Source organism: Brachypodium distachyon, chromosome 3 (genome assembly GCF_000005505.3).
Source record: "Brachypodium distachyon strain Bd21 chromosome 3, Brachypodium_distachyon_v3.0, whole genome shotgun sequence".
Lineage (NCBI taxonomy): Eukaryota > Viridiplantae > Streptophyta > Magnoliopsida > Poales > Poaceae > Brachypodium > Brachypodium distachyon.
Window position 1 is genome coordinate 6995781 of NC_016133.3, and position 139867 is coordinate 7135647.

The 139867-nt window shown below is 43.6% G+C and overlaps 12 protein-coding genes, 3 long non-coding RNA genes and 2 other non-coding genes across 25 annotated transcripts; 11 read left to right on the plus strand and 6 right to left on the minus strand.

Annotated features, from left to right (window-relative positions):
* The first annotated feature begins 4942 nt into the window (after positions 1-4942).
* Positions 4943-5218, plus strand: MIR7781 (microRNA MIR7781). The gene has a single exon (NR_127072.1). It is a non-coding gene; the product is annotated as a microRNA MIR7781 (primary transcript).
* Positions 5219-14031: 8813 nt separating this feature from the next.
* LOC100827075 (protein FLOWERING LOCUS T) lies at positions 14032-15697 on the plus strand. Its single transcript, XM_003571099.2, has 4 exons — positions 14032-14314; positions 14450-14511; positions 15208-15248; positions 15362-15697. Exons 1-4 carry the CDS (start codon positions 14123-14125, stop codon positions 15613-15615), a joined length of 549 nt encoding a protein of 182 aa, XP_003571147.1. The 5' UTR covers positions 14032-14122; the 3' UTR covers positions 15616-15697.
* A 13696-nt stretch (positions 15698-29393) lies between these two features.
* LOC100836469 (60S ribosomal protein L6) lies at positions 29394-31418 on the minus strand. Its single transcript, XM_003571793.4, has 4 exons — positions 31106-31418; positions 30894-31000; positions 29950-30131; positions 29394-29858 (listed from the first exon to the last, which is right to left on the minus strand). Exons 1-4 carry the CDS (start codon positions 31318-31320, stop codon positions 29703-29705), a joined length of 660 nt encoding a protein of 219 aa, XP_003571841.1. The 5' UTR covers positions 31321-31418; the 3' UTR covers positions 29394-29702.
* Positions 31419-32824: 1406 nt separating this feature from the next.
* Positions 32825-39150, plus strand: LOC100838601 (citrate synthase, glyoxysomal). The gene is made up of 13 exons (XM_003571799.3): positions 32825-33189; positions 33882-34062; positions 34147-34232; positions 34349-34453; positions 34664-34726; positions 34930-35039; positions 35150-35269; positions 35345-35420; positions 36323-36396; positions 36538-36658; positions 37722-37819; positions 37893-38016; positions 38728-39150. The coding sequence occupies exons 1-13, from the start codon at positions 32959-32961 to the stop codon at positions 38857-38859; spliced, it is 1521 nt and encodes a 506-aa protein (XP_003571847.1). The 5' UTR covers positions 32825-32958; the 3' UTR covers positions 38860-39150.
* Positions 39151-43999: 4849 nt separating this feature from the next.
* LOC100827385 (probable LRR receptor-like serine/threonine-protein kinase At1g53440) lies at positions 44000-54931 on the plus strand. Of its 4 annotated transcripts, none has more exons than XM_010235782.2 (24): positions 44000-44362; positions 45730-45898; positions 46022-46093; positions 46171-46239; positions 46318-46389; positions 46492-46563; positions 47076-47147; positions 47225-47296; positions 47394-47465; positions 47634-47705; positions 47793-47864; positions 48530-48601; positions 48743-48820; positions 48987-49046; positions 49132-49170; positions 49280-49329; positions 49415-49785; positions 50457-50652; positions 50779-50910; positions 51710-51876; positions 52219-52429; positions 52566-52800; positions 52995-53145; positions 54242-54931. In XM_010235782.2, the coding sequence occupies exons 1-24, from the start codon at positions 44248-44250 to the stop codon at positions 54605-54607; spliced, it is 3057 nt and encodes a 1018-aa protein (XP_010234084.1). In that variant the 5' UTR covers positions 44000-44247; the 3' UTR covers positions 54608-54931. The 4 variants fall into 4 exon arrangements, with proteins under 4 accessions (XP_010234084.1, XP_010234085.1, XP_014756411.1 ...); XM_010235783.2 differs by having other exon boundaries at positions 51722-51876; XM_024460420.1 differs by lacking the exon at positions 44000-44362 and adding an exon at positions 45130-45262.
* A 3207-nt stretch (positions 54932-58138) lies between these two features.
* Positions 58139-60216, minus strand: LOC100842561 (aquaporin NIP1-1). Its single transcript, XM_003571809.4, has 4 exons — positions 59942-60216; positions 59409-59831; positions 59249-59310; positions 58139-58687 (listed from the first exon to the last, which is right to left on the minus strand). Exons 1-4 carry the CDS (start codon positions 60071-60073, stop codon positions 58462-58464), a joined length of 843 nt encoding a protein of 280 aa, XP_003571857.1. The 5' UTR covers positions 60074-60216; the 3' UTR covers positions 58139-58461.
* A 19523-nt stretch (positions 60217-79739) lies between these two features.
* LOC100827992 lies at positions 79740-83630 on the plus strand. The gene is made up of 5 exons (XM_003571101.4): positions 79740-80070; positions 80423-81283; positions 81768-81968; positions 82067-82262; positions 83188-83630. Exons 1-5 carry the CDS (start codon positions 79933-79935, stop codon positions 83367-83369), a joined length of 1578 nt encoding a protein of 525 aa, XP_003571149.1. The 5' UTR covers positions 79740-79932; the 3' UTR covers positions 83370-83630.
* A 4556-nt stretch (positions 83631-88186) lies between these two features.
* Positions 88187-91531, minus strand: LOC100828296 (protein BZR1 homolog 3). Its single transcript, XM_003571102.4, has 2 exons — positions 91197-91531; positions 88187-89380 (listed from the first exon to the last, which is right to left on the minus strand). The coding sequence occupies exons 1-2, from the start codon at positions 91446-91448 to the stop codon at positions 88496-88498; spliced, it is 1137 nt and encodes a 378-aa protein (XP_003571150.2). The 5' UTR covers positions 91449-91531; the 3' UTR covers positions 88187-88495.
* Positions 91532-101875: 10344 nt separating this feature from the next.
* LOC100824092 lies at positions 101876-109855 on the plus strand. The gene is made up of 7 exons (XM_003571828.4): positions 101876-102156; positions 102244-102333; positions 103527-103703; positions 104976-105146; positions 105221-105430; positions 108493-108578; positions 108784-109855. The coding sequence occupies exons 1-7, from the start codon at positions 102066-102068 to the stop codon at positions 109432-109434; spliced, it is 1476 nt and encodes a 491-aa protein (XP_003571876.1). The 5' UTR covers positions 101876-102065; the 3' UTR covers positions 109435-109855.
* Positions 109856-114638: 4783 nt separating this feature from the next.
* On the plus strand, positions 114639-117693 carry LOC100824705 (U-box domain-containing protein 4). The gene has a single exon (XM_003571830.4). The coding sequence runs from the start codon at positions 115066-115068 to the stop codon at positions 117259-117261; it is 2196 nt and encodes a 731-aa protein (XP_003571878.1). The 5' UTR covers positions 114639-115065; the 3' UTR covers positions 117262-117693.
* A 1021-nt stretch (positions 117694-118714) lies between these two features.
* Positions 118715-125131, minus strand: LOC112271408. Its single transcript, XR_002964312.1, has 2 exons — positions 124093-125131; positions 118715-119017 (listed from the first exon to the last, which is right to left on the minus strand). It is a non-coding gene; the product is annotated as an uncharacterized LOC112271408 (long non-coding RNA).
* LOC100828900 (G-type lectin S-receptor-like serine/threonine-protein kinase SD2-5) lies at positions 119450-122953 on the plus strand. Its single transcript, XM_003571104.4, has one exon. It carries the CDS (start codon positions 120148-120150, stop codon positions 122812-122814), a length of 2667 nt encoding a protein of 888 aa, XP_003571152.3. The 5' UTR covers positions 119450-120147; the 3' UTR covers positions 122815-122953.
* A 107-nt stretch (positions 125132-125238) lies between the features above and the next one.
* LOC100826457 lies at positions 125239-132175 on the plus strand. 4 transcript variants are annotated; one of them, XM_024460421.1, is made up of 17 exons: positions 125239-125439; positions 125991-126206; positions 126285-126446; positions 126576-126626; positions 127165-127299; positions 127585-127639; positions 127733-127873; positions 128879-129004; positions 129100-129149; positions 129899-130057; positions 130142-130237; positions 130360-130475; positions 130634-130757; positions 130935-131048; positions 131153-131233; positions 131376-131573; positions 131806-132175. In XM_024460421.1, exons 1-16 carry the CDS (start codon positions 125371-125373, stop codon positions 131520-131522), a joined length of 1842 nt encoding a protein of 613 aa, XP_024316189.1. In that variant the 5' UTR covers positions 125239-125370; the 3' UTR covers positions 131523-131573; positions 131806-132175. The 4 variants fall into 4 exon arrangements, with proteins under 4 accessions (XP_024316189.1, XP_024316191.1, XP_003571881.1 ...); XM_024460423.1 differs by having other exon boundaries at positions 131376-131492; XM_003571833.3 differs by having other exon boundaries at positions 127585-127608; positions 127762-127873.
* TRNAQ-CUG lies at positions 125784-125855 on the plus strand. Its single transcript has one exon. It is a non-coding gene; the product is annotated as a tRNA-Gln (tRNA).
* Positions 132176-132292: 117 nt separating the features above from the next.
* On the minus strand, positions 132293-133332 carry LOC106866527. Of its 2 annotated transcripts, none has more exons than XM_014900931.2 (2): positions 132709-133332; positions 132293-132628 (listed from the first exon to the last, which is right to left on the minus strand). In XM_014900931.2, exons 1-2 carry the CDS (start codon positions 132970-132972, stop codon positions 132611-132613), a joined length of 282 nt encoding a protein of 93 aa, XP_014756417.1. In that variant the 5' UTR covers positions 132973-133332; the 3' UTR covers positions 132293-132610. The 2 variants fall into 2 exon arrangements, with proteins under 2 accessions (XP_014756417.1, XP_014756418.1); XM_014900932.2 differs by having other exon boundaries at positions 132718-133326.
* A 349-nt stretch (positions 133333-133681) lies between these two features.
* On the minus strand, positions 133682-135437 carry LOC104583486. The gene is made up of 3 exons (XR_001406954.2): positions 134313-135437; positions 134082-134216; positions 133682-133973 (listed from the first exon to the last, which is right to left on the minus strand). It is a non-coding gene; the product is annotated as an uncharacterized LOC104583486 (long non-coding RNA).
* A 347-nt stretch (positions 135438-135784) lies between these two features.
* LOC104583487 lies at positions 135785-138494 on the plus strand. Of its 2 annotated transcripts, XR_002964311.1 has the most exons (5): positions 135785-136247; positions 136843-136864; positions 137014-137181; positions 137258-137313; positions 138094-138494. It is a non-coding gene; the product is annotated as an uncharacterized LOC104583487 (long non-coding RNA). The 2 variants fall into 2 exon arrangements; XR_731260.3 differs by lacking the exon at positions 136843-136864 and having other exon boundaries at positions 135786-136247.
* Positions 138495-139867: the final 1373 nt, after the last annotated feature.

Here is a 139867-nt window from a genome sequence, read left to right on the forward strand (position 1 = left end):
AGAACAAGACGCAGATTTTTGTCTCGACGTTGTTGAAAGCCATGACATATATTTCTTGAGAAGAAAGCAAGGCAATAATGATATTAAGACACGTGGAGTGGATCGTTGTTAGTCATGTCATATTTGGAAGTCTTTGATCAGCCTCTCTATACATTTGTTGTTCTGTTGTACTTTACCACGTAACAAACACTTCGATAGTGTATCAAAACTTCTCTAAAAAGAACATCGGGAAGAGCAAATCCTAGACATTGAGGAGTTCTCTGATATCTCATCTTTGTTAGTTGATTTGGCATTGGAAGACGAGGATAAACACGCATCAACATTCGGCTCTTGAGTTTTAATACCTTATTTTGCCGGCGTATGTAATTAGTGTCTTTCGAGCTCCATCCCTGCCTCAGTGTGGCCGTCGTGGTCTCACAACTTGTACTTTCATACCGTCGGTCTTCTTTCTCATCGTTTTTGTGATGAAACATCAACTTGACAAATTGTCTCAGGGGCGGGAGTCCTCGGCCCACAAAGCATTCAAAGAAACTGGGTTCTCACCTGCTAGGGTTGAGGTGGACGGCTCATACATATGGCTCTTCAAAACGTGTTTGGGTAGTTCAGTCCATGCGTAGGCATTATGCAGTTTCATCCTCATTGGCGTGGAGTAACTTCAAGGTTCAAATGGTAGAGCTTGGTATGCTAACTTCGAAGAACCTTGGATATAACTTTTGGTTTTATCGATGACCTTTGTTGTCTGTATTTTTGGTGTGTTGTACTTTCATTCTTCAAATATATAGCCAGATCTTATTCTTGAAACAAAAAAAAGTTTGTTTCATTCCTAGCCTCAAAATTGCTAGCGTTGGGGGTTGTGTGTGTGTGACATGTTAGTGAGGCGGCAGGTGTTCTGTGAGTTGTTTCGTGTAGTGAAAAGACCATAATACGAAACCATAGTTCAGATGATCTGCTGTTGACTCTCCTACTCGGCCTCATCATCGACGGCCGATGCTCTTGCTACACGATGAGGACCTCGGAGATACGTCGATACGTCCGACCTCCATTACCATTACTTCTTAGCGTGCCCCTTGCTACCATCGTTCCTCCCATGTGCCTCCGCCACTTCTGCGCCCACCATCGGAAAACCCCGCTCCTGGGCTACTTCTTGAGAGACCGAGTCGGGCATTGCATACTCCTACTATCGCATTTGACGTGTCTGAACGCGTCCCCACTGCACTCCACTTCGGCCGAAGAACCTCGACTGGCCGACGCAAGTGGTCGTCTTGTGGGAACCCCCCTCCGGCTTCTAGCCTCAGGTTCCTTTTCCTCTTCCATTGGAGTACATGGACGGGGCAAGAAAGTTTGTCCAAAGGACGAGGGTTGTGTGTTGAGCTAGCAATGTTGGCCATGTGCACGGTGCTTACCTCCTTAGCTCGTTTAAATGGTTGTGATATGCAATGATGTTGACCTCACACGTGCATTCACCTGCCTTTATGAATCCGATTTGGCGAGTGGGTAAATATTGTGTCTTTGGCTTCTACGATGATTGATCCTACCAACCTCAACATTTTGGTTGGTAACATGCTTTGCTGGTCGCTTCTTCGAGGTGAAATCCTTGAAATTGATTTGGAAAAACAAAGTCTTGTGATCGAGAAGCCCTCAGATGGTCATTTAACCAACTCCTCGGTCTGTTGAACTGATTTGGAAAAACAAAGTCTTGTGATTGAGAAGCCCTCAGATGGTCATTTAACCAACTCCTGCCAACAGAGGATGGCAGGATTGTTCTTGCTACTGTTGAACTGAACATCCATTTATTGGAGAGGAAATCTAACCATGAAACTGTTGTGACATGGGTGCTGCGGAACACCATTCAACTCGGCAAGTTCCTTCCACGGAGATCGTGCCTGGGAAAGGATCTAAAGATACGGGGTTATGAAGATGACATAGATGTGATTGTTTTGTCTACAGATGTCGGTGACTTTATGGTTCAACTTGAGTTAATGCAGTTAAAAAATATTTCTGAAATAGATCAGCAGACCATTGGCTGTTTTCCCTACACAAATTTGTATACAGCGGGTAATATCCCACCTCTACCATGTTGTCTAGAAATTTGTGTAGCTATAACAAGTCTATCTCTTTGCTTGTTCTACTTTTGAAATGTTTGTGAACTGCAGAGATTCAAGTTGGAGTACGAAATCACCCATGTTCGTAGTCAGAAAAAGTACACTTGTGTCCTCATCATACCCCTGTTTCCACATTGTTTCATTCTCTGAATGATCTTATTGTAAGGTGGTCGGTGAGCTGAGTGATTTTCTGTAGCACCCATGCCACATCAGTTTTCGGGCCTCCAGTCATATTTGGATATTCAGTCCTAAAAGAATGGCCTGAGCAATGCCACTATGCTCTGTCCGCAAAATTTGAAAGCGATTAGACTGTAAATGGTCGGTAAAATCCCACCTCTACCTTGTTGTCTAGAAATTTGTGTAGCTATAACAAGTCTATCTCTTTGCTTGTTCTACTTTTGAAATGTTTGTGAACTGCAGAGATTCAAGTTGGAGTACGAAATCACCCATGTTCGTAGTCAGAAAAAGTACACTTGTGTCCTCATCATACCCCTGTTTCCACATTGTTTCATTCTCTATGAATGATCTTATTGTAAGATGGTCGGTGAGCTGAGTGATTTTCTGTAGCACCCATGCCACATCAGTTTTCGGGCCTCCAGTCATATTTGGATATTCAGTCCTAAAAGAATGGCCTGAGCAATGCCACTATGCTCTGTCCGCAAAATTTGAAAGCGATTAGACTGTAAATGGTCGGTAAAATAGGCTTCAATCGGAATTCTTGATAACAACACGAATTTGTGTTTCCAAATGAAACACTAGGATATCACTTTCATGAAGTAAACAGCAAAGTGTTCCCAACCAAGATGATGGGGGAGGTCGGCTTGATCATTGTAGCCTCCACGATTACCATATTTTCCCACATACCATATTCCAATTCATCGAGGCAAGCGTATGTATGTTTATGGTGTGCGTTATTGCACACTCTGACTAGTTTGAACGGGCTCAGGTGGCAAGCACCATGCACATGGCGAGCGTGGCTGTCAGTGCACCACCAACCTGGCGTTTAGCATGATCATCGGTGCGCCATCACTTTACCCCGCTAGAAGTTGGTAATTTTGTTCTTTGTTAAGTAGTTATTAATGGCTGTTTTGAGCTCCTTTAGTGGGTAACAAAGGGCCAGTGCTTTTCGGCTTCCTGGACCGGCTTCTCCGAGAAGCTGCCCTTCCCCAGCTTCCTGTAGAAGCCGCCACCTAAATTTGATTAGGCTACCAAACTAGTTTGGCCTAAACTACTTTGGAAATCTAGCTAAATCTAAGATGCAGCTTCTCCAGGAAGCTAGGTGAGAGCAGCTTCTAAGAGAAGCCGGTCCTAGAAGCCGAAAAGAACGCAGCCAAAATGGCTGTTTTGAGCTATGAAAACACAAGATTTTGGCTCTGTGATAGAATTATTTCCCCTGTAATGGTGTGTTTTTGAAGAAAAGATACAGAAGTTGCGGTAATTGATATAAAGATCCTGCCGGGTCCACTCTAATGATACTATTTTTTTTTATACAGATGCATTGTGCTCCTGTGCACGTTGCCTTCCCCGTCTTTAGTGTCGTTGCCTTCGTCCACACATGTTTTATTGTTCATCCATAGGACCACGACGCTGCACCTGCCTTTTTGCTCACCCGCGGGCCGCGGCCTTCAAGCACACCAGTGACGTACCTCGCTGAGACCCCAGCCTCACCTACTTGAACTCGAGCTTTGACTTGGGATTCCTCACGGTGGTAAAATTCACAATAGACTAATGGTGCAAAAACTAGTTCAGCCAGCGGGAGAACATTCTCAATATGGCAGTACTACCTATCTTAGGCGGTAGACAAGAATGCGTAGAAGTAGATAGCGGTAAGTTCAGTTGGAGCGTTTTGTCGATGTTATCGATCTACAGTAGTAGACTGGCTTGATATAGTGCGTTCTTGAAGTTTGAAGCAATGCAGACGAGTGGCATAGCAGCTAGCGGTGGCGGAATTGCATTGCCTAGAAACCTCACCGTTCCTCCTCTACTCCTTGTACATGTAGAATAGTTAGCAGAATTCTAATGGCTCAGTGCTCAATACACTGTTTTTGGAGAGAGATGGAATCAGGTATGACACAGGTGGATTCAGGGGTGGCTCGCTTCGTCCACCTCTTCAGTGACGATCATCAAAAAATCCTGCTCCTCGGCTTCATGAAGCAACAAGGTGCGCTCCGCGTCTTTTCTTCCACACTAGATCTGCTCGGTCGCTTCTGCCCACCGAATAGCTGTCGCGACAGGCTTGCCATCTTCCTCAACTAGGGGCAGCAAGAGATATTATTGTGCGACTCCATAACTAACCAGCAGCGTCGTATTTCTTTCCCACTTCCACAGGGGTTCATTGATGGTGCACCGAAGATTGTGTTGAATGCTGGTGTGGTGTGCGCTGACGGCCACGCTAACCATTTGCAGAGCCCGTTCAAATTGGTCGTGGTGTGAGACCACCACCATGCATATGCTTGCCTCTTTGATTCGGGAGATCTTATAACTGTGGAGGCTACAAGGATTAATCCGACGATCAGCCCCAACATCTTGGTTGGCGACAAACTTTGCTCGTTGCTTTGCGAAGGTGATATCTTTCAGTTTGACTTGGAAACAAAGAGTCTTTCTATGATAGGAAGGCGATTGAAGTTTGTTTTATGGGCCCTTTACACTCTGATTGCTTCCAAATCCCGAGGACAAAGGATAGTGGCATTGGTCTGGTAATTCTTTTAGGACCAAATATTCAAATATGGTAGTGGAAGTCCGAAGCTGATATGTCATTGGTGATGCAGAAAACCATCCAACTGGGTGACACTCTTACACCGAGATTGTTCAGACAGAATGGAACTATGTGGAGACAGGGGTATGATGAGGAAACGAATTTGATTTTTCTGACGACGGACATGGCTGATTTTATGGTCCGGCCGGAGACAATTCAGCTCACAAGTATGTCTAGAATAGAGCATGAGAAGTGCTGGACCTGTTGTGTTGTATAGTAATTTGCGTTCGTATAACAGGTCCAACTCCTCCTCCTAGTCTACTTTATCCATACTTCTGAGCTGCATTGTCTCCGGTTGGACCATAAAATCACCCATGTCTGTAGTCAGAAAAATCAAATTCGTTTCCTCATCGTACCCTCGTTTCCACATAGTTCCATTCTCTATGAACAATCTCTGTGTAAAGAGGTTGCCCAGTTGTACGGTTTTCCCCATCACCCATGACATCTCAGCTTCCGGCTTCCACTCCCAGATTTGAATATTCGGTCCTAAAAGAATTACCAGACCAATGCCACTATCCTCTGTCCGTAGGATTTGGAAGCGGTCAGAGCGTAAATGGTTGGTAAAGAAGCTTCAATCGGCTTCTCGATCACATAAAGACTCTGTTTATCCAAATCAAACTCAAGGATGTCACCTTCATGAAGCACCAAAAAAGGTTGTTCACCACCAAGATGATATATGGGGTTGCTTGGATCGACCATTCTAGCCTCCACAGTTGGACCATGGCGCATTGGCGCTTCGCTCACCCGCGGGCCACGACTTTCGAGCACACCAGCGGTCTACCTCCCTATGACCCCAGGCTTACCTCCTTTAAGCCGACCTTCGACCTAGGATTCCTCATGGCGGCCTTTAACAACGACCTCCACCTCATCAAGAGTATGACCGCATGCCGACGATTCTTCTATTTCTGTGCTGTTTCTGGTGCTGATTGACCTGTTTCGTGTCAGCGGCGCGGAAAGCCACCATTTTGCCAAGAAACTGGGCACCGTATGAGATTGCTATGGCATGGGCCTGCTCCACTATGCCAATTCCGGCTGAAGCCTGCCTGTGTTTCGAGTTGGAAATAATAGGCAATATTTTAATTCCGAGATTTATTAAGTGGTAAAATTCACAATATACTAATGATGCAAAAACTAGTTCTATCAGCAGGACAAACATTCTCAATATGGCAGTACTACATATCATACTTAGGCAGTACACAACTATGCTTAGAAATAGATATAGGTAAGTTCACTTGGACAGTTTTGTTGACATTGTCGATCTACAGTTGTAGGCTGGCTTGATGCAGGCTTGATGTAGTGCGTTCTTGAAGTCTGAAGCAATAAAGAGGAGTGGCATAGCAGCTAGCGGTGGCGCCATTGCATTGCCTAGAAACCTTATTGCCACCCCCTGTGCAGGTTTGGTTATCACGACGGCAAAGGTATAACACAGGTGGATTCTAGTGGCTTAGTACTCAACACAGTGTTTTTGGAGTGAGATGGAATCAGGTATAACACAGGTGGATTCGGGGGTGGCTCAAGTGACATCCTGAAGTGCTTAGTTCTGCCTTGTGCAGAGGCTAATGTTCCTGACAGTCTAAGCGTTTTACCTTGCGGCTACATGGACGCTCTTATCCATACCTAACATGAGATATTTAAGTAAACATTTGAACTTTAGTGGTTTTCCATCTTCAAATTATTACTTCAAAAACAAATATCATTGTGAATTTGTTTATTCAGCAGGTCATTCTTTTTTGGGGTTGTTTAGATTTACCCCTAGTAGAGCACATTAAAAATGGCGTATCTTACATGAAACAGTGAGGCTACATGTTAAATCTGGTACCTGGTTCTATTTGATTATTTGTAGAGACATGTGAAGGCTGTAGCTATCTACTGGATGGATCTACTTACCTCAGTACCAATTTTTGCACAGGTTTTTGTTATAATTGGGAATCTGTAAATACTTTTTTCTTCGTGAAAACGCAAAAGCATTGCATCGCGTTGTATTGAAAAGGTAATCTGTAAATACTTTAATGCTATAAATTTTAAAGAAGCAACATGTCCCCTACTGGCACCATCTGTATCTCTCAATCTGTTTTTGTTAAGGAACTTGATATATACATGTGGACTGAAGTTGCAACAAAATGGTGACATCGATACTTGCGAAGAAAAATTTCCATGCTTCCAGCTGGTAGACAAAATAGCTTGAGCAAGCAGAAAACTGAAATGACAGAGCATCTGCATATATCCTTGCTTCCTTTTCCCATTATTTTTTTAAGTGGTTACTGGCTGTTATCTAACTCTGAACTTATTTATAGTTTCCTTTTGTACACTGAAGATTAGATTGCCCACAGAGCAGTTCAAGCTCGTAATGAAATGTAAAGTTTTTAGGAAAAAAGAGTCATATTCATGTGTTATTTTCCTCTATTCCTTTCTTTACTGCAATTCAGAAAATTGATTAAGTGTTCCATATGGATTTAGCATTAATATATAGATACATCAGAGTGTTCTGGAATTTCATTTTTCATACCGTGCGCGGTGGCAGATTACCGAAAATGAGAACAAGGTTGTAGAAGATATGAACATTGTTGTATCTGAAAACAGGAAGTGAACTATCCTTAGCATGCAAGGGAACTGAACAAGTCCTTTAATGTGGGGGACTGACCAGCATGCTGCCCTACTACTGGCTGCCGGCAGCAGCAGATGCCTCCAAAGCAGGCAGTGCGGACATCGTGCTCGTGTCGTCATTGAGGTGCATCCCCCATCTCAGCTACTTGTGGTGCTTAACGCTGTAGGTTCAAACTGGTGTTCTCTCCGATCCTAAATTCTTGTCGGAGGGAGTACGTTTTTAGGCTGCATCTCGTGTTACGAAATAATTTTATTGATTGTTTCAATTGAATGGATTGTTTGTTTATCTTAGCAAAGAGGCGTTGCATTTTTAACCCTGTTAGTACATGATTTGGCTTTTATTCGGGGCGCCGGCGCCGAGATGCCACAGTGGGTCCGCCGCCGACCACCTGTGCCGCCTTGGCGCTGGTTGTGGCAGCGTTCCTCCTCCTCCATGCCCCGTTTGATTTCTTAAATTGTCTAATTTACTATAACTGCAGAGTGATTGAATGCACAACATAAGCTTCTGGAAGCATCCCTCTCAAAAAAGAAAAAAGAAAAAAGAAAACGAAAGCTTCTGGGATCATGGAAAATAACTTTATCAGGTTTGTGCTTTGTGTTAGGATTTCACTCATCTTCTTGCTCACCTTGGTTCAGTGCAAAAGAGCCATAGGATCATTATTTCGAGGATTGACTGTTTGTTTGCTTCAACTCATGTGTAACTAAATGTTTGTTTTGCACCTTAATGCCAGGTTTATGTAGTGCAAAACCGACTGATACTTTATCTTCTCATTTAGTTCTTTCTCTGGTTGTAGGCAATGTGCTTATCAATGAAGCAAGGATCAGGTGGTTAAAGTCTACTGTATCTTGCTGAATCATGAGTGGCTCCGGATCAACCATGAGTCACCAAATATGCCATCAAATATAGCACATCTCCTTAATTTTGAGAAATTTTCTTCTAATTCTATCTTTACGTGGGTATAGTCACGGCATCATTTGTTCTCTAGATGGTTGAATGGTTCACTATTCCTTTATAATCACCGTGTGAATCGGTATTCCTGGGAAGATGGTTATGCATGGCGGAGGAAAAGGAGCCCTCTGTACAGGTACTCATCTTCCTTGAACTGTCTTCTTCCTTGAAGCAATTTTCATGCTGCACTCTGTTCTTTATTGCGGGTGTGATATAGTTAGGGGTTATGGGAAAGGGAGTGATTCTATATAGAGGCACCTTTCCTGATAAGAATTTCAGTTTGAAACTACACATCCAGGTAAGATGTTCAGTTAGTGATATCTTTTCAATTTTAACTTTGTCTTGCTTTATTTTTTTCAGTAATACAACCTATGTTTGGCCCTGTCTTTGTAGAATAGAAATATATGTATAGTGTAATGCTGGTGGGTATATGGACCTACAGGATTTGAACCCTTGCAGAGTATATGGAGGTTTTTTTTATGGAAATCCTGGTGGGTGAAGTCATGACGGCATAACTTCACCACCGCACCAAGAGGTGGTCCTCAGTATAAGGAGCTCATAATCAACTTTTAGTGTGAGCACATAAACAAGCAGTCTTTTTCATTGTATAACTCTAGAACTTGCAGAGTATACGGAGCTTTTTTTTACGGAAAAAGACTCGAGGGTCCTTGAGTCGGTCCTTGAGTGCTCTTTTTCCATAAAAAAAAAGCTCCATATACTCTGCAAGTTCTGCTCTTTGAAATCAAAGTGTGTAGTAATGTTTTCTCGAATGGCATGCATGTTATGAGTACCATCTCCATGAAATACTTGTGTTAAATTCCCTAAGAGTTAAATCTTAGTGCATATGAACCTCCCTGAAAGCAAATGTCAGTGCATATATCTGAAATCTGATGAAGTTAAGAAGGAAATTACACGAACGGACATACTTTATCTTTGGGATGTGTTTAGCCATGTTTCTCTTTTTGTTTGAAAAAATTAACAGAACCAGTACGTGAGAAAATTGAGCTGCATATTTGGGCATGCATTCCAGTCTAATGAAGGCATTTTTAAATATTCCGTTTTCATTATTACATTTGTTCATTTTTTTTGGGTAGCACCGATCATCCAGGCTCCAGAGTTTACATTGTTTTAAACAAATTTGCATATACTGAACATACTAATCGTTCTTTTGCTTGTACTATAGTATTCTGCGTCTTTTTTTAATTTTATTTTGCTGATATGGATGCTCGTTGTGCTAACATCAGTGAGAAGAAATGTCTGAAAAATCAAGAGTACGTTGTAGAAGACGGTTTGCCAATACTGAAAATGGCCTCCTTCAGACGATAAATGGCCAGCTAGAGCTGAGGAGTTCTAATTGTACTCCGTACGAAAGATATATGAATTGAGAGGAGTTGGAATTGATTGATATCACAAGATACATGATCGCTTGAAGTTTGTAACTATGGCATGGTGGCACTACTTGCATCGATCGCGTTGTCCTAGCTAGTCGACTCTTGGAGACACAGGGCAGCTCTCCCCTCGGAGGCACTAGCTAGTTAGCGAGAGAAAGAGCTTTGATGAACAGCATGGTTCTCAAACCAATCGGATATTCGATGGTCGTGGCCGAAAGGGAACTCAGAAAGGCCCTGACGGATTCTACATTCCAATCACCATACAAGTTACTCTCGTGTGTGTGTCAAAAGATGGTGTTATCCAATGAGTGGGAAAAAAGGAACGTCTATGGCATGTTCTTGATGTCACCCAACCCAACAAGGCAAGCGACTTCATTTTACACATATGAGCAACAGAGCGCAGGATAATAACGAAAAGTGGCGCTTCTCTACCGTTTCCGCCAAAATCCTTACGGGGCTCGTGTTTGCTAAGAATTTTTCCTCGTACAGGATGCGTAAAAGCAGATACGGATCCCGGCCGGCCAGTGGCGTGCAAAAGCTCACACAATTTCACCGCTCCCGATCAGCGCGATAGATCCTTGTTTGGGGCATCGGTTCATCTGGACCCATAGGCTTTTGATGCTGCCGGTGCGCTGGTGAACGGGACGTATATATATGCACACACCGATGATCGCGAGTGCCTGCCGGTCGCAATTACCACCGTCACTCTACAACGTTGCTCACGTTTACTATGGTGAGCCGTGGGCTGTGGGTCTACTTTACTGCATACGTCGCTTAATTTCTATCCCAACGGCGACGGGTATCAAAGCTAGATCAGCCATGAACAAAAGGTCAGTTCGGGAGGGGTTGCAGGGTGCCTGGCTCTCTGATGTGGGGCCTGACCTGGGTGAGGTGGCTCTCGCCGAGTTCCTTGCCCCGTGGATGAGTATTCAGCGATTCCAGCTGGTGGACGATCGTGAGGATGCTCTGCTGTGGAACTGGTTCGTTGATGACGTCTATTCGGTGCGCTCGGCCTATAGACATCAGTTTGCTGGCTTGATGTCTGACCCTTTAGACCTGGGCACCAGGCAAGTGTCAGTTCTTCGCATGGTTGGTGGCGAAGGATTGTTGTTGGACGGCAGATCGGCTACAGAGGAGGGGGCTTCCTCACCCTTCTCAGTGTCTGCTTTGTTCTCAGGAGCCGGAGACCCTTTCTCACCTCCTACTGGGTTGTGTCGTGGCGAGACAGGTTTGGGAGGTGGTCCTTGTGGCGTGGGATTGCCAAAATTGGAGGCCTAGCATAGACTCCAACATCCAAGAGTGGTGGGCCGGCATCACGGGGCCTCGTGCGGTGATCAAGAGCTATCGGACGGCAGTCACTCTTGTGCTTTGGGCCATTTGGTGTCACAGGAATGATGTGGTCTTCAATGGAGCCATTCCTTCGGTTCGACGTATTTTTCTTTTTGTGCGTGAGGAAGTGGCGAGGTGGGAGAGTGCCAGGCTGTTTAGAGCGGGCTGTCGCTCGCGGCCGTCTTGGCGAGTGGGTTGGTTGATGCTACTTAGTTCTTCTCGTGTTTTGGCCACTTGGTGGCGTTGTAACCGCTTCGCGGTGTTGTAACTGGCCTTCTGGTTTCTCCTTCTTAATCTGATAATGCACCCACTGGGTTGCATTCTTGAAAAAAAAAGCTAGATCAGCCAAAGAAATATACTTTCTCCGTCCAACAAAAGATATCTCAACTTTGACTAGATTTAAATGCATCTATACACTAACTCATGTCTAGATACATCCAAATTTGACAAATTTGAGATATCTTTTATTGAACGGAGGGAGTACAAATAAATAGTGCGATATAAATGAAACAATGAATAACCATTATTCATGATGAATTTGTTTTGTTCAATTGAGTTTGGACTTGAAATTTTATACGTATATAGAAAAAACATCTATATTTTGTTACTTATGCAATTTTTTGAATTCATTTTGAACATATTACAATAATTTTCACAAAAATTACACTGTAAAGATGGTTTTCACATGATACGCCGTCCTTGTCAACATTCTACAATGTTTTTTTACGGACTTTTCACTCTAAAGAATGTTTTTTTAGAGGCTTACATCATAAAGATTGGTTTTCACGAAGTGAAAGATGATTTTTCATCTGATATAAGTCACCTTAATTACATCTCATGGCTTAGAGAAGCACATCTAAACTATGCGCTTCTCCTGTACAAAGGCTTCGTTATATATATCGTGCAAAATTTGTCAGAATTTTCGATGTGCTGAAAATAAGCTAAGAAATGCGGCTGTGTCAATGTTTCCAAAGTACACACACGGTCGCGGTCATCCCATGAAACACTGACCGGAAAGGAAGGAGAATACGAAAAACGGCGGTCAGAATCGAGTCAACAGCAACGAGTACCATCTACGCGATTGCGGCGGCTTATCCCGGTCGCACGATCCCATCAGAAAAGGAAAGGAGGGAGTGGAAAGAAAGCAGCAACACGTGAAGAAACCAGAATCATCGATCAGGCTGCTGTCAACTTCTGTTTGAGACGTCTCGATCGATCGACTTCAGTTGATTATTGCCACCGTGAAGAAAGAATCAAGTTTGGCGAATGGGCTCGCGTGCCATTTTTTTCTTTTCGAGGGCAGGCTCGTGTGCCATTTGGTTGCCACATATAGTGCCTCGTGGACTTCCTCGATCGGACGCAATTCGGCATTTCGGTCCCCGCCGGCCAGATCAAGACCCTGGATTTGTCTATATAATCATGCCACAGATGAGTTTGTTTCTCTGCTATGAATAATTAATGGAAAGTGTCTCTACGTTCTTCTAAATCTTTTCCTTTGCGGGTGCAGCTGCTTAAAGCGCCGGCTTAAAGCAAGCCTAGCTGGCTAGTCTTTTTCTTCCTTCTTGGAAATGCTTCACATGTCCCAGCTTTCAGTCGGACGGGCTTCTATTGGAAAAAAATGTTTCCAAAACTAATCTTCCCATTGTGTTATATTCTGTGTTTTTAAACGTAATGCTTGTATTTCACGGTACAAGTGTTTCCACACACGCCTGATTTCATATGTCATTCTCTAGTTTTTCTTACCTGCAATAATAAAATTGTACTCACTCCGCTAAAAATATAGTGTATTTTTTGTTTCATTAAGGCCCTCTTTGATTAAGCTTTATGTGTAACTTTTGTTCTTAGCTTATAAGCCAAAGAAACACCTAGTTATGTGCTTTTAGCTTTGAATTTTGATTCTGACTTGATATTGTTAGATGATGGTATAAGAAAAAAACAAAGCAAAAAGTCAAAAACTACACTTTAAGCCTAACCAAACAGAGCCTAAGACAAGTTTTTGACTAGCAATATGTCAATGTATAATTTACATGACATAAAACCAATATTGTGAGATTTGTATTCAAAAGTATTTTCTTGTGATTATGGTTTGTATCACACAAATCACATATTAATGATGTAAATGTTAGTCGTCAAAGACTTGTGTCAAAGACTTGTATTGTGGAATGGACGGAGTATCAAATTTGGTAAACAATTGCATTACTAACTTTAGGTTGCAAAACGAATGTTGAACTTCTTGTTGATAAATCTAACCTAAATTTGAAGGTAAGAAGACTGATGTCGAATAGCATAATTTTTTCTTTTTTGTACTCCGTAGCTGGTAACCCCAGCAAACCTCGTTTGCTTTGTAATAAGGAAAGCAGGGTGAAAGCCTATTTTCTAAAAAAAAAACCAAGTAATGTGACCCTTGGCTTTTTGTTACTCTTGCCATGCGTATCATCCACTAGATCTGTTTTTGTTGTGTCGTCTGCAATGACTTTGCATTGAGATTTTCCACTTGTCCGTCCCATATAGCTAGTGTCTTTGATATTTTGTTGATATGATCATCTGGTCGGTTACTACTCCGTCCACTGCATATATAGGAAATGCCAAATGTTACATGTGTGTGTATGGCCTTCCAACATCTGTTCAAAGATAAGCTACACAGCTTTAGTACGTGCGTCGTTATAGGTGGAAAAGACATATATGCTTGAAAGTTGCATGCACAACGGGTCATTTCCAGAGAAAATTGCTGCCAAGGTCACAGACGAGCTAGGCGGATTAATCGGTGACAAGGATTGCTTGCATGTGAGATGCATGGCGCGCCGTTTCTCCCATCGTGGCTAGCTATACAGTACTCCTATAAATAACCTAGCTAGCCCTTGTAGCTCTGTACCAAACCATTATATGCACCGAGAAGACGTATCATCAGCACCATACATAGATAAACCAAATATAAGTTGCTAGCTATATACACAAATATATACACACAGATATAAATATACTAGCTATAGAAATGTCGAATGACTCCTTGATTACGGGAAGGGTGGTAGGAGACGTGCTGGACCCCTTCCGTAGCACCGTGGATCTCGAGGTCCTGTTCAACGGCAGGCCCATCGTCAACGGCAAGGAGTTCCGCACGCCGGCGGTCTCGGACAAACCGAGGGTCGAGATCGGAGGCGAGGACCTCAGCGTAACATATACACTAGTAAGCGCGCGCGCCCATCGATCTTGGTTAATTTGTGCTGTTATATACTCCGTATTTATGTTCCTTGATTCCACACTGTTAATTTGTTGTAGTTAATTGTTCTTTGATTTCTGCATACGCGCACGTCTATTATAGGTCATGGTGGATCCCGACGCCCCTAACCCGAGCAATCCAACCTTGAGGGAGTATTTGCACTGGTGAGAGCAAACCCTAGCTAGATACTTCCTCCGTTTATAAATTCTCGGTGCAGTTTTAATAAAAATTTGAATTAAAATCACGACAAAAACTTAGGATCGAAGCAACTACTGCAGCCAGTATGTTAGCTAGCTAGGTTTTGCACATATGCAGGAAATATGCACGCATCACACAAGCAACGGTTGATTGATATTCATGCACGACAACGATCGATGATATATATATATATATATGTATATATATATATACACAGACAAGAACTATTCATGCACGACAACGGTCGATGATATATATATATATACACACGCGCGCGCGAACAACACCACATGCATACATGCTATCTAGTAGCTGTATGCATAAATTGAGAGTAGTATTGTATTTTCTCCGTTTCATAATTCTTGTCGAAATATTGCTTGTATCTACACACATTATAGGAATAGATACATTCATTTTTAGACAAATCTGAGACAAAAATTATGAAACAGAGGCAGTAGTATTAACTGTACGTACGGCTTGCACCCATTTGCATAATGTCCTTTATCTTCCAGATGGAAAAAAAAATCCGTTCGATCATGCATGCGCGCACGACCATATATAATACTCCTATACATACAGTTCAGGATTGGGTACGTTAGCGGACAATTCAGAAGCGCGTAGATGCTAACTAACTATCGGCCGACCATTTTATGCCCATGCAGGATGGTGACCGATATCCCAGCATCAACAGATGACACGTACGGTGAGCATTATTCATTATATGCTTGTCCTCTCATATACTCCACTATATGCAATAACCAAGGACCGATTAGTTTTGACTGGATATGTCGATAATTCGATATGGATTTTGGGCAGGGCGTGAGGTGGTGTGCTACGAGAGCCCGGCCCCGGCGACGGGGATCCACCGCATGGTGCTGGTGCTGTTCAGGCAGCTGGGCCGGGACACGGTGTTGCCGCCGTCTATGCGCCACAACTTCAACACGCGGGCCTTCGCCCGCCGCTACAACCTCGGCGCCCCCGTCGCCGCCAAGTACTTCAACTGCCAGCGCCAGGCCGGCTCCGGAGGGCCCAAGTTCACCGGCCCATATACCAGCCGCCGCCACCCATGAAGTATCAAGACTATTATGAATAAACGAATAAAAACGTATGCCTAGCTAGCTAGCATCACCTAGACATATAATCATATTTGTACGTGCTCCGATATATGGGTCCTAGATATATATACGTACGTCGATCCTCGCAGAAAAGAAGAAGAATATATATATATATATATATATATATATATATTATATATATATATATTATATATATATATATATATAGACACACACATCTGTTTTTTGAGAACTCTATACATATTCTAGCGCTCATTGCAAAGCCATAAATATGCACTTTCAAGGCTCAAGAGAGAATGTCGAGATTATATATAGTTGTGTATCGACCAAGAACGAATGAGAATCGCAATGAAATTTCTGTTTTCTACGATCAACTTATCTTGTGTCGTGTCATGGCATGATGAACTAACTACTTACTACAAGGTGGAAGACGTGTGTTAAGCACTTACGGTAGCTAGCTAATACGGAGTAGTTAACTAGCATCACGAAAGTTAATGACCTAAAAAAGGGGTTCGCTATTTAGCCCACGACGAAAATGTGTGTGCTAATAAACCCTGGCCCAACAAATTAATCTTGACCTCCACCATGAATAGATTGAGTGACGGGCTTGTCTTTCAAGTGAGTTAGATAAACAGCATTTTGATTGTGATTTTGTAACTATATATATCATCGAAAAGTATTGTACGAAAAAATTATGATACTTCAAAGTTCACTTTTAGAGGGTACTATACGTACTACGCACTGCAACAAAAAAGCCCTGTAGAGACGTTCAATTTAGGGGTTAAAAACACTATAAATCATCTCTATCGCATCGTAGAGTCGATTTTGTAAGGCTTCTACATTTCAAGCGGTACGTGCATATCGGACGCCGGTGCAAAATCTGCACTTCTGATGCAATCACTGTGCAATTAATCCACTATCAAAATTCACAAGTCATGAAAAATCCATTCTTAGTCCCACAAGAACTCCTCAAATTTCTCATTTCCCTCCAACCAAACAAGTAGTGTTGGACAATGGCATGTAACAAAAATCACGAGAACGAAAAACAGAGGAAAATCATAGAAGCCAAAAATAAAATTAAAAAGGGCAAAAATAGATTCTTGTTATTTCCTAGGCTTTCCAAATTTTTGTTTACCTTCGGGATTTTATTTTTATTACCTTTTTATGATTTCCAAGTTTTCATTTTAAACCAAGTTTTTATATGAATGCCTTGTTCAAAGTTATTTAAAAATATCTAATTTTCTTTAAACCCAATTGCTTGAAAGTGCTTATGCACTTTTCGATTCGAACGGGCGCGCACGTTTCGCGCCGTCCGATTCACTTGGCGTTTCCGCGCCGTGCGATGCAGTTAGGACAGCCTCCCCCCGTCGGTCGGGCGGGCCCCATGTGTCAACCTGTTAAGCTCTTTCTTTTCAAAGCTTTGGGGGACGCGCCGTTGTCTCTTTCGCTTTCCCGTTCCCCATTCCCCCCTCGCGAACCCGACCGCGCTCTCTGCGCTCTCTCTCTCTCTCTCTCTCGCGATTTCGCATCGGCGATTCCGGCGAGCTTCGTGTCGACGAGGCGCAGCGGAACAACAGCAAGGCCGTCGACAGTGTCGGGACGGTTGGAGGCGACGTCGGCGCCGAGTTTCGCTGGAGGCGGCGGGGGCAAGGGTTTCGGCGAGGAGCGAGTTTTCACCGGCGATGCTATGGAGGTTCACGGGGGCTCCTGCATGTCGTAGGGCGCGTTGCTGAGGGCTCCGGGAGGGCGAACCCGGCGCTGAAATCCGGTGCTGGTGGCCACAACATCCCCGGCGGGCACATCGACCACCGCTGGCGCAACCAGCATGACTGCACGAGGGGGGACGCATCGACTACGGCGGCGAGCGTGCCCGCAACATCTACGGTTAGCCCCCCTCCTCGCACATCTCTCCTCAACATACCCAAACTCGAGCATGCGCGCACACCATCTTCAGTAGATGAATCCCCAGTAGATGCTCCAGGCTAGCGATATCATATTAGGGTGCCATGGACATTGGGGGGTAGACGTCTGGGACACATTTAATCTCCATAATCTGCGCCAATTCCAACCGTAACCAAATCAATTGGAATTGGATTGGAATTTTTGGACCCAGTTCAGTGCTGAGCACTTTTTTGACGGGTTTTTTTGGGCCCTAAATTGCATATGGCAACTTCTAATTCAGCAGAGCATTCTAAGTTGCTTATGTCATGCTTTTGTCCGTAGCAAATTATCACGGAGTTGCTTCTACTGTGCATGTATAATATGGGGTAAATTTGTTCAGGTAGTTGCCTTCTACTGGGCAATTTTTTCTCAGGGAGTTGCTTCTAAGGAGTATCATAAGTTGCTCATGTCCCATGATTTTTGTGTCTCTTTTTGCCTTTTGTTTTAGGGGGATTTTGCATTTTTTTACATGTCCCTTACTGTTGCTTAGGCAAATTCTTAGGAGTTGCTTTTTACTGTGCTTAGGCAAATTCTTAGTCCAATTCTTAGTGGGGGCACTTATATTTTTGCTCCAGGTGTTTTATCAGGATGCAACACTGTGTTTTAGGAGTTGCTTTCTATAGGAGAATCATTATTGTTCCCACTTTTTTAGGCAAACTTTTGACACATCTGTCCACGTCTAGGGGGTGATTTTTAGTTCCCAGTTTTAGGGCATAAACCTGTGCTGAATTAGAAGTTGCTAAATGAGCTATGCTATGTCTACATTTTCCCATTTTTTACAGGTTGATCAGTAACTGTGTATGCCCATTGTTTTCACTCATTGGGTTGGGTTGTTTTTATCCTGTTTTTATAGTGTTGTAAACTAGCCACAGAAAATTCTGCATATTTATGCATCCCTTGTTTCTGCAGGAGCTATAATGAACATTATCGAGGAAGGACCTGAAGATGATGAAACTGGGGGTTGAATCCATCGCTGCAGGAGACGCAATTCTAAAGCCATAGCAGAACCCATGGGAGGCATAGCAGGCGGTGTTGCTATGCTATCCCTAGAGGTACATTTTTTATGTTCTTGTGTTTTGTTTTGTTTTTGCTTTTTTAGGAACCCATGGTAATTATTTAACTTGTTTTTTACATGCAGCGTTCTCGCGAGGCTTCTGTCGCTGAGGCTCCCACGGAGGCAACTGTCGGCGATGCAACTATTGATGAGGCTGCCATAGGAGGGAATGCCGCCAAGGCCCCTAATGAAGTTGTCAAAGAGATTGTAGATGCGCAGGGTGCTAAATTCGTACCCCCCAGGAGGACAGAGAAAGAGGTAATAGAATCACTTAGTTTGCTAAAAAAAATAGGTGGCAATCTTTTTATGTTTGTTTAAAGTTGCTAACTACATTATTACAATCTCATTTAGCTTGCTTATTTTCTTGATCTAACCTTTTATTTTTGCTTTCTTTGGTAAATACTTTAGGTCGGGCGGAACAGGGCGTCTCCTGCTAGGCTCTACAAAATTAACAAAAATCTAACACCCGATCAGAAGGCATTGATCAGGAAGAGGCATTTTGGCGGCTTACTATTTTTGCCTTCTCACACAATGCCAGCAGAGTTCTGTAAGTTTGTGATGAGCTGCTACAACCCGGAGTTATCAGAATTGGTTGTTCCTGAGAGGGGTATCATCAAAATAACGGCTGACAATGTGTACAAAATGTTTAAGTTGCCAAACAAAGGCGGGAGAGTCAACTATGTGATGAACCAGGAAGCCACATATTTCATCATGCAAGAGTATGGCTTCGAAAAAGGTTCATCACCAGATATCACAGCTTGGTGCAAAATGATTGGCGAAATGAAGAAAGCAGATGACAAGTTTCTCAGGGCCTGGCTGATCGTCGCAATGTCCGACTTTCTTTGCCCAACTACAGACCTGAAACTCAACCCAAGCTGCTACCTGTCCTTCATAAAATTGGATGTTGTTGACAACTTAAATTTCTGTCAGTTCGTAGTTGATCAACTACAAGTAGCTTTTAAGAAGTTGGGTGATGAAAAGAACTCAGTCCGGTACTGCGTGTATCACCTTTTCGTAAGCTTTATCAAAACTCTTTCCTTATTTAGTAGGATTCATTTTTCCAGCATTTTTCCTTCTTCTTTTTGATCTATTATCTCAATTCGCTGATCACTGACGAGCCCTTGAGCAACTGCCCTGTGCGTATCCAGGCATGGACGACGCAAGCCATAAACAGAGTGATCCAACAAGATATGAAAGGACCTGGAGTTTATGGGACTTTGCATGTAAGTTATTCTAAAATCGCGTTCTCAACTCATTTATGCAGTCCAACGGCTAATTTTTCTGCTTGTGCTTTTTCTTCCAGCCCTGGAAGCTAACTGTGTCTTTTTTGGTGTTTGTTCCCCTTGTTTCAATGTGCCAAACAGCTGAGAGTCGCACCGAGGACTACAACAAACTTGTCCCAAATGCTGAGTTGCCAGCGCGATGTAGCTTGTTCCTGGGATTACAACAGGCTGAAGACTTTGTTTCTTCAAAGTTGCCAGTTACCTACAACAAGACGGTATGTGCCCTGCACCAATCAGCCTCCATTTTTGTGTGCCTTCTTTTTTTTGTATTGCAAATTTTCATTTTTCTTGTATATAGATTGTCCTTTTTAACTTACCCCTTCTCTGCTATTTTTAAAATCCACAGAACAAGAGGAAATTAGCAATTATGATTGGGGAACTGTGCACAGGAATTTCAGACAAGATTGGAAATTTTGTGGAGAGGTTAGGCAAACTAGGAGATGAGGAAAATGACAACCAACCCAGGGTTGAAGATGTGAAGAGAAAAAGGGAGGGAGGCACTCGAGTTGATACCGCTAGAAATGCTAATAACAAGAAGAGGAATAGAGATGGCGGAGACCATGTGAAGCAACCCCAAGCATGCGGCAAGGACAACAGGATGGATTATGTTGTGGATGGCAAGGAAGAGGCGCAAGGAGATGACAACGATGAAGTCGATGAGGAGGATGACAAAGAGGACGAGGATTACAAGGGAGGTGATGATGATACAGGGCCTGAGGGGGGCAATGATGATGATGGTCAGCAAAAGGCAAAGACAAAGAAGGAAACATCATCTCCCTCCATCGGTCCAACAATCGGCACTTGGCTACGGAATTCAAATAAGACAAAGCAGAACAGTGTTGTCGGATCTCCTAGGGGCTATCTTGTCGGGTCTCCTAGGCGCAAGTTTGGACTTGCAGATTGCAAGATCAATCTCATTCATCTTGTAAATGCAGACACAAAAAGGGACGGCCCGCCCTTTCAAACACTGGTTTTTTCGGCTGTACCGACAGTAGTAGTTAATGAGTTGTCAAAGTTTGCCGAACCAGCAGTCAAGCCACCCAACATAATTGCTGAAAGTCGGCACAACAAGGCAACAGATGTTGTCATTGTAGGCACGACAACACTTGGCGTTTCTACAGACGGAGTCATGGTTCGGGATTCAGCTCACATCGCAGCAACAAAAGGTGTAAGGGGTACATCAATCAAGCGGGAAGAACTGACTGAAACAAAACAAGAGGCAAATAATCTTGAAATTGAAGATCTCATACCAGCTACAAAGGAAGCAGATGGGGCAGCAGATAAGGTCAAAAAGGCAACGCCTGCGCTCAAGGCAAAAGGCAAACTTGCAAATCAAGGTGCACAAGCTGCAAAGCTTTTGATCAAATATAAGAAGCTAGTGTTCCGGAGGAATCTCAGGCTACCTTCACCACCATCTAGTGCGGGCATGGCAGCAGCAGCTGCAGAATTTTCAAAATTTGTTGAAGTTGCACCTGCTCAGAGTCCCATGCACCAAGGCAAAGCTGCAGAATCTGCAATACCAAAAGATGAGAAAATCTTCCAATCGCCAGCAAATCGTGAGTCAGTTCAACCTGGAGTAGTAGTAGTGGAGAGCAACAAAAAGCCAAAGTTGCCACTAAGAAGGGCTGGCATTGCAGGGCAGCGCAGTGCCGCGTCAAACAAAGTCAGATATTGCCCTGAACCATCCCCATTTAAAACATGGGCTAGAGCTGAAGATGTTTTCCCTCATGAGCTTAAAGCAGAGTTGCCAAATGGACAAGGAAAGTCATCGGACAAGGCTTGTAAATGGGAAGATCTGGCTCCAAAGTTGATTGCTCCAGCTTCATTTGTTCAAGCAATCGCAGAGGTGAAACCATCTAGCCTAGCTGGGACACATCTGCAACTGTACCCCCCAAGGAATAGAAATGTGCAGAACAGCAACACACCATACAATGGGGCAAGTATAGAAACACGGCCTCCGAATGCTCTCTTAAGGCCAGCATTCCACCACAGCATGTCAGACGATAATATCCATTTAACTCCGGCAAAGGATCACACGCAGAACATCAAGCCTTTGATGAGAAGCAGTTCAGGCAGCGCCACTAACAGAATGGATTTCCCCGCTCCATCCTTCGACATGGGTTTTGGGTTTGAATCACCACCTGATATGCAAGGAAAGTCAGACGGACAAGAAATTGGAGGGATAACACATATCAACCTAGAGGATTTTGACGATCTAGCTAATTGGGATCCCATGTTGCTATCGGCACCTTGTGCCGACGCAGATAAGTTGTCCCTCGAGGTGAAAGTAGCTGCTGAAAAAAGAAGCAAGAAGAAGAAGCAAAAAAGAAGCAAGTCCATGTTGACTTGTCCACACCTCCTGAAAATTTAGCCGAAGACCCAGAGTTAAAAGACACGGAAACTATCGATCTTAGTACACCACCCCAACAGCGAAAATTGCCAAATAAACAGTTCTGGATCAACAGCCCCCCACGGTCCGGAGAGGAGATTTATCAAGGCTCCAGCTTGCAAAACGTATCCTTATGTCGACTACAATACAAAGAACTCCCTTCTCCTGCTCAGATGAAGTCAAAGAAACCTACGCAACAGTACTTGTTGTTGGTCGAAGAAGTACAAGGGTTGCCAGAGAATATAAAAGGTTTTTTTTTCCTTTGCCTAACTACTCCGCTTTTCTATATTGAAGAATCAGCCTCTTTTTTTTATCAAATGCATTGACCCTATTCTTGTGTATCTGTAATGTCGAAATGCATCTCAGAGATTATTATTTACAGTGGCTATTACATTACTTTGAAAGAATTGGCAATGTCAATGGCAACACAAGCTTGGTTGAAGAACGCCGTCGTCGAGATTGGCATCGAGTACATCAGGCTAAAAGTACCAAGATTGTGATGCCATTAAGAATCGCCGTAAGCATCTTCCTTGCTTTTCTTTTTGTTTCAGTTTTTTCAGAGACAGCAAACCATGCAACTAAAAAGGACTAAAAAACTTGTTTCTCTGCTCTGTCAAACAAAAAACGCAGACCTGGTTGCAGTGTTTAGACCTGACCAGCTGTGATTTAAGCTCGCTTACACCGTCTTTTCAATTTTTTTCTGTCAGCAACTTGAACTAACATTTACATTTTGGTGTGTTTCATTTGATTTTTGCTCTCGGCCGTTGGGGTTTTTGAAGACACGACTGTGGGATTTTCATGCTCATGAATGCACGGTTATGGGATGGAAGGTTACCCCCAGATTACGGGCAATCCAACGTGCCAAACATCAGGAAGCTGTTCACCTATCTTTGGTTGAGTGCTGACATCAACAACATGCCATGGAAAAAGATTCTGAACCCGAAATAGGTACACAAAACTTCTTGTTCCATGTCTCTTTGAAGCATCTTTTGCACCCATTTTTTGCATCACATGTTTTGGTTTTACAATAAAGCAGCTCAAGTGTGTTTTCAAACCTCTTCTTCTTTGTCCTCCCTTTAGTTGCCGGCCTCACTGGATTCCTAACCGTCGAAGCTTCAGGATTTGATGGGGCTGTAGGGGCTGCAGATGATGAAGGGTTTGATGGGGCTGTAGGAGCTGTCTTCTTCCTAGCATCCTTCCTTGTCTTGTTAAGATGTAAAATTTCAGTCCGCGCTGCACGCATGTGCTTCCCTGCAATCTCTTTTGATGCGGCGGATGCAAAAGCAAATTTGGCAAATTTTCCAAACTGAACCAACAAATTGGCCAGCCAGATCTGCATAACATCAGGTTGATCACCTTCACTAGCACCTGCGTTCTCTCCCTGAATTGCTTGCTGCGTCCAACGTTGCAATATGTAATGCTCTGGTATCTCATCAATAGAACAATGAGTAAAAATCTTCAGTATGTGGCAACAAAGCAATCCATCTTTCAGAAATTTGCATCACTCACATGAATAGAAAGCTTCTTCAATCCTAGCAACGACCTTGTAAGTTCTTGTGTCATAATTGCAGGAGTACTTCCTATTGGGCACAAGTTCATAAACATCACCCCCAAGATGTTTAACGTTGTATCTTCCGATCATTTCGAACTCTTCCCGGAATTTGTAATAAATGTCTCTTGTGTAGACATTCAAAGCTTGCCTTTCAATTGGGTACGAAGACCAAGTTTGGACCTGTAAATGATCTGTCCTATAGTCATTCCCACCTTTTTTTCACTAGGATCTTCAATTGAATCTTCTCATATTGGTGCACAAAATTTAGGATAGAATTGTGTGGGTTTACATAATGCTTCAACACAGCATTAAAACCCTCACTACGTTGTGTAGACTGGAGAAACTGGAAGAAATTATCTTTGAAGTAACACGGCACCCATGTGGCCCTTGTACTGTCCAACTTGTCTCAATGTGGCCCAGCAACCTCATCTCCATGTTTTGCCATCATTACTGTCCAACTTGTCTCAAACTCCGCAGGGCTCAAGCTGTAGTCCACACATTCATTGAAATCAGCAACAAATTTTGGCCTCCTCCCTAGGAATGAACCCAGTTTTTCGTTTGCTTTCTTTATTATGTGCCAGCAGCAATTGCGGTGAATGGTGTTTGGCAAAAAATTTAGCAATAGATGCCCTCATTGCCCATTCCTGATCAGTTATAATGTTATGCGGGGCCCTCCCATGCATTGCATCTAGGTAGGTATTGAACAACCATTCGAAGCTACTTGCCTTCTCATCCCTCAGGAAACCACAACTGAAAGATCGGTATGGTCGGCTAGAGGGGGGGGTGAATAGGCGACTAACAAATTTTAATCTTTTTCGTTTTCTTTTCTAGAAAGATACAAACACTTAACCTAGGGTTTACTAAATTTTCTAAAGGTAATGTAACCCTGGGATGAAGTGCAATAGTCGAAGCAATAGCCGAAGCAACTAGATAACAAGAATGTAAAGGGTAAGAATGGATACCACACAAGAGACGAAGATTTCACTGGAGTTCCACCGATTGGGGTAGGTGTACGTCTCCGTCTGGAGGAGTGCTCTACCACAAAGGTAGAGACGCCACAAAGGCTCACTCTATTCTCCTCTCACGGCACCACAAAGGTGAATGAGCTCCACTAATGGCTTCCTTGAAAGCGAAGACCGGACCTTTACAAAGTTGACCGGGGCTAGCTCCACAACTCAATTGGAGACTCCCAATCCAATCCTCAAGCTCCACAATCCCCAAGAGAAGAGCTCAAGGAACCACTTCAGTCTAGGGCTCCCAAATGCCCAAGAGAAATGAAATCCACAAGAGAAACAAGGGGAATCAACTTTGTGACTTGGTGAAACCCTAGAACTAGGTCTTCTCCTCCAATCCTCAAAGAATCAACAAGGGGGAAGTTTTATGGAGGGAGATCTAGTAGAATGAAGCTTAGGGAGTTCTTGGGAGAGAGGGGGCTGTTCTTTGCTTCGTGCTCGGGCAGCAAACCCGTTGGGGACGAAGGGGTATTTATTTGGACTCCCCAAAATCTAACCGTTATGCACTGCGAGTTCCAGGGGTGGAACTTCCGCTGGTCACCGGAAGTTCCAGCCCTGTTCCGGTTCAACTTCCAGAGATCCACAATGGATTCCAATAGCGTTGCGGACCTGGTCTGGAGGTTGGGCGGAAGTTCCGCGGTACCGGAACCCCACCGGAACTTCCAGACCTGGGCAGGCAAATGCACACCAGTTAGGCTCTAGAGTTGGTTCTCTCTCACTTTTTGGTAGGCTTTATGTGGGTGCAAGATGTTTGTTTGTGTACGTGAAAAGCGATTCACCCATTACCTTCCCATGTGGACTCCCTCTTAATAGTACGGAGTTCCTACGACTCAATAACCGAAAAAGCCGCTAAAACTCTACTACTCTTCATTTTCCAACTTGAGGGCATCGAATCGTTTTGCGCCATTTGATATCAAATCTGAATTACTTAACGTACGATTAGTCCACAACACACGTTGTCATCACCACCAAAATTAACTAGGAGAGAAATGCCCTTTCAACAACCCAACATAAAAGACTGCCCATGCCTGTCTATCCCTATGAAGGGGGCAAAAGGCATATTGTACTGATTTTTTAAGTAGGTAGTATCGAATGAGATGCAATCAGAATATGCCTCCTCATACGCCTTCCTTGCAGCTCCATCTATCCAAAACAAGTTTTGAGCTCTCTGTTCATCGTCTAACAAGACACTGAAGTAAAAGTTTGGGTCATCAAGCTTCTTATCAGAGAAATATGAAATTGTCTCTGCCATGTCACACCCCTTCATTTTTGAACGCAATTTAGATCGATAGTTGCTTATAGCTTTGGTTGTATAGGGAACCAACAGGCCAGATCCATAGAATGATGACATCAATCACATCATGCGCCCTGAAAAAGAAGACAAATATAGAACAACTAAGCAACTTCCAAGTTTTTAGTGTGCATGTACACAAAAGAATTGGGAAAGTAAATTTGGACCCTTTTTGTTTGTCGATGGGTAGGGTTTTTTAGCATACCCAACGTGAATTGCTTTTCACAAAAAAGCAGCAGCAGCCTTGCATAGCACTGTAAGTTGCTTTTTTTACAGTGCTTGGGCTCAATTTTTTGATTTTTTTTTTGTAAACTTGTTGCTAAATTTTTCCTCCCAAAAAAGTGGAATTTTCCTGCCCAATTTTGCTTTTCCTAAACGTACATTTTGGCAAGTTTAACATACAACTAGTAAAAGGGGGGCAACTATTAGGGAACACAATGGGGGAATCATGTAGAACTGTCAAAAACTCTTCTTCCTCCTTGGATATACCCTGATGCGAACGGAGATACTTCGTGAGGGATGGCTTTGCAATCAAAGGATGATTGTGCTCACCAATGAAATATGTTACTTCCCACCCAGAATCTATTAGCTTCACCATCATCCGTGCTTTGCAATTGGTTTGTTTAATTGTTTCTCTTCTTCACTACTTTCTTGCCTTTAGCAAAAGCATGTTCATCAAGTTCAGATTCCTCATCGCTATCCCCTCCAGATTCTGAGCTAATAGCAGGAGCAACTTTAGGCTTATGTGTACTGCTACCTTCAGGTTTAGGCTTTCTGAACTTGTTGCAAACAAACTGTTGTTTCACAACTTCATTTGTGTAGACCGACCTCCTAGAAGTGTTTGATCTTATTGAGAACCCAAGCTTCAGTGCATAAACATTGTAGTGGTTACGAGCACACAACAAAGTATCAAATCTCATCCCTAGGAAAGGCTCTTGGGGCTATGACAAAGCTTCTTCACCATCATATTGTTCTTCAATATGCACTTCTCCAGGGGCATCAGATTGCTGGTTTAATGATGAAGACTCAAACTGCCCAACATGCCCTTCGTGAATCAAATTGTCCACTGCATTTGCATTTACATTATGGGACTCTCCATAATCACCTTCATGCTGATGGGTATCTTTGTCAGGCAATTTTTGGGTGCAATACAATGGGAATAAAGATGTTCCATACCCTTCCTCAGTCCCAACAGCAACATTGAGTTCGACGGGACACTAGTTTAAGTCAAAATCCCCCATCTGCAACCAAATAGGAACACAAAAACAACCAAAAGATTCATAAGTAGGCCCCTTAAAATGTCCATGTCACAAATGAACCAAGCAACTTTTTTGTACTACATTTTTGTCCCATTCTTTTTGCACCAATAAAAACTGAACCAGCAACTTATCCCCCTTCCCCTGCATTTTTAATTCTTTTTTTTTGTTTTTTTGGCAAGCCACAACTCATAAACCAACAAATTTTTGATCTACAGGTGTTGTTCAGCAAGGTGGGGCTTTTATGTGTACAGATACAGTCTGTAGGCCGTGTAAAGATGATGCACATGTTTTTCCCAGGTTTTGTACAGATGTAGTTTTGGGCAGGTTTGTGAACATGCTCAGAATATCAGTTGATGGAGATCAGATGGATAAGAGCAACATCTACTATGCAGCAGGCAACATCCCTTTTTTGCTACATCATGCCTCTCCTAGTTTGTTTGGGAAAGCAGATTTTGGAACGACCCATCACGGATGTTTTGCATCTTTTGCTACAGCAAGTATAGTGTGTGTTTTGGTACTGTGTTTGCTAGGTGTTGCTTATGCACTTGTGCTGTCTTAGATAAATCTAAGATAACTTGGAGTGCAAGTTGATCTACACTGTTTTTGCATTGTCTGGTGCAAACTCAACCAATTTTTTTGCTTCCTATGCATTTTTATTTTCCTTTTTTGCTTTTCTGAAATTTGATTTTCCCTATTTTAGTACTAATTTTTGTGCCCAGTTTTGTGTCTTGGCAAACCAAAAGCAACTACTATGTACGACCCCTGTACACAACTTCAAAAGCAACTACCAGGTACGCCCCCTATACCACTCCCCACAACTTTGATCATAGATCAGCAGATTAGGGATGGGGCATAGATCAGCATATTACGGATGGGGCAGTCCTATAAGGAGATTCATGGAAGGTTCTGGCAAATACGTTGGGGCAGCCTCGTCCGTTGCATCAGTCAGGTTTTTGCCTGGGAATTCATGTACAGCAATGGCGAGGTAGGGGGAGAAGTTAGGGATCGGTGGAAGGGGAAAGAAATCAACCAGATCTGCTTTTTGGGTACCGAAGTTGCCTTCTGCTTTTTCCCCGCTTTTTTTTGCTCGCATGCACCGAGTTCTGTAGACATGTGTGGTTAATCCTGGAGAAAAAGGGGGCGGGTCGGGTGCGGGGACCGAACTTGCCTTTTTCGAAAACACGGAACCGGACAGTTTCCATATATGGATGTGTGCCCTGTGCACCCTAATAGTGCACGGGCACCCCTAGTTGCGTCCTTCTTTAAATTATCTGACTTCTAAAAAGTACTTTACTTTTTCGTTTCACCCTTTTTTTCCCAATCGTGTGTTGCGGTTGCCACCGCTACTACACTGTCAAGGCCACTTTCATGAGTTTTGATGTTTTGTTTAACGCCATCATGGCCACCTTTGTTGATTACCAAAAATAGTTAAATCGTCCACGAGGGGAGCACGAATGAAATCTAGAGGATCATCAATCCAAACAAGCGGATCGCTTTGCTCCCTATGCAAGCAAGAAGATTAGTAACAATTTTACTCGACCTCGCAGGATTGTAGCAATCTGAGTATATCACCTTTTGAGGAACAAATGATACCTTGCTAGTTAGTAAAAAAGAAAAAGGACATACACGACCAAGTCTCAAATCTAACAATTCTAAGTTATTTTTTTACATATCCTCCTCCATCAAAACTTTCCCTTACTAGTATCTTAAAACTTCGAATTAATTGTGTGATTCAGGCCAAACCACACATTCGAATTTGCTATTTTCTCTTGGTTCTCGCGATCTCCAATTTGGCCGGAGATAATAGCGATCCTCTGATTTGGTCGGAGAGATTAGTATACCCGTAACTGTCTCTGATCCTAGCATCAGTTCAGCAAAAATAACGGTTGCGCCATCAAAGCATTTAACAGTTGTGGTACAGGATCTGCCGCAGATGGCCACCCGACACAGCTTAAACACCAATCAGTGTAATCTAACCATGACTATTATCCAAACTATTCTGCCACAAAGTTAGCATCCTGACCGCCAACAATGTGGACAAACTAGTTTTACTCACGATGGCATTCTACATAATTGTCAGTGGATCAAACATAGTTCATGTCTAAAATATTACTCACCAAGAAAATATAGCAATTGAGCACCGAAGTGGATGGTACTTCTCTCAATCTTCTCATAATATTAGACAGGCAGACTTCAGTAGAACTCAAAGATTCACTAACCAGGCACAAAATTTAGAAGTACAGAACAGACGCTAGGCAGACCAATTTCCCAAATGACTCAGAAACTTATAGCAGTGAACTTAGAAGGTCATCTCATGGGGCTTGTCACCGTCCCTGAGAGAGAACCGGGCACCGAGATAGTTCTTAAGGTCTGGTACAGCCTCAATAGCCTTGATCAACTCCGCATCAATGGTCTTCTGGTCATCCTTCTTGAAGTCAGGCAGATTCTTGGTAGCCTATGTGTTTAACAGAGGGATGATAAAATCAGTATGGGCACAAGATTGTTTAAGATTAAGGGCACGCACAAAGGATGATGACACAATGTACCTCCTTCTCAGTCTCAAATAGCTCGCCTTCGGTCTTCTTCGCCCTGGCCTTCTTGTCCCTAGCGAAGTACTTGTCATCAAACTTCCCTACATTAACCTTGGAGATGTCCACCTTTGTGGATGTGGCAATGACATAAGTCTGGTTAACACGGCGGATTGGTACTCCGTTGATCTTGAACGGTCCTGAAGAGAATAGCAACACTAAAACTTAGACAACATTATAACTATTAAGAACAAGAAAAGGCTATCATCCACCTTAAAGCTTAAATTAAATAGTGTGCATTGAAAATCCAAAAATTCTCCATCATTAGTACCCTTAACATCCACCTTAAAGCTTAAATTAAGTATGTACTGCATAGCAAAATATTCACATGAAACAACTCCCAATCTGAATTATCAAATAAGAGTCCAAAAGAAGCCCCTTGAACGAAAAAGGCTATCTATGCAAAATTGACTTTCTATATAAACACCACAGGCTATTTACATGATTCTACGTCATGTAATACCAACCGGACAGACAAATTGCTAACTTACACACGCGTTCTAGAGTCCACTAAGGAATTCTCGACACCAATTCAAGGACATCCTTAGTTCCTTACTATGGCAGACAATGTAAGTATATAACAAACCATGAAAACAAAAGCAACATCCTTTGTGCAATTCTAAAATCACCTCCCTATGGAAACTTGACAATTCACCAGAGTAAACTGTCAATTTTTTTCTTTGATTCCTCTCTTACTAGACTTAGCAACTAGCAAGCTAGAGTAAAGCAACCAAAATGCAACAATCTACAACTAGCATATGTCAACCTACAACTTAGTTCAGCAATCAGAACCCGATAGATCGATCAACAGATTTAGCCTAATGAGTGACAGTCTCGTATCAGGGAAGACAACCACATCCACTGATTCACATTGTCATAGCACGGGAAGCAACGTGTATTACCAGTGATGAGGAGCAGCCCGGACTTGAGCTGCTTGAGGAACACCACGCGCTTCCCCATGTACCTCCCCGCGAGCAGGATCAGCACCGTACCGGGTGTGATGGTCGATCTGCAACAACCAAATCGACCCCAATCTAAAAACTCTGAAGAGGATCGAAACAGGCAGAAGAAATCTATACCTAGAGGCCCGCGGCGCTGCTGGGGAGGGCCTTACCTGAGCTTGGTGGGTTTTGGTTTGCGGGTGCTGACGGTGCGTGGCTTGACGTCGTCGGCGGGGTAGAACTTGGGCTCGGCAACGGCGGCCGGCTTCTCGGCCTTGGGGAAGGCGCCGCCGTGCTTGGCCTTGATGGCCCATAGCCCACGGCGGTGGTAGGAGTGCGACCGCGACGCGCGCTTGATGCCCAGCGCCATCTTCGACGTCGGCGCCATTGGATTGGCGATTCTGTAGAGGCGAGCGGGCGCTTTGGCTGGAACGGGAGGAGGCGGCGGTGGGGAAAAATGGAGGGTAGGGTTTGGTCGCAGGTTTATACGTGTGCGGCGGCGTAGAGGTGGAAACCCTAGCTATCTGGGCTTCTCATGATGTTCACGATGGTAGTGTTGGGCTAATAGCTCGGGCCCATGAAAGCCAGTTTGAGAGCCCTGTTAAAGTTTACGGCCCATTGTAACAATACGAATTTGTTTTTGTTTTTGACAACACAATACAAAAGTGTCAGTTTGTCCCAATTCTGAATCCACCGCTGCACGACTTTTTGATGATTTCAGTCAACTCGCTATGGTTCTGGTTTTGGGATGGAAACATACAGTGCAAAATCGTGGCAATCTTGTCTTGTTATAATTGTACGCACGTCATTTCCATTGTAGAGTTCTTTCCGGGAGAACCCATTTCCTCTAAAGAAGTTGAAGAGTACGTTTGGTTTGAGCCAAAAAATTACCATGTCGAATATTTAGGCAGCTAATTGTTTGGTGAAAAGTTTGGTTGCCCATGAAATATTAATAGTGAGGCATTGACTTAAAAATTGGCTTCATCCAATCCAACTAAAGACCAAGTTTGGTCTATCATCCAAACATACTCCCTCAGTTGGATATTTAGTGCCGAAATATTACATGTATCTAGACATATTCTAATATATGGATACATTCATATTTAGATAAATTTAAATCACTTAATATGAGACCAGGGGAGTAGTAACCTTGCATGGCTCATGAGATTGCTCGTAGTGAGAACTCAACAGAATCGGACCCTTTCGAGGCGATCGATGCTTTTGAACCAAAGACTCTTTAGAATGCAGAACAACGATTTTTATGCACTCCATCGGTCCCATATTAAGGGTCACAAATTTTGTCTTATTACACATGTATTTAGACTTATTTTAGTTGTACACACGCATATCTACACAAACTTGCGGCACTTAATATGAAACGGACGGAGTAGATTGTTTGTAGATGGCGGGACTAATTGAAACACTTGAGTATAATTAACCTTGGGAGGCCAACAAAAATTGCCATGAAATTGCTACGTCATCATGCTTCTTTAATAAAATAAAACATGTTGTAACTGTGTTGAGGAGCCATCTTCGCTTTTTGACGAATGGTACCGTGGACGATGTACATTAACTATTATTCGACATTAAAGAAATCTTGCATCGCCTGTAATCCAGTCATGTTATCCGAATTGACAAGGAAACAATTGCAGCCAATTTGTACCGCTAATCATAGGTAATCCTTTTGCCGTTTTGCATCCCGGACTCCAGGTCTCCCGGATCACAAAGCTTCCGTCACCCCCGCTCGTAGACCTTGAGGGCAGCGTCAACGTTGAACCATTATCCATCCCGTTATAGATATTCGAAGTTCGAACTCTAACAATTTTTGTCACAGGAGTTTCACCATCCCACGGCTCCCAAGTCCCAATCCGGATAAAACCCACCGTGGCCGGAGTGAGCGAAGCAAAAGCCAAAGCTAACACAAGGCGTCCAAGCAACCGTTTCCGTCGCGTGGTCGCGTCCCCTCTCCTGCTTCCGCTCTGCTCTGCTCTGGTCGTCTCCTCCTCCCTACTCCGCCACCGACCCGATGGATCGCGCCGATCCCGCGCGCGCCCGCCTCGCGGTGCTCTCTTCCCACCTCCTCCGCACCGGCGCGGACCCCGCGGCGGTGCTGGAGCGGTCGCCCGTGTCGGCCGCGCAGGCCACGCCCCCGGGGACCCGCGCCGGCGCGCTCTCCGTGCTCGACACAAGGACGGGGAAGCGGTACGAGGTCAAGGTATCTGAGGACGGCACCGTGCGCGCCACTGACTTCAAGAAGGTAAACAGCAGTACGGGCTGGAGCTTGAGTTCTGGAGTTTGGTTATGGTGAAAGGGGCAGGCTGAGCTTTTGTGGATTAGGGATTGGATTAGGATTGTATTGTATTGTACTTGACGTATCTTGGAGCATGTATACGGGCGTAATCATGGCATGAAGTTCGCGTTTCCAGTCTACTAATTTGGATTTGTTGTGCCTGTGATTAGATGGTCTAGCAATTGATGAAGTTTTCTTCTTTTTCTAGTCGTTGTGATTAAGGATGATAGATAAACCAAAATTTGTTTAACCCCGCTATCTATCTAAATTTACTTAATCACACTGATTGAATTGAAAGTGATGGAGCCGATGGTCTATATGCTAATTGTGTGTGCCAGGTTATAGTTGAGTTGATAATGAGTAGAATCTTGTAACTTGTTTTGATGGAAAATAATTCCAAGTGACAGCATGACCTAGGAAACCCTTCTGATTGACCGACATTTATATAGCTTGCGGTGGAGCTGGCAGCCCCAACTGATTTCTTTTGTTCTTTCAGTGAACATCTTGATACTACTTCTATACATTCGTGTGATTCTGCAGCATCAAATTTGAATGAAACTTGCTTAAAATTCAAGCATTTTACTTTGCACGACGCTTCATTTGTATAACGAAATCAAATCAAAGAGAAGGAAACTGACTCTTGTTACGATATGTTGTAGATTACCACCGGAGAAGATGACAAGGGTCTTAAGACTTATGATCCTGGTTATCTCAACACCGCCCCGGTGCGTTCTTCCATCTGCTACATTGATGGGGATGAGGGTATTCTTCGCTACAGGGGTTATCCGATTGAGGAGGTGGCCGAAAGCAGTTCATTTGTTGAGGTTGCCTACCTCTTAAGTAAGTGTTATAAAACTTGTATTCCTGTTTAATAGTAGGGTATGTTTATCATATTTGTTGGTTAATGGCTTGATGTGTTTACAGTGTATGGAAATTTGCCTACTCAGAGCCAACTAGCAGGCTGGGAGTTCGCAATTTCTCAGCACTCTGCTGTCCCTCAAGGACTCTTGGTATGCCTTCTCCCTTACCTTTTCATTCTATAGCCTCGATATTGCAATACATTCAGATAGGTCTTGGGCTTGGCTTAGATTACAAATTGATATACTGGTGATTTCTTTTTTGTCAGGATATTATACAAGCAATGCCTCATGATGCTCACCCCATGGGTGTCCTTGCCAGTGCAATGAGCACACTTTCGGTCTTCCATCCAGACGCAAACCCTGCTCTTAGAGTAAGTGCTTTCTAAATGCACCAATTGGGTCAGATTGTTCTTCACATAGTTCCTGCGCAGTGTGATAGTACTCCAAACTTTCAAAACTTACATTCGTTTTAATTTGAATTTGTCTGATAGCTTGTTGTACATACACACTTAATTACGTTTTTCCACTTCTTATATCTGTTGCAAATTTAAGTTGATTGATGACATATTCTACCTATGCAGGGTCAAGATTTGTACAAGTCGAAGCAGGTTAGGGATAAGCAAATTGTACGAGTTCTCGGGAAGGTATGACCTATAATCTGATTATCCCCGGCTAGTGCAGTTTTTTAGGATGCTCATCCAACTGATTATTTTCTGTTTCTCATGCCAAAAAATATCCGGAAAACTTTGCAGAATGTTATGATGAAAAATTGAAAACTACAACAGTGTTTCTTGCTGATTTTTGTTATGCATGTGGATTAACTTTCTATATATCTCTATTTGTCTAGGCACCAGCAATAGCAGCTGCAGCCTACTTGAGATTAGCAGGACGGCCTCCCGTCCTTCCTTCAAATAATCTTTCTTATTCAGAGAATTTCTTGTATATGCTGGACTCTTTGTAAGTCACATTGTTTGGAAGTCTTTGTGTTTGCTTTCAAACATATATTTTCTAAAAGGCACTTTTTATTCCAGTATTGATACACATTTCCTCTTTTTGATCTGTTGTAGGGGTAACAAAGAATATAAGCCAAATCCCCGACTTGCTCGGGTTCTAGATATCCTTTTTATTCTTCATGCTGAACACGAAATGAACTGCTCAACAGCTGCTGTTAGGCATCTTGCTTCCAGGTAAATCATGTCCATCATTCTTCCCACAAGTGGATGCAGTAAATTGATTCCTAATTATGTTTGATATTTATATAGTGGTGTGGATGTCTTCACTGCTCTTTCTGGTGCTGTTGGAGCCCTATATGGCCCACTGCATGGTGGCGCAAATGAGGTAAACTATATTGATGTATTCAACCTTTATGGTCTTCCTACATATTTAACACAATCCTTGTCATCTGAAACTAAGCATAAATCTAAGAAACAACAGGGGTTTGCTTTAGCATCTCTTATAAGAAATACTTTCGGACTCTGGCATCCATTTATAAAGGAAAAATGATGATTAACTTCCACTTAAATCAGTTTTAGACTAGCTATTCCAACTCTGGTCTCACTCAGGCCCATTCAAAACCCAGATTGAAACCTAAAACAACTAAAAGTATGTTCAGAGCAATTCCATGCTGTTTACCTCATCTGTACCCTAAGTTTGTTGATGCCAGCAGCCCACTACAACTCCATGACGACCAATTTTCAATTTTCTTTTATGAAGATTTACATTGATATCAGTCTGACCTCCACTGCATTGCTCAATATCTTCTCAATTTGGAACAATCAAAACAAGTGAACAAAGAATAACCAAGATTGACCACGGATAATGACATATTGACTCATGTGTAGATTCAATTAGACTTCTACCTGTAAGAATCTATCCATACTGGCAGGCTGCCATTGTCTGTAAAGCAGGCTGCACTGCCATATAGAATGTAAAAGTTGAGTATAAATCGTCACCCATGAGGCCATGATTTGCATTAAAACTCACAGAAGTGAATTTCTGAAGCAAGGCACCCACACATTCTTAAGATTTTTTTTGTCACATCATGGCATCATGAGAGTAGATCTATCCTCTTTCAAGAATCCTCTTCCCTCCCACCCCATTCTTACATTTTGGGAAACATACATTTATTCTCAACATGCTAGTTTTTCTATAGTATATCGTTTCATTCCGGAAACCTGGCCAATAGGCGATAAGAGCATTGTCATCTAAATATGGGGCTAAATGTATTTTCTATATGCCAGGCGGTACTTAAAATGTTAAATGAGATTGGAAGTGTGGAGAGTATTCCAGATTTCATCGAGGGAGTGAAGAACAGGTGATATATAACTCCTGTTTGATCAATATTTTTTTTTCTGGTCTGCGTGGAAGTCTTTTCAATAGAATGAACGGGTTCTACTTTGATACCTTCTTGGTGTGTTGTTGTACTTGTTTTACATAGTCATCTTTCATGTTTCAGGAAAAGAAAGATGTCAGGTTTTGGGCACCGTGTGTATAAGAATTATGACCCTCGTGCTAAAGTCATCCGGAAGTTAGCAGAGGAGGTTTTCTCGATTGTGGGACGGGATCCTCTTATAGAGGTTAGCTATTCCCGATCTGTTTATGTGTGCAAATAAAGTATTTTTTTTTCAGTACTTTACCAAACTTCCATTTGCATTAGTAAGAGTTTGATCAGTGCTCTCATGCAATGAAACATAAATACTCTGTTCATGCTGTGGGTGCTAAGTCCAACTTTGTACTAAATCCAAGACACTTATTATGGATCGGAGGGAGTACTAATTTCTACTTTATGTATGAAACATTGGTTTCTGTAAGGAATACATTAAACTATCTTTGTTTTCCACTGGGGAAAATTTGACTTTGTGGACTGGAACTCAGTGAGATCGATGGAATGCAATTCAAATAGTTCCACTTCGGATATGACAAAACTGTTGAAAGGAACAAAAATAACAGACATAAGTTGTTTGAGTGTTCAGCAATCACCATCCATCTTTTTTTTGACTTGAGAGAAATCAGCCTCTATTATGCTACTCTGGTCCTTAAGACGCTTCTGTATGCATAGAACACTGACTATTGGTGTCAGGAAGTTTCTTCATCTCCATAAACATTAGCATGCTGGCAGTGTCATTGCACACAATCACTAATACTTCATCCTGCAAAGAAACATTGAGTTCAACCAGCTATTTTGGCACATTCATCATCTGCATAGTTATGTTGCAAGCTTGAAATGGAACAAGTGGTACTCTGGATATCTGTTGGACATTTTGGCATCCCTGGTTTTCAGTGTTTTGGCAGAATATTCCTTTCACCCTGTGACCCATCTTACTAGAGTTATCCAAGAAGATCATTAGTTCTGTATTTGATCCTTTCCACATTGCGAATACATGATGTACCCAATATTTATTTATCAGTCTAGAAAAGTTCATTGTCCAAAATCTACGAATTCCTAACACTCTTCAGGGTTGGTGGTCTATCATTTTGTTAATTAACTTATTTTTGCACGAGCACCATAAAATTCTGCCATCGACAAGGACCTAAGGTTTATGTCATGTTCTTAAGTGGGGATTCTAAACACTGTGTGCGCCTGTATTAATGCTTTGACAAATCAAACACACGTTGTGATGCTTTCGGACGCCATACCAGGTTGCTGTTGCTTTGGAGAAGGCAGCACTGTCAGACGAGTACTTTATTAAGAGAAAGCTGTATCCAAATGTGGATTTCTACTCTGGCCTAATATATAGGTAAATCAGGTTGTTTCTCCCATCTTTTTATTTTGTAATTGCTGTACTTAAATTGTGACTCATTGATTTTCAGGGCAATGGGATTCCCTACAGAATTTTTCCCTGTTCTGTTTGCAATTCCTCGCATGGCTGGTTGGTTAGCACATTGGAAGGAGTCACTTGATGACCCTGACAATAAAATTATGAGGCCCCAACAGGTCAGTAGCTAGCAACAGATTTGTGTAGAATAATCACTTCTTCCTTCATTCTTTATTCATGGACAAGCTTGCTAATCTCTTTATGAGTATTTGACAGTGTAGTTTTGTTATTAGTCTATATTGAGCTATCTTTGAGTTATTATTATTTGATGTGGCAATGGGAAATATATCGTTGTTGCATGTTTCTTATTCTTTTGAATGCCGTTTGCTGGAGCAACAAATGTTTTTTGTTTATAAACAACAAATCTCATTCCTGTCTGCATTCTTGAACATCAAATGTTTTTTGTTTATATATACAGAAGTTTAGTTAACATATTCACTTGTACTTTCACTTTACCATGTCTTCTGTGACTACGTTTTTCTGTCACATTCTCAAAGTTACTAGATGAGCCATGCGGTTTCTAGAAAGAAATAATCCAAGATACTGTAGTACTCCCTCTATTCCAAAATACACCTCATATAGATTTATACACTTGGATTAAGGCAGCTCTCGTTTCTAGTGCCTGACCACTTATATTGGGTTAATAATAAATGGATGTGATTATTTATTGGCCGGGTGCGGGTACCAAGAGAAAAATGAGGTGTATTGTGGAACAAATGAGAAAAATTTATGCACGTTGTATTGTGGAATGGAGGGAGTACCTCAAGGTGGCCATTTTTTTCATACTAATGTAACAATTGTTTTATTGTGGTGGTTTGTTATTTCTTCAGGTATATACGGGTGTTTGGCTGAGGCATTACACCCCTGTCAGAGAACGAGTGCCATCTAGCCAGAGCGAGCAACTTGGTCAGATCGCTACATCAAACGCAACGAGGCGCCGACGTGCAGGTTCTGCCCTGTAGAAGTATGCATGATACAACATCGCGCCTACACAATAAACCAAGCTGTCATCCTTAATGCTCACAAGGCCACGGCTGCTTGAACCTGGGAGCTGTCATCCTTCTGTTATCGGTACAGGTAATAATTGTCAACAGGACACTTCGCTGTTGTCATGTAAAGTTGGAGCAGGAGGGACGTGTGTTATCCTACGTACATTATACAGACTGTATTTCGAATTTCATAAGCATGGAAAAGGAAAAGATATACCGAGCTGTTTGCTTCTTGCTTTACATAAGCAGCGCTTGCAGATTTTCTATCTGGCTTCTCACTGCTGAATCATGTTTCATGCATCACGGCGATCAAGCCTTTGTCAGGTGTTTGTTTCATTGTTGAGTTAGAGTTTTTTATTTTCACGGGCCGCATATGTCCACTTTCCGGGCCAGGCAACACTTTCTGGGCTCATCTGTCCATGGAACTTCCATTCATGGTAGCCTTGCACAAATGTATGTGTACCATCGAGTGTGCTTATGGCGCGTCACAACCTTTTTCCATCTAGATACTCTGTAGTTCAGATCTTGTAACTGTGCGTTCATTTGGTTTATGGTTTCTCGATCGGGAACTCACTTCTTCTCTTCCATTGTCAACTTGTTTGTTGTCTTCGTGTGAGCCTTCGTTATCATTGGCCTACCACCCGGTGTCTCTTTCCTTCGCTCCCTTCTTGATGTGAAATGGTTAACTGCAGCCATGTGCTGGTGGGTCAGATGCATCACTCTTCTGGTTTACTGCTCGATATATTTTCCGTATGCATGATAAAGACGTCAAATGGGGAATTTCCTATGGTGGAACTGCACGACAACCCGAGTCCGGTACAACAGATTTGGTAACTACTGTTCTAGATTGGCCGCTGGTAAATTTCTATTTTTGTCTATGCACGTTGACGCTGATTTTTTTTTTTGCTTAGTACTGTGCATGTGTCTAGGCTAGGATAACAGGCGTGGTCCAATCAGTATTTCTTTCGGGAGCAATGGAGGCTCGATCGTTAAGTGAAGGCGACTCCATGCCTCAGCGTCATTTTCGTAACTTCTCAGCATCTCTAATAGATGAAAATAAAAAATTAGGCATAATCATTTTTAGGGAATTTGGAGGCAAAATTGTTACTCCAACATGTGCCCAATCCCTATACGGTGATACTCCTGCCGTCACATATTAAGTGACTTAAAATTGTCTAAACATGTTCGTATCTATGTACTAAAATATATCTAGATATATGTAATATTTCGGCACATGGGACGGAGGGAGTATTTTTTAGGGTAGTTGTATATTTTGGACCAAGTGATGCAAATATAGGGCATCACAACCGTGCCCTAAAACAAATCTTCAGCCGCTGGCAGCCCAACCCCCAACTGAAATTTTATACCGCCTCTCCCCACGTTAGATCTTATGTTGGGTGTCCTATTTTACATTATCTATGATGGAAAAAAAATAGTGTCCCGAAACATATTTTGAGTATCCTATATGCATTCTCTATTAGAGATACTCACGTCGAAATAGTTCTCGGTGCCTTTGCATCATATATGCATATAGCATTGGCTCGTTCCCGAAGAAAAAAACATTGCCTCAATGGTTCCGAGATCAAAATCATCCTACAAAATGACTTCAGTTTGCATTTCTAGGATTCATCATTGTGATCGCTCATCAAGCTTTTCTGCGATTGTATTGGCTTATCACCTTGGACGGTTCAATAGTTCAATTTACTTGACCAGGTTTCAAACCAGCCAGGTTTATACCATCGTAACATCCGACTTGAAAAGGTCTTAGTGAAGACCACAGATGTAAGTCAAAGGCAGCTTGTACGGTACCCAGTGGCGGAGCGTGACGGAAAGCCAAGAGGTGGCTAATTTCATAGCAAACAGACGATTTGCAAGAAATTTTTTATTAGAAGATATTTGAATTAGCAGAGAGGTTTTAGGAATTATAAGACAATTATCTAATATATATAACTATTCTTTTGTGTGTAGTATAGAACCTTGTGGTTATAGTCGACCTCGTGATGTAACACAACAACATGTTCGATCTATTGATTCATGCGGTTGAGTCTTATTCTTGTGGCCGGTTGTGCAGCTTGCTGTTTGAAGAGAGGTGGACGGCGCGGAACCACGGGGAACAAATAAGCCCGTGCTTTTGTATTAAGAAGAAAAACTTTTCATGCAAGTCCTGAAAATCCAGGAGCGTTAATCCCAACGGCATCGCAACCATGTGAGATTGGGCCGGACCTTAGACCTGTGTTTTGGCATGGGTCAAACGTGGGGATTTTTATAACCCCAGTCTGAAAATTCGCTCCTTAGGCTTTGTTTGGTACTAGAGTTTTTGGAGTGTTTTTAGGGTATTATTCACTCCAAATTGAAAAACACTAGAAACCCCAATGATTATTTGGTAGAAGGGTTTAGAAGGAATTATTCCTAGTTTTCCGCCAAACACTCCATTTTTGTATCAAATTGTAACACTTCCCATACTAGTGTGTTTCAGGTTTTTTAGGATCTTGAGTGAACACTCAAACCTCAAAATACTAGTGACAAAAAAAATATACTAACACCAAACAAATCCTTAGGGGAGTCAAACCCAGGACCACTGCGCTGCCACTAGAGCCCCCAACCATCAAGCTAGAACCCTCCACCATTTTCTCAAAATTTGGCATGAATCAGATGAAAGATCCACTTCCGATTAAAATCGTGCGTGATAGTTATATGGACTGTGCTAATACACAGTAAACATGCATAGTAAAAAGAAAAATTGCAATTTGGAAAGGAGGGTCATGGCCCAGTTTGGTCTCCACGGCGCTCCGCCACTGACGGTACTTAATACCCCACCTGAACTAAACTGAGTATCAGGCTATGTTTTTACACATGCCTTCCTGATACTCCATCTGGCCGAGCTGACACTTCATACATCTAAATCGGAGTATCAAGGAGTAGCAACTAATCTGAGCTCTTAGATAAAAGAAAATGAACGGTTCAAGTTGATTTTGAGGTACCGTAGAAGAACTCAAGTCAAAACTGTTCAAATCTACGTAGAAAATAGACTAAAATATCTGGTTTATTAACTGAGAGACTAATGTATACGATGACCATTTATAGATTTCGCTGACAGTTGAATGATAAAAAATACTTTCTCTCTGAGAAGAAAAAAAATTAGTTTGCGGACTAGTAAACACCTCGGCAATAGCAGATGGCCAATGCACATCTGGATCGATCATTGTATTTACCGTTGAATATACTACCTCCGTCCATATTAAGTGACCTTTTATTACATGTATCTAAACGTTTTTTAGACATAAATAGATCCATATTTTGATAAATTCGAATAACTCTCGACACACGGGACAGAAGGAGTACTACGGTTAGCTATCAGCATCCAGACGCAATTAATCTCACCAGCATGCGTCAACCCTTGTACTGTACGTACTGTCTCGCACACTGCCGATGCCACAGTACCCAAAAAACACAAGGTAGAAGCGTGACCATGTTGGATTAAGTTCAGGTTGCCGTCGGACCATATTGGACTTTTCTTCGCTCCGTAGCTTATTTATGTACGTCCATGTCTGTGTCTAAGGAGGATATGCTGATATGCATCCACAGATCCACTATTTACCTAATAGTGGAGTTCCACATGAGAAAAGTGTGACCATCCATCCACTGAACAGCAGATGTGATGGTTTATCGAAAATAAATAAATACGATGTGCAGAAGTGACTTGGCCCCTCCGAGTTGCGTATGTAAGTTCCCCCCTAGTTCACCCACGCAAGTGCATGCGAATTAACATCACGTAGCCGTCAAATACGGAGTAGAAAAGTAACATCACGGTCGACTAAACAAAGACTAACTAATGCTAGACCACCTAATTATCTACCTTCATACTCCGTTTACAATTATCTTAGGCCTTAGATGACTTTGCTTTTGCATGTTTTAATCTTGTAAGGAATCGTTAATATTGTTATCAAATATTTTTTCTGTTCCATATTAACTGACTCAAATTTGTTTAAATATAAACGTACGTATATACTAGAATACGTATAGATACACGTAATATTTTGGCACTTAATTAATATGGGAGGGAGGAAGTACATCATGGCTGTTCTTCGCTTCTGTTGATCTCTATACCTTCCGTTGATCTTTCTTTGCTGATTTATATAGACTTTAAAAGGATATGAATGCACATACAGTCAATGGTGGATTCGTCGTCACATGGCAATGCGACCCTCCGTTGAACGTGAACGTACGTGTAATCTGACATCGACCTCTCCTAGAGTTGAGAATCACCAGAAAAAAGATACTTATGAGGTTTGGAAACTAACAAGGATTAACTTTTGACCATATATTGGTGTCATAGGTCATCAGAACTGACCTTAATTAGTCGTATTCCTCGAAATCTAAGTGCTGATCAATCTAATTACGCAGGTATACATTCACTAAAGTTCCATATGGGTGTAGCATCAACCGCATGCTGATAACCTTTAGGAATGGGTCATGATTCTCTTTTCGAGCTATCAAGGAAGACAAGCCTCCATTTTGGAAGTTACTCCAGTTTCTTTCGGGTTCGTGCTGACTGCGGCACACAGTGCCTTCAATGGAGTGTGTGTGCCAGTTAGCCGGTAGTGTCACGTGCTACTGGTAGGTCGTAGCTAGCATTGATGGATGCCACGGCTGCTCGATCGCTCCCGTTTCCACAATACCACATGCTCCGCATGGGCAGCGCAGAAGCTCCAATCAGACACGAGGCCGTTGATTACTTCATGGATTAACTGGGTTCCTCGTTTGATTAATTTAGTCAGAGTCTCCGCGAACAAACAAGTGTGACTCAGTCTTCTGATTATTAAGTAAAATGTTTGAATTTCAATTATTTCGTACTAGCAGCTGTATGCCATACATATTTTTCTTTCTTCATTATTCGTCACGAATCTTAAAACACAATCAGATCTAACAGCCGAGCAATCGGCTTCTTGCTAACTAAAAATCCAGACGATTTAGATTTAGTGAAACAAAAATTAATACCCTCCAAACCACAAAAATTACAGTGCACCCAGATCCGACGCCTCCTCAGCCGCCCATTCCCTGGCACCCTGAAACGAGCCCCAAAACTGTTTGTAACTAAACCGCGCACCATGTATCCATCCACCATCCATCTAGCAACCCGTACGGCGACGTTTTACGCGTAGGCCTTTGGAGTTGCACGCCGACGCGCCATCCCCCGGCAACGGCCAAAAGCCAAAACAATCCGGAGCTAGAAAAAAATTCCTTTGCTCACTCACGCACAGACGCAACCCCAGCCAGCCAGTCAGCAGAGCAACCACGTACAGAGTACCTAGCTGCTGCTTGCTCCCGGTTCCAGCGACGGCGAAGATTAAGCAGGGGGAAATGGTTGGCGGCGGCGGGTTCTTGCTCCGTCTCCTCCTAATCCCGCTCCTGCTCCTGGATCTCGGCTCCGGCAATGGAGGCCGGTGCGCCGCGCAGAAGCTGCCCGAGCAAGAAGGTGAGTGGAGCAGAGGAATTAAAGTAGCGGCGCATACATACATGCACTTCTTCTTTTTTCCGAAAAGGATATGTACATACATGCACTTCTGAGATTATTTAATTATCTTGCACCCTGGCTGCCGGGCTGCGAGATTTAGCTATTTTCCTCCTCCTCTTGTTTCTGGCCTTCTCTTGTGAAGCATAAGTCTGGTCTGGCTTCTTGTTGAGCTATTCTTTTACGATAATTATTCAGCTATTTTCGAGCTAAGCTTATCTTCAAATCCTCCCCTTGCAGCATAAAGGTTCTTTGTCCGGAGTTTCTTTCATTTTTTTTCCCAACAAAATAAGTAGGCTATCTTTTTGGGTTGCGCTATTCCAGTTCTCCACAGATTGCTGGTTGAGGTAGAAAGAAAGATAACCCTGTTATTTTATTGTCCATATGAATCGAAAATATTTGGGTGTTTGTGTGTGTGCCCATATAACCAGAAAATTGACTTCCTTTTTCCGGGCGAACTGATTGCCGCATAGAAGGTCTCCCTGTGAATTTATTAGTTCTCGTAGGGTGCTTATGCAAATTGACAATTTTCTTATAATTTCACCGACCTCTTTGGATCCTTAAGGAAAAAAAAGGCGCAATTTTTGTATACCTACGAAATACGGTAGCAACATTCCTACGAATACAGAAAGAAAATGAAAAGAGAAGGCTAAATGAAAATGAAAAGAGAAGGCTGAAATAAAATCCTAGGAACTGCCAGTCTGCTTTATCATCCGCGCAAATATAAGGTAGCTCTAGCCTTTGTTCATGCCGAAGTTCTCTTTCCCAAGATCACGCGAGCTTCCTGCTTTGTCTCATGTTTTGACCTGCGACCTGCGCGCCCTCTCCTTCTTCTTCCTAATCCGACTCGTTCCAAAGCTACAAGTAGGTGCCTGGGTAGCGCTCAGCGTTTCTTTTTTGTTGTCCATTTGGTGGTGGACGCCAAGTGTTTGACGAAATTACTGACGGGTGCTTGCATGGATGCTTACTTGCTTGGTGGTAACCTTTTGCTCTATAGGAGTTATTTTTGCCACAGATACTCTATAGGGGGAAATGAAATATGAGAAACCACCTTTATTTTAGTTTTCTGCAATTTTTGGACCATAAAAGATACGAAGGACCAACCGCCTACGTTTTAGTTTTCTGCGGTTTAGGATCAAAGTTCACCGAACAATGCATTGCTCTGTGCTCTCCAATATTCGTAACAAAATGTTCATGTCTGACTGCTTGATCTTTCCCTTGCTACTCTGGCGCTACTGATTTACAAAAAGAGTAAAACAGATCAACAGTCCTAATTGTTGTACCTACTAATATGACTGGGCTAATATTTGCTTGTATTTTTCTTTCTTCAGTTCAAGCTCTCAAAGGTATAGCACGCAAGCTTAATAAAATGGACTGGGATTTCAGTGTTGATCCATGCATTGGCTCTGGAGCTTGGGTCAAGTCCGATGGATTAATTGTCAGCAATGTGACATGTGATTGTTCATTGCAGAACCACACTGAGTGTCATATTATTAGCTTGTAAGACATGCCATTGTTCTAGTAATTTCATTGCTCTGGAATATTTCTTATCCCAAATCCTTCAACTCTTCCCTTGTCTTTCATTTTGTGCTTGAATGTTTCCTTTATTTATGCACATTGCAGGCAGCTTATGCGTCTGAATCTTAGTGGAGTTCTCCCTGAAGAGGTTGTCAACCTTACTTATCTACGGTATCTGTAAGTGCCTAACTGGATCTAGCAGAGTTTCAGGTCATTCTCTGTTCATAAAGAAAAAATGTTTGTTAACCTTGCAGTGATTTATCACGCAACTTCATTCAAGGACCCATTCCAGCATCCTGGGCTACCCTACGAGTTTTTAACCTGTATGTTTTTCACGGTGCCCCATAATGTTGTCAGAAGTATGCATGTACTCTTTGTTCAACATTCTAGTGCAACTACAGGTCTCTTCAGGGAAATCGCATATCTGGAACACTACCTAAGGAGCTTGGACGGATGCCAATGTTGAAGTCTATGTGAGTTTTGTTGGCGCAATTATTACAAGAACCTGCAGCTTGCTGGGGTAAAGCTGAAAGATGAGAACAGCTAATTTTTGTCAGTTAACCTGTTTTCTGCAGACAGCTAGAAGCCAACCAGCTCGAGGGCCCTATTCCACCAGAACTGGGTAACATCATCAGTTTGGAGAGATTGTAAGCCCTAATTTTTTGCTCGGTCAAACTCTTGTATTAAGATATTTTAGTATCTCGCTGGTAAATCCTCACTACTGTGGAAGTTCGTTGATGCGCTTTTGTTTATCTGTAATAACTGGAGACTAGAATCTAGATCACTCGGTCTTTAACCTACATTTTTGTTACTTTAAAAACACCCAATTTTGTAAAGACTTTTGATATTTTTCAATGTTTGGTTCCTTTGAGTGTTTTTCCAGCTAGAATTTGACATATCATGAAGTCCACGAATAATGTTTAAGAAATGTCATTTAATGTGTTAAAGCCCTCGCTAGTATTGTTAGTATAACCAAGAGTTATGTTTTATCTTCTTTAGACTTTAGAGAAGTCCTGTTTTATTTTCTGTTCCTTTGAGATGCTGTTACACTTTTTTGATTTATAAACATCGAGACAAAGTCTTAAAAATGAAATTTGTTATTTTCTGATTGTAAGGATATCTACAGTTTCTTGAATTATTACTCATTTTTCTCTTACAGTTTCATTTCTGCAAATTACATCACAGGAGAGTTGCCCTCAACCTTTTCCAGGCTGACAAATATGACAGATCTGTATGTCTCATCCATATTTGATTAGTGCATTTGTTCTTTCAATGGCAAGTTCTGATTTTGATTTTCATGAATTGCAGTCGAATTGATGGGAATAATATCTCAGGAAGGATACCTAGTTTCATAAAGAATTGGCAACGGGTCAACAGAATGTTAGTGCCACTCTGATATAAGACATTTCATAAAGGAAATGAAAATTTATCTTTTATGAACTCAATTTATATGTAACATCTCCTCTTAATTTTCCAGAGATATGCAGGGTACCTTAATGAGTGGTCCTATACCTTCAGAAATAGCTTTCTTGAGGAACTTAACAGAACTGTATGTATATATAGTATATAATTATATTTCACATTGATGTATTTTTGTTTTTGAACGGGACATTGCTGTATTGGGTGTACTCTACTGATACATTTACCAGATTTATGTTGTATTGCAAATTGGGGAGAAAATCTAACTTTTGACCAAATGCAATACATACATTATCAGGAGGGTGTCTGATCTGAGTGGACCAAGCATGAAATTTCCTCCATTACAAAATGCGCAGTACCTTGCAGAATTGTGAGTCTCTTTGTGCAATTTGTACCAGCTCACTCTGTAGTTCCTCCAAACAGATCACCAGAACAACGACATCTCTCTGTGTTACAGGGTTCTAAGAAATTGCTCCATTTATGGGGAATTGCCAGTTTACCTCGGTCAAATGCAGTATCTGAAAGTATTGTAAGTAATCCCTCGACTTAGGCTCCGTTTGCAGTTGTTGAACTGTCTTGTGCTGAACTTATTCTATAATTTGATGTGGAAATATAGTCACGAAAGCAAGAAAAAGTTGGTTAGCGAAACAGTGATTTAGGAAAAATCTGGTTGAAAAAGCTGGATTATCATAATCCACCACAATGTGAAACACAATCTTATAGTGCTTCACCTCTTTTCATTTTAGAGTGAATTGTATTCCATTTTTGTTCCTTTTGCATTTGGTACTCACCAGTATGGTCAGAAAATGAAAATCTATATGCTACGAGTATTACACCAGGGGATGACAGGAATAGATTTCTTTAGACATGCATTGGGGAAAGGTCAGGTGTTTGGTGTGATGTGCATGTACATACTATTAAACCTTTTGTTTCTGTTTTGCGCCCTATTGTACAGTGCACTAAAACTTAAACTATTCATGAAAGCTTATATTCCTAGATACTGTATTAGCTGTGCGATTACTGATTACTCTCTTGTATAGGGTCTTCTTTCCTCATTTCCTTGCACATGCACATGTCTTGACCTTTGGCCCATGGAAAAGAGTTGATGTCCATACAGCAGATATATATACACACATATATGGTTGTATGAATATCTGGTGATAATCTTCATGATTCAACCTGCTATTATTTCAGAGATCTAAGCTTCAACAAGTTTTCTGGTCAAATCCCAGTAAATTTTGGAGGAATGGCGGCACTACAATTTTTGTAAGAAATTCATTTTGTGGGACATAATTTACATTCAAACCTTTTTCTCAATAATATATCCTGTATCTTTCTCGCTAACATCATGTTTCATCATTACATATTTACATTTCCCAAGACCCTTATTTCAGTTCTTGAAAATAGGTACTTAACTGACAACATGCTGACTGGAGATTTGCCTGCATGGATGTTGAAAAACAAAGCAAGCAATAAAGTAAACATGTGTGTGTCCAGCAATGCAATACTTTACGGTGGATATAATGTTTACATTTATATATTTCTCTACAGGTCACTTAGTAACTTTAGGGAAATATGGGATTTGCATTAAGATTTCTCTCTGTTTGTTCTGTGATTTCTTTGTTCGTGATAATTGGCAAATACCTTGCAGGGATGTGTCATATAATGACTTCACTGGTAACCCTCCAACTGAGTGTCAGCAAGCAAATGTGTATGTTGTGCATTTCAAAGATCTTCAGATACTGTCAACTTCATTTTCTCACAGTGCTCACATGCCTTGCATGTTATAATTGCAGAAACATGGTGTCTAGCTTTTCATTTTCAAATGACAATTCGTAAGATTCTATACTGAAATGTACAGATGATACATTTTGTTCTTATCAAATGTCCGTGAAAGAAAGAAAATAAAGTCTTAAGTACGTTCGTAATTCTTTGTTTTTCAAGGTTGCGGCCATGTTTAAGAAGGAACCTTCCCTGCATGGGCAAACCACGATGTAAGTTTACTCACACACTAGAGATGGACCGGCAGTCAGTTTAAATACCAAATGGTATCTGAAAATTTCCTTCAAATACCTTCAGATTCCTCCCTGTTCATTAACTGTGGTGGCAGAAGTGTTGTGATTGATGGGAATGTCTATGAGGATGACTCATCTCAAATTGGAACATCAACTTTTGTTTCATCTGATGATAGAAAGTGGGCTTATAGTAGTACAGGTGATTTTGTGGGTAATGAAAATGCTGACTACATTGCTAGAAACACAACAAAACTTGCACTGGCTCATTATGAGTTATACACTGAAGCTCGCCTCTCGCCTCTCTCGCTGAAATATTATGGCCTTTGCATGGAGAATGGTGAATACCTAGTACAGCTTCATTTTGCTGAGATTGTGTTCACAGAAGATCATACTTATTCTAGCAATGGCAAGCGTATTTTTGAAGTCTTGATCCAGGTACGGTTTCACAAATATATATGATTTTCCCTTTTCTGTCTACTATAATCATTGTGTCATTTTGATTCTTATTGTGTCACTTTTTTCTAGTTTATCACAATCTTCTTAGTGCAATTCATGCCAAGGAATATAAGCCATTTCTTAGGGGTGCAACTATTATAAGACCCGATTGGAGAACCCGAGAACCTTACTGTGATCTGAATTAGTTTGCTGTCTTACTGTTAAAAATGTTCACAACACCGAAATAGTAGACATTAGAGTCTAGGCATATACATAACGTATGAAATATGACTTTTTGTTACTTTAAGTAGCTTAAGGTTTGTTATCAGAACATGGTGCTGTAATAATTGTTGAAGTATTGGCATTGCCCATATTTCGCCATTGGTTTGAGCTTTTTGGTGAATTGGCTGGCACATAAAACACAGTATAGTATCAGAGCCAAAAAGGTTTCGAGTTCTAGATCGAACTGGCACAATTTAAAATAAAAATGTGCAGCCCACTTTAAGTCCATGGTTAGGCATGAGGAAGCCACTGCTCACCTTTCTTGACCAGTTTGAGCTGTATGCGACTCTATAATAAGTCCGGCCAAAGTTGTTCCTTGAGATCCTGATTTTGTAGTCTTAAGCATTTTATTTTCATAACATTTTGTTGCACTTGCTACAACCTTTCAGGGTGCTAAAGTTTTGAAGGATTTTAACATTCAAGATGAGGCTGGTGGTGTTCACCGGGCAATCACAATGAATTTCACAACCAATATCACAGAGAATACATTGGAAATCCACTTCTACTGGGGAGGGAAAGGTACCACGGCTATACCTTACCGCGGTGTGTATGGTCCATTGATCTCAGCCATATCTGTGACGCAACGTAAGTACTTTGCACTCCAACTAGCCTTTTCTCCTGGCAATTCTTACTATTTCATTTGTCAAATGAAGATTACACAACCATATCTTCTCATATGAATAGAAGTTACCTAACTCAGTATTAGTACAGTGCGCCAGAACCACCATGGTATCTCTACTGGGGTGATCATTACCATAATTGCAGCATCATGTCTAGCTATCATACTTCTGCTAACAGCCTTCTACATAAAGGTCTTCCGTAAAGGGAATAGGAAAGTAAATGGTGAGTTGATCTTATTCATTTCTTTCGTTGTTCTTTGTAGTTTCTACATATATGCTCTAGGTCATTTTCTCACTGGTTTACTATGCTTCTCACTAGGTTAGAATTGTTGTAGTAGTTACTCTGGAACAACTTGCTTGAGCAACCATGGAGATGCTACCTTGTAATTGGATTATAATCTATGGAGTTAATGATATCTAGAACATAAAAAGATAGTTGCCTGATATTGGTATGCATAATCAACATGAGCTCCTTGCTGGCTTATACTGAGGATTGCATTTTCTGATATTCCAATATAGAATATGGCTCAAGTTTTTTGTTCTGTATTATTTCTTGTTGGCATGAATATCTTCTCTGTCTTCCAAACAAAGTGTCTTCTCTGCACAGAAAGTGCAATCTTTCCATTTCTGTATAATCGTTGGGTGTTTGGCTATTCCTCTGTAAGTTTGTGTTTGCAGTTTGCAACTAACATACTCTTCCCCCTGTGACACCAAAAAGGATATTTCTTAATGCTTGGCTTATAGCATCAAGATGTGCAACACTGCCAGTTGAGCCTTCTAGATGATTCAGATAAATTAAGAGCCTTCTCACTCACACAGTTAAATAAGCTCCATGTGCACTCTTAATTTAAGGGCTATTTGCCTTATCAACTTAAGTCATGGAAAAATATTATTTATTGATAGGCCATGTTTTGTAGCTTATAAGGTAGCTTAAGTCATGGAAAAATATTATTTTTTGTCTTCTTTTTAATTAATATCACGAAGACACTGCTGCATTTCTGTCATGTAATTTTATATTTTAGTGCGTACCACAGGTAGACATTTCTTTGATCATGGAAGGAAAGCCAATACTTCAGAGCTTCAGACAAGGGCACAATACTTCTTTAGCTTAAAGGAGATCGAGTCTGCAACAGAATATTTTGCTCCTGCAAATAAGATAGGCGAGGGTGGCTTTGGACCTGTTTACAAGGTATTCAAGGTTCTCTTTCTTTTTGTGGCCTGGAAAAAATAATGCACATGTTTTTGTGGCCGTGATAGTCTTTGAGTTATAGAATACCGCAAACATTAATTTAAGATAGCACCTGGATAATGATAACTATTTTCTACATGATATAAGAAATCTGAACATTCAATTATTTTTATGACATCACGACATTCGGTTACAGTTACTGCAATGTACTCACAGGACCAAGATAATAGCTAATAAATCTAGAAAATTGTCATCTAGGTGAATCGGTCAACTAGTAACTGGTTATATCTGAACACTGTATGTAACTGCTTTTGTAACACACTTTCAATCCCTTCTCTTCAGGGTACTCTCACAGATGGTACTACAGTTGCTGTGAAGAAACTTTCCTCAAAATCAAGCCAAGGGAATCGTGAGTTTCTAAACGAGATAGGAATAATATCTGCTCTTAGGCATCCAAACCTTGTGAGGCTCTATGGTTGTTGCATTGATGGAGATCAGCTGCTGCTTATATATGAATTCCTGGAAAATAATAGTCTTGGACGTGCGCTATTTGGTAAGCTCCCATGATTCTAATGCTATGTTTTCAAGTTGTTTTCCCACTCTGAAATGAATTTATCTCGTAGTTAATTAGTTCAACACTTATCATAGCTGGCAAGTACGTTATGTTCTAATAAAGAAACCATTTTTAGGCCGCGTGGAACGTCAGTTGAAATTAGACTGGCCAACAAGGTATAACATCTGCCTTGGAACGGCGAAAGGCCTGGCTTATCTTCATGAGGAATCAACATTGAAAATCATACACAGAGATATTAAACCATCAAATATTCTTCTTAATGAAAGACTGCAACCTAAAATATCTGATTTTGGTTTGGCTAAGCTGAATGATGACTCTAGGCGTGTGAGCACTCGGATTGCTGGAACTGTGTAAGTATTTTATCTCTCTATTTTTGCTAGTTCGTCATTTTTATTTCCTATTATAGTCGAATGTTTCATATTCTCAAGTGGTCTTGTTACTTTCAGGTTTCAGCTACTATATAATACTTATTTGGATAATCGACTTTTAGGTGTTTAATTATTGAAAGTCTCCATCATCTGACCCTGCTTTTTATTTTTGTCAGTGGATATATGGCTCCTGAGTATGCCACAAGAGGTTGTTTGACTCGTAAAGCGGATGTCTACAGTTTTGGAGTGGTGACATTAGAGATTATTAGTGGAGCGAGCAATACAAATAGCATGTCAAATGAAGATTATCTCCATATTCTTGATTTGGTACGCTATTATGCTTTTTTCGTACTGTTTGTGTCTTTCTGGACACACTATTCCTAACCAACACTGTAAAGCTGAATATTATCTTATTAGGATTGATCTGCATTTTAGGGATGCCACATGTTCCATTTACTAATATTTTTCCAAACTTGCCATTGCATAGACCAAAGGAGCACCGAATCAAGAAATAGTTAATGACTGTTAACCCTCTTTTACAGCATTAAAATTGGATTAGGAATTGAAAATGTTGCAATAAAACTACTATATATTTCTTCAATGGGGAGACACTGTGGAACGACCGTTCTCAAGAAAATGGGCAACAATTTTGCATAGCTCTCTGTGACAGGAGTATCTGATATAAAACCACATGCTTAAATTTGCAGAGCTCTTTCTCACAGTTAAGCTAATAATTTGTTATATAATTCACGAACTGGATTAATTTTAGTTCCAAGAATGCCCAATACCAAGCCAAAAGCATTTTAATTTGTGTAAATCATTTGCACACCATTTACTAAACTGTGCTATAAGACCAAATTATTAAATCTCTTATTTAACCAAACAATATCAGGTAGTTGGCATCATCTGTAGCTCTGGAGGCCAATAGTCAACTACTCCCTCCGTTGCTAAATGCAAGAAGTCCTAGCTTTGTCCTAAGTCAAACCAAGTTTATGGAAAAATGTATCAACATCTAGAATATCAAATAAGTATACAATCAAAATATATGTCATGATGGATTTAATAAAACTAATTTAGAGTCGTAGATGTTGGTAGATTTTTCTATAAACTTGGTCGAAGTTTAAGAAATTTGAGTATTTGACTTAGGACAAAGTTGGGACTTCTTACATTTAGGAACATAGAGAGTAGGTGTTTCTAAAGAAAAATTGCACTTAATCAGGCTTATGCCTTGGATAAGGAAAATAGGCAATATTCTTCATTCTGGGAAAACAAGTACTAGTGATTAGCAGTGGTGCTTCAAACCGAACAGGCCGATCATTTTGGAGAACTAGGTTATGATGTTAATATCACCAAGTTACACTCCGATAGTCTTGCTACACATTTAAACTGTAATTGTTCCTCTGGATTTGTCTTCTCGCCATAGGCTGAAAGATTGAAGCAGCAAGAGAGACTTCTAGAAATTGTGGACCAGCGTCTTGGTTCTGACTATTCTCAAGAAGAGGCGCTGATGATGCTAAATGTAGCTCTTCTATGTACAAACACATCGCCGACTCAGCGGCCGAGAATGTCTTCAGTGGTGAAGATGCTTTGTGGTCAAACCCCTATCGAGGTTACACCAGATGATGACCTACGCGAAGACTTACGATTCAATATCACGCGATCTCGCCAATCCATGAACAGCAGAACAGATTGGTCCTGTGCGCCACAGAGTGATCCTTCAATCTTGCTGCACGGCAGTAACGACAGCGGTTACCTCCCGTCTTCGAGCTCTTCTTCTCTGAAGCTGTGAGCCCTTGGCACCAAGAATAGCTAGGTTGACAATGCTGGCAATTGTTTGGGCCCGTTTCAGCAACTGTATACAGGCAAGTTTTAATGTTTCCTGTTCCAAACGCTGCATGTTGCTGGGCAGTTGCCATTCAGGTTTTGTATCGAGTATCCCACTTCGATCTGTTGTTCCAAAGTGTCTCGTTCTTCCAAGAGGAACGAAGGATATGTGATTTGAGTTATGTTCAAACAAGCTGTGAACTTGATTGAACTCAGGAAGTTAATTGGAAACTGGAGCAAGCAGTTTTGTAGCGTGTTCACCTTCTGCATCCAGTGATTATCTAGTAAATTGATGTGTGTTTTGCGCCAATACAGGAATGCCCTGAAAATCCCATGTTAAAATTTCAAAATGTTCAAAAGAAATATCAGACATTGGGGAAACAAGATTTTCAAGATCGAACCTAACCAGATTTGGAAGGCACTACTCTCCGGTCAGTATTTTTCTTTTCCAATTCTCAAAGCGATTGGATTTGATATTTAAGTTAGTGGAGATACAGCTTCCCCACATTTACTGGTTTGTTTTTCAGAATTCGAAAAACAAAACTTTTGAGAATTCAGGCACCTACCCATGTGCATTAATTCCGCGGCCAAATAACATTGGCAATACAGATCTTGTCCGGTCAAGATCGGATGGAATTTGGCCACGATTTGGATGAGTGAGTGTAGCTATCCGCCTATCTTGGTAAAGTGTAGTACTGTGCCTACCTAGCATGATCTACCCTTGTCTGGGCCGGATTGGATTTCACTTTGCATCACCTCTGTTGCACAGGGAAACCCCTCATATAATGAACTTTTGTGTGACCGTCTGATCTCGGTTCTACACTTCTGCTTAAATTAGATTAAGGTTGTATTTGGTATGGTGGTGGATTCTCGTAGTATCATCGTTTGCCACATCTACCTTTTTTTTTCTCATTTTTTATGAGAAAAGTATAATTTTTGGTCCCTCAGTTGACAACAAAGTTTATAAATTGTCACTCAACTCAAAATCATATACATTTGGTCACTCAATTAGCAAAAGCGAATATTTTTAGTCTCTCCCGTTTTTGGACAGTTTTGACTTTTGACTCAACACAGCTTGGTTTTTCTAAAAAAAATCCACTTTAGATGGCACTATGCGTAGTTCAGTTACAATTTCAAGTTAAAGGACTATTACTGTGAGGAACCTGACGCTATCAAGACATCCGACATGAAAAATTCAGGAAAAAACCGCTCCATGTGGAGTTAAAACTAGTGTGGGATTGTTTTGAAGGAAATGTGTGACACCCAATGAGATTATTTTAGACGGGGGAGATACTTGAGTTGTATACCCCATATCACCAGCTCCTTACTACCATCAAACTCATAACTCAAATCAATAGAAAGAAACCATCAGATTATACATCTGCAAGGGACTCTCACGGCCATTTAGCCATTAGCCCTGGGAGGGAAACAACACTCGGAAAACACTTGGACAACGCAGCAAAAATACGCAGTGACAAAATTCTCGGGGATCATATACATCTTATTTGTAGATGTAGAGACCTGGAGATGGACAGATCAGGAAAAAAATGGCGCTGAAAAAGCATTTCGAAACACGTAACTTTGAATAGAAATCTTTCGATGCTGCTAACTGGAGACTTTGAGAAGGGTGTTTGCTGCCTGAAGTTCAGATAATTACAGCAGGTGTGGGCCTTTTCCAGTCTGGTTCAAGGGCAGGGCAGCTGAGCAGGGCAGGCCACAAACTATAGTACTCCAGTACAGAACAATGTTAGATGCTTGATGTCCTATGGTCTTACTTTTGCTTATCTTCTTGACGTTTCCCTTCCAAAGATATGTCGTCTTTATCCTTTATGCTCTTCCATATCTTGGTCGAGTGAATGTAACATTAATCATGTGTGAAAGGAAGTAGAGGAAGGATCCAAAAAAGTAGCTAAGGAAGTAGAAGTAAAATATGAGCTAGAGAGGATGCTTTATGCTCTATGATGTTGGAAGAGCTAAATGCAAAGTTTCTACTTGACAACTATGTGATTCACTCATGCTAACAAATGGTTGAACCATGGAAGAAATCACTACGGTGACAATGATCAGGAAACAATGAAAGTAGGATTTTCTACGTGAGTGGTCTTTTGGCTCCCGAGCTCAGCTTTCTATATTTTAAAAGAAAAATCAAACAGATTTAAAGCTTCAAAATTTTCTGGAAAAAAAATCACTTTGTGTGAAAATCAGGTATGGTACTGCGACAGCATGATTCAGGCCGAAGACGTCCTCACAACAATTTGGAGGTCGCTTTCACGACTTACGAGTACCGTAGCGCTCGAAATGTGTTCCCTTCTAGGCCGCCGGGTGCCCGTCCCTCTACCATCCATGCATTGCATTAGGGCCGGAAATAAAAAAATGAGAAACAAACCCACATTTGTACTAGAAAATACCCACATCTCACTTGCAAATTTCTTAATCTATTTATGTTGAATTTAGATTTCACCCATTGCATATCTTCAGTACTAGAATTTATAAAAATAAAATATTGTGCGATTTTAAGCTTCAGGATATGCAACTACGCATATTGCATATTTCGAAACTTATAGGTCTGCAAAGATTTAAAATGTGCAACTACTCAATTGCAGATTCTTAAACCTAAAGTTGCACAAAACATGTGCACTAGCTACTATCAAATTACATGTTTATAAAACTAGGATTGCACTTCTTTTTCTTTTGAAATGCTCGATCACCCAGCTGTCGGTGGATGAAAATCTTAGGGCTCACTGGTCAACTTAGAGATCATTGAGATTTATATTGTTCAACAGAGATGCTCCCTCCGTCCGAAAATAAGTGATTTAAATTTATATAAGAACGAAGGAGAGAGTACAAAATTCCGTTATTAGTTCATAGAGACAAAATACGCATGGTCTATAGTTAATTCGATTAATTCCTCCAGACTGAAAACATATCAATTTCAGCTAAATGAAAGGCATATGGTAGCGGAAATTAACATGACCAAATTAAGCCATACATCGATGCATGGTCGATCGCAAGGGTAACGAAGCACGTTCACCCACTAAAGTAATAAAACAACTGCACGGAATAGAATAGGATGACCAAATTAAGCCATACATCAATTACGCAATAATTAATGGGATGGAATAGGGAGCGAACTACGCAATAATTAATGGGATGGAATAGGGAGCGAACGTTCGCTCTCTAGCCTTCTGGCGCGACGGGTAAAGTTGCCAGCCTCGCAGAACTAAAGTCGCCATCGTCACAGACTAAAGTTGCCGGCCTCATAAAACTAAAGTTGCCATCTCACACAACTAAAACGTTTGTTCCATTGTCTTCTAGCACGACGAGGCAAAGTTGCCATCCGTATAGAATTAAAATTGTCATCGGTTAAAGTTGTCACTCTACATAACTAAAAGTTGACATCCATGGACATAAACTTGTCACTCCACAAAAAGACACGTGGCACGATCCTATTCATAATCTTTCCGATCGAATGACCAATAAAACGTTCGTTCCGAGAGACTAAAGAGCGAACCTTCACTCATTATAAATCCCGATAATTAATGCCAACACCCGTCTCCATCGATCAACCACGGCTAACTCTCGTCATGCAAATTCCTTCCACGGTTCCACCACATGGTTCCGAAACACAACTTTTCCACATATTGACAAATACATATCTCTCTGTCTCGCAGGTGACTTGACTGATAGACTAGGGGCCGGCCAGATTATACTAGTAGTAGCTGGAGGTCAGGGAAATAACTCCCTGGATACGCCTGGATGGAACGGTGTACTAGGTTCTTGCTAAGGATACACGCATATTGACTCTAGCTCGATTAGCTTTTAGGCGGCGACGGAGTTCATCCTGCTCATGCTCCTGAGGAAGGAGGTGCTCTTGGTGATCTCACGCAGGGGCTTGTTGGTGAACCGGATGAGGTTATAAGACCAGGCCCCGGCCACGGCTCCGGCCACCGGCCCAACCACGTAGACCCAGATCGACCTGTACTCGCTCCCGACCAGCGCCGGCCCAACAGTCCTCGCCGGGTTCATCGACGCTCCCGAGATCGGCCTGCAAACAAACCAGAAACTCACACTTGTCACACAAAAAAAAACAGAGAATCTTCTTGCAGTAATGCTAAATTTCCTTCCACACGAGTCAGAAGTCTCCATTGGCCAGGTGTTCACAAAGGGAGGTGTAGTAGATGTCAGTAATAAAAGTACAGTACAGTATGCTGGCTGATTTATGTTCACATTAATGGTGGTGCGCTGGTCTACACCCACCGCGGCGGCAGCGGGCACTCCTTCTTCAAGGCCGCGCGCCAGGACGCAGCTCACTTAATAACATGACGGTCTTTATGGCTCTCCATAAAAACGCTGCTAGCTACCGAAAAGGACAGCCACATCTAAATTAAGGATCTCGATCCATTTCTTTCTTTTTGACTCAAACATATATCAAACATGGTACTAGTAGGAGCAGTCCTAGCAGGAGTATCTCCGTTTATTATACGGTTAATTAGTCTTTCTTGCCACTACAAATAGTTTACCATTCTTTTCAGTGCAAAAAATTCTCTTATGGAATTTATACGCTTGGAATATCAATGATGGAAGGCATGAGGAGTAATTTATTTACCCAGCGATTAGCACGTTGAGCAGGATGGTTGCACCCACGGCCAGCCCTGCCAGCTCCCCGATCTGCAAGTATAACAATTTCGGCAACCAAATCAATTAGCAATCTGATGACATAAAACAGAGATATGGTTTACTAAGCTGTGGTGTCATGGCATGCTTACGGCTCTGTTGTCGGTGGCGACGCCGGAGATGACGAACATGAGGTAGAAGGTGATGATGAACTCGAGGACGAGCGACTGGACCTCGGAGCCCCCCGGGAGCGTGCCGGGGAAGTGCTCGTGGCGGCCGCCGAACATGAGCCGGAGCGTGCCGCTGGCGAGCGTGGCGCCGAGCATCTGGGCCAGCACGTAGGCCGGGACCTGACGCCACGGGAACCGGCCCACGGTGGCGAAGGCGAACGTCACCGCCGGGTTGAAGTGGGCCCCCGAGATGTGGCCCACGGCGTAGATCATCACCATCACGGCCAGCCCCCACACGATGGCAACGCCGGGGAACGTGATCTGACCGTTCCTGCTCGCGTTGATCGTCACGGCGCCGCAGCCCGCGAAGATCAGGAAGTACGTCCCGAAGATCTCCGCGATGATCTATAAGCAAATATGTCGCATTATAAGAACACTTTAATCTGTATGGTTACCCCACTGCTCTGTACTCAAGAAGTGATAAATCTTCGGTTGATTACGGACGGACGACTCACCTTCTGGACGAAGGGGACGGAGATGGCGAGGCCGCAGCCCTGGTCGTAATCGTCCTTCCTTCCTTCCTCCATGGCGGCCTGGTCGCGAGCTGCAGCTCCATTCGTCTGGGCGTTGTCACCTCCTCCTGCCATGTCTACTCTCCCTCTCTCCTTCGAAGCGGTGAGATGAGATCGGCAGCGGAGACACGGGAGTTAATGACAAGAGAGCAGAGGGGCAGTGATGAGTAGTAGAGAGACAGATGTGCAAGGGCATGGAGGTTGGCTGATGACCCGGGGCGCCTATTTATCGGCGCGGCGCAGGGGGGAACGGGGACGCTCATCGCTATCGCTCTCCATGCCGTTTGGATTGACCGAGCCCACATCCCTTCTGGTTGGTGTATTTCCTAATTACATATTAAATATATTTTTATTTTTACTGTTTGTGTTAATTTACGTTTGGTAGTCATGGTATGTCTTTACCCATTACAAACGATGCAGTACATCATCAAATCTACAAAATTAGGAAAAAATCTAAATCTAATAATCCTTTCCGTCCCACGTCACTTAATTTTGGGACGATGGAGTATAATTTTCCCAAGTACAACATTAATAATATTTCTTACGTACATATAACTAGCATAATATTTTTCAGAAATTGGAGGGAAATAAATATAAATAAATCCAGAAAAACAAGAACATATTCCTTACATAAGAATCATTTGTTACATTATGTAACCCTGCCCGGCCTCGAGAACTTTTCTCTTTAATCAATCTTGTGAGATGATTTCCCAGGACACTATATATGGAGCTCTGCAATTTTGCGGCACTTTAAATTCGGCCATTAAATTCCCAAATATAGGACAGTTGAGGCAGCTAGAAAGGGGCATGATCGTACGGTTGAAAACCAGGGCCAAGAACGCACAGGCTACGATCATGGTTCAAATGAACCGTTGTCGCCAATAAATCGATCAGTTTTTTTTTCCAACGTCGACTTGCTAGCCTAGTAGTAAATGCGAGTGGAGAAACAATTTATGGCGATCCAACAAACTGGTGTGGCCTGCTTTAAATTGTTGGGTATTGCTTGATTTTTACTCCTACTACTCCGTACTTCGTATTGGACCTTAACACAGCATACGTACGGAGACGACATGGGTCGTGTATGTATGAGCCGGTGCAGCAGCCGTGCGTGGAGAACCCTAGCTACCGACGGTGTTTCCGTCGATCTTGCCACGATTTAAAGGGACCAAGATTTTGGCTACCGGTCAGAAATTTCGGTTACTGCAATAGGCTTATGTGATAAATTCTTTTATTTAAAAAAATTAAATTTGAACCACGAATAGACATGTGATCCTCGAATTAGGGGAAGAAACACCGTTCATCATATCATGGTTGTGTCTGTTGAATTACATATGTGCAATACATAGGCTGCGTTCTTTTCTGCTTCTAGGACCGGCTTGTCCTAGAAGCTGCATCTTAGATTTAGTTAGGTTTGCAAAGTAGTCTAGGCCAAACTAATTTGGTAGCCTAATCAAATTTAGGTGGCGGTTTCTACAGGAAGCTGAGTAAGGGTACCTTCTCGGAGAAGCCGTTCTAGGAAGCTGAAAAGAACTGGCCCTAATCATGTTGAAAAAAAAATTGAACTCAAAATTTGATTACAAAATCATGTCTAGTAAATGGCCAGAATTTTCCGGTTATCGTAAATCCCGTTCCTCCGAGAAAGAAAACATGGTTCGTTAGCGAAACGTGAAAGGTAGTCGAGTATGTGCTGAATTCGTTAAGTACTAATTAAGTATCTGGCTTTTTAATTCGCTACACATTTACACATGCGAAATTGCACTCTTATGGGCGCTTGTTTGTTTCATATATTTTTTTCACACGGCAGAATTAATTCCCCATGCAAATTCAGTCTCCGCAGCGTCAACCATAGAAGTGTGTGAATTCTAGACGAAGCAAGTACGGCCTAAAGCTGATGGTTTTGTCCAACGCCAAACCGAGGACAGTACTAAGATCCATTGCAAATTTGCAACCACACCGTTGCTAAAACAAAAAGAAATGATCCGTAACAACCATGCACGCTGCACGCGCGTACCTAGCCTACATCCCCGTCACGTCCCATTGCATGCAACGAAATTAACGCGTGGGGAGTTATTAATACGTAGGGAGCACTAACTACAGCAAGAAAATCGATCGTCTTATGTGTGGTGAGGTGATGGGAATCCATTTGGATTTGGAATCACCGGCGGAAACTAACAGGTGAACACCCGATGGATATTGATCGAACACCCAAAACAACGCTCACGTGACGGGAATAGTGGCACGAGTAAAGTGAATCTCGTGGCGCAGTGGCAGGGGCATGGCGCCAGATCGCGTCGCGCACCAACCGCAGCAAATGCAGCTGCACGCCGGCCGGGCTTCAACGTCCTGCTGCTCCTAGCTAGGTCTCCTTCGCTGATGGCGCAGGGAAGACAGAGACAGGGACAGAGAGGCTATTGATGGCACTGACCAGTGGCCGCTGGATGGGGGGAATGGCCGTTGCGCGCGCGTGCTCAACTGCTGATGCTCTCTCTCCCCACTACATACACCTCGGCTCGGCTGTGGTTGGTTCCGCGGATAGTTTGTTCGTTGGTCGTTGCCTGCAGCGGCGAGCGCTCCGTGCTGCCGCTGTTTGGCCAGTAGTACGCGCCACGGCGCCAGAATTGATTAGCCGAAAGCACCGATTATTTGCGTTTGTGTTTGCTTGGGGAAAGCTCAGAGGCTTGGTTTTCCGGTTCTGTTATGTTTGGTTCGGAGGGAGTAGGCTACGGTCTCTACGGACAGTTATCGTATGCCCACGACGGATATGTACACTAGGGTGTTTCTTAACATGGTCTGGTTAGCCCCAACTATGACCGAATCGTCCCCTGGGTTGCCTCATCCGTGCTGCTTAGGGTTTTCACAATGTGCCAAAAATCAAATTTGCCACATAGATCTTATTTGACACTGATGCTAAATTTTATTTTTTTCACAATGTACATGAAGCCAAAACTGCATGCAAGTAGGACCCACCAATGAATAAATTACTTTCAACTCTCCACCATACCTTCTTCTTCCCTATCTCTCCCGAGTCACAACCGCACAACTCACATCCGAGAAATCGATGAATCCAGCCTCCGCCTGCGCCCCTGCGCGCGGCCGGCGTTCCTTCTGCCATGCCCGTCGCCGTCTACGCCCCTTCGCGGCCGGCGACCGCCTCCGCCCGTCGCCCCCTCGGCCTGCGCCCCGGCGCAGCCGAGACCGCCTCCGCCGTCGCCCGTTGCCGCGTCTCCCTTCGCGGCTCAGCCTAAGTAACTCCATGATTCTCCACGTCTCCCTTGGCGGCTCAGTCCATGATTCTTGGTCTTGATTTTTTTATTCTCTAGCCCAAGTTTGGCAACAGAACAGCTACTTACTTCGGTTCCCTCTTTTTCTCATTTGGCAACACCCTCGTAGTGTTGTTTACCGGTGCCAAATGCCAATTTTGGTATTTGGCACCCCTATTTGGCATACATTGTGGAACCCCTTATGCTCCATCGTTCTCGAGTAAACCACCGTCTTGCCAGGCACGCTCTACTACTATGACTGTCTACTACCATTGGTTGGTCAATGCCACCCGGATTGTCGTTACCCATACGTAGGTCACACGGTCTAGACAGGGAACATAGATCGAGATGGTTCAGTGACTACTGATTGCTCCTAACCAAGTCGTAAGTTACTTGGGAGATGTTGGAAATACCCGCACATGTATATATCCAATATGTGTGCTCATCAAGATAAAGAAGGTCCTCGTGGTCATCCTCATATTCGACACGAATCACAAAACGGGAACAAAGAGAATGAAAAACAGCGCTAAATGAGATACAAAATGTTGTCTAAAATAATTTAAATAGGGTACTCGTCAATTTTAGACAATTATATATGGGATACAAAGTACGATTTACCCAAGTAACAAACTCGTTTGGGTCCAATCATTTGGGCTCGGAATATTGGAATTCATTTTGGATTTCATGAACCAACATGTTTGACTGGCATGGGATTGGGTATAGAAATTCAATCTAAAATTTCATGAAAACACCTATACCCCTAACCCCATTTCTTTTCCAAAAGGCATCATTTTTATTGATTTGTTTTTCATTTTACAAATCTATGTGGCTGACATGGAATCGAGTATAGGAATACAATATGAAACATGGTTTCTGAATCAGGAATTCAAATTCAACCACATCCTATAAAAAAAAAGTGATTTCATTTAATTCAGTAGAAATGAAATGAAAGGAGGGCTACCAAACGTACCATAAATATTTTTGACATCTGGAATGTATTTTTTGAGAACTTTTACGGTATTCCAGTACCCCAAAAACCATTACTGGAGTACCAAATAGATCTGGCCGTCCATAATAAAGAACAAATTAGATATTTGTTAAACGTATAATGGTCTACAATTACCTCCTAATCAGCCGTTAGTTACGGCCAGAAGCAAAAGGACGCTGATCGATTCGATTTGGGCTGGCGGATGGCTGCACCTGCGCACCCTACCGATTGAATCGCCGACCGAGCTGATCTGTTGCGTCGCCGACTCGCGGTGCTCAACTCTCCAGTCACCTGTTCTGCTCCATCTCTTCGTCCGCTCCGCCAGCGCAAAGGTCCAATCGAATCGGGGGCAGCACCGGCGGCGGTTACTCTGTCTCTTCATCACGGAGTCCATTTCTCCTCTAGCAGCTCATACTCTGTCTCATCGTTCTCTTCTCCGGCGCGGCGGTGGCGCCATTTCTGCTCCGTTCCGGTCGCTCAGGCGGCTATTGTTCCATCTCTTCCTCTGCTCATGATCTGCCGGCGTGGCATCCCAATCGAGCAGCTGCTTTGTCAGCTCTGCCGGCGCCGTGGCCAATCGAGCGGTGGCTTCTCCGTTCTGTCGACGTGGCAGCCTCGTCTGCACTGCCGGCACGGTGGCTTCTCCGCTCTCCGTAATTGTTTTTTTAGTCGCAAAGAAAAATCGAGTTCAGTACGATAAACTACCAAACTAGCCTCGTGTAATTACGGTTTTGCCCTCCAAAATCCAGGTACTCCGGTGATTTTCGACTCGGTACTCCGTGTGATTAACGATGGAGTACTAGATAGCACTAGCCACTCGATCGGAACAAATGAACGGTCCATATTAAAATCGTGGCAGTGTAAATTTCCCAAATGTTTTTTGTGCCCAGGAGTTCGCCGTCAACACTTTGAATTTCCCAATTGTTTTTGAACGCAGAAAACCTCTTTATTAGCTAGAAACACGTGTTAGCTCTCATGTTCCGACTTGGCATGACACGGTTTAATTAAACTGTCTTAAAGTCGTTAGAATTTCCTTTGATTGTTTTCTACGTTTTCTGGCTCTGTAAAAATCTACTTCGAAACTTAATTTCTAACATGAACCGAAATACTCTCTCCCTTACATAATTCTTGTCTCAAATTTGTCCAAAAATGAATGTATCAATTCCTAAAAAATGTCTAGATACATGTAATATTTCATCAAGAATTATGCAATGGAGGGAGCACCAATTTGTGATCCTTGAACGACGACCGACCGTACGTAATGCCAACGTCCTTCGTCAATGCGCAGCGTGTACGTATATATGCACCAATCTAGTCATAGTCATTCACCTACTCTAACTCTAGCGTTCTGCAAAAAAAAGTGCATCCTTATTGTCATCTAGCTAGTGGTACGTGCACCAACCGCCCGATTAAGCTAGTCTTTGGCCAAAAGACAAACAAAAATTCGATACCATGCGATTCTCGTGCGTGCATGCAGGTGCACGGCCGGGTTTGCTGCTAGAAGTAGCGCCAGTGAATTTCGTGGCTTTCACACACTTCCCTTTTACCGATACACTAAACCATAGTACTCCAAAATACAGTTAGTAAGCATTAGCTGGTCAATCGGTCGCCCTCGATCTCTTTCTGGAGGAAATTTGCCGGCCGGCCGGCCCGTTCATCACGCTGCAAAGTGTGACCGGAGGGCTTATGATAAGCTGATTTTCAACTCTTTGCCGGTCTTTGGTTGGTGCCCTACGATCAGTCTTTCTACTACATGACCTTTTTTTCCCCACTCGTTATGCATGTGGGAGTGAAGTGGAACTGCTAAGCTTTGATTCGGTCGTTAATTTGGTCGGCTAGAGTTGACCGCCCCTAGCTCTGACCAGCCGGTAATTTAGTTAGCCGCGCGGTGGATTAGGCGTAAGTGCAGGCGTAAGTCTTCGCTGTCAGAGAGCAGAGGACGGTCCACTTAGAGTGACTTGGTCTGATTTCTGGGACCAAGTCTTCTAGTACATGATAATTAATCCATGATAGTTTAAAATAGCAATGATGATAAAGTCCCCACGTATGTAACCAAAATTCTTCGCCAGAGACGAACAGCAGCACCGCTTCGAGCCTTCAAGGAGCAGAAGCCATATATATTGGTCTCTACTTCAACAAATCGCGTACAGCCATGAAACGTTGCCGACAATTCACTTAAATCTGCATTGCTTTTGTAGTCATCCAGACAAAAAAACTGATCACACGGAGATCCATGTGATCCAAGATGTCATAGACTTGATGTTTCTGTTCCAATTCCAAGTCCCAAGTCCTAACGCATGAATGCACTCATGCACATCACTAAAATTTAACAAGTTGATCTCATAGCTAGGCAGCCGATCTTTTCTAATTGACTCGCTCCGCGCTTTGTCCAAATGTCCTCCCCATGGAATATTCACCTTTTTCTGGCTTCTGCCGGGGAATTTCCTGCGTTTACACGGCCATTTCCTCCCCGCTCGATCAGGCTCTCGGCCAGTCTCTAGTGATGTTGTTGTCCGTATTAATGTGATTGCGACCTTGTGCTGCTTTTACTTGGGACTGGAAGTACTGTCTGAAAACAACAGTCGCCTTTGCTTTTCTTTTTTACTGCTAGTGGATGAGACCGATGGTTAGCCATGCAGCTTATGTTGATGATCGACCCTGCTCCTATTGACTTACCCGGCCGGCCGGGCAGATGCTTCTGTCTTCACGCGTGCTACACCAAAAGCAAATGAAGTACTGTAGTAGTACTGCTAGAAGAAGGAAGATCCATGCATGTGCTTTTTAATGAACACTTTTTATTAGAGATTCAACATCTTACTTTCTTTCTGAAACGGAGCTTTAACATCTTCCTCCATGTATACACGGTAGAAAGCTGCACTATGTGGTTGTTGTCGTACGTACGTGGTGTTTTAAGCCTTTAATAAATTTCAACAACTAAAGCGTAAACTGCCCAACGGTATCTGTTTGTTTACACTGAGAATCTGAAACTGTAGCCGAAACTAGTAGTTATAGGTTAATCTAATCTAATCTTGTGTCAAACAAACTAATGCACGCACAAGATACAGCGTATTGTGCATGTACAGATCTGATCGATGATCAATCGATCTGATGTATCCCACCACCTGCAGGCTGCAGCAACCTGATCTTTCCCATCTGGTTACATACATCAAGCAAACTAGCTAGCTATGTATAGCTAAGCTAGCCCGGCACCAACATTGTTAATACGATTCGTATCCCCAACTGTAAATCATGTGATGTTGTTGTTGCAGATCAAAGCAAGTACGTACGTCTGACTGACGATCGAGTATAGATACATTACCCAATCCCTGCAGGTATTGTATCTATACTGATACTCGATCGTCATACGCACGTACATACTGCGTATGAAACAAATACAACAAAAGTTTAGACGTACGTGGCGCTAATGATATCCAAGTATCAAAATAAACATGATGCTGACGGATAGAATTTTAGGAGCCCCCGGCCTCTTTGGTTTTCTAGACGAAGAAGGCACGGCAGGAGGGACGATCGCGTCACAGGTCAAACCAACTGCCGCTTTGGGGTTTTGCATGCGTACGGACCAAACCTTTTTTCTCCGGGTCCAAGTCTACTGGTCGGCTCCAAGTGTTAATTAGCTGCTGGTCATTAGCGCGCGTGCATCACCGTGACGACATCGCCCGGTAAGCATATTGGAGTAGTTATTTGTAAATACCTCAAACAACACCAGAATATTGCAACCGGATTATTAGTTATTTGTACTAGTTATCGTGTCAGTACACTACGTGGGATTAATCGATCCACTTCATACTATACTTCAGCTCAAAGTATGGATGGTATTGATCCGATAGGGTTATTTACTGGTAGTGATTGGGTAGGTCGCGTGATCTCAGGAAAAATGAGTTCAGGAAACTAAATTCAAACTATAAACTTGTCAACCGTTTCTCATGAAATTGGTGAATTTTAGTTTGAATCGCAAAATCACCCATTGGTTTGTAGGCTTGGTGGGTATTCGTTTTTACGTGACACTAGATCAGTTGTGAAGCTAAATTCCTTGATGAGAACCGGAGAACGATCACCGAACCGATAGTATTTTTATCTCCCAGCTTGTGAATAAATACGCAAATGTGGTCGAATGCTTTTCATTCCTCAATGTTAAAACCAGACATCAATGGTCCCTCACATAGTCCAAAGTGGAATCAATGCCAACGTGTCAGGGTTTTGGCTGGAAACTACCATGTCAACTTGCTAAGTTGGCACCACTTTGGCATTTAGTCCCCGAGTCAATTTGTTTTCGCAAAAGAAACATGCAAAACTGAGTCAACGTGGTAATTTTGAGATCAAAACCATGACATGTCAGCACTAATACCGCTTCAAGAAACAAAGCTTTGGCCAAGGATCAACACACAAGCTAATTAGTGGATACAACACACGCGCGCGCGAGAAATTTCGCAGCCCCACGACTTGTGCATTTTCTCTTCTTTACTCTTATTAAACTCAACTGGTTACAAATCCTTTTATAGGGAAACGACCCACACGCACGCGCCGGCCAGGCCACAACTAGCTGATCCGGGTTTTACTCTACACATGCATACGGTTAGCACTTGCACAGCCTTCTCCCAACGGCCACACACGACTCGGCCAACCCATGCATGCAGCTGCCTAACACACATACACGCTTGACACACTACCATATACTGATATACACGTATCCTACGACACATCTCCAGACACGTACCATGCACTCGTTGGTAGCCGGACGCCGCACGAATAACACACGACCAATGCTAGTACACGTGCACACGGGCACTCGTCTCCTAGCTTGCCGACCAACTCACATTTAACACACACTCTTAACTTTTTATGCTTCGCCTTGACGCCGATCCGCCGCTACGCCATGACGCCATGTATACAACTAACTAGAACTCAATCAACAAATACTCTGACTCTACGGCAACAATGCCATGCTAACACAAATAAACTCTAAACTTAACGCTAATAACAAGATTAGTACCAACAGTTTCGACAGTTGGGGGTCGAAAGTATACAAAACTAAATTGAGGTACCATTTGCATACTTTTTAATAAGTTGAGAGATGAAAAATATATTTATCTCGATCTATAAATTATATGAAAAATTCTTCAGAGGTACATGAACATTTTTCATGCATGGAGAAACATTTTTAGTGAAGATTCTATGGTAGGAATATATTTTATACATGATAGAAATATGTTTTAGGCGTATGAATATTTTTTAGAGACGACGGAACACTTTTTTGAGTTATGCAAGCATCATTTTATATTTTATTTTTAAAATGTTATCTCGAAGATCACGATGCAAATTTATGTGATGGATCAAACTAAAATTATTTTAGATGTTAGGTCTGAAAGTTTAAATTTTGTGAGAATATCTTTCTACAAAGAGAAAAGTATCGATCAATGTTGTTTGTGTTGTCACAAAATTGGTAGCCGAACTATCTAGTTGTATGGAAGGGCTAGGCGGCTAGCTCTTGCGCTCCAATGGATGGAGCGCAGCGGCCAATAGTGGTGGAACTGATTCTCAGATGACATCGCCATGATCTCTTGAGGAGCAAAGGACATGTCAAGCAATAGTGAGTTAGTGGAGGAGGTTAAAAGGCTCGGAAGAGATATTGAAATAGCAAAGGTACATGGAACACAATACGCTAGGTCTAGTCCACCAACTGTTTGTTGGCTAAGACGCAGCCCTTTAGATGGAGACAATTTGGATGTAATCTCTGTTTGTTAAAAAACGTCTCAAGAAGGAACTCGGACCCACGGCTGCAGTCACCGAGGCGAGGATCGCCAAGCCGCCGTCTCTGGTCACCGAGGACGCGCACGCAACCGTAGCTTCTGTACTGCAGAAAGAAAAAAAAAGCTTCTGTACTGCACAAGCTTTGCTTTTGAAAGAGCTGCACTTTTAAAGCAACAAATCCCACAAAATGTCTAATCTTTCTGTGAAACAAAATGACGCGCAGAGATACAGCGTATTGTGCATGTACAGATCTGATCGATGATCAATCGGTCTGATGGATCCCACCGACTGCAGCAGCCTCATCTTTCCCATCTGGTTACATACATCAAGCAAGCTATAGCTCGCCGGCCCCAGCGTTGTTAATACGCTTCGTATCCCCAACCGTAAATCATGTGAGGATGTTGTTGCAGATCAAAGCAAGCAAGCAACACGTACGCAGTACGTACATATGACGAGTATAGATACATTTAGTCCCTACGAAAAGAATACAACAAAAAGCTAGACGTGGCGCTAATGATAGGCGCAGATTTTTGTTTTAGAGCACAGTGTTTATGCTTTCTCGCAGGAACGATTATGGTTGTCGAGGCAACCGCAGCACCTGTGGAAGTTGCAAATGGATTGATCAGGGATCAGTTTTTTTGGGCTTCTTGGACCGGGTTCTCCGAGAAGCTGCTGTCCTCCCACAGTTTTCTGGAGAAGTCGTCAACTAAATTTGATTAGGTTATTAAACTAGTTTGGATGCCTAACTAAATCTGAGATGCGGCTTTTTCAGAAAGCTAGGTTAGAGCAGTTATAGAAAAAGCCGATTCTAGAAACTGAAAAGAAAAGACAGCCTAGATCGGGTAAACTAACTTGGTGAATGAGCTCCCTCTTGGTTTTCTAGATGAACAAGGCGCGGCAGGACCGACAGGCGCGTCACCGGTCAAACCAGCTGCCGCTTTGGGGTCTTGGATGCTACTCTCTCCGTTCCATAAAGATTGACACGAATTTAAACTAAAACTAATTTAAAATCCGTGCCAATCTTTATGAAATGGAGGGAGTACGAACCAAACCATTTTTTGTTTCTCCGGATCCATGTCTGCTGGCTCCAAGTGTAGCTCTGCTAGCTGGTCACTCGAAAGCTTGCATCACCGTGGCGTCATGGCGCGGTGATCGAGCGTAGATTAAAAGCTTGCTCGTCGTGCACGGACGTAAATTAAGCAAACGGGCGGTGATCGCTGATAAGCAAGCACAAGCTGCTTGCTGCTAGTGCTAGGTGATGTTCAGCAGGCTGCTGCATGCATCTTCAGACATTACTCCGATGCCTCTATTTTGTCAGTGCATCTTCAGACATCAACGCCGATTGCTTTGCACAGAATGAGATTTAACAACAGGTTAATTTCCACCGTACCTTAACTGATGATCTTCAAGAAAGAACCATTGACAGTTTCTGACAATGCCTAACTGACGCCTCACTGATCTTCTGCAGTCTGCACCCAGTCCCCGCTCTACGGGCCAACAAATGCGTATCAACCAGGAAGGTGCTTCCACGCTTATTTGTGAAACTCTGTATGTACATGAACCAGAGTCAAAAAGGTTCGAACTCAGCATCGGCACTGATATTTGGGGTGGGGAACATGGAAACTTTCCTTGCGCCAAAATCCGTCCAACCATATCACAAGACGTCGTTATTTCTGCATTACATCTAGGCTCAAAATAAATTCTATCGATTCGGCCCAGCCTAATTGCATCCTTCCATCCTTGGATACGAACATATTCTGCTCGAGACTACAAACAATGGAGAGGAAGGAGAGGCCATGGCACAATGCTGTCGATGATAAGGTCGCTGCACACAGTCCAAATTATATCGTCGCTGGGAGAGGCGCCGCAAAGGAAGTGCGCGGAAGATCAGCCCAGAGAGAGTCCACGACCAGGGCTGATCGGCACTTTTAAACCGAACCGCCGGTTATTTCAGTTTTTGATCTGTGGTTCAGTCTATTATTCATGACTGTTCGGTGTTCCGTTCTTAATTTCGGTTTTCGTACGCCTACTACCGATTATGCCAAACTTTTTTTTTTTGAGCGAACCGATTATGCCAAACTTTTTTTTTTGAGCGGAACCGATTATGCCAAACAAACCATAGCTCCTGCATACTGGGCCACTGGGGTGCAGCAAAGGCCCAACCTGGGCAGAGTAAGGCCTACTTGATTCAGCACAACGTAACAGCAAAACTAGGCCCAGAAAGCCAGAACAAGGCCAACGTTGGCATCGCCCCTAGAGAGAGAGAGAGCGCGCAAAACCAACGTGTTTGTATCTTAGTATAACTTTGTCTGATTTCACTGAGGTCTACACCAAGATTACAGTCAAAAGATACCGCAATCACAATCACAAGAGGTAGATGCACCGCTGGTATATCAACTTGGCACGGATGTGCAGATTAGGCACCATACATGCAAAATGTCAAATTATGGTGTTACAACTTGGCACGGATGAGCGCGCGCGGTCAAAAATACGAATCGCCGCTACCTGGGCTGACGTGCCATGCCAGCGTGGACAGTGCGGGCTCTTTAGTTAGGAAAAATCTTAGGCGGGGGTAAATTGCAAAAGTGTATGTTAGAAAAACAGAATCCTACCCAAATCCCTAAATCCCAAATCCGCCAAATTCTTCCCATGGCTCTCTCATGGCGGCTCGACGATTCTTCCCGGAGGAGATTTTCCAGCGCGGCGAGCCCGACCTGCGGCCAGCTCATGGGCATGTCCTGATGTCGCGGACCCCGGGCATGGCTAGGTTGGAGGACAACTTCTACGGCCGCGCGCTCTTCGCCACCGTCCTGGGTGCCCGGCCGCCGATGACGCGGGCCGCATTGTTGGATGCGCTAGAGCAGCAAGGCCTTGTCGCGCGCTTAGCCGTGGACATCCAGGTGTGTTTCCCTGCCGACTTTTTCCTGACGTTTACCCGCGCCGAGGATTGCGACCGTGTACTGGCTGCTTCTGGACACATGAGATGCACGGGAGCTGTCATGTCGTTCAGCCGGTGGTCGAGGGCCAACTACTCAGAGGAGGAGAAGAGCCTAAAGTTTCTGACGAAGCTTAGCTTTGATGGACTCCCACCACAATTTTGGGACTATGATGTTGTGAATCAGCCGGTGAACAATCTTGGTGGTGAAATTGTGGAGATTTTGCCAAGTGTTGATAGATGGTGTTTGGGGGTGAAAGCTTGGGTTCGCAATGCTTGTGCAATCCCGAAGGAGCTGGAGGTAGAACTGCCGGAGCCCGTCCTAGTATCATCAACTCCGGATGAAGACGACCCTGAGTCCCCACCGCCTCCTTGTTCTCCGAAGAAGAAACACACCAGAACCTTCAATGTCATAGTCCATGTGCATGAAGTACTTGACAGGGAGACTCTAGTTACAGATCTGCCGTCACGTTACATCAACGAAGATGAGGACGTCACTTGCCTTCATGTGTTTCCTGTGTTGGGTGGCACGATTGATGGTTTCCTTCCATCACTAGAGCTCCAGGTGGTGGCCATTTGAGCTATGGATCTTTGTAACAGTCTATGTAATCTGAATTTGAAGTTGTTGTGTATTATGACATCATTGACTGAATTTGAATGTTATGTATGACTTCATTGACTGAATTTGAATGAACCTGGTTGTGTTTCAAGTTGGTGTTTGTTATGACATCATTTGAAGTTGAATCTGGTTGTGTTTGTTATCCGGTTGTGACAAGAAAATAAACTGAAATGTTGAATCTGGTTGTGTTTGTTATCACAGTTTATGTGACATGAAAATAAACTGAAATGTTCACAGACTGAAATGTTGACAGATTGCATTGCATCACATCCTAATGGCATATATAGTTTTGCCAGCAAAATAAACATCACACGGAGCATCTACGCTGTTTAGTTTATCAGCACCAAAATAAACATGATACGGAGCATCTACGCTGTTTAGTTTAACAACACCAAAATAAACATGGTACGGATCATCTATGATATTTAGTTTAACATCACCAACATAAACATGACAGCATGCATAAATCAGTCGATGGAGAGATCATCAAGACTGAGATCATGCAGAGGTGCCCCTTGGGTGTTGTTCACTTCGTCGGCTTCAGCTTCTGCTCTCTCTTGCTGTACACCTAGATTAGATGGACCTGCAGCACCATTTTCACCAAATAGAAGCCACTCTGCTCTTCCTATTTCTCCAGCTCTTCCTCTGCCTCTGCTTCTGCCTCTGCTTGTGCCTCTGGTCCCTCTACCTGTAGATGCTGCTCTTCCTCTGCCCCTGGTCCCTGTCCCCCTTCTCCCTGCAGCTGTCCCTCTAGGTCTACCCCTAGATCTTGTTCTCCCTCTTAGTGCAGCCATGCCTTCAGTGGTTGCAGTGGTTACTCTTGCAGGTGGGATTGAATCTCTGTACTCTCCAACAAATGAAGACTCTTCTGGTATTGGTTCAAACTATTGAGGCATTCTTCTTGGTACCTTGTATGATGAAATTTGTGTCACCTAATGACAGAGAACATGAAAAAAGAAATTTGGCATATATAATTAGGATACACTAACCTCATTAATCAAACCTGATACAACAGTTCCTTGCACATTAGTATGGTCCGGTGTCAGGTCAATCACTATTGGATTGATATGCTGTAACAATAGAACAAATGAATTACTGACACAATCCTGGATAGTAAAAATGAAAATGAACTCCAGGCCTTACATCAAGTATTGATGGGTCATCTTCATCACCATGCTCATCTATAATGAACTCTCTTGTCACCCTTGGCACATGTTGCATGATTACTTCCTCATTACTTCTTCTCCTCCTCCTCTTGGGTGTAGGTTCAACAGGATATGGCACTCTTCCTTCTTGGGCAGCCTTTGACTCTTCTTCTCTTCTCACGTCCTCTTTGAATCTGGCACAATTCTTGATGTTGTGACCAGTTTGTCTGCAGTAGCTACACCTCATCTGCACACCATGCTTGCTAAGTCTAGTCCCTTCTTCTAATTCTTCAGGCTGTTTTCTTATGTTCCTTATTGGTCTGCCAATCTGTTTTGCATAGTAGGGAGGGTTCACATCCACACCATTTGTCCTTGTCCACTCTTCTCTATCTCTCACTGGAAATATGTGGCATCCATATGCCTGCATGTATGTCTTGAGTGTATAGCAACTAGCAACCATCTCATCGGGCCTTATTCTTTCATGCCTAAAACAAGCTATGGCATGGTGACATGGGATGCCTGTGAGCTGTCATCTTCTGCATGTGCATGACCTAAGAGTCAGCCCAACAATGTATTTGTTATCCCTATGGGTCACCTCAAACACACTAATACCAGTAGGACTGACAAAACAATTTGCGGCCCAGTCAGAAAACTTCCTAAGCTTCTCTCTGACCTTGGGACAAAAAGTCCCTCTCCATTCTTCTAAACACTCTTTCTGCTTGGTGTACATCCTGTTCATAAGCTGACATCTAATTTTCTCCAGCATTGACAGAATGGGAAGCTCTCTAGCTTCTAAGATGTATCTGTTGAAGACCTCAGAATGGTTGTTAAGCAGTACATCACACTTAGGAAACTCTGAGAAATAGGCCCTAACCCAAGTGTTAGGAGCATGTTGTTGAAGCCAATCATGTGCACCAGGGCACTCTAACTGCATCTTTGCTATATTTTTCTCAAATAATGGAATGTTGCTAGATTTGGCACATGCAAACACATGCTGCTTCACTGTCTCCCCCTTGTGGACCATGTTAAGATTTTTCCATAGATGTCTAACACAGAATGTATGCTCAGAATGGGGCAGACTTCCTTCACAGCATTAATTAGTCCTTTTGCCTATCACTCATTATTGTGTAAGGAGATGTGTTGGTCACATGTAGATCATTTTTCAGAGTGTCGAGGAACCAAACCCAGCTACTGGTACACTCAATCTCCACTACACCCATTGCAATTGGGAATATACATTCATTAGGGCCAATGCCCACTGCAGTCAATAATACACCCCCAAACTTTGTTTTGATATGTGTACCATCAAGAAAGATTAGTGGCCCGCACCCTTTGATGAAGCCTCTCTTGCATGCATCCAAACAGAAGTACAAAGTGCTAAATGTGTTGAGCTTCAGCTAAAGATAGAAGGTGCTGTCTGGGTTGGTTGTCCTCAACTCTTGACCATAATCCCATAAAAGATTATACTGTTTAAGTTCATCACCATATATCTCTTTCAGGGCTGCTCTTCTTGCCCTTCCTAGCTTGAACCTGCTTGGTACCATGTTATACTTCCTGTGAACTTTGTTTGCAAATGCTTTTAGTGTCATCTTTTCATCATCCCTGAATGCATCAATGTACTTCCTAGTTAGGAATGGTGCTGTCATTTCCTTCACCTGCCACACCCTTTCACATGTATGCTCTGACACAAAAAAAATTAACTTGGAAACAGCTAGATCTGTTGTCCTTAGATGCACTAAGCTCCCATAAGCAGCCATCTGCACATTGCACATCAATTCTTGTCTTATTGTTTCTTGTCTTCCTCAAAGAGACCCTATTCTTAATAGCATAAGAGCCAATTGCTTTTCTCAGCTCCTCCACAGATGAGAAAACCATGCCCAGCTTGAACCTTGGATTTGCCATGTCTGTCATAGCATTGAATGTACTAAAATTAAATATTGGTTCATCATTTTCTGCCCTAGGTAAATCCAGGTCTTCATCATTCACTTCATCATCCCTTTGTGGCCCTTCTTCTTGGTTCTTCACTTCCAATTCATCCACCACCTCCCTGTCAACATTATCAGCAAACAAGTCATCATCTCCTTCCCTGGCATCATAGTCAGTGCCCACAAAATCAGGATCACTTTCAGAATCCGAACCATGCATTTCCGCAACTTCTTCTTCTTCTTCTTCTTCTTGTGCATCCCCTAAGCTGTAGCCTTCACCACCTATTACAACCACATCTTCTTCTACCATTCCAACATTGTTGCTTCTCTTCTTCTTAACAGGTAGCTTTTTCTTCCCTTTGCATGGGCTTATGGGCAGGTCCTCATAAAAGCTAGGTAACTTGTACGTATGATCTGCTACAGGCTAGTGCTTCATGGGACTAAATACTTTAGGGAGCTCTGCTGTTACTTCGGTAAGGACATCGTCCCACTTCTGGTTCTCTAACAGATTCACATGGTCAACATAGATAACCAAATTTTTGCATTTCGCTGCAGCAGCTACCATCAAGCTAGCATCCTTGTCAGCCTTCAAACTGACTAAACCATCACTCAAACGTGCACCAGGCTGTAACCAATAGGATCTAATAGACTTACTTGTCAGCTCATACCCTAGCTCGGCAAGAAAACCCTCTACCCACAGACAAGACCATGTATCTGCATCGCAGTAATCAAACCAATCTACTTTAGCATCTAGATAGGTTCTGTTCAATCCAACTCCACAAAATAAACCATCATGTCGTATATCCACACTAAAATTTTCATCGCAATCACCTATATTGCAGTGCAAACAAGTCAAATTTCAAGGGAGAAACCCTAATTTTGAAAACCCCAAATTCCCCCAAATCGGAACCCTAGAAACTCGAACTGCAGAGCGACCGCACAAATCAGCTTCTACATTGCGTCTACTACACAAATCGTCGCAAAAAACACACAAATCATTACCTACATACGTCCGATCAAGAACTATGACATCGTCCCCAAAACAACCCCCATTTTGCGACGGGAGGGAAAGATTCTCGCTGTAATCTGGAGCCAGACCGCCGGGTTCATGACGACGAGGCTCCACGGCCGCGTTGGCCCGCGGGACGGCAGCTCAAGCTCCGACGGACCCCGCGCAGCTCCTCCGACGCCGACGTCGCCTCCCCTATCGCCACTTCGTTTCTTCTCAGGATTTCGTGGTCGATTGTGAACAACGTCTGAGAAGCAGGGGGGTTTCTACAAAATATACAATGCCCTACAAGCACCGCACTGTCCACGCTGACATGCCACGTCGGCTCAAGTAGCGGCGATTCGTATTTTTGACCGCGCGCGCTCATCCGTGCCAAATTGTAACACCGTAATTTGGCATTTTGCATGTATGGTGACTAATCTGCACATCCGTGCCAAGTTGATATACCAGTGGTGCATTTACCTCCAATCACAAAGGTCGAATAAAGCATATTGACACAATATTTTGACAGTTCAAATTTGACCTAAATTTAAGAACGGGGGAAGTAGATATATATCGGAGAGTGTAGAAACGATTAATCCCACGGGGTGGCGCACCATCTAGGTGGCTCTGTCTTGACCCGAGATTTTAGTTCGAGCTAGCGAATGTTAGGAGCAGCACATTAAGCTCGTTATTTTTCCAATCTACCCAAATAATAAAGGGAGGAACGCTTCCTTCGTCGTCGTCCGTCCGTAAACTTTACAATTTGCCCCTTCAAGTTTTGATAATTCAACCCGCGGTCCAAATTATACGGACTATTCTGCATATATGCGTCCCCTTCCTCAGATCTCTCCCTGACCCCAATACCGATCTGCCTCTACTCCTCTTCCTCCCGACCTCTTGTGACCGCCGTCCCCCTCCATCTCCTCCTGCCTACCCTCCGCCCGCCACCGGCACTTATCCCCCCTACTTCGGCGCTGCTCTGCTCTGTCGCGCATGCGACGCTACGTCCCGCCACCGACGTGTCTCCCGTCTGCTCCGCTGGCGCCGCTCCCTCTTGCCGTCGGCGCTGCTCTTGTCTACCGCGCGAGCGCCGCTCCCTCCTGTCGTCGGTGCTGCTCTTCTCTGCCACCCGGGCGCCGCTCCCTCCCTCCGTCAGCGCTGCTCCCTCCCGCACAAGGCGACCAACAGAGGAGCTAGGTGAGGGGGCGGTGGCTGTAGACCCGCGAGAGGCGTTTCCTTGGTGCACCCCATCATCGAGCAGCTGGTCCTGCACCGACCGCACGTGCCTCCTCCACTTCCCTTCTCTGTCGTTCTCCATCTCTCTCTGTCTCTATTTTCCTCTGTTCTGTTCGTTACTGACCCCTCCCCCTTCTCTTCTCTTTTGTTTATATTGGTAATAACGATGACTTATGTTGTTGGTCATATACGCATATCAATGTTGTATTAAATCTTGGAAAATTTTATCCATTATCATTATATTGAGGAGGTAATCTCATTTTGGCACACAAATGTTACCACAATCCGGTTCATCTAGGTTAATTAGAAAACAAACAGCAACCTGACTCATCCATGTTAGACAACCAAACACAGAAAAGAAATATCTTTATACACGTCATCAATGGATATCTCTATCCACTTTTGCTTCACGGCAAACCAAACGCACTCTAAATGACCGTGACAACGCACGGGCACTGTACTAGTTGATCAAAAAATCCAGACCGTCCCAAAAGGCCGAAACGGTTAGCGCAGCCCCAGCCTAGCCGGTAATTTATCTTCCTATCCACTTCTCGTCCGTCTCGTCAAGTCCTCATGAAGTCACAAAACTTCCACGAAATCATTAACAAAACAGTTACAAAAAAGTCGTTGGAATCTATGATACTCTTTTTTAACGGAGCTCTTAAGGAACGAAGCCGATAAAGAAATAAATAAATCATAACAAGCTTTAACAATCGCGGGCCTAACGAGCCAAGCGGCTCGGCCCTTGCCCTCATTTTTAGCTCCTGGTTGACCGCGAGTGGTGTCTACCGTGTCCGTCACTCTGTCTTCGTAAACAAGGTTCAAGTGATTGTTTCCCCTCCTATAACCAACCAAATCCTCGAAAAAACACACTAAAAAGAAAAGAAAATCCGGGGGTAACTCTGTGGTCTTTTCCGGACTTCTTCCCCTCTCCCTGTTCTCGGAGCCCTCCTCCCGTTCCAACTCCACCGCAATCCGCAGGCACCTCAAAAGCCGCCTCCTCCTTTACCCAATTACCCGAAACACGAACCTCAAGCTCACCCAATCGCCCGCGATTCGAAGCCCCATGGCGGGACCTGAATGCCCCTCCTCCCCGATCGACCCGCCCCAGCCCGCCGCCGGCAACGCCGCCGAGGCCACGACTTGCGGTTCTCCTGTCAGGTGGGACGACGACGGCGGCGGCGACGGCATGACTGCGTTGGCGGTGAGCTTCAATCCTCCCTCCTTTCCTGGTGCCGTCTTGGTGAAGTTTGAGGTCGTCCTGCGTGTACGCCTTCCGTAGTTGAGTTAGTTCCGATGAGAAGTCTGTTGATTGGACGAGAGATGACGTAATTAGGAACCTCGTTGCTGTGCTCAGCTTTCCAAGAGCGTTGGTTGCTCTAATGGGTGATTAGGGTTAAGCGAGAAGCGGAAAGGTTGGGTTTTTAGGACTCTTATTTTTGGCATGTAGTTGTGGCATTGCTGACGTGGTTGCATTAATTAGAAACCAATTTTAGCTAAGCATCATGAAATTTTCATATTGGTTTCTGATGATATTATGGTGTTTCCTAACATAGGGACTCTGCCTATTTGAGCAAGACACAGCTCCAGGCAAAAGTGGCATGATCAGTGACCCTGATACCCCTAATGAATGCAATACTGATATGACTGGAGATTTTGTTAAGAGGGAACCGGGGCAGTACTTCTATTACGGTGCACCAGTTCATGAGCACACGGGCATCTGGGTGCCTGTTTCAGTTCCGCCAATGACAGAGCATGACCATAAGGAGTGGCACAGGGGCTTTGGTTGTAATGGTGGGTACTTCCCAGAAGAAGTGTTCAAGTGGGAGCTGGACGAGGAAACTAAGGAGATGACAATGTGGGATGTATTTTCTGACATGGTTGTTGCGGCAAAAGATAAAGTAATTTCTGTCGCATCGTGTGATTTCCAGAGATGTGGGATGTCAGTGGTGTCCAACTTTTTTCTGGAAGATGCTTGGAAGGATATGGCACAAACACTTTCTGATGCCAATGCTGATATTGCAAATGAGCTCCTTGAGACAGAATTAACAAAATGGTTGCCTGACAGTGCATCTAGTACTTGCATGCTATGCGGCATACATTTTCATCCAATAATCTGCTCTCGCCACCATTGCCGTTTTTGTGGTGGCATATTTTGTGGTGGTTGTTCAAAGGGTAGAAGCTTGATGCCTCCAAAATTTATGAGTTCAGAACCTCAAAGGGTTTGTGATGTTTGTGGAGTGCGCCTAGAGAGTATTCAACCTTACTTAATGAATCAGATCAGTCGTGCTTCACGACTGCCAACTCACGATGTGACGGACTTGAGTACATTGAGGTCATGGCTGAACTTCCCTTGGGCACACACAATGGAACACGAGATATACAAAGCCGCAAATTCTTTACACAGCTACTGCAAGGTATAGTTTCTCTTGCATGCAAAACAGTTAACGTTTTGTGATCTGCTCATTAATAATCGGGATCATTTTAATGATTTATTTTGCCCTCAGCTTTAGTACAACCAGATGATCTGACTTAACTTGATGAATGAATATGACTGTGATTTTTGATACACAAAGGATGCATAGTTCTCAGCTGTTTGCATTCTTCAGTAATTGTATAGCTCGTTGGACCTCTATAAAGCAACTTAGAGGCTTGTTGTGGAAAAAACATCAAGTTGCATGTTTTTCCCTCTGCTTTTTAAGGAATAAAAATACTGGTGCATTTATTTTCACTAAATGCTGCTGCAAAATTCAGTTGATATCAGTGCCTTTTTGGTTTTCATAATAGTTCCAATTCCATTGAACTAATCCTAGTCATTCTAATTTCTGGAAGGGATGATTGTTCGGATAGTCTTATAGAGGACAACTGTTATCATCAAATTTACTTTCATGTGTTGTTCAGGCGGGGAGACTTAAATCCGAGAAGGCAATCCCTGATGCAATTCTTAAACAAGCAAAAGGCCTTGCTATAATTACTGTAGTAAAGGTCGGGATGATGGTTACATACAAAGTTGGTACTGGGCTGGTTGTTGCTCGAAGAGTTGATGGTTCCTGGTCACCTCCTTCAGCAATCTCGACTTGTGGTATTGGATATGGAGCTCAGGTGACATAATCTATTCAAGTGTTCTTTAAATTGACGGAATTATTCTCATACCCATCGGACACCCTCTAAGAGATCTTTTGTTTAACTTTTCCCCATAGGCTGGAGGTGAGTTGGCTGACTTCATTATTGTGCTGAGGAACACAGATGCTATCAGAACATTCAGTGGAAAGGCGCATCTGTCGGTTGGTGCTGGTGTTAGTGCTTCTGCTTGTCATGTTGGGCGAGTAGCTGAGGCTGATTTTCGTGCCGGTGACGGTGGTTATGCTGCATGTTACACATACAGTTGTAGCAAAGGTGTATCTCTAACTATACTGGCTGTGCATGACTCTGGCGTCATGTTTCACATGTTCATCTGCATTTAATTCAACACACTAACACATGCCTTAATATTTATGGTTATGAGGGTATGTTCATGCTCTAACTTTGTGGTGGCTGGGGCTACAGGAAACTAATATAAATAAAAATCCCCTTTCAAAAATAATTCCACCAGATCATGACAGTTAAGACACTCGGCTATGGTGTTTCTTTAGTGGTGGAGACAACTAGGAAAATATATGAAGCTAAATTAGACTCTTTCATAAAAACAAGAAAGTGATAGAATTGGCTAGGGATCCTTGAAACCGGAATTTCTCAAATTTGTGATGATTCAGAAATATGTTTCACCCATTTGGTACAATGTCGACCATTAATATTTCAAATTGTAAATGAATAATTTAGTGCTGGCCAGAGAATAATACTAATTTCTAAATGAAATGAAGATCTAAATTTGTTGCAAACAAGAGAAGTGATATTTGTTTTAAGAACTTGAGAGTTCAACTTGAATATTTGAAACTAAAAGCAAAACAGCATTTTGTCCAACTTTAGATGTCAGTGATGTACTCCCTCCGATCCTAAATTCGTTCAAGAACTAAAGCAACGACAAGAATTTAGGATTTTTGAACTAAAACAATGACAAGAATTAGGATTGGAGGAAGTATAACACATCACATTGCGTAGGCTTGATGGTGTTTATGGTCAGATGCGATGATAGAATTGTGCAACTAAATAACTGATTTTACTTTGGTGGTTTATACTCACATGAGTTTAGTTTATTCAGCAATAAATTTGTACTTTTGAGTTCATTGCTAAGTACGTATGGTTAGCTCAAGTCTGATCAATTAGGCCCATTCATGGTCTCTTTCTGTAGCAACTAATCATGTTTATTTATCTCTCGCTGCAGGTGCTTTTGTTGGATGCGCGCTCAATGGTAGCATAGTATCAACTCGCGATACTGAAAATGCGCGATTTTATGGTGGTGCCATCAAGGCACCTGATATCCTTCTGGGATCCATGGATAAGCCGCCTGCAGCCTCGGCACTCTACAAGGCTCTATCAGAATTGTTTGATAAGATTGAAAAGTAAGCCCCTCTTGCTTAAGGTCTGCAGTGCCCTCCATGTAAATATGTTCCTGTATGTAAGGTAATTGGATTGCGGCACTTCACTTTGTCGGTAGCAAGCAACTGTACAGTCTCCCATTCATCAGATAGCCTCAAAAGGTTTCATCATCATCCGCATTGGCGCGTCGGCATCGGATACCACGAACTACTCTGTAAATACTTGTACATGTGGATTGGAACTCGCCTGCTCAAGATATAAAAGAAAAGGATCCGTTTTTCATTTTTACTTTTGCACCTTGTCATCCACAAATTGTTTTCCTACATGTCTGCCTTTGCAGTTGCCTAGATTATCAGGCCACTCTTGGAGTGGATGACATAGAACTGTCGTTCAGTTGCGGGCAGTGTTTCTCATTGTACATGTGAATTGTCCAACATCTTTGTATGATCTGTGCACCTCCTCCAGGAAAGGCATGGGGTCCCCGCTCCCATGTATGTGGAATTCATAGGTAGTGCAGTCATCCTCTTTTGATCTCTAGTTGCATGCGGTGGGTAATTATTTATTTATTTTATCCTTTGCAGACCAAAGTATAGACTGATATTTATCTCTAGCTAACATTCCACACACACTGCCGATGGAAGGGATTTCTTGCCTAGCATGGCAAAATGTGCTCTTACACATTCGTTTCCTCGTCTAAGCAGGCCCGGTTCAGAAGAGAGAAAAACAACACAGCGATGTGCCCGTGCCCAGTCAGTGTCTGTTTGATGTGCATCTCCGCCACAGTGCCGGATAAATGATTGAGATGGACTGTTACTTATAATTCAGTTCTACGAATAATAGGTATGAACAAACCAACAGATGATGGAACCTAAAGAAGTTCTCAAAACAAAAAAAAACTGAGGTAAACAGGAGTAAGTTGAACAAACCGACAGATAATGGAAGCTATAAATACATTTTCCTCCAAAAAAAAATGGAGAGCTAAAGAGGTAAACAAGACTCTGATTCCTGAACTCACAGGTTACTGGTATGTGCTGTGTTTTTTCTTTTCTTTTTTGCAATTTGCAAACTAAAATACTACTCCCTCCGTCCCGAAATAAGTGATGTGAATTTGTATAAGAATCTACACAAATCCACGTTGTTTTTTTCTCCGTGAATTCATTCAGACAAGAGAAGACCTCGATTATGGATGCCAATATCTCATTGCCCACATATGCAATTTGCATGTGTTTGACGAACACAGCCAGTCAGACACTCAGACTCAGACAACACAAGATCTCAGTTATGACTTATGGATGTCTGGATAGCACCTCTGGAGAAGCAAGTTTGCAACTCATAGCAAATTATGCAGCAGCATTAAATTCAGCACGGCCTGCAGCTCGACCCAGTTCGTACCGTCAAATTTTTCGACAAGAAAGAGCAAACAATTTCTCTCAAACACGACACATATTACCCAGAAAAAAAAATCATCATCATCTCAAGCATGGAAAGATTTAACTCAATAGTAGTAGTAACTCAACAAACTGCAGACAAATGTAAATTACATTCGGGATGTAAACGTTGGCCAGAGAGAGCAAACAATTTCTCTCATACAAGTTTTAGATAGATAAGACATTGGACAAGATGAATGGATGTAAATGTCGCCCGGGATGTAAATGCTGGTCAGACAGAATCCAGCAAATAAACAACCTTGTAGTATAGTACATTTAGATAGATAAAACATTGGACAAAATGAATGAATCATCATGTCGCTCGTCAGTTGGATCCAAGTGCAAATCGGCAATCCTAGAGTTTGGATTGGAAATCGCTTGTGTCAATGCAGTCATCGGGGTCAGAGCTAGGTGAAGAGATTATGATCCCACTGAAATCGATCTCCGCCCATGCTTCCCTGCTCCATTCGTTGAACTCGATCCAGCTGGCCTCGTCGAGCTCGTACCCGACGCACCTGTTCTTCTCCAGGTCATCTTCAATCTCCTTGAACAGCGCGAGCCCTTCCTCGTATATCTGCAATTTGTCCTCGATCCACTCCGGCGGGAATATGTTGAGCCTGCTTAGCTCATCCAGGAACCCGATGCTGGGGATCTCCTTCCTCAGGGCCGCCGGGGCAGACGCACCACCCGATTGAGCCGCCAGCCCGCCACCGGTGTCGCCTTGTCTTGTGGGTTCTCGAGAGCCAGCTTGCCGCCTTGACTAGCCATAGCCATGGAGAGATCTTATCGGCCGAGCGCTTTCGAAGTTGGCCGATTTTTTTTTTTTGGATCAAACTTGGTCGAATTGGGGATATGGATTGGAGGTGCGAGGCGGCGGTGTTGTCCTGATCTATATACAGCAAAGGAGGAGGAGGACGCGAAACCTAAATCCTGTCGGAGTCGGAGTCCAGTTGTGCGCCGGATTCCCAGTTGGGCTAGGCGCCTAGGCCCGGTCCAGGACGACGGTTGCTTGCCACGTAGGGCTCCCACGATGGGTTTTGTTCGGTTAATCTCATCTTTTTTTTTTGACAGGCCGGTCAATCGCATCTTTGTCCTTATCCGAGGAAAACAAAAGTAATTACTCGTTTTGTTCCTCAAATTAAGACTTATATTGCTTTTTTTACCGAACGTTTGACCAAACATTACTCCATCAACAAGAATTTTTGAATACAAATCCAACGGCATCAATTTTATTTCAAAAAATAATATTAATAGACTAAATTGTGGTCAAAGGCTCGATCACAGAAAACAATATACGCCCTAATTAAGAAACGGAGGGAGTATTATTATTTGAGTGAATTTCATTTTCGACCCCTAAGTTCCATCTTTTTTATAGGTTTTGATCCTATTTAGTGGGATTTCTGTTTTTTTACCTCGTTTAACAAAACTTATGCAAGTAATTACCTTATTTAAGATTTCTGCATAAATCCCCTCCCTCTCGGCAGGTGGAACCCACATTTTAGGCCGACATGGCAAACTTAAAACATCTTTTGTTGGACTGAGGCTTTCTCCATCCAACAAAGAATGTCTCAATTTTGACTAAATTTGAATGCATCTATGCACCAAATCATGTCTAGATACATCAAAATTTTGACAAACTTGAGACATCTTTTGTTGGACGTAGGAAGTAATTAAATATGTGAATTACTAATTAAAAACATAATTTAGCAAAAAAATGAATTAAACATAATTAAAGTCCTATAAACATAATAAAAAACGAATTGCTAGCGACAAAAATCACAGGTTATAACAGCTAGGATCACACTGACCTTTTCCGAGATGAGGTTAATAAATAGGATTATATGCATGCTCTTACATAGGTTTGAATTCCAGAAATATGTGAATCCATGCCTGTCTGAACCTCACCAGCTAGGACCAGAGAAGGAAACCAACTGCACTTCAGCAGTCAGTCAGATAAAAAGCTAGGATTGAACAAGAGATTCTGGGGTAATCCTAATCGTGGGAGGGAGACAATCCTACCTACAATAATGCTGCAAAATCTAAGTCGGGTCGAGCTTGTACTAAGGGCCGCAGGCGGCGCAGATGAAACCGCTTGAGCTTGAGCCGCTGCCGGTGTCGACGCTGTCTTGTGGGTTCTCGGGAGCCTCCTCCACCGCCGGTGAATGTCTGCCATGTATGTCCTCCCCCTCAGCAGCAGCCAGCTTGTCGCCTCAACTAGCCATGGGAGAGATATGATAGGCCGAGCGCTCCGAAGTTGGTTGAATTGGGGATTCTTTCATCTGAAAAACTGTATTGTGTTGCTATTGAGTAGGGATGGCAATGGGTACCCATTAACCGCGTATCCGGCGGATAAATTCCCATTAGGGTACAGGTTTGGGACAAAATTTTAACCCGCGGGTACGCAAATGGGAAATACTTCATACCCATCGGATAGAGCGGATACGGGTATGGGAATGCATGACCCATACCCTTTTACCCGTTTACTCGTTTAATAAACTCATACATGTGCGATATGTTGCCATTTACAGTTTTAAATGATATAGTATTATCTTTTTTATGTGTTGTTATTATTTATTATGTGTTAATATAGTATTGTTGATGACAAAATTGTTGTGGTTTTGAAAAATATGATGCCGTTTCTAAGTAACATGTTCTTGTTGATCAAATTTTATTAAGGGTATTTTTACCCGCGGGTACTAGTCTACCCTGACGGGTGACGGGTATGGAAAAAAGTTGTACCCGTTGCCGGGTATGTGTACGGGTAACGGGTAAGCTCAAAGAGTACATGTAAGGGTATGGAAAGGCTCAACCCGTACACATACCCTGCGGTGTCATCCCTACTACAAGTCGATAAACAAAACCGGAGACATGGAAGCACACACAAAAAAAAAACTTGTATGGGCTTCACATTTTAGTTTTTTTTGTTCTTCTTTAGAACAACTTCAAATTTTAGTACCACTGTACTAGGAACAAAGCATTTGGCAGTCATGCATTTTGGTCAGGTGAAATTGTAGTATAATATGCTATTAGTACACTGCAGCCAACATGATTACTGAAGCGTGGCGAATCTGCAGCAATGTCTGCCATGCCATGCGCCTCACGCACTGCAGATGGAAGGGATCTCATGGCAAAATGTTCCTCCTATCCTAGTCAAGCAGAAGCAGGCCCGGTTCAGAAGAAAAAAATACAGTAATGTGCCAGTGTCGAATCAGTGTCTGTCTGATGTGCATCTCGGCCACAGTGCCAATGAAATGATTGGGATGGATTGCTACTCATAATTCAGTTCTACGAATAATATGAACCAAACCAACAGATGATGGAAGCTAAAAGCATTTTCCTCAAAAAAAGAAAAGAAAAGAAGCTAAAGAGTTAAGAAACCCGAGTAATATGACCAAACCAACACACAGGGACGAAAACTACAGGCAAGCTAATTAAACATGTCTTTCTCATTTCAGTTCAACTGTCTGACGATCCAGAATACATCTGGCCATGCATATTTTCTTTTGATGTCTAAAAAAAAGAGAAGAGAAACGGAGAAAAAGGAATTAACAGATAAAAATATAGGGCAATTTAAGCTGACGATAAGTTCTGCATAAATGAAATAAACTGGAGTAAAGTTTGAGAGACCCCGGGAACAGGATGGCCAAACAGAAAATCCGACGAAGTTATCAGTGATGGCTTCCATCTCTTCTTCCCTGTTGATGATCCATTCATTGAGATTCAGATTCAGGCCTGGTTTGCACCTGCGCGGGTGCTCGAGTTCCCGAGGGTGAGCTCCAGCTCGTCAGAGGCGCTCTCCTCATGGATGCGCTCGCCCTCCCACGCCTTCAGCAGCCCCGGCACCCGGCCATTGCCACCGCCGCCGCCATTGCCGAACGCGAAGTCCTCCGCCGCCGCACGGTCAGCCATGTGTGTGTCGCCACGGATCACCAGCCCGGCGCCGCCGACGACCGGGGAGCAAGCCCCGCTCTGGCCCGGGGTGTACATCCTGGAAGAGCCGGCGGTGGCGGCGGCCGCGGCCTCCCTGACGGCCACGAAGGGGTTCTGTGAAGCCATGAGGTTGTAGGTCGGGGAAGACGGCCCGGCAGAGGAGATCTGGAACCCGGCGAGCCAGGCCGGGTCAGGGGCGATGAACTTCTTGCGGCCGCGGGGGCTCGGCGGGGTGGAGTTGGGGAGGGAGGCGTAGTTGTAGTTGTAGGAGCCGTAGCCGCTGGAGCCGGCGCCGGCCCATGGGGGCTGGACCTGGGCGCCCGGGTACTCGCCCCAGCCGCGCTTGAAGCGGGGCGTGCGCGGCGGAGAGCCCGACGGCGGGGTCACCGGGGCGCTGATGGAGCCGCCGTTGAAGTAGGGGTGGTGGGCTCCCCCCGGGTACTTGGAGGAGGAGGCGATGTTGTTGCTGGTGGAGGAGGAGAGGTTCTTGAGCCATGGGATGAGGGAGCTGCCCTCGACTCCCCCGCCGAAGTAGCCGCCCCCGCAGCCGGCGCCGAGCGTGATGTGGGAGGAGGACGACGAGGCCCGTGGGCTCACCTGGTAGGACGAGCACGGGCTTGGGGAGCCCGAATGGGCCAGCAGATCACCGGCCCGCTCTGCTGCTGTTGGAGGCTTGCTACCCTGAACAAACATTAAGAAAATTTTATAAGAATTCACATGATTAGAATATATTTATTACTGAAATGTAATTATGTAAATGCATAATTACCAGGGATACGAGAATCAACTCAGTATTAACTGTCAAAACAAAAATGTACTACTAGAAGACATGCATGAATGAGTCTAATGAGAGTCCAGCAAAATCTAACTGAAATCGAACAGCTGTTTTTCTACTTAGTATATGTGTGAGAAGGAAGATTTTGTCTTTATTTAACCTTTTAAAGTACAGCGTCACAACGCCACATGATCTCAGTGGCAGACTTCAATAAAGGCAAATACTAACACTCCTCCGTCATCAGCCTTAAACGTGCAGAAATACTGCTTTCCAAAGCTGATTTGCAAATGCATCAAAGAGAAAAAGGAAAGAAGATGCTTGCGTCTAGCCTAGAATGTCATTTTGTATTGCAAAGCTGTTTTTCTGAAATCAATGCCTTCTTTGACAGCCTTGGCTTCCTTTGATGATGGAAATATTCGGTCATGCCCATATCTACCTGCCTATGACCATGCCACTAGCTTTTGTCCCCATTATTGTCGCTTTACCTGTACTACCTTTTTTTCACATGAACAACTTCTGTCCAAGCACAGGAACAAGCAGCTGGAAAAAAATTACTAAAGCATGGCACTGCAAGATTGAGCGATAACCTAGGAAAGTAGAAATATCCAGAGCATGCAACGAATTCAGTTACTCGAACCGTTGGACGAGACAGGGCAAATGTGCGTGGAAAGATGCTAACTTTGACAAAAAACGAAAAGAGGGCACCGTGGCAATTTTGTCTTGACACCTTAATTCGAGTATCTTATACTATGCGCACAGGTGCGGAAGCCACGGTCTATTTCACATCCCTTTTCCAACAATAACAAGGAAACGTTGCAGCATGAACTGAGCTGTCATCTAGAAGGCCTAGAAGATGTTCAGGAGACATTCCATAAAAAGAGCAGCAGATAATCAAAAGAAGCACGAATCGGTGGTAAACACAGGGCAGCAGATAGATTTCAGCATTACCCACAGCACATAACACGGTAACGCAAAGATTTGTAACAGAGATGCCAACTAAGACCGGAACCAAGGAAAAGGAAAAAATAAAAGCGATGAGCTTTAGCACTACTACTTACTGCATCCTTACTTGCCTAAAAAGACACGCGGAAAGAAACTGAAAACAAGAACAGCAAGGAACTGAACTGCTGAATCTGGATGACAGGCGCGCACACACACCTACGTACATGTAGCGTGTGGTTTTCATTGCCTTGTCCCGCATGTACAAGAGAAGAAGAAAAAAAGGCAGTGAATTCCATATTTCCATCCTGCAATCTCGGAGGAAACGGAAAAGAGAGCAGCTAGCTGAAGCTCAGGAGCAGAGGAGATTAAGTGGGCGGAAAAGGAGCACCGCCGGCGCAAGAGCACGCGCATCGGCATCTCATTTCACCACATAGTACCCCGCCCACCAAAAGCCAAAAGGTGACAATGATAACGAGAACGGGGAAATTTTAAAGAAGAGAAACAAAGCTGGGTTCGGTAACTGCAGGTAGAAGAAGAAAGAAGAAGAAGTAGAACTCTGCGAAGCAGCGTAGCAAAAAAAGCAAGAGAAAGAAATCCGTCCATCCTTTAAAAAACAAATCCACGAGAAATCACCCGATCCGGAAGGAAAATCGCCCAACCGAGGAAGAATTCAATTCAACCAACGAATGGGAGCGTGCGGGATCGCTCCACGATTCGGCAAAGCAGAGCGACATTGAAAGAAAACAGAGGAGGGGAGAAGGAGAAGGGATGGATGGATACCTTGCGATAGGTGGTGCCGTCGGGCTCGACGGTCCATCCGGCCTCGTCGCAGAGCGCCTTGAGCACCTCGTTGTTGTCGCAGTGCTTGGGGAGCGTGTAGTTGCCGTAGGAGCGGAGGCCGGAGAAGATCTTGGCGGCGATCGCGCGGCGGCGCCGCTCCCGGCGCCGGTTGTTCTCCCGCTCCCTCCACGTCGGCACCCTCGACGACGCCATCCCGCCGCCCCCAGCTCCTCCTCCCATGATCCCTGCCATATCCCCCCCTCTATCCTCTATCCCTGAGTATTCTACGGCTGCAAGAACTATACTGGCTGGAGCAGAGAGCTGCAGGCAGAGGAGGACGAGGACGCAGGGGTGGCTGGCGCTTTGCTTATAAACACGAGCGGCAGTAACGGCCCCCGAGTGGCGCTTTTACGTCTCTGCCCTTGGGGCTCCTTCTGACGCCGGGGGATAACGATGGGCAGGAACGGGATTCTGCGCGGTGGTGCCCGGTAATAATTGGGGAGTTAAAGCGGGGGCCTGGAATGGAAGGTGTTCAGAGCCGGTGTTGTACATACAGAACTGCCTTAACTTAGCTGCGCGTAAAAAACCCCTGTCGTCGATCGATTCAGGCGTCAGCGTTAGCGTCGATCGACAGTCAAACCGGTCCGGTTCGGATGTGATCCGCTAGACCGCTATGATTAGCACGGCGGTACGACCCGCTAGATTAGTCAGAGTGGCAATGATAGCAGCCGATGGATGCGTGGGGCCTCATGGTTGAACCGGCCGGGCCCGGGCCGGTTTAGTCGACTCAAATTGTAATTTGTGGGTTTAAACTCTCAAAACCATGAGCAGCTCACAAATAAGTATGAGCTAAATTCAAAAGAATAATCACTGATGAGGCGAAGAACGACGCGTTAAACGATAGAATGTGCGCGTTGGACGACGCGTACTGAATACGTGTCCTGAGTACGTTTTGTAACGGTCTACTTTGATTTTTATTGAGCGTGGTTTATAACGTTCTAATTTGGTCGATCCGTGCTTTATGACGGTCTACTTGAATAATTGATCGAATAGTTTATTGAGACGTTTAAAACGGTCTACTTTGGTTGGTGGTGTCGTAAGCACTGGCTTTTTCTACGCGGTTTCTGCATATTAATGGATGCGTGCGTTATACGTTCAATCATGTATAACGTTACGACGTTAAATAGCTGACGTGCGTGTTATTAATTGTTAGAACCGGGCGAGCTCACGACAGTTGGCTTCGATTAGATAATTTAACTCGGCGCACGGTTGTTTAACCGTGGAGTTCCCGTGTGCACATGTGTGATATTGATGATCACTCGGAATTACTATTGTCGACGTGAAAACTTGCCACAATTAGAGCATGAATATGTAGAGATACTAAAACTAGCACTTATTTGTTGTGAAATCATCGTTGTCGACTCAATCCACTCATAACGAAAATAGTAATTGCGGTGGCAAACTATCATAATGCCAATAATTGCGCGTATATGAAAGGTGGATGGGAGGATGATTCTCGGGTCGCCCGCGTAATCTGAATGGTATGGTTCTATTGGGTTAGGTTCTGGTGCATGGTCATGCAACTGCATTGTTACCATGGTGCAATATGCACATGCGTAGGATGTTAATGTCAGCAACAACAATGTGCCAAATGGTAGCAGGAACAAACTTATAAACGGAACTATGATCACAATGTAGCTAGGATACTCTCTGGAGCCGAGTTCTCGGTGCCATATAGGATAAAACCGGTCCAATTAGTCAGAAAAGACACAAGTTCTTCAAAGTACATGCACGCTCATGATCCTTGCATAGTTGCACGGCCGGCCGGGTTTGGTTTACTTTGGTTTTGCTGGCCGGGTTTACCCGTTGTCGCAGCGAACCGAACCGGTAGTCCGTTTCCTCACCCAAAAGTGTAGTCAATTTTGGTCTGCCTTATCTCTTCACACGCCCTTAATCACCCTTAACTGTCTCCTCAAAACAAAAGATCCTGTTTAATGGCGTGCTTATCCTGGCTAATTACTCCCGTCCTAACTTGGCTGATCCATTGACGGTATGTGCCAAACGTGCAACTTCTTCTTTTCACAGGAGCACAGTTAATGCCTGATGCAAATTTAGCCCGGTTAATTCCCTGCTAAACTAAGAGAGATTCCTAAACTAAGGTCTAAGGAGTCCGGTTAATTCCTAAACTAAGTTTGGGCTCGTTCACGTATGATTGATTTGGGCCGAATGGCATCTCGTTGCACTGCATGCGAAACTTGGGGCGGTAGCATGCATGCATGCATGACACATCGTTTTCCTGCTAGCTAGCTTTAACCAGCCGGCCGGTCTGGTCCATGCATGCATGCATGTGTGTTGATCCCCAGGTACACGTCCTTTTCGCGCGAGCTAGCCCGATATATAGCTCCTCGCGCCTCCTGTCATGCACGGCGCCGAGGCCCACGCTTCGGCCTACTACTCGTGCCCTCTGCTGCGCCACGTCCTCTTCGATGGACTGTACGTACCACTGTGCCACGGCTGTAGGCTGTAGCTAGCTCTAGCTTTACCCATCAAGATATGCTCATTGCCAAAGCTCGGAGATACAACGACTGAACAAATACTCCCTCCATCCAAATATAAGTGACAGATTTAGCATAACTTTCTATTAAATTAATATAAAATTTGAGACATTTATTATGGATCGGAGGAACTAGGTAGAGGAAAACAACGACCAGAATTTTGAATCGGAGGGAATATAAGATATTTTAGATTTGTTTTTAATCAAATTTGTTAAAGGTTGATCAAGTTTGTAGAAATATATACTAGCTAGCATCTGCAATATCAAATAATTATAACATAGAAGATATATATTATGACTGATTTAATAAAACTAATTTAGAGTTCTAAGTGTCAGTAAAGTTTTCTATAAACCTGATCAAACTTTAATAAATCGGACTTAGGATAGATATTCTATCTCTGATTCATATTAATTGTCTCAAATTTGCCCAAATATGGTTGTATCTAGATACAAATGGATCGGACGTACTAACATTTTAGATTTAAAAACGGAGTTAGTACTTGCTCTAGTATGTATTTTTTGCCACGTAGCTAGACATCAAAGTTTGATATGAAAAAGGCGCGCGGGAGATACGAAAGCTTAATATGAAAAGGCGGGAGATAATACTGGCAAGATAAACTTACAACAATCCAGTGGTGCGGCCGGACTACTGGCCATATATGATGAGCAGTGTACAAGTCAAGTCAAACGAAGTGCTATAAATTAACCCACTTTGAGTACTAGCTATGATGAGCAAATACAGTAGCCTACGGAGTATTCGGCTAGATTAATTCTGGACTACCTGCTACGGTACGGGCTGCTCCATCTCGATCTGGCCCGCAATGCATCATCTGTGCGGCTGGCGATCCGGGAAGTCAGTTTTTCGTTTTTCAGAATCCATGCAAATCCCCAAAACTCCCAAAGCGCCCCCATGCACTTACTGTAATAATCTTCTGGCCTGAGTGCCTGTTCATGCCAACGTCTGTTGCGAAAAGGTCAAACACGCACTCGGCGGCCCGGCCAGGCGAAGAAAAGGCTGCTGCACGGATCGGTTGCCCCCAATTTAATACGGGAACTGCGAGTGCGCCAGGTCCGTACGTCATTCTTTTATGGTCGCAGCTGGTCAAAAATCTGGACAGAAAGGATGGTCTTGGCACTTGATTGCTACGGCATGCAAAGCTCAGGCAGGTGTCGATCCGAATCTTTGAATCCCCGTTGCTTTGCATGCATTTGTACGTTGTTTAATTACACGGACGTACGTATCGGACCATTATTTTCTTCGCCGTGTATTTAGGCCTCGTTAGGCGGTTCTCAGATATAGATGTAAATTAGTATTCCTTCCGTCACATAAATATTGACACGATTTTAAACTAAAACTAGTTTTAGCTTAAAACCGTGCCAATGATTATGAAACGGAGGAAATAAAAAAATTAAAAAAGAATTCTGTAGTTGTGTATACGTACCAATGTACCCACGTGTTGAAAGTGCATGCAGCGAGCCCACGTAACAAAAAGACCACTGGATCGTTGTTGATCCATCGATCCATCGAAGGGACATGAGCCGGTACGGCATGAAAGTAGGTTGCGCGCTTGGATCAATGGATCCCCCATGTGATGCGAGCACCCACGGCATGCATGAAAGTACTTTCTCTGCGTTCGTTTCGGGACCCTCGTTGGTTAACTCCTCTCAGCTAGCGGGGGCGCGCTTGGACGACGTCCGTGGACAGAAAATTTCATACAGAGGAGGACGCAGAGGACTCTCGTAAGAGACCAACGATACGTCGTATAGCTTACTGTACGTTATTAATTCGTGAAATTATAGGGGATATTGGCGGCCGTGGGGTACCCGGCACCCGGCGGCGGCCCACGTCGGGGAGCACGAGGCTCGTGTAGGCTCAGGGGTGAGGTCGCTTTCCTTCCTTCCTCTGGCGCGGCACAGGGACGGGACACGAGAGTATTTTTGTCTTGTTGACTGGCCGGTTGATCTTTTAGCAGTAGTACTAGTACTACACTGCTCGTACGTACGCGTACCTCACGGTTCCCTCCCCTCCTCCTCGGATTCTTTTTTACGTGCTGCACCTGCGTGGCATGCCTCAGAGTCCAGGCTCCTCTGCAGGAGCACACAGAGTAGACTGCTACTCCCGGCTTCTCGTCGCGGTATATATACATGATGTCGTTAATTACGAGGGACGGACGATCGGGCCGCCCGCCGGGATGTGAAAGTACTGATACGATTGATGCATCCACGACGCCAAAAGTGGCACGGTTTTTTTTTTTTGGGTGATCGGAAAAGGCAGCTACTGCTCCACCCAAGCTGCCAATGCCAAAGGAGGCGCAGTGTGATGGATAGATACACTGCTCCGGCCTCTCAGCTTCTTCGTTTTATGATGGGAGAAAAGCAAGTTCATCTTTTTCTTTTCTTCGATTTTGGTAATATGTTTTTTTTATCAGTCGACGTGTTTGGTAATCAAATCTTAATTTTACGAGGGCCTGGGAGATGCAAACATTATTTTATTTTTTCGATCGAGTACTTCATTTTTGTTTCTGTTTGAGGTCTCTATAGATCCCTTTTCTATGTGTTACGGGACGTGAAATCCATTAGCCATGAAATAATTTAAGTTTTGCTCCCTGGCAACAGTTTCAGATGGTCAGCGATTTCAATAGCAAGCCTCTGAAAGTGGACGAGGACGAAGAGGAGGATCTGGAAGACGAGGACGAAGATGAGGAGACAAGGACGTGGACGAATATATCGGCCTTCACCATTTGTCTAAACTATGAAAGGCTGAAAACTGCAAGTAGCCAATAGCACACTGTGTACCATCCAGCGTAATGTCTAAATGTGTATTTTTGTTGCGCAAATGTACTTGTGTCAGAACTTGGGAACAGATTCTACTTTTTGGTGTTATTTATTATACAAAAACGTTGTGTGTATTTAGCTCAGTTCAATTTGTTGGTGCTTTGATGAGCTAGCTTGTGCTTCAGATGGTATAAGCGGCCTACTTGTTAAGCATGAATTTGATTATCGATCGCATTTGTTGACATGTAAACCTCACGAAACAGTTACTCATCAGAGTTTAGTGGGTTTTGTCTGACAGGGGCTGATGACAGGACAAGGAAACAAACAGGCAACAGCAGACGCAACGTTAGCAGTTCCTGCATCTTAGCTTTATTTTGTTTCGGTGAAGTAAAAATTTGGGATAATTCGTGTTGCATGAGTACTGGCCATGATGAGCAGTACAACAACGTCAGCTCTTTTTTCTCTTCTTTAATCTTTTTTTTAGATTGGGGAAACAACTTCAGCTAGCCGTGGGCTTTGGCGTTGGGCCTCTAATGTCTCGGTCGGGCCGGAAGCATACAGGCTCAACCTGGCCTATTATTGGCTGGATGGAACAGTGTTCTCAAACAAAAAAACTGGATGGAGGAGCGGGCTTTCTGTGCTTCCTCGAGATCCGAAGCTGGACGAATATTTTTTTTGGCCTGGTCCAATTACTTGTTTTTCAAAGGCAAACTTGTTGGACCATCCTTTGAAAAGATACTACAGCACAAAAAAAAAACTCCAGTAAACTTGCTTGCTTTAAAAAATTAAACTACTGCAGCAACCCTTCAAAAGAAAACTGCCGCAGCAACCTTTAAAAAAATGCAGCAATGAATCTACTACTGAAGAATTTTAAAGATAAAACCTTTTATTATTCCAAAATAATAATCTTTGTTATATCTGTATTTGGGAGTATCTCCCTGTTTCCCAATTACCACCTCCGTTTCATAATTCTTGTCTCAAATTTGCGCAAAAGTGGATATATCTATTCCTAAAAAACGTCTAGATACATGTAATATTTCGACAAGAATTATGAAATGGAGGGAATAGATCAGAGATAAGCTAGCACGTGCACAACCGAGAGGACTTCTTTAACTCGTCTAGATTGTTGAAATTAAGCTAGGCTCGGAACTTATGCTATATCCAATTTCCATGTCCAGTCAGGAAGTAGTTAATTAATTAGACCGAAAGGGGGCTAGAGCTAGCTCTTCTCTTGGAATATAATCTTGTCGAAGGAAATGCTGTGTTTCACTTGCAGAATCGAGGATCGAACACTAGCTTGTTACACCTTGCGCGCGTCAAAAGAGATCGGAAGAAGTACGAACCGGAGTTGGTAGCGATATGTTCCCTTCTTCCTTGTTGCAACGAAAATACTTGATTACCTCGCGGCAGGCATATATACCTTGTCTTGAAGAATTAATGCTTCTATTGGTATATAGGGTGGTACCACCGTCCCTTACGAAAGCATGCATGCACGGGTGTGCTCTGGCTTAGGCTCACAGCCTCCCAAATCAATCGGCATAATTAAGAACCTTTCTTTTCCCCCACCCTAATTTCGTCGTCCTAATCTTTAATGTCGTTTTTCAACATGCCGTGCTCCTTTTTATAACTTATAACACTACAAAATACGTGAATATCCCTGTCGGCCGGAAACCGACAGGAAAATGTATTTTCCCGACAGGAATAGAACTCATGTGTCTCAGACGACAGGAATATCCGGCAAGGATAGCTGCACAGGGATATTCCAATATGCCCGTGTGTTCACCGATAGGAGATATAATGTGTCGTCAGGTCATGGCTCGTCAGCTCAAAGAATTTTCCTGTCGGGTTACTGCTGTCGGCGCACTCCTTCACCGACCGACTCCCTTCGATCCTGGTGGGAGAAGCTTTATTTGTCGTGACCTTCCAAGCTTCGCAGAGCCAAGTGCGGCATCGTCCTCCTTACCCTCAGGAGCATATATATGGATCGAGAGGAATCATCGCATATTCCAAAATCGCTGCACTCTGATCACAAAGATCTCGAAGGACATCGAAGATGAAATTACTAGGTGAAAGAGTGTAGGTCGTTTGAGAGAGTAGCATCGTGTATGTGGGGACTTTGGGTCCTTGCTTTCTCTTTCTTTGTTTCTTCGGTAATATGCTCGCTCTTTGCGTGTATTGTTTGTCGAACGGTGGGCCGTGGACTAGCTTCGACCCTTCTTCTTAATTCAAAAAGGCACATGAAGAGTTTATGCACCGAATCAGTTCACCCAAAAGCTCAACCTGATGGGGAAATTAAAGGAGGGCAATCGACTTATACTTCGACCCCCCCCCCCCCCACATGTGGCTCCCACGGGTCTAAACGTCGACCGAAAGTGGGTTGCAATTTAATTGCGTCAGTTGGGTCACGAATTCGAGACCTATTAATTGGCTCTGATATCATGAAGAGTTTCATGCACCGAACCAGTTTATCCGAAAGCTCAAGCTGACGGAGAAATGAGGACAATCTACTTATTCTTCACAACGCACATTCTTGTGTGGTTCCTAAAAACCCTTAGGCTTCGATCGGATATATGTAATCGAACCTATGGACTTCTCTCCTTCAGAAACACCGATTACAACGTTACAGACACAGACGCCACATGACGCGTAGTCAAACTCATAGACTCCTTTCTAAAATAAATAAATAAATCATAGACTCCTAATCCTTTTTCTTTTTCTTTTAAATAGATACAAACAACATTGTATAGCAGTACTTCTCTGGTTGTACAAAATGATGACACACTATTGGTAACATGCAGACGAGCTAATCAAATGCTCGATGTACATTCATTCTTTTACATCATAAAACGAGAGCGTACTCCCATAGTCGCATGCATATATACAAACAGTATACGTACTCTCCAGCAGTCCAGCTCATATATATGCATGCATGCACGCGGTATATCATATGCATATATATGGATCGATCGATGGCATTCTTATATATATACGTACGTCGGTTGTCATGGCTCCGATGAATCAATATCTTCGGCGGTGCCCTGCGATATCTTCTTCTCCTCCTCCTCCGGCGCGACGGTGACGACGGCGTGGCCACGGTGGCTGGGGCCGGACGGCGGCAGGCGGTTCCACCGCCAGCCGAGGCCGTACGCACTATCCTCTCCCCGGCGCAGCGCGCGGCGGCGCCACGGCGATCCCACGACGCCCGCCGAGGTCCAGAAGGGCGCCATGGCTATGCCGATGCCGCCGGGCGCCCTTTCTTCCGCGCTCACCAAGATGGCTAGTCCGCCAGCACAGGCTACTGCCATGGCCAGAACGAGCGCCAGGAGCTTGGATCGCATCGACGAGTTCATCTCGGCCTGTATAATTAACGATATGATTTTGAGGAATGCTTAATTCTTCTCGGTGCTTACAAGCAATGGAGCTAGATGTGGTCTCTCTCTCTATATATATACGCGCAAGGAGATCTATATGTTGCTGAGAGGTCGATGATGCTAGCTCAGCAAAACTTAAATTCCCGTACGGCAAGAAGTTAATTTATACCGCGCAAGACATTTAGGGATTTTTGGGAGTAAGCGCGGCATGCAATAATGGTCTTTCTTTTAACCGAGCATGTGCTGGTGGTTAGAAGGTAATGGCTGAATCGAATAAAGACCGGGAAATTAAGAGAAAGTGGTTCCGTGGTGCTTTCGGTCAATAAAGCTAGCTAGATCGGTCGATGCAAAGTTGGCACCACTCCACGACACAACTGTATCCGGCCGATCGATCTGCCGTCCGTGGCAAGGAAAAATTGAATTTGCAAGAGCTCACAGTTGTGCTTTGCGCGTGGAGCCTTTGCATATCTGTATCTTTTCTGTGAGGCAGCTTTTAGTTTGAGCGCTGGATTTGGTCTGGGATGCGAGCTAGCTTCCATCGGCATCCCTATGGGCCCCGTAGAGACTACTACTGTACAAGATATACCAATAAAAATTACTCAAACTCAAACAGATCTCCACACAAAAAGAGAGAGAAATTATCTATTTTTTAGCGAAGAGAGAGGAATTATCTTCTTCTTTTTTTGAGCGTAGAGAGAAATTATCTTTTTTTTAGGGAGAATCGCCACTTTATTGATTAGCTAAAATTGGGGGATACAAAAGGGATCGGGCAATTCGACTAGCCAGACATAGCGGCTGTCCTGCCGAGACGTTGATGCGCGCGCCAGAGCATGCGCCTCCCCATTCGAGGAATGACCTCCGTGCACAAAGTTCACCGATGAGAACCGGGGGAGCCGGTCCTTGATCTCTTGCAGGACAAGAGCAAAGCGTCGAAGGCCACGCGGACCCGGGTGGCCTGGAGTCCTCCGCCAGCGAGAGTGCCTCTCTGCATGCCAACGTCTCTAGGGTTCCTGGATCATCCACACCAGCGATGGCTTGGGCCGACGCTCCAAGGAAGTGGCCTGCCGCATCCTGGCAGACTGCCGTGATCGCCCCGGTGCGTGAGAGCTTTGCGACAGCATCATCCACATTTATCTTGACATGATTGGGTGGCGGAGGAACCCACCGCTTCACCGGCTTCGGAGGAGGAGGCCGGAGTCGCTTCACCTAAGCAGGTGATGAAATCTCAAGATCACGAAGGAACGCCTCGATGAAAGAGTGCGTCGATAGAGGGTTCTGGTAGTGTTCTTCATGCAGCACCTTTCTTCGGGCGCACCAGATCGCCCAGAGTGTCACAAAGCATCGGGTCAGTTCATCATGTGGCAGTGACTCGATCATAGCAAAAATCCATTGCTTAGCATCCGGTTCGGCTGTCCTCGTCATGTGTTCTTGAAGGTTCTCCGGCGCGAGCGCCCAGACACTCCTGCGCATATTGCAATCGAGGAGTGAATGGCGCCATGAGTCCGGTTCTCCGCACACGCCGCACACACTCGACGTGGCCATGCAACGGCGATGGCGAACATCTCCAGTAGGAAGTGATGTCCGTGCCAGGCGCCCCTGGAACACCCGCAATTTGGATGGGACCTGAACCCTCCACAGCTCAGCCCAGTTCTTCTCCAGAGCTGCATGGTCAGTCCAGTTCTTCTCCAGAGAGAAATTATCTAGCACGGGTTGCGGGAGGCACTTCGCAGTTGGGCCGGCAGCCTGGGAAGCTTGACACTTGTATAACTTGGGCCTTAGGGGAATTTGAACCTTCTGGTCCAATATACTGGGCTCTCGGCCTGACCTCAAACTCAAACAGATCTCCACACAAAAGAAACGAGCAATCTAAAAAAAAAGAATTGCCCTAAAAATAGCTTTTAAAAAAGAAAAGAAAACCTGCTGACACCATCACTGCCTTGCCGACTCTCTGCCCCGCATTAAGCGCCGACCAACCGGCCGCCAGGCCGAGAGCCCGACTGCCCGAGAGTGTCAGTGAGACCACGACGCTCCTTCCGCGGCTGCTCCTCGCGCCGCAATCGCGCACCAAAACACCAAGAAAAGCTCCTTTTCTCTTCCCCCCCTCCAGCCCTCCTTTCGCACCCCAGGAAGGATCGCCAGCGGCAGCATCAGCACAAGAAGTTCCCCCCCATGAGGCTAAGATCCCTGCCGCCGCTTTCCCTCCTCCTTCTCCTCTTCGTCCTCCTCCAGTCCGAGGCAAACGCGTTCGCCTCCCCCACAGGTGAATCCGTCGCCCCCCTTTGATATTTGTTCAAATGTGCGATTCGATCTTGCTTTCTAACTCTTGACTCGTGCTTTTTGGCTGCAGATAACATCGTGAGGCAGCTCTCCTCGGTCGTGAAGTGGCCGCGGGGTTCTTCCCCCCACTCGCCCAAGCAGTCCTCGCACTCACAGTATGGTGAGTCGCCGCTTAGCTTGCTGCTGATATGCTCATGCTGTTCGAGGGTTTATTCAAAACTCTGCTTAGCTGGTTTCTTGGCGATTAGGGATTGGTGCGAGCTCGGGCGAGGGTGACAGATTCGATTTGGTTTAGTAGTCTGTTTTGCTTCTTGCTGTAGGTTGCATAGCGGTAGTGGCTGAGTTGGCGAGTTTCATGTATTCCTGTAATTGTAGTATATCACACTGATTGGAAGTAAAAAAAACTGTAGGGAGAAGACATGTACTACCTCCGTTACTAAATACTACTCCCTCCGTCCGGAAATAAGTGACGTGGATAAGATGTTCTAGATTTGTCCTAAGTCAAGTTTGACCAAATTTGTAAAAAAATATATTAACATCTACGATATCAGATAAGTATTCTATAAACATATATACAACTTGACGGATTTAATAAAACTAATTTAGAGTGATAGATGCCTGTAGATTTTTCTATAAATTTGGTCTCAAACTTTCAGAAGTTTGACCTAGGATAAACCTAGAACATCTTATATTTGGGAACGGAGGGGGAACTAAATAGTAACGTAAAAGTTGGAGTCTGGACAAGAAGCTAATCATCTATCTGGACCTTTGTCTCCTTTTCCTTTGATCTTTGCATAAACATGTCAGTTTATCATGGTAAAGCTCATAGCTCTTTAGAACTGGAAGTTAATCTTGTTAGTTAACTCCATCTCTGGCATGGCCTGATTTTTTTTCATCAAATCAGTAATTGCGAGATGAATACATACCGATTCAGTAGGCTTGCTCATTTTGAAAGCAGTGCAGCATGAATTTGTTTCTACCTGTGGTGTAGTGAACCTGTTTTTCCTCCTTGGTACACATATGCTGTTTTTTTCTCATCCATAAATGAAAGACAGGTGAGGAAACAGGAGCAGTTGTACTGACCGGAAAACTCTCATTAGGGTCAGACATTTTAAATATTTCCTATTTTTATGCATGATTTTTGTTTCCTTTAATTACAGCTCAAATTCTAAGCTCAGACATATGCGGAGTTTGATTCCTCATTTCTAAAATGTACTGAGCTGAGTTGGATATGGGTTTAACTCATTTGCAATCCCAGCTTGTGAATATAAGTTACAAACTTACAATTGCTGATGAAATTTGTGTTCTGCCTTGACCTTGGTCTCATTGTTAGGTTCTTCTCTGTTGTGGCAGATGGGAATGTGGCACTGCAATTTGAGAGTGGCTACTTTGTGGAGACCCTTGTTGAAGGAGACAAGCTTGGTGTCACGCCGCACACCATCAGGGTGTCCCCGCTTGAAGGCGGAGAGCTCCTTGCAGTAGACTCAGCACATAGCAACATTGTGCGAATAACCCCGCCGCTATCCGAATGTATGTTTTCCTCGTGCTATCCTCAGTTCGGTGCCTACTTCTGTACATATTTTGGGGGGATTTTGTATGGTACGCAATCGGTGGCTCTTCCTAACGAATAGCCACGATTAGTCTCATGTGGATCGTAGCATTAACAAAAAAGAACTACCAATTGTAACTTTTAGAGCAGATATTATTAAACATACCAGTGGACTATCCAAGGCAATCAAGAAGAGGTATGCAGATATTTTCTGATCATTCCTCTTAAGTAGCAGTTCTTGATTTACTGGCACATGAGTACTTCATTGCAACTAAATTTAAAGCACCCTTGAAGAAATTTGGATTCTCATATGTTCAAACAGTATTAAATAGTTAAATACACTTTGGGTGTGAAAATTGACTAAAGGCATGCATACTGTGATGTGAACCGGTGTCCGGTGTTCCATACCTTTTAGTGAGAGGGATAACTATGATTTTGAGGACCTTTTTTTTTAACTAACGATTTTGAGGATTTGACCCTCACAATTCGGCGGCCAGCGTATAGGGAGAACCGTACACTACTAACATCCATGGCAGTCATTGAATCAACTCCATGGTGTGATCAAGTATCAACCTTGCTGGTTGCACGGTCAGCCTATCCACGAAGGATTTTTCCTGCTAGCAGATCGAAGAACAAGCAAGAAAATAACAGCATAAGCAATCTGAAATTGCGACTATGCCAGATAGAACAATAACCTCAACGAGATAATAATGTGGGTTTCCAAAAATGGCATTTTCAATAGGTTTATCAGACACTAGAGATACGGCCATGAAGTTTGCAACTTTGCTAGGCACTTCAGTAAACAAAACTCTATATGAAGAGGCCAGAACTTTTACCATACAATCCTATATGATCTCCTGGACTCTAGCTTAGCCAGGACTTCAGTTCTAAACTTATTACATGTCTCTGGCCCAAACTGAGGTGGCACAGCACTCGTGGATTTTGGCCAAGTCTTCGAAAAATCATGGTGGGTTGACTTGTTTGTAGAAGGCAGCGAGAAGTGGATCATCCTCATGTGTTCTTCTTAGCTTAATGGTCTTTATGAGCTCAACCTTGATCTTGATCCTTCTCTTGTTCCTCTTGTCTTGAGCTTGGTCAGCAAGTGGTGATGTGGAAATAATAGTAGCAGTGAGTGTATCCATAGGAGAGGCGTCCACGTCGATGTGCCTAAAGAAATATGATCTAAATATTGTGATCAATAGGCCCGGTAGTTTTGCTACTGAGAATGGTATTACAATTTACAACCTCTGCAGATAGCAGGGCAAGACTAGTCGCTGGTTCTTTCCAGGGGCATGCGGGTCATATAGATGGTAAACCGATTGATGCGAGATTCAAGCGCCCCACAGGCGTTGCTGTGGATGATACAGGAAATGTCTATATTGCTGATACAGCAAACTTGGCAATTCGAAAGATTGGGGATTCAGGTAAGCTATATCAAATATTATGAGTTCATGCATTAGTTTTGTCTTGACATTTTGTGGATGGAATTTCTGTGCAGGAGTGACCACTATTGCTGGTGGAAAATCCAATATCCCAGGGTATAGGGATGGTCCTAGTGAAGACGCAAAGTTCTCTACAGATTTTGATGTTGTATATGTGAAGAAAATGTGCTCTTTATTGGTCATTGACCGTGGAAATGCTGCCCTTCGGAAAATTGCCCTTCCGCAAGAAGATTGTACCTACCAGGATGCTGCACTTCTATCTTCAGGTGCATGATCTCTTTTGCTCGTTCTATTTATTACTCAGTGTGTGTAGATGCTGTTGCCAGGACAAGCTTTAATCCCATTTATAAGGTTATGGAGATCCTTAGAAAAATGTTATTTATGTCAGGAAAATGGTTAGCTGGACTGGGCAGTTGAAGATAACCAAAATGAAATTAACGTTTTTATTTTTTGTTTTGTTTTATTTGAAAACCCCCTTGAATGCCTTCGCAAAGAGATAGATTTAATTATAATTTTTATTTATCCTTTTCTGCATTAATAGAGCAAACTAGTTAAAAAAAACTATTTAGGATATAATTGGATAAGAGAGACCCTACTCTGTATAATTTTTAAGCAGGAAAGGGCTCCCTCCTTTTGAAGGTAGGACGTGAAGTTATTGATGTGTTAGACGTTGCATTCATCAGGTTTGAAGGTCTGCTAGAATTTGGTTTGATCTTGTGATTTCCCAATATCAGTACTAGATAAGAGCCGAGGGTAAGACTGCTAATGGAAAATTAAGGCTAGGGACTGGGTACAGATAGAGGTAGAGGAGGAGGAACCTGAAGATATCCTGGGCAGCTCCATGCCCTCCTGCTATGTTACATGGTACGGGGATACGGGAAAACAGCATTTTCTAAAAATACAGTTACGGGGATACGGCGAGTATATGTATAAAAAATTAAAAATAGAAGTATACAATGTTATACAGAGAGAAAATTGAGGTCCATGGGCACTGCATCAATGGACTTGAACGATTGAAGAGCTTTGCGATGGAGGCGAGATGTAGCGAGGCGCTGCCGCGGGCGCGAAGAACTTGTTCTGTAACTGCAAGGTCATGCGTCCTGAAGGGCCGTGGGCCGTGTGATGTTTTTCTTTGACATGTGTTATCCCAGGCGCTCTTCAGGTGCGATCCCAGCAGTTTTCTTTTTCTTTTAATCTTTTTTTAATTCACAAAAACAGGACAAACCATGGACGCACGTATCCCAGGCGTTTTTGCCGTATCCCCGTTCTGGTCCGTATTCTGCACGGATACGGCTGGTATGGGCCGTATCCATGCAACGTAGCCCTCCTGTGCTCCTGCTTCTCCCTTTTGTAGTCCCCATTTCAGGCTGCTAGCCTATGCCCGTCTGGCCCACATCCCAAGTATACCAAGCCCCATTATCCTCTAGGATGCAGATGTGATATCTCCCTCCCCTTAAAATATGGCTTGACTGGCAGCCGCTTCAGTGTATACTGCAGGATTCCACAGTGCAGACTGTGCAGTTACTTGCTGTCCAATGTGATCCAGCCACCAACAGGTCATAGCAGACATCCTTCGCAAGGAGGAGGAAGATGGTACGTCTCCAAGCCCCGAACTATTAGCTCACATGAAGCTGTGAAGTTCTCCAGATCTCAACTGAATTAGGATTGACTTCATGATGTAGACTAATGATCTTGCTTTACCTCTAAGGAACTCAACAGCTTGTAGGCTAGAAGGTGTACTCAATTTGTCCTGTATTTTACTAAGAACATGGAGCACATAAAAATTCCCCACAGGCCACCAGATTGGATTCTCAATTTTCGCAACATTTTTCAGCTTGCTGTCTCATAGAGGAAATTCATTGATCCATTGATTGTCCTTCAATTTTCTTGCTACCACTGCTCAGACACACAACATGCCAATGTGCCATAACATAGAAATTCCAAGGATGACCTAGCACATGTTTAACTCTGACCACTTGACCAGCAGCAACATCCTGAAGTATACGCCCTTGAGGTGGTGTCCTGGAGGCTTTGGCTGCATATGTCTGACACTCCCAGGACCTTCTGAAAAACAAAAGAGACACGCAATAAGAGCATCACATCACAGCAAGAGCCCGTAATAATTTTCAGCGAGAGAGATGATCATATGCCATTCAAGTCTCATAGTAGTAGTAGCACAACAACAATGGATATGATCTGATGGATCACCTGAACAGAAGCTGGAAAATAAGCATCGGTACTCCCTATGACTGAAACCACCTTGACTCCATGCAAGAATAATAAACATTGTTTTTTCAAAGACCACAAGTTCACTGTTGTCTAAATTTCAAAAGCAAAACAAAATAGGGAAAATTCTTGTTTTGCTCGTCTGACTTCAGCTCTTGGCCCATTATAGCCCCCCCTTTTTTACTCATTAAGTCAGTTGTCAGGTGTATGTTAGTGATGCAAAAGATCTGCATATTCTTAGGAACAGAAGATGGGGCCTTAAATCGTAAGTTGAAATAAGTGTCAGGTTAGATCTATAGCAATTGCATTGCACGCGCATTTTTACAAATGTAGATGTGTGTGCATGGCATTTCTTCAGAAAGAGGAGTCATACCGAAACTCTTGAGATCAGTTCTTACCTATTTATAATGAGATATGGAACCGTGTCTCCATCCAGTCTGAATTGTGGAATATAATCAAAGATCATATATGCGCATGCTATTCCTGATGATTTTGATTTTTAATTTGTACTAGTGCTATCTGAAACTTTGGATCCACCATATGTTTTCTATCTCTGGAGTTTACATGATCAATCAGCATGGAATTAACCTAGAACAGATTACTAGTTTTCTCTGAGTTCACGATAGATGTGTTTCTCTAGAACTCAGGGCTTATTCGGTTTACAGGATTTTGAAATCATGGGAATAGGAAAAGTAGAGGATTGAGATGTCATGGGCATTCCAATCCTTAGGAATTTTCCATGAGGTCTCACCTAATGTGTAGAATTCTTTGGAATTAGGTCAATTTTGGATCAATCCTTAGGAATCTATGATCTCAATTCCTGTGAAACGAATCCTAAAGATAGGAAAAATTCCTAAGGGTTGAAATCCTGTAAAAATCCTCCACATATCCTACAAACCGAATGGCTGATGAATCGTTGATCTTTTGTAGTACCTTAAGTATGATAGTCAGAATGATTGGGTTTAATTTCATACTGGTTTTACCTGACTAACCTGTCAGTGCTCATGATTATTTCAGGTCTTGTCATATCTAGTGCAACCGTGCCCAGAAAACCGTAGTTGGATGGACTTGATCGCTGATATCATTTTGTTGATTTTCACAGATATCATACTGGTCATTGGTGCCGTTGTGGCTGGATATCTCTTTTCTGTGGTACAACATGGATTTGGTCCATCAAGTTCTGAAAAGGTATCTGATGTAGTACTATATTGGGTTTCAGTTGTCCATTAAAGTAGAGTTTTTCTTGTGGAATATGTAGTTCGTTTTCTTCATGTTTTCTTTTTAAATAGGATCCCCATTGTTGTTTCAGTTATAGCGGGCTGAAATAGTGATTTGATATTTGATTTCTGAGACAAAACCCCTGCTTACATAGTAATCTCCGTTCTCAATCTAGATAGAAGCACCTGAAGACGAGAAACAAGAAAGCAGCACTGTAGGAAAGCCGCCTTTGGTTGTGGAGAGCCTTAAAGAGGAACCAAGCGCTGGATGGCCATCTTTTGGGACACTTGTTGCTGATCTACTGAAACTTGCTATTGAGGGCGTGGGGAGTCTTCTATTCAACATTGTCCCGTCACGCCTCCAACGTGTGAAGAGAAAAACAGGCCTCACTCCTCTCAAAGACAGGCTTGTCATGCCTGAAGACAGAGAGGAGACACCAATAGCCCAGAAGCTAAGTAGCACCCCCATGAGGACCGAGACGCTCCATGCTCCTAACACTGTTAATGAGACTGCGCCAAAGGCTCAGAAAAGCATCAAATCATCATCCAAATTCAGGGATTCTACTCTGTCAAGCAAGCACCGGTCCACCAAGAGGCCAGAATACGCTGAGTTCTACGGTTCATCCGAAACACCTCAAGCAAGCGCAAAGGTCCCAAAAGACCGACTCCGCCACCGTCACCGGGAGAAAAGTGGGGAGGTTGCCTACGGGAGTGGTCATCCAGAGCCCAAGCCCGCTGAGATGAAACCTGCGGATTACAACGATCCGAAGTATGATCACTACAACATGAGGAACAAATATGGCACCGACACCGGATTCAGGTATTAACTGATGGTGATGGTGATAGTGATAGTGATGCTGGGGCTCTTGTTATCACGCCTAGCGGTGTATGTGCTGATATTAACTTCCAATTGCAAAAGCACAAAGCTGCTGCTCATGGGTCATTGTCTCACCCTTTTTTCCGCCCATCAGATATTCAGATGTGGCAGGTAAAACCAGTCTAGCTATCTTAGGTGGGTGGGGGAACCTGTGCATCAGTTGACATCCTGTATCTCGTATGCTTTTCCATCAAGCTGGATGTAATTTTCACAGATTGACATGTAGCCTGTTAACTTGATCTGCTATCTCCACACATCTGTTCGTCGCTTGTGTTGTGGAACTGCAATGCGTGACAGATTGACATGTATATCAGTTGAGACCTGCGTTCAGGGCAGGGGCGTAAAACTTTCTGCGCCAGCTGTTTGCATTGTCCCGTTAAAGGCACTGTTTGGAATTTCTCAAGACTTCCAGTTCATCCCCACCGGAACTCAGAAACAAAATTTCAAAGGTTCCAGCCAGTGCCTTGCAGGAGTATGGCCAAGTAGGATGCATTCAGCTGCTCCTGTTCCTCGCTGAGCTGCCCCTGAGAGCGAAGTCTCAATGTATATGGTCTGTCTGTCCCGGTCGAGCCCTGCAAAGCAGATGCAGAGGAGGAGAGAAGAGAGTTTGCTCGAAAAAGATGGCGTGATTTGTGCCGGTCTGAGTCCTAACTGACATGTGACGGTGGGAATGCTAGGCGAAGAAGCGGAGAGCTCTCCTTTTGGAATGCTAGGCGAAGAAGAGCCATGTAAGCTGGTCTTATTCCAATGTAATGTTGGTCATATGCAACGAGGCGTGTAGTATGGCTGGGCGCCACTCACTCCTGGGCTAGGAACTTCCAGCATGTGGCCCCTCTTGGGCTCTTTTTCTTGAGTGTACGAGAGGAAGGAAGGGTCGCTTTGCTTACCCGAAAGAAAGACTTTAGCGCTAGTGTTGACTCAACCTTCTCTGTGTCGAGAGTCCTTAACCATGATGACAAACCCACGCGATAAAGCTCCATGTGCCGGTTGCATTTCTGGTTCGTTACTTTGTTTGGCATCCCTGTGTGATGACCTAAAAAAAAGGAGCTTCAGGCAGGGTCTCTGGAATTTGGCTATGGCACCGTAGGCTTGACCTTCTCAAAATAAACCGTCATTGATTAATCGTGGAGACAACATTCATGCATGTGCTTGACCCTGCCCCGATTAATTAGAGCAAACAAAGCGCAAATTCTGGCTGGCTCACAACAGCCTAAAGAAAAAGTCAGGCCGTCAAACATGTCCTCGGATCGTTAGCCCAGAGCTTGGCATCAGGCGTTCACCGGTGCCAAATATGTCCTCGTCAAACAAAAATTTGCACGACTGTTATACCTGCAGGAAAAAATGTGGAATTTGAAGAGATTGCAAACCTACGTCTGCTATTTTGTGTGGAATCGTCCACCGCTCGACTGGTCTCGTCTTTTTCTTTTGAGGATTTTTTTTGTACGAGTACTAAGTCCTTGCGATGGACTGTTCTTGGAACTCCCGTGCGCCGCCGCTAATATTCTGCCAGTCTTGTTGTTGTCACTGATGGAGAAATTTGAGTTTGGAACAATCGGATTTCCTGATGCTCTCCTGATCACATATGGCAACGAACAATGGCGTAAACTTGATGGCATTAACATGTACACTTGCAAGAAAAAAAAAAGGATAATATGGACGTCGACCGGCTTTACTTGCTTATATTATTCGTACAACTTATTACCCTAAAAAAGAATTCAAGGTGCCAACTTCAACTTGGGTTATTTCCAGGCCTGTGGCACAACAAGTGACACCAAGATTGAGAAACCAACTGTTAGCCAGCCTCACACATCCACTGCATCCCTGGTCCAATAGAATCAAGACAAGTGTGCCCATTGGCCATCAGCTGCACATCCACGGCTGGCAGAAAATTCGTTGCCGAACAAGAAAGGCAAGAGCCAAATGGCACGTAACTGCTGACTAATACCCATCGCCGTTTCCCCATCCGATCATCGCAACACCGATCATCACAGACCAATTATACATATAATGATAATGGATTGACCACGGAACTGTTCAACAATGATGCATACTTAGCAGCATCCATCACATCGGTTATGTCGTCAGCTTATCCTCTGATGAGAGCCACACACACACACACACACACATGCAGCACAGAACAACCTGTTGATTTCGCAAAAATAATGATCCCTTCCATAGATTCAACGGTAGGTAATAATCAGGAATTGACGTTTGGCGAAAACTTCTACGCTGGATTGAACAGCCGGAGAGAGATATGTACTCCCTTTTTGGTTGATTGCTGATCAGGCCACGTAACCGGTAGTAAAATGAACGCGACGTGTCAAAAGAAGAAAAAAAAATTTGAATGCGAGATGTGTGCACGAAAATCCTTCGTTTCTGATTGGAGGAGGGAAAAGAAAAGCAAAAAAAAATAAATCCTGCAGCTCGAACTGGCGAACATCGGATGGTGGCCGGAGGGGACAGACGGTCCTGCCACAGTTCGGTGCTCTGCAGAGCTTAGCTGCAGTCCATATCCGACTGCAAAGCCTGAAATGGAATCCAAGCCCTACTTCACCCTTTTCTCTGATCACTGGACACCTTTTCTTTCGCGAAAGGCTTTTAGATTTTAAGACAGGGAAATGAGTTGTGTCTGGAATCCAAAGCCGTTGTCTGTTTCTTCTCCACAGTTATTTTTGCTAGTCTTTTATCCAAAATAAATCTAACATATACGATACTAAATTATTTAGGTTAAATTTGTCATGATATGTCTTTTATTGGTTTTGCTAATTCTAAGGCGATCGAGAAATAACTAAATCAGAGTGGACTAAATCAGAGTGGATGCTACCAATCATCTGATCCAATTATTACGTTTCGTAAAAGATTCATACAATTACAAATGATAAAAGAAATATTAATCGGATCGCTATGATCGTCGACCGAGAAATATACACACTTCGTACTTTTAGTGTATACATGCATTCAAATTTAATCAAAATTGAAACATCCTTTGTTAGACGAGAAAGTACGATAAAACTATGAATTTTGTTGAAATTTTTAATCAAATAGACCCTTGAATTATACTTTCTGACTCCAAACCGGCTAGATTCTATTTTGTCATAACGTCTAAAAGCAAGTTCCCTAGGGAAGATTGGTGGAGAGGGGGATGAGAGGCGAAGCAGAACTTGCTAGTAGCTGTAGCTCCTGCTAGGATCGGGCAGAATAGCGTAGGACATGTAGGAGTAGCTGAGGTAGGACCCTTGCTAGCTAGCCGACGTAGGTTGTTTCCCACCTCTGCCTGCTTGTCTGCAAGGCGTCGAAGACGTTGACTTTCAATACGTTGCGTAGCAGCAGCCATGCATGTCTGAGCCCGTGGCACGCCGCCCCGTACGTATCATCAATCTCTATCTTCTTTGAACGCCGATGCCTACTTTTAAGTTTATAAACAAATCAGAGCGTGATTTGACGGAACTACCCTTGCTGAAGAGGAGAGTTCGAAATTTGGTAGGATAATCTTCTTGTTTGTTAAGTTAATTTTAAATTTTAATTCATCGTATATACATTTCAAATTTAATTGCAGGGTAGTTCCTATTTACCTCACATCAACTATGTCAAAGTTAAATTTCAAAATGCGTGGATGCCTGTTGTTAGGAAATGGAGAGAATATTTTTCCTGAGCAATGATATACGGAGTAAGTACAAACAAATCCTTGTGATTTTTTACGATCAGACTCAATAATTCAATTGGTTTTATGTCATATAGCAGATTAAAATTTGCTTTTTTGATGGAAATATTATAGTAGAACTCTTACATCATAATTGTGAGCACCAGACTTTGAACCATGGTGAGTGAAGTCATACACCCACAACTCCACCACCACACCAAAAGGTGTTTCTAAAGTCACTTGTAAAATTACATCGTACGTGAAACATCTTTTTTCATGCGGTGGAAACAACTTCTTGGTAGAGATTAATTCATGGTATAGTTTATAAAAATCACATAATATTCAGTTTCAATGTTTTTCTTATTCTTGAGTTCTTGGAATCTAGCTAACCAAAAGAGCATGAAGTTGCCACAATATATGGGAAGTAAAAAAAAGTCTCTAACATACAAATCATTGCGATTTCATGGGACGATTCCATGTTATTCCTTTATTAAAGAAATTCTTGAGTAATTCTCATGAACATTCCAAACCAGTCAACAAATAAATTAGGCAACATTTCGACCCAATTTGTTCATAACCTGCCACATGGCAATCATATTTGGATGTCTTAAATTTGGATATCAAGTTAGAGACGACTGAAAGATCTACTACCACACCGAGCCTAAACTTGTCCAGCTTGCGAGCAACGGTCTTTTCGTTTGATGCATCAAAGTTCTAGTCAGTTGCATTGCCTCTACTGGCCGTTTTGACATGAGGCAAGTTAAACTCAAAACCAATGCTTAGCGTGTAGTTTAAGCATCTTCTATGTTAAACAGATAAACAACGGAACATTTCTTTGTTAAATTAACAAGTAATGGAGGTGACAACAAATGGAGTAAAGATTTTAATGTGGCTCTAGTTGTATGCCATCGCGCCGTGCCAAAAAGCAACGTTGTTTGGGTTCAATGTGGTCTATGTCTTTTGACCTCGTGGATTGTTGTCTGGTGCGAGGTTTGTGTGGCACCTGTCGTCGTTTTTTTTTCATGTTTGATTCTTTTGTTTCGTCTATTAGTCTAAAGACAAATAACATTTTGACAATCTATCTTTAACGCGTTGCACACCTAGAGACATCGTGTTGAGTCGTTTGTGTACGGTTCCTAGGGAGCTATTCCAAACCACTCGGATTATATCGGTTTGTGCGAATTCAACATTTGTGTAACCTTTGATTTTACATATCGTATTCCTTATTTATTGATTCCAGCCAATCTACTTACCCTCGTTACTGTGTCAATAGACATGAAACATGAATAGCAAAATAACTCTTTTTAAAGATAGCAAAATTAACCGACACAATCGCAAAGAAAAAAAACTGCGCCACCCGTTTTACAAGCGCGGCATGCACGTGGGTCCACGCTGTCAGGGAAACGGCTCCCTCGAGACAGCTGTTCCCCACGAGTACGCTTAGCATTTACCGTGGCCGCGGCGCCGCTGGCGAAGAGAGAGAGGAAAAAAAGAAAGAAAAGGAAACCGTGGATCCCGATGAAGCGAAACCCCCGAAGCGAGCGAAGAAAGGTTGACATGTCAGCGGCAGCAGAGGGCGGGGAGGCCTAGAAGACCCAAACCGTGGTCGGCCTCGTCCCCCTTCTTCTTCCTCCTTCCTCCTCCTCGCTTTCTTCTCCGGCTCCCACGCCACCGATTCCTCTTCCACCTTGCGCAACGCGACGCAGGGCGGGGAGAAAGGTGCGCCTGCGCGAGCGCGACCATTTCTGCCTCTCGTCTCGTCTCGTCCCTGCCGTCTCCACCTAACCTAACGCCCACCTAATCGCCTCGTCAAACGCCCGCGAGGATCCAAGAAAAGGAGTGGTTTCTTTCTTTCTTTCCCCCCTCTCTCTCTGTCCGAGGGATTGGGGGCCGAGGAAACAGGGGGGTTGGTTTTGGGTGGTTCTTGGTTGCGGAGAGGCCATGGACGCGCCGCCGGCGTCGTCGGCCTCGTCGCCCGTGGAGTTCCTGCTCCGGCGCCCGCCGCCGCGCCGGAGGAGGCTGCCGCTGGCGGGCGCCTTCTTCGCGCCCCCGGGCCTCGCGGGCGCGCCGCTGCTACGAGCGCTGGCGTCGCTGGCCGCCGGGCTGCTCGCGGCGCCGCGCCCGCCGTCGCAGCCGCGGAACCTCGCGGCGCTCGCGCGCCGCCTCGCCCTGCTGTCCGCGCTCCTCGAGTCCATCCTCCTCGACGCGCCGGGCTGCTTCTCCGACGCCGCCAACCTCTGCTTCCGCGAGCTCTACGTCATCCTCTTCCGCGCCGAGCTGCTCGTCTCCTACGTCGCCTCCGCCGGCCGCGCGTGGGCGCTGCTCCGGGGGGCCCACCTCGCCGCCTCCTTCCGTGACCTCGACGCCGAGCTCGCCGTCGTCCTCGACGTCCTCCCCGCCTCCGAGCTCTCTCTCTCGCACGACGCGACCGGCCATCTCGAGCTCCTCCGGGCCCAGTGCCGCCGCCGCGCGCCCGCTCAGTACCACGACCCCGACGAGGCTGTGCTCCGCGAACGCCTCCTCGCCGCCCTCCGCCAGTTCGAGCACGGCCTGCCGCCTGATCCCTCCCCGCTCAAAGCGCTCCTCTCCGACATCGGCATCTCCGACGCCGCGTCTTGCCAAGCTGAAATCGAGTACCTCGAGGAGCAAATCTTGAGTCAAGAAGAGGATACCGATCTCCTGCTCGTCGGTGGTGTCCTCGCCTTGCTCCGGTACAGCCTCTTCTCCCTCTTCGACCCTGCCAAAGCAAGGGCCGCCCGATGTTGGCCGTCAGCGGGCAACGGGCAGCGACTGCTGTCGTGGGGCGGCGGCAGCGATGACAGCTCCTTCTCCTTCTCCGTGCCTAAGGAGTTCTCCTGCCCGATTTCTTTGGATTTGATGCGCGATCCTGTGGTGGCTTCCACCGGGCAGACTTATGACAGGCCATCAATCATACAGTGGATCGGTGAGGGGCATTCCACCTGCCCGAATTCTGGACAGGCACTGGCGGACAACCGCCTTGTGCCCAATCGTGCACTCCGCAGCTTGATTTCGCAGTGGTGTGGGATGTATTGCTTCCAGTATGATTCACCAGAGAGCAATGAGGGGATGGCAGACTCTGTCGCCACAGCCTGCAGCAGCAAGGCGGCAATTGAGGCAAATAAGGCCACTGCTAGGATTTTGGTCAGAATGCTGGTGGAAAGTTCAGATAGCTCGAAGGCAGTCGCTGCTAAGGAAATTAGGATGCTGGCGAAGGCTGGAAAGCAAAACAGATCGTTCATCGCTGAGCTGGGTGCAATCCCGTCGCTCTGCAGGTTGCTGCTGTCATCTGATCTGATGGCACAGGAGAATGCAGTGACAGCGCTACTCAATCTGTCGATATATGAGCCTAACAAAACACGGATTATGGAACAGGAGGGTTGCTTGCGGCTTATTGTCAGTGTGTTGCAGAATGGGTGGACTACAGAGGCCAAGGAGAATGCAGCAGCAACGCTGTTTAGTCTTTCTGTTGTCCATGATTACAAGAAGATGATCATGAATGAGCCAGGGGCTCTGGAGGAGCTGGCTCGTATGCTAAAGAAAGGGACGCCAAGAGGGAAGAAAGATGCAGTGATGGCGCTTTTCAACCTCTCAACGCATCCAGAAAGCTCAGTCCGGATGCTTGAGTCATGTGCAGTTGTAGCTTTAATTGAGTCACTTAGGAATGACACCGTATCGGAGGAAGCTGCTGGTGCTCTGGCTCTGCTGATGAAGCAGCCTTCCGTTGTGCATCTTGTTGGGAGCTCTGAAACTGTGATCACTAGCCTCGTTGGATTAATGAGGCGGGGAACTCCAAAGGGCAAGGAGAATGCAGTGTCCGCTTTATATGAGATATGCCGTCGTGGTGGCTCAACATTGATGCGGAGAGTAGTGAAGATACCGGGGTTTAATACAGTAATGCAGAACATCACACTCACGGGAACAAAGCGCGCGAAGAAGAAAGTGGGCTTGATTGTGAAGATGTGCCAGAGAGGCCAAATACCGTCAGCAATGTCGATAGGGGCTAACTTGAGAACAGCTGATCGTTCTTTGGTAGCGAACAGCTCATTGAGGCGTGCTGCGAGCTTTGGCAGTGGAGAGTTATCAAACCCGATTTCAATATCAGTACCGGTGCCCTAGGTGGAAGCTTTCAATCTGGCATCCCCGTATATTGTTACATCTGGCGAGTTTTGTCTCAAAATTCTTTCATTTCTTGCCCAAAATGAAGGTATACAAAATTTAATCGAAAGGAATTAATACTTGCAATATGGCACGCGCGTCTGTGTTTGTGCGTGGGAAATGTGGATAACAGTGCACATATATGATAGATGTACATGTAGAGCTCCAGCTTGATGTTTGGTTTGCAAGCTTGGAAATTGTTCAATTTTTGGAAAACACTATGCTACTTGCTGTAAACTATTCTAAAACATAATTAGTAGCTTGTGTTAAGGTGACAATGTAAGGAAATGATAAAATCATTTCACTGACGGGATTGTAATATAAGTTGTAATAGAGGCTTGCACATTGGCAATGAAAAAGAAAGAAACTTGAATGTCAAGTTGCTTAGTAGAACAAATCAGTGTCCCAACTTTTGATCAAAAAGAGCTTTCTGAGATCAGGCATCTTTATCTGCTGCCACCAACCTATTATTGGAAGCGATCCTTCTCCATGTCATGCTCATGTATGGAGGTGCTGACCTGGAAGAATATCATATGTTGTTCAAGGGGAAAGATGCTAACAACTGTTGCTGGGGCACTTCATTTTGTTGGTTTCCAGTCACCATCTTTGGGTCTTCTTCATGACAAACCGTGTGGAACGCTGTGTTCGCTGGTGATGGAAATTGGCTGCCTTTTATTTGAATTAGGGCAGGAAGCACTTGTCTGTTTCAAAGTTGCAACCACCATGACTGAAGACTTATTTCGGAGGGACAGCCTGATAAATTAGACCGAATGAAACCATCTCTCCAAGTAGTACTGCATATTTATAGACTGAAATGGACCATCTCTGGAAGGACTATTGACTGCCAGACTGACTGGCTCTTCTAAGTTGTAACAGATTCTTCCATCTCATTGATTTTGTCTGGTGCTAAGCAAAATGAGTCAGGGCAGAGTCGCGATGCCGTTCATCGCACTTGCTGTGTTTCTCACATACTATGGGCATTCTACAGTATCTGCAGAAAAAAAAGACGACACCCACGACAGTAACTCGTCTCACCTACACCCTGAAGCAGAGGCAATCTCTCTGTCACTGTCCAGGAACTAATTCCTAAAACGTGTTACAGGCATCTCTCTTTTACAGCGACTTTCTAGTTTGCCCAGTGCTATATTATAATCCAAAACGTGTTAGATCCATCCCCTGCAACTTTCTGCCTGATGAAATGGTGAGAAACAGAGGTCGTCTTTGCGCGGCGTTCACATGCTAAACCCAAACCAGGCCAAGTCCAGAGCTGCTTTCATATTTGTCGCAACGGTCTATCTGGAAGATTCGGTTTCTTTTGGGTGTGTGATCTGGACTCGCGTTTGGCTTCGGGAGAAAGATAAATTAGGCGTTGGGGTTGCTATGCCAGGAAGGTCATGTGCTGGAGCATCCTTGATCCTGGAACTGGAGATACGTATCAGAATTAGTCCCGCTGAAGAAAAAACAAGTTTGCAACTTGCAAGTAGTAGTTTTTCTCAATAGAAAACTGTTTCTCTTGAGAGATACAGTACAGAGTAATAAATTTGGCAAACTAGTATTCCTGGCGCTGATTTTGGGGTTCTTACTGACGTGTGGGCTCCAAAACCAGTATTGCCGATAGCTATCCCAGGGCTGAAAGTGGAGCGGGCTGCATGTGCCCACTCTTGCCGGGAAACCTTTACGTGGGCTTGCCCGCGGCCCTTGTCCACTTGCTCCTGCCCTGGCATCAATTGGAGTTTTTTTTAGTAAGATACCAATCGAAGTTGAAAGACCAAAGTGAGTCATTTTTAATGTTTATGTGGATGGAAAAAAAGGAAGGAAAAATACTATAATGAAAACAGAGTTATTGCAATTTGCAAGCGACCAGAAATGCAGAAGCGAAAGACTATCATGAAGGTCACTCTCTTGCCCGGGTTCAGCTATTTTCAGATATACAAGTCTTGGTAAATTGTCTTCCAAGATAACTCAGATTGTGCCTCCCTTCCCCCACCAGAGATAAGTTGGCATGCATTTCACACCCAATTACAGACAATTTTGTATGACAGCTTATCGTGCATGTTTACTCCTTGTTTTTTTACACTGAAAACCGATGCGCTTTCTGTTCCTGTCTTCCTTGACCCTGCTGATTTTCCAAAAGAAGCAGATATTTTGATAAAGTTTATCTGAGAAAATTGTACTAGTTTCCAGCAAGAGTACTAGTCTAAGGCGAAGATTAAATAAATAGGGAACAATGACCAAACAATATTTTCTTGTGGTAGTTGTCGCTGACCCATTCTATTTTTAAAACAGACAGGTACTAGGTTAGCACTTAGCAAAGGAGATCATACAATATGTCATCGCTCAGCAGGATGAACAGCGTGCATTTAGTTGCTGTCAAAAAAGAAAAAAAAGAAACAGCATGCGTCTAGTTCATCAGTGCTAAAACATATATTCAGATTGCCAATGTCGGTCAGGAGGTTGAACCTTCATTAGTGCTCTACATGACTTCTTTTTAGTTATTTCAAAATTAGTGCTCCACATGACTAACTTCCAATAATTGGGACAAGTCTAGACTTTACAATCCAAGCTCAGCTGATTCCTGAACCCCAGTGCCTGTCGCACTAAATGATAGGCCTTGCACAAAAAGTACGAAGTACTCAACTCAAAGGGCAGCTTTGTTTACAGAAATCACCCGAGTCAAGACAGAATTGCAAAGTATTTTTAGTAGTCTGGATGGCTGTGGCATTGTCAAACTATCAGCCGACATCGATCGACCATCAGAAATATTTTTCCAGGGTAAATTATACTGGCTCAACAGGACTTGAACACCACTAAGTCTCCACTCATCCATTTGCACAATTGTTTACCCTGATGCACGGGCTCCTACCACTGTGCAATGCTTCCCTCCTGGAGCAATCTCTAAACTCATTGCCTCCTCTCTCTGATGTTACCTCTCCAATCTTCTGCTGTCCCAACAAAAAGACCACACGATCTGCAAATATCTCCATATCCCATCCAAGAACTCACAAGCTGCATTGGGCTGAAACTGAAAGCATGCTCCTCCTCCTCCTTTTCGCACTATCTGTTCCTTCCTCCCAAGCTTGGTCCTTCGATTACCCAAGCCCCATTGCCAACCTTCCTTCTCTATGGAGCAACAACAATGCCACCATCCCCTACAGTGCAACATACACATCCGGTTTAACGACGAGAGCGATTCTTGTCAGGCAAAACCCTGCCGGGTACGGTCCATCCTTCGCCTGTGGCTTCATCTGCACAGCTCCCTGTGACACTTTCCTCTTTGCAGTTTTCTCTGTATTCATTGGAGAAAATACCAACAACCCTGCTCTCAATGCCTCGGCCACACCAAGGGTCATATGGACAGCCAACAGGCGCCGCCCAGTGAAGGAGAATGCATCACTCCAGATCAATAGGGACGGTGATCTTGTCCTCCGAGACTTTGACGGCTCGCTGGTCTGGTCCACCACCACATCGGGGAGCACTGTTGTCGGTATGAATCTCGCTCAGACAGGCAACCTTATTCTCTTCGACATGGTGGGGAAGACGGTGTGGGAATCATTCGAGCACCCAGACGATACGCTCCTTATTGGGCAGTCACTGAGGCAAGGGAAGAGGCTTACTTCAGCTTCTGCAAACTGGACTCAAGGTCAGTTCTACCTTACCGTGCTTGATCATGGCCTGCATGCTTTCGTCGATGGAGACCCTCCACAGTTCTACTACCAGAAAAGGTTTAATGTTACTGATGCAATGGCTCACTCAAATATGAACATATCCTCCTCTGATGAAGCAAAGGATAGCATGGTTTACATTTCCTTCTTGCAAGGTAGTCTCACAGCATTTGCCAGCTTCAACAATACAGATATCAAGTTGTTTGACATGTCATTGCCTTGGCGATCTTCAGCACAGCTCATGAGCCTCGAGGATGACGGGCACCTGCGGGTTTATGGTTGGGATGGTATCTCATGGGAGCCCTTGGCTGATGTTCTGGATGTGCAACCTGATGAATGTGCATATCCTACAGTGTGTGGAGAGTATGGAATTTGTTCACAAGGTTATTGTAGTTGCCCTAGTAGAAATTCAGGAGATGAACTTTTCCGTCACTTGGATGACCGGCAACCTAATCTAGGCTGTTCACCGGCGATTCCTCTGTCTTGTGACTTGATACAGTATCAGCAGCTTTTGCCTCTCGCAGATGTCACATACTTCAATTTTGCTTATAATTGGACTACTCATGAAGAGAGTTGCAAGGAGGCGTGCCTGAAGGCATGTACATGCAAAGCAGTCTTTTTCAGATATCAAAATGATACATATGGTTCTTGCTATCTGATGCCAAAGATTTTTTCATTCATGCATTACAAACCTGAAAAAATTGGATATAACTTGTCTGCATATATCAAAGTGCAGATGTTACCTCCACCATCAGCGAGTAAAGACTTGGGTGCAACTGCTTACCATGTTGGTGTTCCTGTTCTAGTAGCATTCATCGGTGTGCTGATTCTCATCATCAAAAGAATAATATCAAAGAAAATGCAAGAGGACGATCCATTTAAAGGAATTCCTGGTATGCCAACACGATTCTCCTATAAACAGCTGAGAGAAGCAACGAATAACTTCAGCAAAAAGCTGGGGCAAGGAGGATTTGGACCAGTGTATGAAGGAAAACTTGGAAATGTCAAAATTGCGGTCAAGTGCCTGCGTGACATGGGACATGGGAAGGAGGAATTCATGGCTGAAGTCATCACCATTGGTAGCGTTCATCATATCAATCTTGTTAGACTGATAGGTTACTGCTCTGATAAATTACACAGGCTCCTTGTTTATGAGCATATGTGCAATGGGTCTCTGGACAAATGGATCTTCAGCAAAAGCCAAAGTGATTCACTCAGCTGGGCATCTCGATACAAGATTATCATTGACATTGCTAAAGGTTTGGCCTATCTTCATGAAGAATGCCGACAGAAGATTGTTCACCTTGATATCAAACCTGGAAATATCCTCCTTGATGAAAACTTTAATGCAAAGATATCTGACTTCGGTTTAGCAAAGCTTATTGATAGGGATCAAAGCCATGTGATGACCAAAGTCAGAGGAACAAGGGGCTACTTAGCACCAGAGTGGTTGACATCAACAATTACTGAAAAGGCCGATATATACAGCTTTGGTGTCGTTGTGCTGGAAATAGTTAGCCGAAGGAAAATCCTGGACAGTAGTCAGCCTGAAGGGAGCACCAATCTAATTAACCTACTGCAAGAGAAAATCAAGGTTGGGCAAGTCTTGGATATAGTGGAGAATCAGGATGAAGATATGCAATTACATGGAGCAGAAATGATAGAAGTAATAAAGCTTGCTATATGGTGCTTGCAGCGCGAGTGCAGCAAACGACCAGCCATGTCACAGGTTGTGAAGGTCTTGGAAGGTGCAATGGACGCAGAAAGGACTGCAGGCTCTGAGACAACTAGCAGAGACTACATTTTTAATGCTTCATCCCCTCTGACCCCGGTGCAAGTATCAGCAAGATGAAATGCTTTAGGCAAAGTAGAATGCCTGCTTGTGGCTTAGTTACAACAATATACTAGTGTGCAGCGCTTTATAAATTTCTTCTTTAACATATGTAATGTGTGAATGAAATATAAGAATTTCCCTATGGGATATGTATCTAGTTACTGATTTTAGATCTTCATATTGCGGACTATTTAGTTTTTTTATCTTTCCAATCTGGCATTCTTGCTATTGATGAAGACAGCAGGTAGCAGTGCTGACTGTGCATATCTTAAAGTTGCTACTTATCTGCTGTAGTTTTGCTGGCCAAAAACAAATCACATACAAATATTTGAATAGAGCAACACGTTTTTGTTTTTTTCGAATAGTCACCAGGGGACAGGAAATATTTTAACAGAAGAACATGTAACAAACTTTATATCAACACGCTCGGATTCTCCACCTAAACAACATATATCCTTCTCTCTTCCCCATTGACTAAGAAGTGGGCAAGGCGAGATGACCAACATCTGGCATGGAGCTGTTGAAGAGACAGGGGAGGGGAAGAGCTTTGCAATGGTGCTGCCTTATGGAACTTCTGGTCGCCATGTCTCTGTTGACGTAACCGGTTACTTCCGCCTCATGCGGCTGACTGGTGCCAGATGAGAGCTGTTGCGGAGCGCCTCCAGCAGACAACCGAGGAGGTCATGCATTGCGTAGTTGCATCTTTGGCGGTCTCCGCTGCCTCCACGTGAGCCAAGTCGCTGACGAGCAGGTGTGCATGCTTTTAAAGATTCAACTCTGCTACTATTACTTGGCACTTCCACATAGGAACAAGGAAACATTGCTTCTTATGCTATTTCATATGATAAGCTAGTGTGTATTCTCCTGTCAAGCTGCTTTCATGGCTAGTGATATTGACATGTTGGTTGCTTAATAAAAAACGCCTAATATGAGATCCACTTTAGTAAGCGATCTCCATTTAAGATTTTTCTTGGTTATTCTTTATCAAAATTCAAAACATGGAATCCTACATTCGGTAAGATTCCCTACGTATTTCTCCTACGTGTTGACAGATTGCATGTTTTCTTCAGTTCACTTCAAGCAAAAAAAAATTATATCCATTACATCATCTTTTACTGTTGCTGCATCTTTACCATCGAGCAATTTCTTCACTCCTTAACAGGTTACCCCACCCATGAAGGCATGGATCCATCCCACATGTAAATCCAACATTTTGAAGTATCCCCGCAGCCAAGAAGAAAATAGAACTGAAATCTAGCAGTCAACATGACCAAATTTCAGAGTCAAATCACTCACTGTAATGGGCCAGTTGGCTTCGGCCTGTGCGTCGCTGTCAGGGGGCGGGCGTCGTCCTCGGCGAGCGGCTCGGGCCAGCGGCGGCGCCCAAGACAAGCAGCTCGGGGGCGGAGCGGCACGGCCGTCGTGGTCGGCACATGTCAGGGCGCCAGTCGTAGCGCCCCTTCATTGTTTGTGTGGCACGAAGTAGGGCAGTTGCGGCCGGATGAGCTCGCCGCCGTCACGGTGGATGGATTGATGTGCTCGTGGGCTGCCGGGATGGCCGGCTCCAGTGCGGTCAGATTGAAGGTAACCGTAGGTTGCAGCTGAATACTTTTTTTTTGCGGGTAGGTTGCTGCTGAATACGGAGTACTCGAAACAAAATAAGACCTATAAATACATGGATATTCTGCATTATTCTTTATTTTAATTTTATTTTTGCATTTTGTCAGGGAACAACATGCTGAAACAAGGAAAAATCGTGTTTTCCCCCCTAAATGGCCCCTTTTTAAAACTTAATGAATTTTCTTTCGAACTACGTCGTTAACTTATCTGCACTTCTTTTTTCCGAATCAGCATCATTATGTTGGTCCTGATAAACCCACGTCAGGAAACCGTTCGCATGACGTCTTAATACCTGAGACGATGGCCATTGACGATAATGGTGTGCGTCTATCCCACTCAACACCCAAAAAACTTAAAGAATGAATTGAATCTCGAGTGTTAAGTTTTAAAACCCAAATTTGGTTTCGAAACTTGGGCCTTAACTTTCGTACACAAGATTAGCCCAATTGAAAATAAAAAATTGAGCAACAGGGTATCCAGTAACCCAAGCAGGCAATTTAGAACAAGAAGTTACTTTACTTTCACAAATATTTATCGAAACATACTCATGTGTAAGATAATTATAAAAAGCCCATAACAGAAAACTCGAAGGCGAAAACAAATAGAAAGCTGTACAAAAAGAATTGTTTTACGGAGTACAAATTCCGAGCACTTAATTTTTTTCTTTTATATCCATATTTTGGTTTAAGTAGCTAAACTGCTAAAACATGGGTGTAACCCATGGTTCCGGAGAAAAAAACCCGGCCAATTTCTGCAGAACGCTACATCCAGCTCCGGAGTCCCAAACCGCGGAGTGACGCGCCACGTGGGCGCACGAGGCCACACGAATTTGTGTGGCCGCGGGGTTCTCTTCCCATTCCAACCCTCCAGTAGCATCGCCGTCGTCGCCGTCCGATAAGTACCAGCTGCCCCTCCTGCTGGAGAGCCGTTTCTCGCACCGTCTGGGAAGGGAAGATGAGCTGCGCCTCTACCTCCTCCCCTTGCTGCTCCGGCGTCTCTCCTCCGGTTCTTGCCAGCCCACGGGTCAGTTTACCTCCTGCCCCCGTCTAAACACATCTTCTATCGTCCTTGCCTGCGCGAGTTATGCACAAATTGGCCGGATTTTTCTTTACCTTTTATGCGAGCCATTATAGTTCAGTTGTAGGAAATCAAGTGCTCTCTTATGTTAGTGTGTACGTGCTGCCCTCGTGCATGAACCTTTGATTGGATATGGTTTGTGCTTTATGATCATCTCGACGGTGGAGTAGAAATTTAGGAACTAAAGAGTTTCGAAGCTCGATCGTTAGGGATTTGTTGCAACGGTGGAAGGGGATGTTGTGCTTACTATCATAGATTATAACGTCATGTAGGATGATGTGGACAGCAAAGGTCCCATGGTCTAGTGGTTAGGACATTGGACTCTGAATCCAGTAACCCGAGTTCAAGTCTCGGTGGGACCTAATTTATTTTGTTTTTTCCTCTTCTGATTTGGGATTGATGCTAGGCTCACAAATCACAATGCAATCTATGCTTACTACTGGTAGGAAAAAAATCGCGATAACATGTTAGTGATTTTATATTTTGTTATTATTTAGGGAGGATTCTCTGCAAGCTGCCCCACAAGAAGAAATCAGGAAGCGTGTTTCCTCGGTTCAAGAGAATTTCCTCGGGTCAAATACGGCCCAGCAAACCGTGCATCATCGCGTTTGTCGCGGAGGGAAGTAATTGCTTTTGCCGGTCAGCAATCTTGGGATATCGGCAGATTTGCAAGGACTTTGTTTTTCTTCAACGGGCCACCAAATCCTCTCAAGGTCTTGTCACTGAACGAATTTTCCCTTTTATTAATATGTTTTCATTGGGTTTGTGGTTATGCTTTTGTTTGGTTGTAGATTGTGGAGTCCATAATGAGCAGTATCACAGCCTCGGCTCCTACCGAAGCACCGAAGAAAATGCAAACTTCTGATGTGGTACTGGTTACTGGAGCTACTGGTGGTGTTGGTCGAAGAGTTGTCGATGTCCTACGGAAGAAGGGGCTACCTGTCCGTGTATTGGTATTCCATCTGCTTTCCATTTCGTCAACCATGTCAATTTTGGCATTTCATTACATTACATGAAAATTACATTTTCTCTCTTTTCTTCAAGCTTTCATCTTGGGAATATTGATTCCATGTTTTATTCAGGTTAGAAATGAAGAGAAGGCGAGGACAATGTTGGGGCCAGATGTGGACTTGGTAGGTCAATCTGAACTATTACTGGCAGTGAGGATTATCGGTGTTTAATGACATTGCATTATACTGTTTATAAATTCTCCTGACAAACCTTTGGTTGTTACAAACCTTACATCACCTCATTGTCAAATGGTCCGAAAACCTGTTAGTTGCTGTTCAAAGAGTCAATGTGAATTTACAATGATGCATTTTATCTCGATAGAATTATTTTTTTTGCGGGGGGGTCTCAATAGAATATACCTAGAGGGTCTCGGTTCTGCCTTTTGTCTCTTGGGCTTTTGTTTAGCATACCTTAGTTTCTGATTTGCTAGCGTATGCCCTTTTAGTTCTGGTTTGCTTTGTTTGTCCTTGTACTCTTTGTGCCTTCTTGGTCTAAACCTTCTAGTAGAAAATGACGCACATTTCGGTGCATTTTCGAGAAAAAAATACAATGATACATTGATCTGCGATAATTCCTGTAAATTCTGTGCTAATTGTATATGTAGTAGTCAACACATAACTGCAAACCATCATGTCATCCAGATCGGAATATTTATTGCAGATCATAGGAGATGTTACAAAGGGTGATACACTCGATCCTAAATACTTCAAAGGGATCAAGCAAGTAATCAGTGCAGTTTCTGTCATAGTAGGCCCAAAGGAAGGTGATACACCGGACAGGCAGAAGTATGCGCAAGTAAGTCATCCGGTAAATTGCTTAAGTCATGCTTCTGTTCTTCTCCATTGGCTGAATTGGGCGATAATACTTGACGCAAAAATGAAGAAGAATCGGGCTATAATACAAGTAAAGTGAGCGCCTGATGCCCTCATTTCCAGTCATCTACTACTCTAGTGCCAACCGTACTGATTTAAGATTTGTGCATGTCATGAAATAATTTGTCTGCTATCTGGACCACAAAATGTCACATATTTGCCCTTGCACATCTACACAGAATGACACTTTGATCTCATATTCATGCAGGGCATCAGGTTTTTTGAACCCGAGGTAGCGTCACCAATACAATTGTTCGTTTCATGTATAATAAGTAACACTTGTTTACGATATCTCTCCTTCAATCCTCACTATATAGCCTGAAACCCTATATAAGTGTCTTCTTTTTAAAATCCAGTTCATGGTATCATTTGTTTTGCCAATCAGATCAAGGGACCTTCGCCTGAAATGGTAGAGTACATTGGTATGCAAAACTTAATTAGTGCTGTAAAGAATAGTATTGGATTGAGTGAAGGGAAACTGCTATTTGGGTTCAAAGGTATATCTTTCATTCCTTGATCAAATTGATACCTCCATTCAAGCTAGTCGTCTTTTATGTAGTCTGGCACTATTGTGTTCGTGTAGTCGCAGACTAGCTTTGAGACCAATACACTAGTCATCCCCACAGAGTATCTTTACCAATGCTATATTCACAAAAATATATTCACAGAAATTCTACTTACATGCTGGCATGGTAGTTAGTTGTTTTTGCCTTTCCTAGTAATCAATAATCAATCCATGTCAGCCTACGTAGATTGATAGTACTAAGTTCACAAATAAGTGACGTTTTGTGCATTGAAACGGTCCTCAAGATGTAACTTTGACCACTAATTTGAATTTTAGTATGTCATAGTAAAACCCAAGAAATTATAGAATATTTTGAAAAACTTCCCGAGACAAATCTATACATATGATTTGAAGTTTTAAATCTAATAATCGAAATTATACTGGCAGTCGAAGTTTTAAAAGCTTGACTGAAGCTATGTCCAAAACATCACTTATTTGTGAGCTGGAGGTAGTATTACTCTCCTCCCTTGCTCTGAATTTTGTCCTAGTGGAATTCCCATTCGATTGAGCCTGTTGATCTGTGGGCTTGTAATTTCTTAATGGGAACACATCCAGTTCTCCTGCATGTAGGAGCCTAGGCCACAATCCTATATATGTGGGTGATGCGGTGAAATTGATTTTTTTTCAAGAAAACACAAAATACTTGTGGACCATTGTATTGATAGGAAGATCTAATGACAAGGCTTTAAGCCCCCCGTTTACAATCCTGATGTTTTCATGGCATATATATGCATGCCTTTTGGTTTAAATTCTGCATCCACATTTTGGTATTTATGATGGCTATACTAATATTAAATAAAAATTTTAGCACATCTCAATCAGTTGCAAGTTCATAAAAAGTAACAATATATCGTTTTCTGTTTGACATCACTGTTTTCATTTCCTTTCCAGAATGTTTTTTACCTTGATTGTACGACATGTTAGTCATTCGATGTAGGTAATTTATCTGGAAAGTTTGTCTGGGGAGCACTTGATGATGTTGTAATGGGTGGTGTTAGTGAAAGTGCATTCCAAATCCAACCAACAGGAAGTGAAACTGGTGGAGCAACTGGCTTATTCAAAGGTATTTGGTTTCCTTTATGCTTACGTGTATAAGAAATGTCACACTTCCTTTGAATAGTCTATAGTCTAAGCTGACCTGTCCATTGATTTTTCTAGGCATTGTGTCTACTTCAAATAACGGTGGATTCACTAGTATAAGGACAAAGGTATTTGCTTTCTTCAGGAAAGGAATTACTGATGCATACACATCGTTCTTATTTGCGCTTTATGTCATTTAAAATAATAATAAAAAATCTCTTAATCAAATATTACTCCCCAAAAATATATGGCATTCTAGATTTTGCAGTCTCCAATGAGCAACTTTGTAAAGAAATGTCAATAAACAATTTTTTTTGAGAAAACGTGATAGCTTTGCACCTCGTTGCACTGATAGAAAGAAGGTATTTACTGAAAGCAGGCACAGTCATTACAAAAAGAACCTTAGGTAACATCTGAGAGGGGTTGGAGCCTTTGAAGCTTCTCGGTCCCTGCCTGACCTCAATCCCTAGCCTCACTCTTGATCTCGCCAAGATGAGGGAAGTAAGAAGAGGTTGTGCTCGACTCAGGGGAACTTTAGGCCGAGTTGATGCCATGGCCGCGAGCGGTCCGTGCAGGAAAGCCATTGCCAACGGATCCTCAAAGCCAGCCCCTTGAGCCAGATCGTGCACGCCCAGCCCACCTTTGCCAAGAGGCCAGCACACAAATGTATAGCGTGGAACTATTTTTTAAGACAAATTTAATGGTACATTTTTTTGATCTAACAAATCCAAATAGTTACTTACTCCTGAAGCTGGAAGTATTAATTAGTAGCCAAAGATGTACAAGTTTGACTCTAGGCTTTCTAGGAGGTCATGAAATTCGGAATCAACATAGTATCTGTAATCTGTATACCTGAAACTGGTCTGTGTAACTGCAGAACTTTACTCTGCCCGAGGACCTGTCGGCGTATGACGGCGTTGAACTAAGAGTTAAGGGAGATGGGCGGAGGTACAAGCTGATTGTAAGAACCAGCTATGAATGGGATACTATTGGTTATACTGCAAGCTTTGACACCACGAAGGGGGAATGGCAAAGTGTATGTTGAATTTATGTATTATTGTGCAAATATCTTCATTGTCTGTTTAGTGACCTACAACTGTGTTCCATATCCCTGCATCAGGTTAGGATACCTTTCTCTTCACTGATACCTGTATTTCGCGCTCGGACTGCACCTGATGCTCCGCCCTTTGATGCAAGCAATATCACTGCATTACAGGTGTCCTCTTCTTCCTTCCTTCCTTCCTCCTTCCTTTCTTTCTTTTGTTTGTATCTATGCAGTGTTAACTTTCGAGGGATTACCAAAAACACTCGTGTAAATTTGGTGTGATAATCCTGTAGCTCATGTTCAGCAAGTTTGAATATGATGGAAAGCTCAACCCAACATTTATAGAAGGTCCATTCGAGCTTCCATTTTCAAGTATTAGAGCATACATAAATGAGCCAATTACTCCAAGGTTTGTCTTTTGAGCAACCTGTTTCCATTGAACTCCAGGGTTTCTTTATGTACTAGTTTTGAGTAAATAACATCAGGAAATTTGAATAGGTGACCACGTTATCATTCAATTCGCTTGAACTCATCAAGACTAATTTATTTGATTTCCTTTGTTCGCAGGTTTGTTCATGTGAGTTCTGCTGGAGTTACTAGACCTGAAAGACCTGGACTAGACTTAAGCAAACAACCCCCTGCTGTCCGCATGAACAAAGAGCTTGGCTCTATTCTAACTTATAAGTTGAAGGCATGTAACTTATCTTAACTGTTAATTTTTTCTTAGAAATCTTGATTTCTAAGCACAGTTTCTTATTATGTCATGCACATGCGAAGAAAACATCTTCCAGTAAATGATTGACATTTGAAGTCTAACTTATGGTTACACCGAATCCTTTCTTCTGTAACATTTGAAGTGTCATTTCAGGGAGAAGACTTGATCCGTGAAAGTGGTGTTCCCTACACTATCGTGCGGCCATGTGCTCTAACTGAGGAACCAGCTGGAGCTGACCTCATATTTGAACAGGGGGATAATATTACTGTAAGTAGAGGCAGCATGTGTCAATGCCATAACGTGATTCCATGTCTCTCCTTTTCCTCCCTACAAACCTAATTATGTGTTTAACAATTACCGTGATAATTCAGGGAAAGATATCGCGGGAAGAAGTTGCCCGCATTTGTGTTGCAGCTCTAGCTAGCCCAAATGCAGTGGGGAAGACTTTTGAGGTTAAATTTCTGTAACTAATTTGTGAGAAACTACGTTGGACAGTAAAACATTAGAAGGGAATAGTCACGAAAAAAACAATTTGGAACTTTTCATTACATATATCTCAGGAAGAGAGCTAATTATGTTGTCCTTCGTGATCAGGTCAAGAGCACCGTTCCATTCAGTGAACCATTTGTCATTGACCCTTCAAACCCTCCTCCTGAGAAGGACTACGAAGTGTACTTCAAAGAGCTCAAAGAAGGCATCACTGGTAAAGAGGTACTTGAAGGAACACCTGCTCAAGTCTGAAGAATATGTCAATTGCAACATAGGCCCTCTGCTTCGGAAAGTCCTGAGAGGGTAACTATCCACTCTTCAAACTTTTAAGAACCAGGAAGACATGTGAAGTTACAATGCCTGGTGTACTAAAAGCCAAGTTGAACAATAATGTTTTCAAAGAACCACTGGTACATTTAGACCGGCAGTCTGAGACTGTATGTACAGTGTCAATAGATCTAGTATCTGATGATCTATGCCACAATCTTTTTGACGAAGCATCTGTGCTACAATCTTACTGTTGCATTCTTTGCAGCCATGGTAATTTAAATACAACGGCGTGGATTGTCTGCAGAAGCACGAAGGAAAGTCTGTGCGCTTCTATAGTGCGATGTTGGATGAACTACCAATGGCTATATCCTGTGCAGTTTGAATTATGTTTTCATCAGTATATACATATGAAATGAAGTCACATAAAACTGCGGAATACTTGTAGGTGTAGATCTAGTCTATGGAATTATTATAGGGCAACTTTCTGGTATTTTGTTACACCTTTCTTCCCACTGGATTCCGTAGTGTAGGTAACGTGTCTAGGTAGTACTCTACTGTACTATTTGTAATGTGAAATGAGAATCATCGATGCCTAGAAAAGAGGGGTTTACAATTCCTGTCGCTTCTTTTTGTGATTTCCATTCCGGATGATCTTATTTGCGGTTTCCCTTTCAGAAGATTGCAATTATTATCTCTATAATTTTTTATGGCACAGTTTGCAGCTGTTAAACACGGATGATGATAAGATGCCCTAAAGACAGGAAATTAGGTAGGAATTTGAAAACATATCAGCCAAATTACATAAGTTACTCACACCTCCTTCCAGAAGAAAAGAATTTAGTCACAAGAGTACATTCGTATGTTTAGTATCTTGAGTTCTTGACCAAACTGTACATCATTGAACACATGAACTACATACACATACATGCCCAGCTTATGTTTACATTCCCTCAACTGGGCAAAGTGAAATCTCTCTATTTCCATAATCACAGCGGCAGACTTAAGCTTTCCCTGACTAAACTGCAGAAGAATCCCTGAGCTCACTTGCCCAGAACACCGATGCTTGCATGTCACCAGCAGCAAAACATCTACATCAGAAAAACCAACAACCGTCAGGATGAGCAGATCGAATAGCAATTGCCACTCTCCAGAGCTTAGCTTAGCTTACATTACCAACCTTCCTCCTCCAGCTCCGGCGCCGGGGCTTCGCCGGGGCGAAGGCGAGTGGCCGCGGCACCAGCGGCGACCAGAGGCCGCTCCTGTCATAGTCAAAGCCGAACTCGCTGGTGTCCATGAACTTGCCCAGGAGCTCCTCGGAGACGTCCCTCGGCACCACCTGCACCGTGGCACCAGCCGACACCGGCGACGAGGCATCAGGAGGAGGAATAGGAGAGAGGCTCATGAGGTCCAGGAGCGAAGGCGATGCTGCCATGTCCTGATCATATGGACGAATGCATGGGGGTGCAAGATGGATGGATAGATAGATGGGTAAAGGTAAGGTAAGAGAAACAGATAGGTGAGCTGCTGTGTTTGCTTGGGTGCAGGGCAAGGTAAAGGCCACTGCCCGGGCAAGACGAGGCGTGCGTGTGCAAGTGGGGCCGGGAGTGAGAAAACGGGAAGAATCTCACGCTGGGGGCTCGTGGTTAGAGCGGAAAAGGACCTGATTTGTTTTGGATCAGTGGATGGCTCCATTTGTTCTCTCACCTTTTTTGGGGGGATGGTATCAGAGTTCAGTGTTTCAGACAGCAGCTGATGCCCGCATGGCTGCATGATTAGGACAGATCATTTAGGTCACATGTCTGTTTAACTCCTACTAAGCAAATGGTCATGGACCTTTGCTTCGGTCGGTTCATTCATCCATGTGATGCATCGCTGTGGCCTGTGGAGAAAGAGAGATTTGTGGATCCCATGATGAAGACCGTTCAGAGGGAAAGGGGTGTGCATTTAAGATGTGTAGCCGACTGGCCAGCCGTACACCAAAGCTGCAAAAACGGCTTCTTGGTGGGTTCACGGCATGCACGTCCAAACGGATTCCTCGTGACCCTTTCCATGGGAAATTGGTTGATCGTGTGTAGAGAGATGCGCAGCATAAACAGATTCAAATTCGTTGGTAAAAAAATTGAAACAAAATTTCTCACCTCCCAGTTTTCCCGTCCCCGAAGCCGTTGCTTGGACCGCCGTCTCCCTCCTCCAGCCACGGACGTTCCAGGAGAGCTCTAGAGGCGGCGAACCAGCGGCCTCGTCGTTGACATCTGCTGTCTGGTCGCTGGCGGTGAGCACGTGACCATCTGTTTGACTACTTCAAGGTTCAGCACCAGGCAATAGCACTGTAATCCTTCGATTTCCTCCGCCCGGTGACATGCCCTTGTTTACGTATTCACCACTTACTTGGGATCCCAGCTGTGCCCTGCTTCCACTTTTCGTTTTTCTTGTCTAGTATTTCAAAGGATATAAACTCAGTGTGTGACTAAATGGCATACTCATTATTTTGTCACTCATGCAGTGCATGTTTAATAATTCTCAATACACATGGTGACTTACCTCACTTTTCTCCAAATTTAGCCTTGTCCTCATCCCAATATTGAATCACAGATCTTAATCGCCTAGAATATTCAATATGTATCAGGTGTCCATTTATCCATTCTCATTCATGTACAATTTTTCCAAATACCAGAACTGCATCGAGAATAACTTGGTAAGCGAATACATGCATTAGTAACATATAATGTAATACAATTGCTACATGAAGAGTGAATTTGGTACTAGACTTACTTGAAATAAACACACATTTCCCAAAAAGTTTTGTGCGCCCCCCCTTTTTTTGCAGTCAATTATGCCTTCTTGAGAAAATTCAGAATTAGGATGGTCACATTATGTTGCATGAAGTCTTCCGCTTCTAAGATAAGACATAGGTAGTTGGACTCGATGTTTAAACTCGTCGTAGGGCACAATAGTGTAGCAATTGAGAAAGGAAAAATCTTCTAGAAAATGGATATGCGCTGAGCCTTTATTCAACCCTATTTGCTTCACCAGTCCATACACTTTGCTAGGGAGCGGCGTCACCCGTTAGCGCTGGCGAGCGGCGTCTCCTACTGCTGGCTAGCGCGCTCTTGCGCGTCGCTGAACTTTTTTTTTTCCGCTGGGTCGCGCGCTCAGCTGTGTTGGGCTAAACCCAGCTAGCTTATTAGGACCATGGCACATCCTCGCGGTTCCGTCTGTCACTAACAAACAGATATATTCATTCTTGCTAAGTACTGCCAACAGCCAAGATGGAGGAAAGTTGCATACCGCACTTGGGCATTAAGCATTATAACCAAATTCAATCGACAACCAGGTAAAGGTACGTATCAACTAGATAGTACAGAACATATAAACGGCGATAAAATAAACTGGTAATTAGAGGCAAAAAATGGTAATTGCATCGGTGTTAAAAAACACAAACATGGCAACCTATGTAGTGCGGCGCATGGCAATTAGGACCTAACAACATGGTAACTAAGGCCGTACGACATGTCAACTAGGTGGTACACAACATGACGATTATGGTTAAACGTCATGGTAACGAGGTTTAAACGACATGATAACTAAGGCCAAAACAACATGGTAACCAGTTAGTACATGGCATGGCCACTATGTCTAAGAGACATGGTACCTATGGTCAAACATCATGATAACTAAGACCAAAACCACATGGTAACCAGTTAGTACATGACATGACGACTATGACTAAAACACATGGTAACTAGGGTCAAAGAACATGATAATTAAAGCCAAAACAACATCGTAGTTAGGAAAAAAAACATGGTAACTAGGGTCAAAGCAACATGGAACCAGTTAGTACACAACATGGCGTGTAGGCCCAAACGACATGGTAATTAGGGACAAACAACATGATGACTCCAAAAACAACATGGTACCTAGGACCGAGACAACATGATAACAATGTTGTGTACGACATCACGACTATTATTACTCAAAATGGGACCTATGACCAAAACAACATGACAATTAGGTAGCACACGACGTGAAAAATAGTAGTCCACGGCATGACTTCTAGAGCCAAACAACATGGTGACTAGGCCTGGGAATGGGGTGGGTACGGATGGTTTCTATGGGGCGGAATTTGATGTGGGCTTGGTTGGTCCGGGCTCAAATGGATGCAAAACGAAAACGGTCTGGACTAGATTGTTAGCAGCGAAATTTGGTCTGGATCCGGTGCGGCCTGGTTTGGATCAAATGGCCTCAACCCCTGGTTGCAACTCGTGGTCACAACAGCGGTCACGTCGCCTCCCCAATCCCCCTCACCTCGCATCTCCTCATCTCCTGCCTGTCGCCATCCCCATCGCCACCTCCCTTCAGCGCCGGGCACCGGCTCGCCTCCCTCCATCGCCGCCTTTCCCGTGTTTCCTTCAGTTCCCCGTCGCCGCCTCCCTCCTCCACTGCTTCGCAGCCACCGCGGCACCGCCGGCCAGAGCCTCGAGTTCCCATCCGCCCCAACTTGACGAGTTGACGGACGCCATCCTCCTCCAGATCTGCCGCTGCCACCTCGCCCCCCCGACACCTCTGACCCCCTTCTCCGCGCAAGGTTAGCAGAACTCCATCCCATCGAGAGCGAGACGCGTTCAGGCAAGGTGACCAAGGCGCGGCAGGCGAGGAAGAACGACAAGGCGCGGCGACGGGGGCGCGGAGCAGGGAGCCTGTGAGCAGGTCAGTGTTTTGCCTTCCCCCCATTCTCCTCATAATCCCTTCCCTTCCTCTATAGTATAAAACTAGGTGGAATAGCATGCTTTCCACCAAATATAGGTTCATCAAAGACCACTTCATTATTTGATGGTAGAAATATAGGTTCATCAGCTATGCATCACATCCTGTTGTGTACGAAATACAAGGGATGCATACATATATCCCAATATGTAATATGTATCATTGTGTATTGCATTCTGCTCCTGCTAGTCAAACGTTACTATAAAAAAGTGTAATTTGGAAAATGTATAAGCAGCTTATCCTTACTGGAACTATTCCTAAGACTACTTACAACACAGAATAGGTAACTTGAAGGCAAGTTTATTTGCCTGATATGAAGGAGTGCACTTTTCTTCTTAGTATTTTCTAATTAAAAACTGATTCAGAAACCATGACATCCATCCAAGCACGTTTCTCCGTTCTTTTTCTTCTTAGTAGTATAAAACGTGCTTGGAGTTGGACCTACCAGAGAAAAAACTTGTAAAAATCAGAGTGCCAGAGCAGCAGCAATAGGGAAAGCTTGTTTCAACTTACTGTTTTCCGTATCATTATTTGGCAGAGCAATGATCCCAGTCAACAAGGTGCTACTGCCCAAGCTGCATTAGTTGTGCTTTTTTTTTTGTTCATTAGTTGTGCCTTTTTTGGGAGGAGCATGTTGAAACCTCGGATAAGAACTAGGATATTCTTGCTTGGTGGAAAGCAAATACTGAGAAATACCCAATCCTTTCAGCAATGGCTCGAGACTTTCTTGCTGTCCCGTTGAGCACATTATCTTCAGAATCGGCATTCAGCTGTGGTGGCAGAATTCTGGGGGATTATCGAAGCTCAATGAAGCCAGAAATGGTCGAGGCACTGGTTTGTAGTAAAGATTGGTTGACTGAACTTCCGGAGAACGAAGGTATAACTGTATTATTTTAACAAGTTATGTAATATGTCAACTATTTATATTATCTGATATGCATTTTCATTTGTAGGTAAAGACCCAATGGTGATTGTCGCCTAGATCTTTGATCTCCATCAATGCCTACAGGTATGCCATCTTGCTTGTCGATTTTTAATAATTCTAGCACCAGACCATTCAGGGCACTGAGTACTCCTGTGGCACAAAATTCTTTTTGTTAACTTCTGAATCATGCCTTTTGCTTTGTACTCCTGTGGCACAAAATAAAAAATTTAATTGTAGATCTTGGAATTATTATTCAGATGTATACAAACAAGCAAAGAGTTTCAGTTACAAAGAGTTTCAGTTAGTAAATTCTTTTTGTTAACTTCTCAAGATCACTAGATTACCTTATAAGAACATGCACCAAGCAGGCAGGGTAGGAGTTGTACATGGTCTTGAGCCTCTTTGCTATCTAAATGAACCCCAGGATGACCTGCAACTCAACCAATTGCTGATGTTTTGAACATTCTTCATAGTAGATTTTTCATATTTTGGCTCAACTTCAAACACCGTGATATTGGATCCTGATGTCCTGTATTTTGCATGCTAGCTGCTAATGGATGTTGTTGCTGCTCTTTAGGTGTGGGAGCTAATTAAGCATGAGAATCATTATTCAGATGATTGTACATTTCTAAAGTGGTCCACTTCATTGATTTGTTTTCGCTATTTCTCAGAATCAATGTAGTTTTTCTGGCTGTAGGCCTGCTCATTTGTCTTTTTTCTGAACAAATTTGTAAGCCAATAAGCTCTTCTGGGTAGAGCTATACACATATTTCTTTTTTCCTTTTACTTTCCTTTCACTAGTTATGCATACATTATGTCATTTACTTCTTATTTGGTTAGTTTTGAAGATGTTTTGCTCTGCAGGTTCTACAGTGGTGCTGTTAAAGAAAGCCAAGGGAGAAAGAAGTGTCATCTGAAGAGGAAGAAGGGCCTGTAAAGACATCTATTGGGAAGAAGCCCAGGAGGATCCTTAACTAGTTGCTCCCGTTTTCCATGGGCTGCTTCCGTGCTGAGCCCCCCCCCCCCCCGCTGATTCAACATCCTGAACTAGCAGTCTCAGTAGCACCTCTAATGTTTTTCAATTAATCATTTTTTTCTGGAATACGTCAGCTATCATCGTTTATAGCAAGGGCTGCAGAGCAGCAAGTTAGATACTCCGTACATTTTTTGTGTGCTGATTCAACATCCTGAACCAGCAAGTTAGATACATGTTCGGTGTCACTTCATTGCTCATATGCTCTGTTATATTCGTGATGTTTGTGTTAGCTGAGCATCCACGGTTTGGGTTCAAACTGCATTTTCCATATGGTTTGGTGCGGGTGTGGTGGAAATCCCAAATGGTCTGGTGCGGTTTGGATTTTCTGACGAGATTTGCGGCTCGGGGTGGATTGGGAGACGTGATTAGTACTTCACGGTGTGGGTTGGCTTTGGTGCGGATTTTCCACCATTACCAGGCCTAATGGTGACTAGAACCAAACAGCATGATAACTAGGTAGAACATAACATGTCAACTAAGTAGTAGACTACATGGTAACTACGATGAAACAACATGGTAAGTAGGATCAAACAACATGAGAACTATGGTCAAACACATCATGAGGACTAGGGCCAGCCAACATGGCGACTAGGGCCAATACAACATGTTAACTATGGGGCAACACCATGGTAACTAGCGCTAACACACCATGGTAACTAGGGCCAAGACAACATGGTAACTAAACACCATGGTAATTAGGACCAAGATAACATGGTAGCTATGGGCCAACACCATGGTAACTAGGGCTAACACGACATGATGACTAGAACCAAGACAACATGATAAATAGGTAGCACACAACATGACAACTAGTACTGCACGACGTGGTGCTTGGAACCAAAACAAGGTGACAACTAATAGTGCAGGACATGTCAACTAGTGTGTAATGGAACCAGGGCCTGTATTTCTTCGTTCCTTCCACAATCTTGACAGGTGTGGCTTTTGACACGATTGCAAAACTGATCAAGCACGCTACAACCTCACAAGATTCATTCTTAATAAAACATGCAAAAAATGGTACACATGTATAGTCGGAAGAGAGCAGAACTCAACAACCAAGACACACGATGGGCCTAGAAACACCCATTCTTCTCCCGCAAGTTCCCACGGGTGCATCAAAACATCAAACACGATGCATGTCTTGCACCAAGGATATAGCAGGTTGTATTTGTCCTTGAGGTGAACATGGAGGAGGATGGATGCCTGCATGCCATACATGGCGCCGATGGTGGTGCAACACCGTGGCTGTCGTCTCGCCCGGCACGCTGTCGCCCGGGACTTCAAGTAAGCCCAGAACGACCATCCTCGACGACAGCGTGGCGCGAGGTAGCAGCCGCGGCCCACATAGAGCCTTGGGACGGAGCGGCAACGGCGGTCCATGGAGCCTCACGAGGGAACAGCGACAGCGGCCCGCGTGGCGTCAAGATGGAGCTTCGTCAGCAGCGGCGGTCAACGCAGGCGCGCGTGACGACTCGCAAGGGAGCGGTTGTGGCGACCCGCAGGAGGTGCGCAACGAAGGGCAAGCACGGCGGCTCGTGACGGAGCGGCTTCAAGAGCGCCTGCGCACAGAAGACGACCCAGGCACCGTCGGCCACGCAACCG

Bases quoted from the DNA above. Each gene is read 5' to 3' on its own strand.
- LOC100827075 (XM_003571099.2), top strand. From the start codon at position 14,123: ATGTCGAATGACTCCTTGATTACGGGAAGGGTGGTAGGAGACGTGCTG. The intron at 14,315-14,449 runs GTAAGCGCGCGC...CGTCTATTATAG, and splicing joins TCAGCGTAACATATACACTA to GTCATGGTGGATCCCGACGC. The intron at 14,512-15,207 runs GTGAGAGCAAAC...ATGCCCATGCAG, and splicing joins TTGAGGGAGTATTTGCACTG to GATGGTGACCGATATCCCAG.
- LOC100836469 (XM_003571793.4), bottom strand. From the start codon at position 31,320: ATGGCGCCGACGTCGAAGATGGCGCTGGGCATCAAGCGCGCGTCGCGG. The intron at 31,001-31,105 runs GTAAGGCCCTCC...TGGTTGTTGCAG, and splicing joins CCAAAACCCACCAAGCTCAG to ATCGACCATCACACCCGGTA. The intron at 29,859-29,949 runs GTACATTGTGTC...TTAAACACATAG, and splicing joins TATTTGAGACTGAGAAGGAG to GCTACCAAGAATCTGCCTGA.
- LOC100838601 (XM_003571799.3), top strand. From the start codon at position 32,959: ATGGATCGCGCCGATCCCGCGCGCGCCCGCCTCGCGGTGCTCTCTTCC. The intron at 33,190-33,881 runs GTAAACAGCAGT...GATATGTTGTAG, and splicing joins GCGCCACTGACTTCAAGAAG to ATTACCACCGGAGAAGATGA. The intron at 35,040-35,149 runs GTAAGTCACATT...GATCTGTTGTAG, and splicing joins TTGTATATGCTGGACTCTTT to GGGTAACAAAGAATATAAGC.
- LOC100827385 (XM_010235782.2), top strand. From the start codon at position 44,248: ATGGTTGGCGGCGGCGGGTTCTTGCTCCGTCTCCTCCTAATCCCGCTC. The intron at 46,390-46,491 runs GTGAGTTTTGTT...TGTTTTCTGCAG, and splicing joins ATGCCAATGTTGAAGTCTAT to ACAGCTAGAAGCCAACCAGC. The intron at 48,602-48,742 runs GTAAGAAATTCA...TCTTGAAAATAG, and splicing joins ATGGCGGCACTACAATTTTT to GTACTTAACTGACAACATGC.
- LOC100842561 (XM_003571809.4), bottom strand. From the start codon at position 60,073: ATGGCAGGAGGAGGTGACAACGCCCAGACGAATGGAGCTGCAGCTCGC. The intron at 59,832-59,941 runs GTGAGTCGTCCG...ATTTGCTTATAG, and splicing joins CCGTCCCCTTCGTCCAGAAG to ATCATCGCGGAGATCTTCGG. The intron at 59,311-59,408 runs GTAAGCATGCCA...TTATACTTGCAG, and splicing joins TCGCCACCGACAACAGAGCC to ATCGGGGAGCTGGCAGGGCT.
- LOC100827992 (XM_003571101.4), top strand. From the start codon at position 79,933: ATGGCGGGACCTGAATGCCCCTCCTCCCCGATCGACCCGCCCCAGCCC. The intron at 81,284-81,767 runs GTATAGTTTCTC...TGTGTTGTTCAG, and splicing joins CTTTACACAGCTACTGCAAG to GCGGGGAGACTTAAATCCGA. The intron at 81,969-82,066 runs GTGACATAATCT...TTTTCCCCATAG, and splicing joins GTATTGGATATGGAGCTCAG to GCTGGAGGTGAGTTGGCTGA.
- LOC100828296 (XM_003571102.4), bottom strand. From the start codon at position 91,448: ATGGCAGGGATCATGGGAGGAGGAGCTGGGGGCGGCGGGATGGCGTCG. The intron at 89,381-91,196 runs GTATCCATCCAT...ATGTTTGTTCAG, and splicing joins ACGGCACCACCTATCGCAAG to GGTAGCAAGCCTCCAACAGC.
- LOC100824092 (XM_003571828.4), top strand. From the start codon at position 102,066: ATGAGGCTAAGATCCCTGCCGCCGCTTTCCCTCCTCCTTCTCCTCTTC. The intron at 105,147-105,220 runs GTAAGCTATATC...ATTTCTGTGCAG, and splicing joins TCGAAAGATTGGGGATTCAG to GAGTGACCACTATTGCTGGT. The intron at 105,431-108,492 runs GTGCATGATCTC...TGATTTTCACAG, and splicing joins TGCTGCACTTCTATCTTCAG to ATATCATACTGGTCATTGGT.
- LOC100824705 (XM_003571830.4), top strand. From the start codon at position 115,066: ATGGACGCGCCGCCGGCGTCGTCGGCCTCGTCGCCCGTGGAGTTCCTG.
- LOC100828900 (XM_003571104.4), top strand. From the start codon at position 120,148: ATGCACGGGCTCCTACCACTGTGCAATGCTTCCCTCCTGGAGCAATCT.
- LOC100826457 (XM_024460422.1), top strand. From the start codon at position 125,371: ATGAGCTGCGCCTCTACCTCCTCCCCTTGCTGCTCCGGCGTCTCTCCT. The intron at 130,058-130,141 runs GTATGTTGAATT...TCCCTGCATCAG, and splicing joins CGAAGGGGGAATGGCAAAGT to GTTAGGATACCTTTCTCTTC. The intron at 130,758-130,934 runs GCATGTAACTTA...GTGTCATTTCAG, and splicing joins TTCTAACTTATAAGTTGAAG to GGAGAAGACTTGATCCGTGA.
- LOC106866527 (XM_014900931.2), bottom strand. From the start codon at position 132,972: ATGGCAGCATCGCCTTCGCTCCTGGACCTCATGAGCCTCTCTCCTATT.